Source organism: Fundulus heteroclitus, chromosome 5, assembly GCF_011125445.2.
Source record: "Fundulus heteroclitus isolate FHET01 chromosome 5, MU-UCD_Fhet_4.1, whole genome shotgun sequence".
Taxonomy (NCBI): Eukaryota; Metazoa; Chordata; class Actinopteri; order Cyprinodontiformes; family Fundulidae; genus Fundulus; species Fundulus heteroclitus.
The window spans coordinates 31873594-31982193 of NC_046365.1; the positions used below are offsets into that span (position 1 = coordinate 31873594).

A 108600-nucleotide genomic window follows, 5' to 3' on the forward strand; every position below is an offset into this window, starting at 1 on the left:
TCCAGGTGAAGATAAAGGGAAAGTAAGATGACAAGGCTTTAAAAGAAGATTACAACATAGGATTTAAAAACTAAATTTAAAATGACTATTACATGTTGTTTTCCATGCATATACTGTAATATTGTGCCTTTACCCTCCTATAATTAGGCCCAAGCAGCAAAGCGCTGCAAAGGCCTATTATATCTTTGTGTTTATGTTTTGGCATGTTACAGCCAGTCTTTAAGGTATGTTATTGGGATTTAAAACTATAAAACAACACAAAGTAATGTATTTTAATGAATTGAAAGGAAAAGAGTCCCTGGTTTTCTGACTTATTAAAGACCAATAACAAAGCTGCAAGAACAGACATGTTTTTTGTTTGTATTTTACTCTAGGTTGGAAGAACATGGACAAAGTTTCTTCTTGTCAGGACAGTTCATACTTCATATGAATTCTAGTGCAGAACACCTGGGAGGTATTCATAGGTCTCTTCTACTTTAACTTTCATAGTTTTTGGTATTCCCCTGCAACTACAAAAAGGTTCTGCCCAGATGATGCATTAAGAACAAATTGTATGAAATCCTGCAAAAACAAATTTACATCATTCTGGTTTTGCAGCCCAGGGACAGAGAACACATTTCTGATTTCTTACAGGGTATGTACTTAAGTAGTACAAATTGGGAAGGTGTGGTGTGCATTTATTTTCAGCTCTCTCTGCTTTGATACTCCTAATAAAATCTGGTGAAACTGTTTCCCTTCAGGACACAGGCAATTTATTCTCGGTATGAATCCGTCTGTTCTTCGAAAGCCTCATAGGTTTAGTACAGAAAAGTAGAAAAAAAACATCATGCAGACCATGGAAAACACCATCAAAGGAGCAGAGAACAGCAGCAAACATACCAAGGCCAACTACTAAGAGGTTCTAAGAGGTTCATGGTGACTATAAAGAAACTACAGAGATCCACAAGTCGGGTGGAGCCTCTAACAGGACAACTATTTGTCGTGCTCCTCAAAAATCTGGAAAGCATGACAGGATGTTGTTTATATGAACACATCTGCTATCTCTCTGCATATGCTGTCTATCATGGGGCGCTACGGTTCATAAGTTATAAATCTCATTTTTCAGCTCAAACGGCCATCGTTATCAATTTCTAGACTTGTACACCGGTCCATTTTCATCTATAAAGTTATAGATAGTTGTCACTTGGACAGTTCAGCCAAAGACTTTCCTCTCAGGACTTTATTTGAAAAAAACAAACAAACAGAGAAATCCTTCTAGGGAACTGGCTCTTGCTGGTGAAGGTTCTCAGTTATCCAGGTCATTGTCATTCCAAAAAAAGTTTAAAAAAACAACAACAACTGGACTTTTTTCCGAAGTTTGAAGACGTTTTGCTTCCTATCCAGAAAGCTTTCTCAATTCATAAAGTCTGGAGTAGTGTGGAGTTGCAAGCTTTATAGTACTGAGAGGAGGCATCGACCAGTTTCGGTTCAATTTGCATGTTATCTAAGCCATTACAAGGCCTTTGTTGAGCAGTACTATAAAGTTTGCAACTCCACACTACTCCAGACATTTTCAATTGAGAAAGCTTTCTGGATAGGAAGCGAAACGTCTTCAAACTTCGGAAAAAAGTCCAGTTGTTTTTTTAACTTTTTTGGAAGGAACTGGCTCTTCTTTTTTCGGTCACATTATATTAGCTTATTTGATTTAAATCGAATGTTTTCTTCATTTGCGTTGTTACTGTCTTCGTGTCTCTTGCAACTGAGATCTTGGATCTCACAGAGACAACATGTGATAAATAATGGTAAAAAAAAAAAATTATTGAAAGAAAGTCATACAAAGTCCTGTTTGTAGTTTGCTACAAGTTATAGGGCACACAGCAAACATCTGGATGTAGGTGCTGGAGTCTGATGAGACCCAAATTAAGCAAAAAGACTATTTGTGTGAAGACCAAACCTACAAATCACCCTGAGGAAACCAGTCCCACAGGGAAATATGGTGGTGGAAGCATCATGATGTGGGGAGGCTTTGCTTCAGCGGAGGACAGGACATCCGGTCAGAGCGAATAGGAACACAGATGGGGGGGGGGGGGGTAAATCCGGGGCAATCATGGAGGAAAAGCAGTTAAAAGTTCTCCTTCCAGCAGGACAACAGGCCTTAATGTGCAGCCAGAGCTAAATTAGAATGATTTAGATGAAAGCATCTTCATGTGTTGGAATGGCTCAGTCAAAGTCCAGACCTAAATCCAGCGAAGAATCTATGGCAAGACATCAAACTGAGCCACGCCCTGTTCAATCTGACAGAGCTTCAGGTGATTTTGTAAAGACAAATGGGCAAAACGTTTCAGTCTCTAGATGAGTAAAACTGATAGAGACACACCCCAGAAGGACTGTTTTTTTTATCATTCTGTAATCTGTGCAGCTCTTCCCGCTTTCCTCAACAGACGGTCAGCCTGCAGCTTTTGTCTGCAGGACGGCAAAGAGGGAGCTGAAAGAAACTCCTGATTTGGTCACAGGGGTCAGCTCATCTGAGCAGAGGTCTGTGTCTTCGCTGCACATGTCTAATCCTCTGATTCATTCTCTCTGACTCCTGCTTTCATGAGAGGAATTAAACTCACAGATAGTTAAAAAAAAAAAAAAAAGCTTAAGTCAAATTCCTCTCACGCTGTCGGAGCTTTGTTCTTGAATATGTGCAACCACGTGTCCGGAGCGTTTACATGTGAAACACAGCAGACAGCGGTCAGAAGCTGAAGCAAGAGTGGAAATGCTTCGGCGCGTCCCTCGGGCTGCTTTCTTATCAGTGTCAGTGGAAAGTGTTGCTCTGTGAGGGCAGCTGATCTTGTGCCACGTGAGGAATAGGTCCTCTTCTCACGCTAAGGGAACATATCAGCGATAACAAACAATCCACACATTTATTTGGCTTCCATTTCTCTTCGATTTGATGGGTTTTTTTGGATTTGAAACACAGACAGACATGTTCTCACACTTTGGAATGAGAAGACATTTAAATCTGCACCCAACGTTTAAGATGCTTATTTAATTGTCAGGCCAGACTGTGAAGGAGCAACATCCCTCACATCCAGGGAAAAAAAAGCTAATCAAATATGTGAATTTCTTTTCAGCCAGGGTTGAGAACGAATGCTCAACAAATGTATTAAAAAGGAAAACAAAGCTCTATTTTGAGTGATAATTCATTTAAGAATCCAATAATCGTTCACACTGATTTTAAAAAAGCTGCAGGTTTCATCTCCTTGAGGTGCTTTAATGGTTTACATTGATGTCACCGTCGTAGAAAAGTGACATCAGTTTCTAAGCTTAATTATTTTCTGAATGAACATCTTTCAAAAATGAGTACACAGCTTCAGGTGGGAAGATAAAAATATTTAGTACATTGGAATCATAATTCATTCTTTACTACATGCAGTTAAAATAAAAATGAATTATTAATTGTTATAACATTTTGTCACAGCCACCAATTTCATCGCATTCAAAAGTGGGATCTCATGTGATTGACCGACACAAAGCAGTGCACAATTTTGATGTGAAAGCAAAATTATGCATTAGTTTAAGAATTATATTCAGTCCATTATATTCCCTCCAACGCAGAGGTGTCGGCAGCTTGCGTCATGCCAGATTAATGCGCTGTCATGTCTGAAGGATTGTCATCAGTCCACGCCTCGCATGCGCCAGGCTCAAGCACATTCTCATTTGGAAATGCGTCTCTGTGTGGGAAACGGATGCATCAAACAGGCTGTGGTTAGATTTAGCTGGGAATCTCCCTCTGATCCTCACCTGCCAAAACCTGTCGATGAAGCAATGATTTTATTATTTGTTATTACATGAACAGATTTTTGGGTCTGCTAAGTGTGTTTTTCACCTCAAACCTAATGTACCAAGGTTGTTCAGGTGGAATGATTTATATGATGTTGTAATAGCTGCTCAAGTTTCCTCCTGACAATATAATTGCGAGCATTAATTTGGTTCCTTTCTTTTTATTTCTTACATTCAAAGTTTGTAAAAAGATTTAATTTGTACCTGTGTGTTGCACATCTACTCTCCTCCATTTTACTTCTTCCTGTCTATGTTTTTAAGGCTGTAGACATTATTTGGGGGGGAGGGGGGTTCTGCCACACATGTTCAAACTTATAAGAACAAGCTCAAAGATATACATAAATTTAATTGAAATTTAACCAACTGAATATTTACTTTTGGTGTTTCTTTAGAGCTTTAGATAAGACGAGTTTGTTCTTTTCTTCTTCTTTTTCATTGCTTTTGAGTGTATTGAGTGTAACTGTCAGTGAATCTTGCCACTCTCACACCCGAATTTCCCCACGCGGGACATTAAAGGAATTCTTATCTTATCTTATTTGGCTAAATGTCCCACAGCAAGCTGCAGAGAAAGTGTTAACTCTTGTTGTCATCAAGAAGCTGTGGTATAGTTAGTTGGAAATGGGACCACTCTCACTATCAAAACTACTACAGTTTACTTAAATTTGTTGGTTTCCTCGAAGGTACCAAGCTTTGAAACCAAGTCCGTACATTTTAAACGGGGTTGAGGATAATTTTAGACTGCTTTAACTATTCCAAAACCAGTTTTGATGTCATTGTCCTGTTGGAAAACCCAATTATGTAATAATAGGGACCCTTAAAAATTGGGATAGAAGAAATAAAAACAGGTGAATTTTACATTTATGTTTCATATTTTTAAAGCTGGTACCATCAACCTGACTCCTTGTTTCCCTGTCATATAATCATAACATGACACAGAGACCGACTTCTCTTACCTACTCTTCAACATGGGAAAAACTACAGAAAATGTATTTAAGGCAAATATGTATTCATCTTCATAAATGAGGAAACTGCATTATTACTGCTATTATTATTATTATTGTTGTTGTTGTTATTATTCATTGTAAATCCATTTTATACATAGCACCAATTCATAACACATGCCATCTCAAGGCACTTTGCAAAGTCAAATTCAATCAAATCATTCAGACATAGAGAATTTTTTATTTATTTATTTTACTGAAAGTTATGCAACTGCAATAAACTATGAACTTTGTTCAGGCTTTTAACGCATCTTTACATGGTTCCTACTGATTATCAAAGACAAAAATCCTCTGCCTCAACATTTCTCTCACCTGTTTGAAACTGGATTTGAAAATCATTATAATTTGTTTTTATTTGCAACACCAGCAGGATTGTTGTAGAGACAAAGATATAAAAACTCAGTTTGCAGCTTGGTGCAGAACGCTGATCTGAGCAATGAAAGGCCTCGATTAATAAAGGGGGATTCTGTGCAGAAAGACAGATGTTGGACCCCTCCGACTCGACACCCCAGCTGCCATAAGATTGGATTACACTTGGTTTGCGGATCGTTTTGTTTTACATGATGCCTTTGTTTTTACATGCTGATTTATGTTATTTCTGGCGGGCGGGGTTTAACAGGATTACGTCTTTACAGTGTGACATGCTACAGATGTAGAACAACGCGAGTTCCCATGCAGCCACCTTTACACGCAACTGAGTCTCCAGTATTAAAAACAGAAAGTCTCCGTTACTGCAGTCAGAAAAACTCACTTCACTGAGACGTTTTTTGACCACACATGATGCTTCAGGTTTCAATAAGCGCTGATGTTTTATTGCATTTATTTCAGTTTAATACGAGAGGAAATTTATCATAAAGGAACTATAAATTTAGGACTAATCCTACAAGAAGTGTGGGCAGTATTTATAGGGGAAGTGGTCGCACCAAGCCACAATTTTAAACACTGCAGTCTTGTGGTTTCACCTAATTTTAGCTGAGAAAATTCTATTACAGGCTGAATTAGATTCAGTCTGTTTCAAGTTCTTTTCTATCTTTTTTTTTTTTTTTTTTTTTACAACGTTTCAGTTTCAGAGGCTAACGAAGCTAGTGGGGGGCGCAGAGAAATGTGGCTCCCTCACATTGGTCATGGCTTAGCGCTGGTTTCACAAGGTCTTAAACTGGGGTTAGGTTTGTTCAATGGGTGTGTGTGTGTGGAGGTCAATGGGTGTGTTGAACAGGGTCAGGGCAGATGGTGTAGATTTCAGAGAGTAGGAAGGTCGAGGCTAAGTGTGAATTACCAGGGGAGAGGGAACATAATCAGCTGATAGATTCCAGAGGTCAAAAAGAAATCCGAAAGGTCCGCTGCAGCTTGAGAAGAAAGCTGGCGGGCCAAACTGAAGAATTTTAGCTAATACAAATCAAAACAACTTTAACCCAGAGGGGTTAACCAACTGGAGACTGACAAAATAATTTTAATCTCCATTCAAATTTCTTGATTTTAGAAAAAACTAATGGTAGGAATTGGATGGATAGGGTAGGTTTAGGCCAGGGGTCTGCAACCTGTGGCTCCAGAGCCGCATGTGGCAATTAGTTCTGCAATATATGCATAACATTTGCAGAAAGAAAGAAACTAATGGTGTATAGGATGTTTTACTATAGCTAAATGAAGTATCTTTTTGTGAATAGGTTGCTTTTTCATCATTTTGATGCCATTTGCTATACAAATCAAATGTCCAATTGAAGAAAATGCATTTAACCTAAACATAAAAATACTGTTGGTTAAATAATAAAAACTGTTGATCTTTAATTACAAAAAATGTAAACAACTGTCCTATAGTATACCATAAAAACAAGCTCTTGCTTCAAAGAAAAAACATTTGTGGCTCTAAACAAAATTAGTTTAGCTGGACCGAGGGCAAAAATGACTCTGCGGGTTGTAAATGTTGCTGACCCCCACTGTAAACATTTCATTTGAATGAACTTGTACAGGCATCAGGTTTTGACAGACACTGAGTTATTTATATTTTGAATAACTTTAACTTGTAACTACAAGCTGCACTTGATCAGTCGTGTTTTTTCATATTTTCTTCTGTTATAATCCCAAACATAAATACAGTTTTTATGACAAATCAACTCAAAGCATTGCGCAACTGTGAAGTGAAAGGTTTTCAAACAAAACTCTGAAGTTTTTCTGCAAATGCGTTCAGCTCATTTTGAAAATGAAATGCAGTTCAACCAGCTCCCTTCAGATGTCATCTATTTATTTAATGTTGTTCTCTTGTAATTTAATCTCAGTTCAAATCCTGCTGAAGGCCTCAGTGGTTTATCAAAGAACAGTTATGGACAAACCGCTCCATGAAGACCAAGGAAAATTGTGAAGAACTCTCATTTAAAGCCGAGTATAGTGTGAAATAATGTCACAAAATTCATCTCACAAAGTACTTTTTAGTGCATAACCTGAACATGGAAGGAGCCACAACTACAAAGTGCAAACCTACCAAAAAGCAACAGTAAACAGGCCTAAATCTGAGGCAACCAGACTTTAGCGCAGTTTCTCTGAAAAGTTTTGACACATATTTAGGAGCATGGAGCTAAAACTCAATGGAGAAATTGAAAAGAGATTTGACATAGAAAAATTTGACATTGACAACTCAAACATTGTTAGAAAGTAACACCTAATGATGATATTCTCATTTTATGCTGCAGCTTTTGTTCAATGAGACGATACGGAGTACCGGAAAAACGGAGGGCCCACGAAGGGGCCTTAAATTTAGCCCCGCCCCCAACAGCAAAACAGCGCCAGTTTGTAGTGACATGGTAGCTGAAGGAACTCTGCAGTGACACTGAAAACATCTTTTATTGAAAACAGCTGCAGCATAAAACTAAAATATCATCATAAGTTTTTACTTTCTAACAATATTTAACTTTTCAATGTCTAATTTTGCCAAATCTCTTTCTCTATGTCATTGGCGGTGATTTTTCAATGTTTGATTTTACAATGCCAAATCTGAGAGGCACGCACTTAAGTAACCAGTTGTTGGAGCGCTGCTATTTTTAAGCCTATATATCCAAGTATTAGCATCATTATCTTTACATGTTCAACACTGAACATTTAACACAAGTTTTTCACTTGTTTACTCATTTCCTTCAGGTTGGGTCTTCTTGCTGGCTGTTCTTTTGCTGTGGAGACGATAATGGACGGCCCACCACCTCCCCTCACCATTCTCACCAATACTGGCTCTACTGTGGATCCCTACCGGTTCATAGGAATCGCCCTTCACTAAGACCCGAGCTGGTCCTCACAGGTCTATGTCAAAATGGCTGCTAACATCTCTGCGGACCCCATAAATGCTTAACACAAACTCTTTAGACCTTTTACCCTCAGATCTGCGTTACAGAGCCCTATTTGCAAAAAGAAACAGTTCTTCCCCCCAGGCTGTCTCTCTGATGAACACAATGAACATTTCAGAATGAAGTCAGCTACACTGCTGTGAAACAAAATAAGTATACTGCACCTCACAATTTACAACTTCCATTTTTCTATTCTTCGCACAATCATGGCCAAATAAAGTTCTTGTAAACAGAAAGGCCGAAATGTTTTGGCTCAGCTACGTGTTATTTCTGCTTATATTTACTGTCCTGATTCTTTCTGCCTTTTTGAACGTATCATTAATGTGTGAAGTATTGAAAAGGTTTGGGATCTGATCCAAATCAAGCACCATTTAATTTTCATCCTTCTTCCCCACATTATTTGTCTGTTTTAGGTCTTTATCTGAGCCTCAGCATGAGACTCAAACCCCCACATTGTCATCTGGTTTCTGGCTTTGATGTGAGAGATAATGTAGAGTTAATGCTGGGAGCTGTGGGGCGCCTGTGGTGCAGACGTGGGAGAGGTGATGACTCTTCTCTGGTGTCATGTTTTGCTCACACAGTAATAAGTATCTCTTACTATTACTACACCATGAGTCAATGAATCAGATGTGTTAGCGGGATCATTTTTTTCCCCCTTTGGTTAGATTTTTTAATTTTCCCAGTTATCGTTACTTACGGTCTTTTACAAACAAAAAACTGAGTCAATAGCTGTTTGTCCAAATGTAATTTCAAAAGATGTATCGGCATACCTCATTAGCTAAGAAAGAAGTGGATTGTTAACGATTTTGACTGATCTAGAATACCATTATTCTTAGTTACTAGGTTCACTTTTTTACCTTAACAAATATCTTATAAGTCTTTTGGGTTAGTATAAACGTTTGCTGGCAAAAAAGAAATAAAACAAGTGAAAAGTCAGTTTTCCCGTGGAGGTATGCTAGTGTCTAGCAGCAACAGCTAGGCTTTTTAACTAGGCTGTTCAATGAGATCTTGAATTCAGACAAAACCCTGGAAATTTTATTTTATTCATTCATTATATAATGGCGAACTTGAATTATTCTCAATAGTAATTTTGTACCAAGAGTACAAGAGTAAAAAAATGTTCGTCCTTTCTGTGCTTTTCACAAGTGTTGCCATATTGACATCCAAATAATACGCTGTCGCTAAAATCACGTACGAATAGTCTTAATTGCAACGTACCAACAGCGGAATACAAACATGCGATAGATCTAAGGCAATGGTTCTAAACATGCTGGAATGCCAGGCATACGGATGTAAAACATCAACCGCATGCTTGCAAACGGAAGTCCTTTTTCAAACTTTCCGACCCGAAAAGGCTTCCGGTTCCGTTATAATGGCAGTGCTCGAGAAACGCTAATAGTCCGCTATCGCAAATGTTTTGGAGTGCGTCAGGAGATTATTATGTAGCATGTGTTATGCTAAGAATAACAAACGTTTCACATGAAAATGGTTGAAGGTTTTTGTTTGATTTTAAAGAGCGAGATGATGCCTAGTGAATGAAGGACAAATGTGCTAGCACCAATTTTTAAGAACAAAGGAGATGTGGGGAGTTGTGACAGCCCCAGAGGAATAAAGTCCTTTGTATTTTGTACATATGTGTTTTGAATAATTCTTTTTAATGCTCCTGAGGTCATGCTTGCTTTCTTCAGTTGGTTCATTATACTAATTCAATTCAAATATACTTTATTTATCCCAAAGGGAAATTAAATTCTATTGTTTAGGCAAGTTTATTTATAAAACATATTTCAGTAACAAGACGATTCAAAGTGCAAATACAAAAGTGTCACAGAGTAAAGAAAAATATTACAGAGGGAAAACATTAAACAGGAAAGCACATTGCATTAGAATAAAAGCATCAGACTAAGATGTTTAACAAGTTGGACTACAAACTTTTTACAAGCTTACAAGCTTTTTAACCTTGATTTAAAGGAACTCGTGGTTTCAGCATGACAGCATCCATCAGCATCCAAACCAGACGCCTGGGCCAGACTGAGATGATTTGGACAGTTATGCTGGAACTGCTAGGCAGGAAGTCCAGAGGAAGAGCAGATTTATGTATGGAGTAAAAGAGGACATGAATGTAGTTGGTGTGTGGGTTAGCCTGGCCAAAGTGGCTAAAAGGAAGGCAGTCAGGCAAAAGATGTCCAGTGCAGCAGGTGGTTTATTTACAAAAAGGTGTTGAAAAAATATTTACAAAAAATCTCAAAAAAAGAACTAAAAGGTTTAACATGGCTAAACAGATCAAAACTGAACATAAAGCAACCAAAATTAATGTCACATGCACACAGCTACACTGACCTGGTTCTCCCCCTCCCTCTAGAACCTCTCAATTGCTTGTCCTTCATACCTTTCCCCACCAAGGTAGACAAAATGGCCTCTGATGGACTCTCCCACACAGGCACCCCCAAACAATTGATACATTTCCTATCATTGTTAAAATCAATACAATTCAGCACTATATCTGAATATGAAACAATGCAACAATTGAAATACAAACAGCATTAAATTACACAATGCCAAAACTTCATCAGAAAAAGACTGAAGTAGCTATTGCTACCCCCTCTTCAGTTGGTCTCTTCCTGTGCCAATCCTCCAACAGGAAGGCCTAATTTCCAGGAAGTAAAGTAACACATCAGGTACATTCACTGAAATAAAATACACAAGATAAATGAAAAACAATTACAAACTGAATGATTTAAACCACGATGTTAGAGTAAATAATCATTAGAAATGCAAAACATAAACAAACCCGGGATAGTATATATCTGCAAACTAAAGACTAAATACAATATGGCTAAATCAAAACAAACCAGAATGTTACCAAATGTATATAAACAGACAAATGGTGTTCTCACCCACTTTGTCACATGGTGTGAGAGAAAAATATGCAGAAGATAGGCTTAAATGGAGACAGACAATTCACTGTAGCAACCCCTAAATGGGAAAAGCTGAAAGACAAAGAAGAAGAGCCCCACAAAGACACTTATTTAAAAAAACTAAAATGTCTGTCTTTGGTTTTCAACAAAGAAAAATTCATCCTCATTGTGTCATTGACAGTGCAAACCCCTGTCATTGCAGTAACAGGAGTTGGCACCTGATTTTTATCTTGCCTGTATGACATTCTGAGGTACTTCCCATTTCCTGTCGATGTGGAACAGGCAGCTTTGAACTTGAAGATGCATCTAGAAGTCCTTTTGTCAATCATTGTCAATTGATAGCAGACTGATGGTGACTCAATTTCTCTGAGGGTACGGGGGCAGCGTCCTCCCTACAGAGGACGGCGGCTACACGAGACCTTCCGTTATTGCTGCCGTTCTTAAGTGAGTCTCCCACTGAGCAAATGTTTGCAGCCCTGCTGAAACTGGTATCTATCAAAACGACGTTTCTTTTGACCAAAGCAAAGGGGGTCAATGAGCTCCATTTGCCGTTACACCCACCTGCCTTCGTTAAAAGGCAGGTGGGTGGTCAGACTGTGGTCAGATATTGCCTTCCTCCCAAAGGTTCTGCCCCCAGGCTATGTGAACGTGGCCATTGGGTTGGGAGCATGCTGCCCTCTCCCCTTCTGGTCCAGAGAACGATGGTTGGCGAACTTGCTATGCCCAGTCTGACCATTACATTATGTTTCAGCTACAAGAGCTGTTCAGCAATCGGACCAGCTGTTTGTATGTCTCGGTGGGAAGAGCACTTTCTAAGGAGAGGCTGTGGCATTGGGTTGTGGATGCGATTGTACCGGTGAAAAGATCAGCGGGTGCTGCTGACCTCTCTCGGGTGTCGTATGGCCTTCTACCAGGAGTATGTTAAGGTCTTTGACGTGACATCCTGGGTGACTCGGTGCACCTTTGCAGGTTTCTACATCGTGGGCGATGGGTCTACCCTGAGGTCAGCAGTTCTGTATCTGGCTTCTACCTGCTGAAGAGTAGGCGGGTACCCTGTTCCTTGTAATATCGCTGGCAGAAGTCTTTGTCTTTGAATACTGCCTCCAGCAGTCAGGAGGAAATGAAGCAGGAGTAACTCAGAACTGTTCCTTAGCGAGAAGATCTCTGGAGTCTGAATGTTCAAACTGCAGGTCTGCAGGTGGTTCCTAGAGTCTCTAAAAGTAGAATGGGAGGCAGATCCTTTAGCTATCAGGCTCCTCTCCTGTGGAACCAACTCCCAGTTTTGGTCCATGAGGCAGACACCCCGTCTACTTTTAAGACTAACCTTAAAACTTTCCTTTTTGACAAAGCTTATAGTTAGAGTGGCTCATGTTACCCTGAGCTATCTCTGTAATTATGGTGCTATAGGCTTAGGCTACTGGAGGACATCAGGGTCTAATTTTCTCACTCTACTGATTTCTACTGTTCTCCAGATTTGCATTGTATTACATTGAAATAACTATCGTCATTTCAGCTTTTAACTTTTTGTTCTTTCTCTTTTTTCTTCATAGTATGTACACCTGGTCTGACGTTCTGTTAACTGTGACATCATCCATAGAAGATCACCGGCTATTACCATCTAATGTAGAACAGATTCTTGGATCAATGTGTGCTTCTGTGCTTTTTTGTCTGTCTTGTTGTGTCTCTGCTCTGTCTTCTCTAACCCCCAGTCGGTCGAGGCAGATGACCGTTCATACTGAGCCTGGTTCTGCTGGAGGTTTTTCCTTCCCGTTAATGGGGAGTTTTCTTTCCACTGTCACTTCATGCTTGCTCAGTATTAGAGATTGCTGCAAAGCCATGGACAATGCAGACGACACTCCCTGTGGCTCTACGCTCTTTCAGGTGTGAATCCTGCTTGTCGGGACTTTGAAGCAATCAACTGGGTTCCCTTATATAGGACATTTTTGACCAATCTGTATAATATGATAGATTTTGACGTTGTAAAGTGCCTCGAGATGACATGTTTCATGAATTGGCGCTATATAAATAAAATTTAATTGAATTGAATTGAATGTTGCCTCCCTGGTGCTATTTATAATGACATAAGCTTCCATTATAATATACTGTAGAGAAAGGATGGACAAAGTAAAGATAACACATTGTAGAATGGACTTCATGTACAGAGCAATCTCGTCAAGGTGAGGGTTGTAAAATCTGGTGATGGATGAGTTGCTTCAGCTGCCTGCAGATCATACACTCTCTCTGACTCCTCCAGTGAGGTGCCTTTATTCACACACATAAATGCACATGTGCACTGGGATACACGCTCATGTTGGATGGTTAAATGTCGTTTATAGGACTCGCATGGTCTGCGTTAATCAGCTTTTCACAAGACGTTGCCAGATCATCCATAAAGTTTTATTCCTGTTACAAACGGTCATGTGATTATCACCTTTGTTTTTTTTTCCAACCAGGGCTTTTTTATCGGCTGCAGCAGTGAACCTCACACCATTTTTGTCATAAATCAACCATAAACACAAAAACCCACATTAATTATATTCAAAACATGATCGGCATGACCATGGAGAAATGACCATGAAAAAAACAGAAGTGTTTCAATTGGAATTTATGTTGTAGACCAACAAAAAGTAATAAATAACCGTTAATTGGAACAGCAATGATCTTTTACGTGGACATCCAGTGTTTACACATTAACCCGCAAACACACATCCTATTAATGAAACCTGGTGGAAGCAGGTCATGCAGTGGGAATGCTTTACTTTGGCAGAAGGAAGGGAAACAGGTTGGAGTTACTGTAAAGATGGATGTAGCTAAATAAAGGTCAATCATTGAAGAAAACATGTTAGAGGCTGCAAATGACCTGAGACCATTGCAAAGGCCTCTGGACACACAGAGACCACCCAAAAAGTCTTGCTGCTGTTACTCCAGTGATTTTGTTAATACAGAGGGGCTGAATACATACACCCATCTATAATCTATGCATGCAGGGTTGCACGGGGGATGGTGACTTTCTCCAGTGGTCATCAGGCAAAAGGGAGGCTATATATAGTTTATGACACTGAAATATCTGGTCGAAACTTTACGAAATGAGAAAAAGTTAAGAGTTGGCCAGGATCTGTCTGCTTTTTATATTGCAATGGCTTTGATAGTATTCCCAAACAACTCATTGTTTTCATTGTTTTCCACTGACTGCGCAGGCACATCGTGTAACTAGTTAATGTGAGTACAGTAGAAAAACAGCATTTACAAATGCTGAAACCCATCATATGAAAGAACTAAAGAGAGTTGCAACTTAATGTTTTGATCTGTTTGATTTTCTTCATCTGTAATTTGTCATGGCAAAATCTCAAAGTATGGGTAGAAATACAATCTGGGCAGGAAGCAGTCAAATTTCTCAGCTGATCACTTCAGTTTTTGGTATCTAGTAGTGAGACAACAAGGAGTCATGCACATCATGCAGATTATTAGAAGATTATGTGTTTGGTTGGCACTTCGAAGAGTTCCTTTGGATTTTTAGAAAAAGCCTGACTGAAAATCTGTATTTCATTGTTGTACAGTTGTTAATGAAGAGAAATATGCATCTTGCTAGTACATCTAACACAGAGACTACGTACCTAATCCTAATTTAATTTAGATCAAGTCTTCTCCCTGGAATTATTTTTTTGTCTTCAAGATGGAGAAGGACTCCCATAGTATGTCTGTGGATAAATGTATTCACCACATCAAGAAATTTAATCACTCGCACACATCGCTAGTCTTCTAAAGATATTAACTCCATGATCTCAGTCGGTTTGGCTGAAACTGAGGAAAGTATTTTAACGAGAAGCACATGACTGTACAATCCTGGTTAAGATGACAAGGCCTCTTGTTTTATCTGCACACCCTCACTTTCACAGCAAGCCGAGTCTCCCCCGCACACTTCTCTGGAAGTTGTCAACAGCTTGAATAGCGGAAGCAAATCTCTCTTGTCTGTGAGTTTATTTGTGCAGCAAAAGAAAGAGAACACCTCACAGGGCAAACATCCATATTTTATGTGCCTTTTAATTGCGTTAGAGAATGAAAACAAGCAGAAGATATGAAATACAAGCAGTGAACAGGAAACTTTTGGCATGACCACCGAGTCATCTGGATCTGTTCTGCCGAGCTCTTTGACACTAAAACAGCAATGAATCAGACACTTGATGAAGTGCAGGAGCTACACGAGATAATTTGAATGTGAATGAAGATGAATTGGATGAAAAGGGAAGCATATAAATATAGAGAGAACAAAAGCCTTACTGTGATGATTTTGCAAGACAAACTGCAGAAGCATTAGGCTGTGACGTCTATTCGGCACCATTGCCACATTCCACTGGCGTGAAGTATTTAAAGCAAACTGCAAAATAAAGAAAAACTATAGGTCTCAGCGACTTAGATCTTTACTGAGGCTGTGGGACAAACAGTTGGTAATAGCCTGTGTGCCCGGTTTGAAAACGGCGAAGACTTACTTTTGTCAGCTAGTGGATTCAACAATCTGGCAACAAGCAGAGAAACCGGAGTGCCAGGCTGGGATCAGGGATCAGGAACCAACACTGAACACTGAACACCAAAGTACAGACAGAGGTTAAATTAACCCAGGGGAGGACAAACTGTTTATTTCTGCCACCATATTTAAACAAAACAGGGTGCTATACAGTTTTAATTTACACATTTTGAATACCTGCAGTTAGCTCAATTCCTACCCCTCGTTTTTTGTAATTCTTTAAACAACCCATGTAGATTTTGTTTTTAAGTGTTTTTTTTTAGACTTCCTGCAGTGAGCGTTCATGAATTATTTAGAAAGAATGTCATGCTTAATTTTTAACAGGGAAGCCACCATAAAACTGAATGAATGTCTAGCATTCAGTTTAAGACCCTACGCAAAAGCACCCATCCACACAAAGACAGGTTTGACTGTATCACACAAACTACTTGGTCGGATAGGAGATCGGGGGTCCTGTCCAGACGAAGCGGTTAAAATGTTTTGGCTACACAAAAGCATTTTGCTCCTCTACTGCTTTGGTGTGGACCGCCTTGTTGTTAGCCACACAAAGGCGAACCTTGTTAGCAAGCTGTATTCTTACAATATTTTTGTGTTCACAAACATACGACAATCCATCTTGTTCCGCTCCCACCCCAACAGTTCGGGACCGAACCAAAATGGCTCGGGCCAATTACATTGCAGTACTGTGGTTTACCGTGGGAGGTGCCAGCTGTGACAGAAGCAAGACGTGCCGAACTCACAGGCCAATCAAAATAAATATGGCAGCGCAGGAGAACGCACGCGTAGCTGCTGCTATCACATCTGTTTTGTCAGAATCCACAATTTCATCTTTGAAATTAGAACAGCAAGAAGAGCCTTGATCAGCGTAAACTCGTTGTGGTTTCTCATGACACATGCTGCTTATGTTTTCATTTGATACCGTGATTGGCTAAAACCAATCTTTGATATAAATGGTAAATGGACTGAACTTATATAGCGCTTTCCCAGTAATGCTGACCACCCAAAGCGCTGTACACTATAGCCACATTAACACTACACTAACGCGCACACATTTATACACCGAGACGCAGCTCGGTAGGCAACTTGGGGTTAAGTGCCTTGCCCAAGGGCACATCGACATGTAGTAAGGGGAAGCAGGAATCAAATCCACAACCTTCTGGTTGCCAGACGACTACTCAGCCCATCAAGCCACAGTCACCCATTAAGCAAGCATTAGGTGTCGCTTCGCCCTATCAAGTCAGAAAGTTCTGATGACTGTGCAGAATGTACAGAACGTTATCAGTCTGATTTGGTAGGTTAAGTACCGGCAACCATATGGTAATACACTTTCAATGCTACACAAGCGCCCCCTAGTGGTCAGGTAAAATATATTCATCAGAAAGTAGGTCAAGCCATCATGGTGGGCTTTAGGGATCCTACATACCAAGTTGAGTGAATCTTCATCAGCACAGACAGAGCGTCTGCACAGCGTTACATGTGATTAAGTAATACTTAAGTAATTATTGGATCATTGACGCAATATTTGAGAAGCAGTTGCACATTAGCAGCGGCATGTGTGTACACCTTGTGTCTAATAGCTGTGGGATTAACGTTTTTTGACGTGACCCAAAAAATCTGCGGTGTACTGGCATATCTGATCTGATTATATTTGCTACTGTGCTTTATGAGTAGGAAGGTGATTCTGCACCAGCATTGTAACTTTGACCGAACTACTGCTCAACCATTCCTACATCTGTTGTCTATACTCGCGTGTCCGTGTGGGGTCACGGGGTCATGGTGTCTATTTCTGGTGGTCATTGACCAAGAGTGGGTTATAACCAGAGAGAACCCATGCATGCATACAAAATATTTTGCAAATATTTGAGTTTCTGTTTTTTTTTTTTTTTTTTTTTTACCAGTTTTCATTTCTGTGACTGTCATCAAGACACAACAGTAATTTAGGTTAAAAATGGTTACGCTGCTTTGATATTTCAAGGGTTGTAACAGGCACACAAGCAGATTGTTCCCTTAACCTTATGGTTTGTTTCATCTTTAGAGGGTAAAAATCTTAAATCCACATCATATTATGATTGGGATTGCCCTTAAACCGTGACTGAAGCCGAACAAGCCATGAAGGTTTGTCCCCAGACTGAGACCTTGGAGAGATCTCACTCCTCCTCCTCCTCCTCCTAAACCCAATCCCTTATGTTCATTCTCTCCAGCCCCACTTCCTCACCACACCATCCTTCTATCCATTAGATGTGGTTTGAGAGCAATCTCTTGCTCCTGAAAGAAGAAAGAAAGGAAACATCTTTGTTTTTGTTTAGTTTTTTTTTTGTTCTCCTCTCCACTGGCATTCACAACTGCCCACACATTTTTTTTTTCCTCCTGAAAGTTAACCACATTTAAACAGCCAGCAGTTTAGCCGATTCAAACATTTCAATTGAACAGGCTTTGAAAGCTGAAGAATGTATGTTTTCTGTTTACATGCCTGGAGTTTGCTGAGTGCATCAGGGGAAAGTGGGGGAAACGTCCCATCCTAAGGGTTGGAAAATTGTGACCTTGCTCTCTGAATTCTCTAACATATTGACAACAAGAGAGCAGAAAGGAAGGGGGTGGGGGGGGGGGAGGAAAGACGGAGACATGAAAAGCAGAAATCAAAGAGAAGCAGGATTAAACAAGCTGAAAAAAAGAGAACCAGCGGGACAATCCTACAGATGAAAGAGAAGCAGATTGATGACCATTTCCAGGCTTTACTGCCCCTCTATATCATACCGAGCATGCCCAATACTACTGATGTTACTTCACTCTAAATGCACAGAAAAAATGAGAAAGATGAACAGCACACTCGCATAACTCATTAATTCAGATAATTTTTGCCTTCAGAACATAATCTTCATTCAAACCAAAACTCACAGAAACAGCTTTAGCTGCTAGACGCACTAGAGACTCCATAAAAGGTGTGCCTCAGCTGCTGAGCTCGTCTCGATTCCAGCTAGAATGAAAGCAAAGTCAGAAAGCTGCTCTCATCTTTGAGGGAAAGTATCAAAAGGGGTTTTAAGAGAAAGAGGGCGTGATATGAGATGTCCTTCTGCCTTTGATTTATACAGTATCCTCAACATCCTTCCAACTAAAAATACTAAATTATAATCACTAACATCAAAGCAGCTTGTTTGGGTTTTACTCTTACAAGCAAAAAAGAAGTGTGCTTAATAGTGTTCTGTGCATTTATACCCCCCTTTACTCAAATATGCCAAAATAAAATGAACCAATTGCTTTCAAAAGCCACTTAATTAAGTAAATGAAGTCAATTCCTCAATAATTTAGTCTTAGCATAGATCCAGTTGTTCTATGAAGGCCTAGAAGGTTCTTTGGGGAAAATTAAGGAACAAACAACATGTGAAAATCAAGGAAGACTGTATAAAGGTGATAAAGTGTTACAGCATTGTTAGTTTAAAAAAAGACAATATTCCAAATGAGCATTTCACAAAAGACTGTTCAAGTAATCATCTGAAAACAGAAAGGACATGGCACAACTGCAAACCTGCCAAGACTTGATCGTCCACATAAATCCACATTAGAGGAAGCATTTAAGGGGCCTAGTCACATACTACAACTGTAAAAAAAAAAAAAAAAAAGTATTTTCACTTTTAAATAAAACAATATACAGCAAGGGTTTGTCCTGATAGTGTTTACTTAGTCCTTTCTGAGTGAAAATAGTTTTTGCTCTGAGGTTGATCAGCAGACATAATCACTGCTGCATCATCTGCCGGCAGTACATCAGAGCTGTCAAAGCAAGATGGCGACAACAGACGCCGCTACTGTAAGAGCCAGGCGACCGTCCTGCAATGCCTCGCAGTAACGTGACAGTTTGCTGCTACTCATATCTTATCCCTCTTGGCACAAGATATTTTTTGCACTTTTTCACTCTTGATCATGGACTTTTCTTCTTTCTTTTCGCACCTCCTCCAGGCATTGGTGACTCACTCAGCTCCCTTGCTTCTCCTCGTTTACTCATTGCGCACATGCACATTGTTGCACCTCCGGTCACTTGGTCCTGTTCTGGTAAACATACACAAAGGCGCTTTGTTTACTGATGAATAGAGCAAGAACAAAGTGCAAAATACAGAAATGAAATACAATAAGCTAACCGGGTGTCATAATTTAATTGGAAAACCTTTGTATACAACCAGAGTGAGCTACTGGTGTAGAAATTCGTAAAGTCATGCTATGTGACTAGGCCCCTTTAAGCAGAGAAGAAATCGAAAGGTCAATGTTAGCTTTGCAGGTGCTGCAGAGATCTACAGCTCAGGTGCGAGAAAATTATAGAAGAAACATTGACGATGCGCTCCACATATCCAGTATGGAAGTTTGGGAGGAATAGAGGAGGCTGCCTGTTTGCAGTTTGTCACAAGTCTTATATGGCAGGGGTTCCCAAACTTTTCCCCGGCGACCACCAAAACAACAGTGCCACAGACTGGTAACCCCCTTTTGTCTTTTGTTTTTGGGATTGGGAGTGGGGGGGGGGGGGGGGGGATTATGAGGATAAAGTCACTTCTCTATAATAAATTTGTCAAATTATGGGAATAAAGTAGTATTTTTATAAGAACTCTTACAGGAAAATGCAGCCTTCCCCCTGCGTTAAAATGAGGAACATTGAGCATTTTGTAAAGTTATACTTTATCGGTTTCACGAATAAAGAAATGCTAAATATTTTTAGCTCATCAGCTTCAAATCATGTCTTGACCCCCAAGAGGTGTCTCGCGACCCCCCCGTGGGATCCCAACCCCAACTTTGGGAACCGCTGTTATAAGTGACACAACAAGCGAGGTGTTCTGGTCAGATAAGGCTAAAGCTGTAGATGTTGGTCCACTTCCTATTAGCAATGGAAAACGTTTACCGCAAATGCCTCTATGTGGTGAAAGATCATGCTGTGAAGAAGCTTTCTACTGTATGATATGAAGCAGAAGCTGACACTGAGCATGCTAGAGTGAATTGCAAAAGTTCTAAGAAAGAAAAAATGGTTTAACAGTGTAAATGTCGAGTCTTCCCATAAATTAAATGTATTTAAAGGGGTATTTTCCTCAATAGACATGCAAGGTAAAAAAAAATGTGTCACTGTGAAGGTGTTTGACCATGACTATGGAGTATTTTATTCCCTCTGATCAGTACGATCTAGTTGTAACACGCTGAAAGTGGGAATTATTAGAGATCAGCATCATTTAGTCAACAGGATGGATTCTAATCAAAATAATCATTATACTCTTTACCACAAAACTGAAGTCACAAAACACATTTTTTTCTGCTTATGAAAGAAGAAGAAAAGGACAAGAAAAAGACAACTTCTTTAGTGTGAGAGGACTCTGCAGCTTTCTAAAGAGTGTTTAACATCCTTGTCATTCTTCATAAGGCAGGATCTTCTCTCCACAGCTGTAGAAGACGCTCTCGCTGCTTTGTGTACTTTCTGAAACGTAACATTACACCGACTGCGCTTGCAGGCTCAACTCAGATATGCAGTGAGGACAATCCGCACATTATTAGAGAGGAAACATTCCTGGGATTGCCGGTTGATCTGGAAACCTGTCACCCTGGCATTTCTGGGTCTTCTGTGAGGGTGTAATTGGCAGCTCTACACACAATCTGATGTCACGCTCTTTTCCAGCATCTGTCTCCTCTGAAACTGCCCCAGCAGGCCTCCAAACACAGGAACTCAAAGCATGATATTCTAAAGTGAAGAAAAAACTCAATCTGAAGACAGTTCAGTGCTTTGAAATATGAGAAACCTGTAATATGGTGCACCTCTTTAGAAAAAGCAATTTTCTAAGATTCTCTTGTCTTGTCCGCCATTGTGCCAGACAGGGCTGCACGATTTTGACAAAAATCCAAATTGCGACACATTTCAACCATAATTGCGGTTTAATTTAGACTTTTCTCTGCATTAACGACAACCAACAAAAATGGCCCCGCAGATAAAGATGTTTGAAAACAAGGACTATTTAAAACAAGAAATGTAACTCTTTCATTAATCAGAATATTACTATTCAAGAGAATATCTGTAAAGAGAATAGCTTTTAATTGAGTTGGACATCAATCCTTGTTGAACATAAAGTGCAACCAACCAACAAAGTCTATGCATTAAACAGTTTGACCGCTACTTACTGCTGTGGTGAGATTCCTGAAAGTATTGATTTTTATAACCTCTAAAACAAAGAATAAAATTAGATTATCTCACTGATGCAACTGTCTTCCCTTCCATGTGGAGGCAAACCCACATTAAACACATTACCGACACCTAAAGGACGCGTCTTATCCATTAATTGTTACATAGCCAAAAATTGCAGACCTCTGCGATTTGGAAATTGGGTTTATTAAAATTACTATTATATTGTAAATGTGATTAACTGTGCAGCCCTGGTGCCAGACTCTTTTCATTTTGTGATAATGGACTGAGCAGTGCTCCCTAAGATGCTCAAAGCTCATTGTTTCATAACCATACTTTGGTTTAAACGCCTTTACAGCTTTCTCTCTGACCTGTCCTTGCATTAATGCTGAGATTTCCAGGTGGATTTTATTTTGGGGGGTATCCGGGTAAGGTGGGTATCAGCGGCCCGGCCCAAATGTTACCTAAAACATGCATCGTTTTCTATCCATAATATAATTATCCACTAACGTGTTAATCTGTCACATGAAATCTCATTACAATGGTGACCCTTAGTGTCTTAAACTGTCAGAAAATGAGTCACATTAAATAAAGTTGTATATAAAGCTGTGGTGCAGCAGCTTTGTTGGAGTTGCCTATAATTTGTGTTAATCTTGCACTTCATTTCAAGCACTAACCCTTTAAAAAAAAAAAAACTGGAGCGTAAACAACATCCATCAGAAGAGTTGTGCTAAATATCCCCCACCCACACTGACCCCACTCAGATCCTCCACGCCCCGCGATCCGCCCACTGGTTGAGCTCCAAATCATATCCAAGAGGCGCAACCTCGGGACGCGCAGTCCCGGACGATGACAGCAACGCGTTGAGCTCATGTGACAAGTCCACGCATTCCTGTAACATTCAAATAAAAGGCAGACAAAGTTTCGTTCCTTCCTAACCAAGCATGAAGCCGTAAAACTTTCCACGCGGACAGAATGTGGAAACCCACGGGGGGGCTCTCCCTCAGCTCCGCGGGACTGCGCGCCGCTGCCGCCGGGGTCACCTGCCTGCTGCTGACCGGCGTCCTGCTGCTGCTGACCGGCGCGCACCCGAAGGAGCCCCCGGCAGCGCGGCCAGGCTCCACGGCGTTCTCCGCGTATATCAGGACACTGGCCCGGGAGAGGAGAGCGGTAAGCGGGCCGCCGCGGAGCAGCGCGCCCCCCGGACCGGTGGAGCAGCTGTCCCCGGCGGACCTGTTCATAGCGGTGAAAAGCACCGGGAGGTACCACCGGCTGAGGCTGGAGCTGCTCCTGGACACCTGGATCTCCAGGAACCTGCCACAGGTGAGCGGCGCCGGTTAATGGCGGAATCAGAAAGGAAATAACAAAAAGATGTGTGGATGAGGTGTCTTGCTTGTGGTTTTGTGACTGGGATGTTTCCGCAGTTCATCACATTTTGGCCACAAACTTCATGATGTTTTTATCATGACTTTATCTGATAGAACAGCACAAAGGGCAAGAAAAAGGATATATGGTTTTAACATAAAAAATAAATTAAAATCTAGAGTGGGATTAATGTGCATTCAGGTCCTTTTACTTTGATGCCCTTAAATTAAATCCACTTTATCTATCTATCTATCTATCTATCTATCTATCTATCTATCTATCTATCTATCTATCTATCTATCTATCTAAATCTCAGTATAAATCTAGCTGTTCTGTGAAGACCTCAGACGTTAAGATCATTAACCTCACTAAGACCAATTAGCAGGGCAGACAGGATAGGGATGAAGATGGAGAAGTTTAAAGCAGATTTCTGTAAAAAAAAAAAAAAAAAAAAACAACGTCCCAAAGTTTAAACATCTCACGGAGCACTGTTCATCATTCCAAAAATGGAATAATCTACTGCGATACGGTCGTCCACCTAAAGTCACTGTCTGGGCAAAGAGAGCATTCCTTGGAGAAGCAGCCAAAAGTACCACGGTAACTCTGGAGGAGCTACAGAGAGTCGCAGCTCGGGTAGAGAATCTGTGAAAAAGACAGCTATTTATCTCATCGGGGCTTTATGAAGAAACGTTAGGAAGAAAGTCGAAGTCCTGTTTGCACGGTGCTCTGGTCAGATGAGACCTAAAATAAAACGTTTTTACCTCCATGAAAAATGCTGCGCATCACCTTTCAAAACACCGTCCCAGTGGTGAAACATGTCGGCGGCATCATCACCCTGTGGGGCTGCTTTCCTTCAGCAAAGTCAGGAAAGCTGGACAGAGATGATTAGAAGATGATGGCGCTGAATTCAGTGCAGCGCTGGAAACTAGTCAGAGGCTTGCCGACGACCAGAGACTAAAAGCACGGCTAGAGCTATGATGGAACGCGTCAGATTAAAGTTATGTTCAGTTAAAGTCCAAACTTAAATCCAATTGAGAATTTAAACAATTGCTGTTAGCAGGAGCTGTTTTGAAAAGAAAAATGGCAAAATGTCTCCAGATGTGCAAAAATATCCAAGAGCCTCTCAGTTGTAACTCCAGTGAACGTTAATTCTGACATCCTGACTTGGGAGAGGGGGGTGGGGCTAAACATTAAATCCACACAACACTTTTCAGATTTTGTTTGTAACAAAATAAGGAAATCAAACATACTTTTCTTTCCGCTTCTATTATACACAACTTTGTTTGTCTATAACCTAAAAAAAACAACCCTCAGCGCTATATTTGGGAAGTTGTAGTTTTAACAGGACAAAAGTTCAAGAAGTTGCTTTGTTTCCATTAAACTGAAGTGCTCACTTGAAGCATTTTCTCTCAAATATATTAAAAATAACTAAAACCAGAACAATTCTAATCAGCCTCCAAACGATTTTCTCGAATAAAAGGATCATGATGTCCACAGGTTTGCAGACTTTTTATCCTGAGTCTGAGAAAATCCCAGCGAATTAATTATAAGATTTGACCTAATAACTGCTCAGAGATTCAGGATCAGTCTGTGCGCTTCACAGATGGATATTTTAGATCAAATGCACCCTTTTGGTCTGAACCGCAAGGCCCGAGTGAGTCAAAGCTGCATCTGTTGCTGGAAAACACATGGGAACGGTGGTGGACTGCACCCAGCGGCTTCAAAGCCCGTAATCGAACGCAGACGTGACTGTGGATCGGACAGCCAGCGTTCAGATTTCTCTGTAAACCTCAGCGTCTTCGGAGTGGGGAAAAGAACTGTTGACATGTAAACACGGCTCCTGTGTGTGGGGGGGGATCAGCTGGATGTGAGCTCCCACGGTTCAGGTGACTGTACTCCACCTGTTTCCCAGACACACCTTTTCTCACTCTGTGAGACCGCTGAGTAATGGGAACAGCACAGCGAACGCGCACAAACACAAATAGCCGGTGTTGCCTTCATGCGCACGGCCTGGGAACTCACCCGATTTCTCATGGGAAGCTAAACACGTGTCTCATCACAAACACTTATCACTTTCTCCAGCCTTCGAGGTTACCGTCGCTACTGTTTCCTGTGCTATAAAGCTCAGCTCCTGAAGACAAACACCACCCCCCCCCCCATCCTCACCCCATCGCCCCCACTGCCTGTCTCTGCCTGCGTTGGTGAGACACAGACCCACAGATGAAGAGGCTGATTAAAAAAAAAAAGAGGGGGAAAAGAAAAAGAGTGATGGATGCTCACAGCTGGCGGGACTCCCTCTCCCCCTCTCCCTCCCCTACCGATCCATTTAACCGTGGGCGATGATGTGATCACGCGGTGCTCGAATCAAAGATTTATTATTGCATTTGGAGGCATGTGAGCCACGTCTTCTCCGTTTGGATCTGCAGTGACTTACAGTGTGTAAGACCTTGAACTCTTTCACGTTTAATCACATAAAAAAAAACCTTCAATGCAATTTAAAGCGCACTTCATGCAACAGAACCGGCACATTACTCAGCTCAAAAACAAAAATCCGTATGGTTTTGTTTGTATTTGTATTCGGGCTCCTTTACTCAGGTACCCATAAATAAAATCCAGTTCAACCACATCTCTTCAGAAGTCTCCCTGATTAATAGAGTCCACCTGCGTGTAACAAACAGGAACACAGCAGACGGGTCAAGGGTCAGGCTGTGGAGGCGTTTAAAGCAGGGTTGAGGTATGAAACCATATGCCGAAGCTTTAAACAACGCATGCTCTGAGAATGGGGAGGCTAGGGCACAGCTGCAAACGTACCAAGATAAAACCATCCACGTAAACTGACTGCCAAGGAAAGGAGAGCATCGATTAGAGAAGCAGCCGAGAGCTCCATGGTGACTCTGGAGGAGCTGCAGAAATCTACAGCTCGGGTGGGGGGCGGGGGGGATCTGTTGACCGAATGACTATTATTTTATGGATATAATGCCAATTCTTAGCACACGTCATATCAAGGCACTTAACAAAGTCAACTGTTATCAGATCACACAGATTAGTGAAAAACGTTTTTCCAACCAAGTAAACCCAGCAGATTCCCCCCTCCTGGATGATCATGTTGCTACAGCAGGCAGTCGCTTGCATTGTTTCATTGACTTTGCAGCAATCCCTCATACGGAGCATGCACGTAGCGACAGTGGAGAGGAAAACTCCCCTTTAGCAGGAAGAAACGCCCAGCAGAACCAGGCTCAGTGTGAACGGCCCTCTGCCACGACCGACAGGTGGGGGTTAGAGAGGTTCCAGCAGGACCACAACCCAGTGAGCATTTTTTTAAATATGATATAACCATGTCTAAATAGTTCGGCAATATTTTGGTCGATGAGCCTTCGATCAGAAGTCCTCTGCTTTTCTTTTAAGGCATCTGACCGGATGATTTACTTTTTTTCTTATGGCAACAAACTAAAGTTTGTATCTGATGATGTCAAGCTACACATTCTGTACAGCTCATTATTTTCCCCTTTGTTTCTTTAACAACACTTTAGATTAACGTGCATGTTTCCATCTGCCAGTACAGGGTAAATATGGATATTCATCATATTTGCAATTATTCCCTGTATTTTCCTACCACAAATCAAATCAAATACAGACTATTTTCTGGACGTTGATATTATTACCGCAACATCACAAATAAAAAAGGATTAAATTAGATTACAATACAAAAGTTTATGCCTTCTGGCATTTTTGCATTGTTGTCGACATTTTGTGTACCTTATTCATTTTCAAGTTTAACTCAAAGCTTGGAGCATTTTAGTCAGTTTAGTTCGGTCTAAACCAATGTGAAATATTTCAGTAGAAATCCTTACTATGAATAGACCTGTCACCCCTGTCTACAGTTCTACATACAGCTTTTATGTTGAAATCAGGTCTATTGCCCCACTGGTAACCCTGAACATACAATGGAAAGATTTAAATAAAAGCATATTCATGTGTTGAAATGGCCCAGTCAAATTTCAGATCTCAGTCCAGCTGAGAATCAGTGGGAAGACTATAAAAACAAATGTTCACAGATGCTTTCCTTGCAATCTTAATGAGCTTTAGATATTTTGCAAAAAGAAAATCAGCTTCAAGACAGGCAAAGCTGTTAGAGACATAGCCCAAAAGACTTAAAGCTTGTTCCACAAACTACTGATGCAAGGGGGAGTGAATCTGAATGCCTCCCTGTTCAGATCTGTATTATAAAATGTTGAAACCCACCAATCATTTTCCTTTGCACCTAGCAGTTATGCACTTTGTGTTGGTGTACCGCATAAAATCCCAATAAATTGCCTCGATACGTCAGAAAAGAACTGTAGGGGTATCAATAATGTTGTAAGGCACAATAAATGTCATTTTTTACAGCAGTGAATGATCGTATTTTCTCGGGTACAATGGAAACAAATGACACAGCTCTTCGCCCATTGTGGTTGTAAACAGGCTCATAGGAAACCCCAAGGGCTGCACATTAACTTGTTACTGTTTGAGTCAAAATCTATTGTCCTGAAATACAAAGTCGAGACAGCAGACTATTTACAGACTTGTGTGTGTGTGTGTTCATTAGTGTATGTCTTCATTTCCTGTGGAAAAAAAATAGGATCCCCTCTCCTTCCTGAATGCTCAGTGACCCTCAGCCTCATCACTCGTCACAAAAACACACACAGACCCACTCAGAGCTACCAGTCTGAGAGCAGCTGCTCTGCCGCTGATGGACAGGAGGCTTACCTTCGCCCTGGCCTCCGTCCAGAATCAGCACGGCTCGCTGGGGGGGGTTTACGGAAACACGGGAGGGGATCTCACCTGAAATCACAAACTGTGAACCGCCAACAAAGCAAAGCAAAGCAGCTGGATGAGGGTGTTTCTCTCTGTCTCTGGTCATGAATTTAATTATGTTTGTGTTGTTTTTTTTTTCTTTTTACAGACATACGTGTTCACTGATGGAGAGGATGAAAGGCTGAGGAAGAGGATGGGTGAGCTGCATGCGCACACAGACACGCCGAGGTTTTTTGCTGACTAGGTGCAAGGTTATCTGCAGCAGGAGAGGCAGGGCGGCTGGAACCAGCCTGCTGACGGAGCAGTAATGTTTCCTTGAAGTACAGGAAGTCACTTTGGGTTTAATCAACAGGCCCTCCTGTTTCCTGTTCATTGAATAGTAACATTAACAATGAAGTATTCTTCTGTTTCGCGGCTCCTTTTTTATCATTTAGTGCAAAAAATGTCTGATTCCACATTGGCCGCTATAAAGCAGCAGCGTCTAACTAAAGAGGACCCCAATAACCTGAAAGCGTGTGTGAAGTATGGAGTGCCACGTGGGACAAAAAGCACTTTGCACTTTCTCTGTACAAACCACTAAAAACATGCATTTACTGCTCTCACAGACAAACATAAGCAAGAGTTTACTGATCTGTGTGTGTATGAAATTTAAGCAAGATATATTTGTGTTTACACAGGGAAGCCCATCACACAACCAACAGGGTCAAACAGCACAGAATGTCAAATAAATGTCACTTTTTTTGCAAATATGCATCAAAAGTATTTTTTTTACATGCAGGTCAAGCTTTGCAACTTTGTATGGTGGAATGTCAAAAAAGAATGTTTATGCTGAGGTAGAAAAGGTTTTTATTTCTTATTCGGGTTACCATCTCCAACTAATTACAGACGCAAAGTAGAAATCCGCGTTTGAAACTCTGCCGCCCTCAGTTACGCTTGCAACCGATTGCAATAATTTTTGTGATTTGAGCTGATTGGACAATGGCGGGTCAAAGAGACCAATCAGAGGAGAAACTGGTGCGTGTTGGTGGCAAACTAACCATTAAAAATACAGGAAAAAATGAAGGTGTCACTCATCACGAACTGTGATTTGACGGTTTTGGTATTTAATGCAGGATCATTTTGTTAAGCGTTATGTGTTTGGACTGACCAAAGTTTGTCAAAAGGCAAAAAGTACTAACATTTTCACTTTGCCTTACTACCGAACGAATAATAAAACCAAACTAGGCTGATGTTTTGTCCTCATGTCCATAATGTTAAACAAAGGCAGAAGAATCTGAGCGTGGGTATCCGAAACGTAAATCTTATGGGAACACCACTGCCAGTCAATGGTGTCAAATATCTGGTTGTAAACGCTGAAAGTTTTTACAGCCACACAGTAGAATGAAGATAGAAAGTTACAGATTTTCTGAAGGCAAACTGATTTAACACCTATAAAATCCTGTCCTGTTAAAATCCAATAATCGAGCTGCTACAAACATCTTTACATCCTACCTATTCAAGGATGGGGGTTAAAAAAAAGATGTGAAATTAAAAAGTTGTTTTTTCATGGGGAAAAAGATTGAGAACCACTGCTTTAGAGTACGTGAGACATAAATAAAGACAGTATTTTCTGCTCTAATCTGCTCCTTTTTAAAAAAACATTTCTTTCTTTCTTGTTTTACTTCTGTTGATGATTGATGACTGATTTGTGGTTTTTAAAATCGATCATCAGGAACTCATCTGATCAACACCAACTGCTCGGCGGCCCACACCCGTCAGGCCCTGTCCTGTAAAATGGCCCTGGAGTACGACACGTTTCTAAGCTCTGGAAAAAAGTGAGTTAGTACGGGACTCCAAACAGCCCCGCCGCTCACACATACGCTGACCGTCTGTCCTCGTGTCGTGTTTCAGGTGGTTCTGTCACGTCGATGACGATAACTACCTGAACGTGGGCTCCCTCCTAAAGCTCCTGTCTCAGTACAGCCACACGCAGGACGTTTACATCGGCCGGCCCAGCCTCGAAAGGCCAATCGAGGCCACAGAGACTCTAAGCATGACTGAAATGGTAAGGGGGGTGCATTGGGATTTTACTTCTGTTCTGTAAATTGCTGTCACTGCTAAACGTTCACACCTGTTGGTTTTATGCTTACCTCTGAAAAAGGAATTTTCTGGGAATTTTGTCCAAACCAGCCTAACAGTGTTTGGTTACAAGGTGACAAGATAACAGCCCTGGCGATTCTTGTTTTTGTTAAACGAGAACAACTATATAGCCTTTGAAATCACCCCAGGACCTCCAGCCACTCCTTGAAGTGGTTGGCTCCGCGATAAATAAACAAGTGATTTAATTATGATTTGTTCCATATACATTTATAAGTTGTAACTTCCAAATTAGGGGGGAAAAAAATAAACCACAACGGCAATTGAAATCTAAATTCAGACTTTCAATGCTGAAACTTGTTTACCAATCGGAGATACACAGAGAAAATGACTTGTGACTGGAATTAGAGGATATTCATCTTGATTGGCCCAGACTGTTGATGGGATAGTCGAAAACTTTAAGTAGTATTTTTTTTTTATCAGTAAAACAGCATTAGTGGGATGTTTTAAAAAGAAGTCAGAAGAAACACAAAAGGTGTAAAAACAAATGTGCCCAGGTCTCTGAATATCCCACAGTTCGTGTTAGGATCTACTTTCTCTGAAATATACACACAGAACAGGCTGTTTTAGTAATGCTAGCCATGCTAAAAGCCCTAATTGCTAATATAAGATGCTAAAGCCAATTTAAAATCTCAACTCCCCAACCATTTTTGGATTTGTTTCTCAGTAAACCCATGTTTTACGGTGACCTGCCCTCGCATTGCCTGTTCCTAATATGACGAGTTAATGAAGGATAGAAAAATACGTTGATGGCTGCCCTTCAGTTTTGATAATGCAGTTCTCAAACTAAAAACTGGAGTGCCTAAGATCTGCGTTGTCAAGTCGAGGCTTTACAATAACAGAAGATCAGGAATCGGACCCACAACTCTAACCGGTTCATCTCTATTACCAACTTTGTTCTCAAAATCCAACATGGCTTCCATGTGATTAAATAGTAGCGGAAGCTGCAGGAACGGAATTTGGACAATTTCTATTTCAATAAATCCCACACACACGTCGCATTATGAAAGGTTTTGTTGTATACGTGTGATGCTTAGCCGTTCGATTGATTTAATGCATGATTCAATACATTTTACTTTGTTAACAGTTATGTAGAAACAGAGGAATAAACCGGCTGGGACGTCATTCCCACATCCAGTCCCAACTTCTGGGGCAAACAAAAATGCTTTAAAAGTGTGTTTATAAAAACACATTTTGCTGTGGTTGATTATCTGCGGCATCCAGACTCGTTATCGTCAGTGTGGTACATAAGCTCACCCTGTATCTGTGTGTGTGTGTGTGTGAAGAAACGAGTCCGGTTCTGGTTCGCCACAGGAGGAGCCGGGTTCTGTCTGAGCAGGGGCCTTGCTCTAAAGATGAAGCCCTGGGCCAGGTAAGCGCTCGCTTAGACGCGTTCAGAAACGGCGGCCTGTTACGATCGCCGCGTTAAATCTCCTCTTCCCCTCCATCAGCGAAGGCGCCTTCATGGCCACGGCTGAGCACATCCGCCTGCCTGACGACTGCACCGTCGGTTACATTGTGGAGGCGCAGCTGGGAGCGAGCCTCACCCGCTCAGCGTTGTTTCACTCCCACCTGGAGAACCTGGGCGTGGTGTCGGACATACACAGCCAGGTACACACACTATAAATCCCTGCGAGTCACTATTCAGCAGAAGAAATCAGACCAAACAATTCTAACATGTTTGTGTTGCCTTCCTGTCAGGTTACTCTCAGCTATGGCACTGTGGAAAACAGCAGGAACACTGTTAACGTGAAAGGACCGTTTTCCTTGAAAGAAGACCCCACCAGGTGAAAACACATTTTTCCAACTGGTGGATTAAACTGGGTTTGTTTTCGTCTTGTCGTGCCTTGTAGCGCAGATCAAAAATAGAGATCACATTTAAACTGCGAGAATAAGTGGCTGAAAATAAGACCGCAATCCTCTTTTTTGATTGCTTGTCCAATCAGTGACGTTTATAATCTGTTATTGTTGAAGTGTTTTGGTTTGATGGCGAAACAAATAAGCGTCTTCCCAACCGTTGCTCAAAAGCTGTTTTAAAATAATAGCACGTTTCCCCTTTTTGTCACGTTACAACCACAAACTTCAATCTATTTCATTGGGATTTTATGAGGAAAAAAATAATAATGCCAAATTGTGTACTAGAAAGAAAATTATGTCTTTCCATTTCTTTTTAGTGATTGTTGTGCAACCACAGTACATCAGCACCCTAATAGACCCTTAACTAAGCATCTTATTGCCTTCAGAAGTCACATGGATACTAAATAGAGTCAACGGGTTTGTAATTTGCATCTTACAATAGGTACAGCGGAGGCCTCGGAACATTAGTGAACAAAAAGAGGCAAAGCAAAAAGTATCAACCAGACCAGTCTACGCAGTTTTAAACTCTTCTATAGGTCAGGGAGAAGTTTAAAGCAGGCTGTTTTCCGCAAGCCATGCAGGAGACTCAAGAAACACGTGGAACAAGATGCTCTGGTCAGATTAGCCGAAATAAACCTTTTTAAGCCCATAAAAAAAAGACACTCCTGCACCCGACATCCACTTGGTAGTGGCAGCATTATGCGGTGGAGACGCTTTAGAGGTGATGCAAAGATGGATGGAGAGAAGTACAGGGCGAGCCGTGAAGACAAGCATGTTAGACGCTGCAATTGACTTGAGACTTAATTCTTTGTATTAGGAGGCAGAGCTGAGGAAATTAAATCCCAATGTAGTAGACTGAAGGTTTTTGGTAACATGGCGAAACGTAGGTATTCACAGGCAGCAGCTTTGGAAGTCTGCAGCAGGAAAACCTTTTTGTTTTTAAAACCCCGTACTAAACGTTACCCTTATTGTACGCGCTCTAATACTACGGGCTTCCTGGCTTTGTTCATGACGTGTCTGCGAAGCCGATTGTTTAAGGCTTTATTTTTGAAGTCAGCGGTTGGTGGCTTCCAGGCATTGTGACGCTCGTTTCCCTCTTTTTCCTCAGATTCAGATCTGTCCATTGTCTGTTGTACCCAGACACGTCTTGGTGCCCCAGCCCCTGGTGACCTTTACTCCCATCTAGAGACAAGAGAGGGAGCAATGAACCGATGGTCCCGGAGCAGATTGTTGGTGCACGCTAACCTGCTCTGACAGGCAACAACAGGAAATGTTTCCCACCCATTCTGCAACAGTCCTCTTGATCGAGCGACCGCATTAGTTTGAACCTTGCACTCGGACTCTTTAAAGTGTCAGTCTGTGTCAAAAGGGCTAAAGACCAAGCCAGTGGTGGTTAATCCCTTGTGTCTGAGTTAAAGAAAAACAGAGAGAAACTGTTGTGGTCCAGAAGAGAAGAGTCAATTTGGCCTCGGGGGGGGGTGACGTTGTAAGTGCCGTCAAGTTGGGAGTAAAAATGCATCAGCTTTCATTACCTGAGCGCTGCATGCAGACAGAAACGGAGCTAAGAGAAACCCTGAACGCGCTCACTTTTCTTTTGTTTTTCATGTGAAGAACCAGTTTGTGACTTTTTACAAATAGGTGTCAAAGCTCAGCGTTTAAATGAACCCTTAACCCCAAAGTGCATCTTTATGCTGATGATCAACGCCTTCATTTCAGTTTTTTTTTTTTTTTTTTTGGTGTTCAGTTAAACCCAAAATTATTCATACTCAAGGTAGATTTAGGTTTAAAGTAACGTTTTCACTTTACCAACATGTTTCTTCTGATTGGACGTTTTGTGTATGTTTTGGAGTGGTGCTAGATTCTGTCGGGGTAGCTAAAGATTAGGGTGATGGCAATAATGCCTTCCAGCCTCAAAAAAGGCAAAACTCATCATCGAAGCTAGAAAATCAAAACGCCGATGCAAACATGCAAAAAGCTGGTCAGCAATTAGAGGAAGAGTTTAAGTGTAATGCCAATAAATGTTTTTAATTTACTTCTAGAATAATTATACAAATAATGCAATATCATTAAATAAATAGTACAATTTCCTACACAACATTTTTATTACAATATTTTTTTTCCCCAAATGGATTTTACAAGATTTCAAATCTAAAAATACCAGAGGTGTGAATAGTTTAGGCCTAATTATATGTCTGTGGCAGTGTTACAGTGTTTCTTCCCCAGGCTGTGTCTCTGATGAACACATTGAACACCTCACAGCCAGAGTGGTCAGCTACACTGCTGTGGAACAAAATAAGCATATTTGCACTATCACACACTCCCTTTTTTTCCTTAACATATTATAAAATGGACATAGGCACATGTACATTCTACTGTTTATATATTTATAGCTAACGTCTACACTGTGAGCACTGTAGCCAAAGTCAGATTCCTTGATTGTGCAGTCAAGGCCAATAAAGCTGATTTTGATGTCAGGCCACAGATACTATCGCGTTTGGAGGCTTCTTGTGTGATTGAACATGTTTCTAAAAAGAAGCTGTTTTCACAAGGAACATTTTAGAAATTATAAATAGTAAGCTTTTTTTATATATATATCTCACCTTTCATGCTGACGAGGAATCATCTTCTTTGCAGTAGCTGTTTTACATCCTTTCGTTGTCAAGTTGCTTCTCTTTTAAATTCTTGTTAATTATGACAACATATCAAGTCCTAAATTGGGCCTGTGATGCTTTTCGACACAACCTTGCTCCTTTTTAGCATCCTCTGTAATTCCTCTGTTGTAAAAACGGTTTCTTTAAGGGTGAGAGAAAGGAGCCTTTTCAGCCTCATCGCTGAGTGTTCATCAGATCTCTAAACAAAGGACTGTCGAAGAAGTGAGGAAATCTAGTAGTCACATGCTAGTTAAAGAAAAACTCACCTTTTAACCCCATGCTGAACAGTATTAACCTCTTTTTAATGTATATAACAGAACTGAGCACTTTGACGGTTTCTTTCTGACAGCAGAGAAATAAGCATAGTGTGACATTTTCATAGATCAGCCTTTTTTCAGGGCATTTAATAACCATTACTGTAAACAGACTGTTTCTGTCCTCTCCTCAACAAAGCTAAAGAGCGCTAACCTGGAGTCCCTGAATGTCATGTATTTTTCTGTAAACTAAATTTCTAACAATTCCAGTAAAATCTTGGTGGCCCTCGCCCGTTTTAATCCGGGTAAATTGATGAATTGTGATCAGAGCGACGTTTGGACTGCTCCTAATGTGCCGCGGCAGTCCAGCCCGAAGGTAACTCATGTTGAGTTGGATCTCGTCTTCCTGTGCATCGGTCCACAGTTTGTGTCCCGCTGTGCTCCGTGCTCTCTCCAGTATCTGGATTGTATGTAGACAATATGGTAATAAAAAAAAACTATTATGAAGAAACTTCTTTGTTGTTTCTTGTGTTTCTGCAACAACAACCAATAAAAACAAGTGGCCCGACTCACAGAGAGAAACTCATAATGAAACGGATCATATGTGTGTGTGAGCTCTTGTTTTTGTTACCCTGTCAGGACTTCTTCTGCAAACATGTCTGACCTGGTTTACATTGCCGGACTCACTGGTTCTGGTGCGGATGGGCCGCGGGTGACCTCTGACTGTGGAGTATGATCCCGGGAACACCAGGCCGAGTGGATTTAGCAGCACAAACACTGACACCATGAAGGAGTCTGTGCTGACAGCGACACCTGCTGGCACCTGGGTGTTAATGACCAAAGTGAACACCTTTTCGCACGCCTGTACAGGACTGTCTCAGAAAATTAGAATATTGTGATAAAGTTCTTTATTTTCTGTAATGCAATTAAAAATCATGAAATGTCATACATTCTGGATTCATTACAAATCAAATGAAATATTGCAAGCCTTTTATTGTTTTAATATCGCTGATTATGGCGTACAGCTGAAGAAAACTCAAAAATCCTATCTCAAAATATTAGAATATTTCCTCAGACCAAGTTAAAAAAAAAATTATAACAGCAAAACAAAATCAAACATTTGAAAATGTCCATTAATGCACTCAGTACTTGGTTGGGAATCATTTTGCACAGATTACTGCATCAATGCGGCGTGGCATGGAGGCAATCAGCCTGTGGCATTGCTGAGGTGTTATGGATGCCCAGGATGCTTCAATAGCGGCCTTTAGCTCATTTGCATTGTTGGCTCTGGTGTCTTTCAGCTTCTTCTTCACAATACCCCACAAATTCTCTATGGGGTTCAGGTCAGGGGAATTGGCAGGCCAATCAAGGACAGTAATGCCATGGTCAGTACACCAGTTACTGTGAGAATCTTATGTCGTCTCTTAACCACTACCATACTTGTGATTTAGTTTACTGAACCAAGCTGAGTGTTTTTCAAGGCTCAGGAAACCCTGCAGTGTTTCGAGTTAATTAGATGATTCAAGTGATTAGTTGAATAGCCTACTAGTATACTTTTTCACAATATTTTAATATTTTGAGACAGGATATTTGGGTTTCTTAAGCTGTAAGCCATAATCAGCGATATTAAAACAATAAAAGGCTTGCGGTATTTCAGTTGATTTGTAATGAATCCAGAATGTATGACATTTCATGTTTTTTAATTGCATTACAGAAAATAAAGAACTTTATCACAATATTCTAATTTTCTGAGACAGTCCTGTATATTAGTACCGTTAGGCTTGGACGGCGTTTGAGCCTCAACACCATCACAGATACCAAAAAAAAACAAAAAAAAAAAACATCAAAATGAGCAAACAGAAAAAAGGAGCAGCCCTGATCTGTATGTTAAAAGTGTTTAATTTCATTATTTTTTTTTTTACATTTATTCCAGGCTGAATATCATTACCACAGTTTTGACATGTATATTGTTAATATCAGTTAAAACCCAACAGAAAAATAAAAACATCAATAGAAAACATTGTCTGTCACAGGTGTACGTGAAGTCCTGCAGGCATCTCTCACACACACACGTTACCGATTTTTAATCATGAGCGTCGGTCACACTCCCCCCCCCAATCAAAACACTATCCTACAGGGCGTTGCACAGAACTTCAGATACAGCTCAGGATCCAGGTGAGCAGACAACACGGCAATAGTCTTATTAAAACATTGCAATACAGAGAATCATTCACCATTAGAGAGGAATTAAGCGTTCTTTATCCTCCTAAAAAAAAAAACAGCTAGTGATTATTTTATCTTTATCGTCTTCTCTTTACAAGACAGAGGAAATAACAAAAAAAAAAGTGGTATGAAGTGTTTTAAGAGCTTATAAACATGAAAGGCCACTCGTCAGTGACTTGTCCCACAGATCCTAACGTCCGTTTCCATTAATGGTGCAAGAAAAACACGGTGAAGTCTTTTAGACCATAGGTAGCATTGTTATCTCGACGCGGACGTTTCTCTTCCAAGTAAAAACCACGCGTGTTAAGATTGTCTCGCTGAGACGAGAGGTGGCCGTCGATTAAAACCTTCGGGTGAGAAGCGGGTGAACGGTCAGGCCGTTGGTGGTGAAACCTACGATGGTGCGAATCAGTGCGAGGAGATCGTGCAGTTACGACAGCTCTTCATGTAAACACGACGAAATGACGGAAAGAGAGATTTTAAACGACGCCTCCATGTGTACGTGTGCCTATATAGTATGTATGAGTACTTTTAGGGCTTATCCGGACGCACTGATCGACCAGATCGTTAGCCAATCACGCCGCAGAAATGCCACACGCACAGATTCACGACTACATGTTTTGTTTTTTTATTTCTTTACACTGTACAGCGTTTTAGAGCAGGAGGAAAAAGCCAAGTAGCAGTGTCCCAGGCAGTGAGTTTGAATGCTCCGTCTCGTAAAAGTCGTCTCCCGCAGAATTTGTGCTTGAGTGGTCAAGAAAAATAAAAAAAAAAAGGTTATTGACAAAAGGTGCAAGGCAAGATAAAACCGTTAAAAAGAAAGAGGAAAGGTACAAGAATATAAAAGAAGGAAATGAAAAATACAGTTGGTCACAGTATCAAATCCTGAATATAAAGAAGAAGAAAATAAAACACACCACCTGATGTCCTTATAATCTTAACATAATACTCATTCTTTAGGTTCTGGGATGCAATTTCCACGTTTAACGGAAATGTTTTCACGTGTTTATCCTGTTTATACTTTCTGCGGTGCCTAGTATTCATTCCTCTTGAAACTTTTCCACATTTTATCACGTTTCAACCACAAACTTCTGTGTATTTTATTGGAACGTCATGTAATAGACCAACAGAATGTGAACTGACATAAAAAAAAAAATCCTTTTTTTTTTTTTTGCTAACAAAACCTGAAAAACATGGCCTGAATACGTATTTAACCCTCTATAAACAACATGCAGCACAACCAAGTGCTATCAGAAGTCTTCTAATTTGTAAATAGACTTTAAATTACTTGCGTTTTAAATACAGATGTATGATTGTAACGTTAGTGAAATAACAGCATCATGGAGGTCATTTAGACAAACGTGGTAGAAGGTGCTATTGTCAGATGAGATGTGAATTCAACATTACAGCCCGAAAGCAGAATGCAAAGTGGGTCAAAAATCACTGCAAATCGCCGTCTGTTCAATATTCCTATTGTTAAATGCGGCGGTGGCGGCATCATGCTGTGGGGATGCTCGTCGTCAGCAGGGACGGGGTCGTCCTGGAGGAAAACCTCCAAAAAAAGACTTGAGATTGAGGCAGAGGCTCAACCGCTGCAGGGGAGCAGGCTCGGCAAGATCCAAGCGTGTTCATGTGTTAAACAGGGTTCCCACACCTTGGTGAACATCAAATTCAAGGACCTTTCAAGGACTTTCCAGGACCAATTTCCTCAGATTCAAGGACCACACGTGGCAGCATTTACCTACTGTGACCGCTGAATAGGTTATTATATTTTAATACAATGCAAATTCAATAAAAGACTAAACGGCATAGAAGTTGTTGGGTCAGAAGCAATGCAAGAAAGTGGACTTAATTTATAGCCTACATTGATATTGATCATATTCATAGCCTACATTTATATCCACAGTACATGGATAAGCCATACTACATTACATATAAGATGTACATTAGCCTACCGTTTCATGGAATTTTATGGAAAAAAGTGCAGCATTGAGGTGTTCAGAATTATATCAATTTGTTTCACTTACTTTCATCTTTGATTAAGCTAGCTTTTGACTTCTGTTTAAAGTGCCACGGTTGCCAGAAAGCTGCTCAGAGATAGATTTAAATCATTCTCAGGCTTTTGTTACCTTTGTTAAAGACACAATTTCAGTGCATTTTACTAACCCTCCTCCTTTACCCGGGTTTGAGACCAGCAAAATGAACCATAAAGAGACACTATGGCGGAATAACAAATTTTTTCTTTTCAACTTTTTTTTAACATTTTCTTTTTTCCCTTGTGGTCCACTAAGGAGCCTACAAATCACGGTAAAACATGAACATGTGGCTGTGTGAATCAAATGCCGTTATTTATTTAAGATAAAATATTTCAAATTCAGTTAGTTATGATCAACCTGCGCCATCAATCCCGGCGCTTCATTTGCAGTCTGGACGCTGAGTCGCTGAGTTAGCAACGCTGCGTGAATGTAACCTATTGGATGCACGTAGGCCTAAACCGTAGCCTACCAACTAACGAAGACCGAACGTACTTTTGCAAATTAAAAGTCTGTGGAATCAAAATAATTTTAAAAGATCGTGTGGCAGTAAAATAATGACACATGAGTCGTCATCCATGTGAACTTTCAACCCCACAAAAAGATTAAAAGGACTTTCAAGGACAAGGTGTTTTTTGGGCTGTTTTCAAGAACTTTCAAGGGCCTTGAATTTATTTTTTCAGATTCACAAACTTTCAAGGATTTCAAGGACCCGTGGGAACCCTGGTTAAAATGTGCCAGACGGAGAGTTTGCCGTAAAGACTGCTGATCATAGAGCCTCCATACGGGCAAAGCTGAGGGGATTGGAGCTGGAATGGCAGCGAAAGGCGATTCTTTTTAAAAATGTTATTTGTAAGAAATCGTTTTCCTTCCACCTTACAACCATGTGCTACTTTGTGTTGGTCTGTCAGTTAAAACTAAATAAAATACACTGACGTTTGTGGTTATGACAGAAGCAAACGTGAAAACCTTCAAGGTGAATGACTTTGCGAGGCACTCTGTGTCCCTTATCACAATCCTAAAAGGGGAAAAAAAAAAAAAGGAAATAAACTTTTGTCCCTCTCTTGTTCCTGACCTTCTGAGACTTTGACAGCTTTAAATAGCACCTTACAAGTTTTAAATCGCAGATACGTGTCCGTCGGTACCCTCCTCAAGAGTCCGTCCTGCTCCCTTATCGCCGACGGCGGCGCGGGTAACGCTCCCTTTTCCAGTTTCCTTTCCCCTTTCTGAGTCCTCCGGAGGCAGTGGGAGATGAGAAGAGAATCAGGCATCCTTTGTTTTCATTTCTCAGTTTATTTGGCACAAGTCGAGCCTTTTTCGTGTCCGTGCTCTCCAGCTTCCACCTCCGTGATAAAAGCACTGCTGTGTGCGGCCGGTGCACGTAAACGAGACGTGGACGCGCCGCTTCAAGTCCTGAACGACGAGTCGAAGAGGGAATGTGTGTGTGTGGGGGGGGGGGGGTACAGCTAAGTTCCTATCTATTATCATGGCTTTCTGAGTCACTGGCTTGTTATTTATACACATGAGCGTTGGGTTCCTTTAGCCGCCAGCTTGCGCGTGTTTTGTGTAAGAGATACAGCGAAGAGTTTCCATGATGAACAGACGGCACGCCACGTAACCAGGAAGGATTAAAACGGTCTACTCTTCATGAAGTCAGAATAAAGCGTGTGTCGCGCTATTTACAGCTCTGTACAACGTGTGTGTGTGAGTGTGTGTGCATGTGTGTGTGTGTGTGTGTGTGTCAGCCAGCATGTTATTTGAACGTAAAAGTGTCCGGGAGATGGGGGGGGGGGGGGGGATTAATTGACCGGCGGGGACAGAGAGAACAGATCCTAGAGAAAAACAGAAGGAGGAACCGCCGGGGGAACCTGAGCTGACCCACAGCAGAGGTGGTGGAACCAGCAGCCGAAAGGTGGATCCGCAGAGGAGGAGGGGGGGGGGGGGGGGGGGGGAGACGTAGAAACATGGACCCTTTTAGACTGGATGTGTGGCTTCTGGTACCGTTTTAAAGAGATTCAGAGGACTTGGCGGTGTGGGGGGTCCTGCTGGAGCCGGGATGCGGGTAGCAGGAAGCTCCGGCCTGAGCGCGGTGTCGGGTCATGCTGCTGGCTGTGAGAAGACGGCTGAGGCAGTGCTGCGTTGGACTGGTCTCTAGTGGACTGAGGACTGTGGTCGGGCGGCGGGGTTGGGCCGGCTCGCGGGATCCAGTTGGTCGTTGGGAACCGAGCGGCGGTTCTGCTCCGGTCGGTTGGTGGCCAGGTACTTCGCTCTCATACTGGAGGTGTACTGGATGGAGAGAGGGGACAGAAGGAGAGGAAGAGGAAAGGAAGAGCAGGAGAGGAAAATGGTGAGAAGCAGGGAGGAAGGGACAGGAAGAGGAGAAGGGCACCGTGATGGAAATATTTCAACCTCTTTCGTACAACAGACGGATACATGAACAAAAAAAAAAAACAGCTGAATCCAGATATTTACATATTCTGTCTACAGAGAAAACACAACCTGCTTTTCTCACTCGCATTAAATCAGACGGAAACTTTCCCGTTTTAGCTCCGTTAGGATGAATGATCTACATTTGCTAAATGCCAGAATGATGAGAGATTCTCTCTGCAAAGGTAAAAGCTTACATGCACTGCGGTTACTATGCCTGCTGGGTACAGCTCGGACGATGATGTCATGGCTTTGCAGAACCTCAAATAGGTTAATTCAGACGGACTTCAATACAGGCACAAACCGTTTCCTTGTGTAACATCATGAAAAATATCCAAACAGATCAGCCATGATATGAGGAAGGTTTAGTTTCCAGATGAAATGTTTGTTCAGAGTGTCGCCACTGCGAGGCGAGCTCCATGCATCCCATCATTCAGGGAAGAAATGGGGTCTGCGTTCTAGCGGCTAACAACTTCTGCTAACGTGTGTGCAGCAACCCCGGCTGTAACGACCTGCATCACATCTGGAAAAAGGCGGAGACGCTACACTGCAAAAACGGAACTAAAAATAAGTAAACTTTTCTTAAAATTAGTGTACCTGTCCTTGATTTTAGCAGGTAAATAAGATGATCTGCCAATGGAATAAGATTTTTGCACTTAAAACAGGAACAATTCATCTCCATCGTCTCATTTCAAGTGCAGGATGTCTAATTATCTTATTTTAGGGGACAAAATACTCATTCAATTGGCAGATAATATAATCTACCTGCTCAAATCAAGGAAAAAAAAATACGAATTTTAAGAACATTTTACTTATTTTTAGGTCCGTTTTTGCAGTGTAACAAGCCTGAGAACGGCATCCTAAACGGGAACTACGGGGGTGGTGACCGTTCAGCTGCAGGAGGCGGCGCTGCACTTCACAAGATGTACGGCTTGGTAAGAAAATAACATTATGGGGAAATATTGAAGCAAAATCTGAGGTCATTTGTCACCAATGTGTCTTCCTACTGGACGACGACCCTAAGCACTTTGTTAGGATGACAAAGTCAGTGTTTTGGACTAGGCATCAAAAAGCCCTGGTCTCAGACCCATAGAAAGTTTGTTGGCAGAGTTAAAAAAAATAAAATAAAAAACAGGGTGTGTGATGAAGGAGGTCCAAATCCTGTCTCAGCTACACCAGTTCTGTTAAAAGTAATGGGGCCCAAAATAACAGCAAAAACCACCTGTGAGAAGTTTGTGTTTAAAGACCTCTGGGGTTGTTTTTTTTAAAGGCAATTCTACCAAACTCTGAGGAAATGCATGTAAGCTTCTGAATTTTGGGAATATAATAAGAAATTCTAGAAAAAAATAATAATACATCTCAAATTCTGGCTTTCAGCAAACATTTCTTTCCCCAATCCTAACCGAACTAAAACAGGAACATTTAATTTGGATTCCAGGTCATTCACTTTACACACAACTTATGTAAATATCCGATCAATTACACGTAGATGGGAAGATAACACACACGCACACGCACACAGGTCATGTGATCAGTCATTTGGACAGCCAGGATCTGATTACAACAGTCATCCGTTATTTAGCTGCTGATTAGAGCTACAAGATGTTATCACAGATCGGCGGATCGGGATTGGTTGGTAGTTAGTTCTCTACTTCTGATGTAGCGGGTTAGCCTGGTAGGAGTTAGTGCTCTCGTGTGATAGTTACAGTAGAAGGCTCTTGGGTTTCCACGCCACAGCAGAGGGCAGGAGATCAGCTCTGTCTGTGAAAAGAATGAGCTGTGGCCGCTTGTGGACGCTCTCGGCAGTGGAGGTGTGAGGGAGGGAGGTGGGGGGGGGTGTGGGGGGGGAGTGGCGGTGTGGCTGCTCGATGGTGAAAGGTGACGGTGGGGCACAGAAACAGCAGCAGACACATACACCTCGACCAGAAGATGTGCACACATAGACACAGTGTGGAACAGGAGGGAGGGAAAGCGGGACCTTTAAAGGTTTGGGCTCCAGGGGTGGAGTGGGGGGGTGGGGGGGTTTTGAAGAACCGTCAGAAATGACTGAGATTGAACGCGGTGTTCGGACAGGCGGCGCGGAGCAGAGGGTTCAGTCTGTCCACAGCGCCAGAATGCGGGACGTGAACAGCTGACGCACGGCGAGGTTTGCTCGTCAACAAATGGGCCCAGCAGCAGTCAGTAGGGCTGCATCTCATCCAAAACATCATCAAATCAGTTCAAAAAGTGAATCTCATTTAGAGCCACCAAGCACACTCTCATATATTTCAAGTGTTTCGTTTCGTCTTTTTGTTTTTTCAGGGTGCTTGCTCTTTTTCCAAATTAAAATTCCAGACTTTTTTAAAACTGATATTTTTTTTCCCAAGACCTTAACTTTATGTACTTGTATACTTGTGTGCCTACTGCCTACTTCATTGGTTGAGATTGTACAAACTGTTTATTAGAAATGTTAATTTTTATAGGCTAGTATTCAATGAACAAATGCATTATTCACAGTAAATTATGCTTTTACTGATGAAAACGTTTCAAAACATGAAAATCACAAGTACATGAATTTCACATCAAACAAGTGTTTGATTCCATTAGGCTAATACAGTACGTGACCAGTTAGTAAAATTATAGTTTTATAGCCTACCTTCCTATTTCTCATTTCACAATGCCTTTGAGCATACTGTAAAATTCTACCACACATTTTTTTCCCATACTTTATTAAGACTTTCACACAAAATTCAAGACTTTTCAAGGTCTGGTAAACAGTGTTTCAAAATTCCATACCTATTAAGACTTTCAAGACTTGCGCAAGCACCCTGTTTTTTTATATATTGGAATTTCCAGTTTTATCAAACCCCAATCTAAAAATCACATAAGACCAATAAAAACGACATTTAATACGCGTGTTAATGGCCTAGGAAGTCACGCTACATAAAGGTTACGCCGCATAAGAGTTTTTGCTAAAGAGGCCGGCTCCTCACGGGCTGCTGTGTACAAGCAGATTCATGGAAAGTTGGGTGGAAGGAGAAAGGGTGACTGAAAGAACAGGGATAAGCTTGGGGAGGATTGTGAAGCAAAGCCCGTTGAAGAATGTGAGGGAGATTCACTGGGCTGGGAGTCACTGGAGTCACTGCTTCAAGAGACAGTCCAGAACCGGACCCAGTGCTGTCAGAAGTGTCTTACCTGAGCGAAGGAGACTGGACCACTGACTGTTGCTCAGTGGTCCAAAATTTCCAGCATTGCCAGAATGACCAGTGCCTGCTTTATTGATCAGGGTATCACTGTAAATGGGTCAAACCATTTTAAAGAATCTAGAGTTTGTTGAGAAGATGAGAGCTCGCCTCACTGATGCAGTAATTCATGCAAATGGAGCTCTGATCAAGCATCCAATTCATATGCTGTCCAGGATATGGATATAATTTCCAGAAGGTTGTTGTAAAAAATGTTTTTTATTGGTCTTATGAGATACTGTAATTGTCTGTGTACAGGATGTTTGGGTGTTTGTTGTCTGCGAGCCTTAATAATCAAAAAAAATCAAAACAAACTCTTGAAATATATAAATTTAGTGTGCAATTAATCAATATAACATTAGATTCACATTTTGAAATGGAGCAACGGGACAAAAACTGTTTTTAATGATGTTCTAGTTTCTTGAGATGCACCTGAAGTTCATTTTAACTAAAAATGACACATATTTGTGGCTCGTCTACATTGGCTTTGCTACTGAACAGCAAAAATGTACGAATGTAGTCTGAAAAATGTTCATCACACCGCCGCTGACTTCAACCACCATACATCAGAAATAGAGGCCGACTTTGTGTCCAACGTGACACGATATAAGCAAATCCAAAGAGCGGACAAAGGGGCTTCTTTTTAAGCTCTAGTCATCACAGGCTGCCAAAATGACCCTTGCAAAGCTGAACCATGATCACACTCTAGTTTGAGCAAAAAAATGACACTTAAAGGGATGTAGGGAGAGACCACTACCCTCCAATATCCACACATAGCATGTTGTCGGACAACAGGGATGGGCGACAATGTGCCCCCTTGCAAATCCATACAACGAGTAAACCACTACATCTCTGTTGGTTTTCAATGTGCTCCAGCTGTGCTGTGGGTATTGGAAGACAGCAGAAGGGAGAGTGTGATCTAGAAAGTGTGCACTTACAGAGGGTGGAGGGGACTCCCTGCCAATCAAGGGGGTGTTCTCACACCGGGGGTTCTGAAAGTTTGCGTTCTGGCTCCTGCATTGTAAAATAAGAGGTTACTGCATGAGGTCACCCTGTCGCTGAGCTCTAATCTGCTCGTCGTGACTCTGACTATTGCCCTCTGATAAATTATCCCAGCTATAGAGGAAACGGGGACCCTCCGCTTGGCAATGTATAATAGTTCATAAACAAAGCACAAAAATGTATTATTTCCTAACAAGTAAAAAAGTAGAAACAAAATGGGAGGAGCCACAGGACATGAACCATATACAGATTCATTTAACATCCAGCATCCAGATTGCTACTTAAAAAGTAAAATAAAGGTTTCTCTTAAAGCCCTTTTGATCAATAAGTGGGCAATAAATAGTGCCGTGAAAAGAGTAACACCTCTTTGAACCGTTAACATTTCATCACGTTACAAGAACAAACATCTATATGTATATTATTGGGATTTTTTGTGACTGAAAAACACTAAGTAACGTAAATGTGTGAAGTAGAAGAAAAAAATATACATGTTTTATGTTTATTTTTCTTTCACAAAAATATTGGTGTGCATTTTTGTTGGCCTCCTTGAATCAGATACCCCTAAATAAAGTCCAGGACAACAAACAGCATCTGTTGACAGGATAACTAGAGGTAAAGCAATCTACTAACTGTCCTCATTAAGACACTGGGGAGAAAAAAATAAAATAAAGCAATTGTTGAACGTAAGTCATAAGTCCTGTTTGCAGTTTGTCGTGTGGCAGACACAGTAAGCATGAAGGATGGAGCTCTGGTCAAATGAGGTCAACGTTGTAGACGTTTTTGGCCTGAAGGGAAAACACTAAGTCAGGCAGAAAACTAACATTGCATGCCTAACACACAATCCTGGCCGTGAAACAGAGACGTAGCAACCTCATGCCTGGGAGATTTCTCTTTTGTTCAGGGAAGCTGGTCGGATTTACTGGAAAATTGAAGCAACATAATACAGGACAGTAGTGTAAGAAAACCTGATACAGGTTGCAGAAGACATCAGACTGGGGCCAGCAGGACAACTGCCCTAAACGCCCGGTTAGAGCTACAATGAGACGGTTTAAATCAAAGCTCATTCAATGGTGAAACTAACCTGGTCAGAGTCCGGACCTAAGACCAGCTGAGAATCTTGGAAAGCTGACTGAGTTTAAGCTATTTTGGAATAAGAAAAAGTCTCAGTCTCCAGAAGTGGAAAGCTGGTAGAAACCAGATTTACAGCGGTAATTAAAAATGCACTTCAATAAAATTCCAAAAAAAGTAAAAAACAAAGCAACTGGACTTGTTTTCCGTAGTTGAAGACGTATCGCTTCCTCTCCAGGAAGCTTTCTCAATTCAAAAAGTCTGGAGTAATGTGGAGTACCAAGCTTTATACTACTGCCCAAACAAAGGCATTGCTTGTAGTATAAAGCTTGGTACTGCACATTACTCCAGACTTTTTAAATTGAGAAAGCTTCCTGGAGAGGAAGTGATACGTCTTCAACTACGGAAAACAAGTCCAGTTGTTTTGTTTTTTACTTTTTTTGGAATGACCATGACCTGGATGACAGAGAATCTTCACCAGCACTTCAATAAAATATTGACTCTGGGTAGCAGAATGCACTTTGTTTCATTAGTAAAGCCCTGTATCAATCTCATTTCACCACACACCTGCTTTCTCCACTGTGTTGTTTTATCACGCAAAATCCCATTAAAACACATTCCAACTCGTAGTTGCAACGTGACAAAATGTGAGAAAGAACAGCTTTGAAAGGCACTGTGAACAAAAGCAAGCCAGTGTATTTATCCCACCACTTATTTACTGCCTGTTTTGGGCTTTGCAGTTAAAACGCTGCGCTTGATTAGCTTAAAAAGCACCAGCAGAACAAAGGCTTTTAAGAAGGTCTTGGTTGTTCTGCTCTGAGCAAAGAAACTAGTCCTATGGCAACAACTAACAGCATGCAAGGTGACGTAATTAACTTATTTCATTCGTCTGGTTTACTGAAAATATTGTGGGCATGAACAGGCAGGCCGGCTATGAGAGGAAGTATGTGTTTATCGTTCTCCAACAGGAGATCTAGTCGGGGGGAGGTTTCTACGACACACTGACAGGTTTGTCACTAGAGCACGCTAAAGCCGGGAATACGTCTACGTTGTGTGGCCTGGGTCACACAGGGTAAAGCATCGACTGCCTATATGGCACGCAGTGTATTGGTCCTGCTAGCCTCTAGCTAGCGGTGGGTGCTAACTCACATGTATTCAGTGACGGGGGCATTGCTGACAGTGTGGGCTGTGGCGGGCAGGCTAGCTTCGCTACCGTAGCTGGAGCCACAGCTGTAGAGACTGGGCATGTGAACGCGGTACAGGTTATCGTGCACGCCGCGTGAGGCACCCGACTCGTCTTCTCCGTCCTCGTCATCCGTCCTTCGATTGGTCAGGTTAAGAGCAGGGCACGAGAGGGCGTGATGGACAAGGAGGGGGGGGAAAGAGGTAGAGGGGAGGGAGATCCGAGAGAGACAACAGAGCATAAACAAGTGGTTGAAGAGGAGGTTAGGTGAGGGAAGGTGAACTTAAGAGATCTCCAAACACAAACGCCCAGCTGAGGCCGTGCCTCGAGCAGCTGAACGAGAACCAGCATTTATCCAGAAAGCAAAGAAACGTGAAGGCTGCACGTTTGCGTCTTAGAAAAGCTTTCATTCATTCAAACTGTATAAACATAATATCCTTAAAGATAACCATGCTGTCATTGTTTGCATGCGGGCTGTTATAGAGATAGAGGTGTCGCTGCTGTTATTTAAAAGCTAATAATTCACACTGTCCAAAAAGAATCATACTCCAGATAGGGCTGGGCGATAAGTCAAATATATTTCATGCAGCGGGACAAGCTTTGTTCCACTTGAATACTGTGAATATTGTATGTGATTTGATGGGAGCTACAGTTTTATCAATTCTCCTAAATGCGTCAGCCACTCTCCCAGAGCATCATTGCAAAACCACAACTAAGTAATTGGTAAAAAAGGAAGCTTCTAACAAAAGCTTCAGGAAGAGATAGAAGACTGCAGGTTGTGGGCTGAGGCACACAGACTCAAGGAGACATCTTGGCACCGTACAGAGCAGCTGCTGTTGTTGGAATGACAACTAAGGAGCACAGCAGATTTGGTCTTATGCTCAAGAAGAGGAAATCAACAAAGGGGTCAGATAAGAACTTTGTAATTACTAATACCTGCTACGGGTGAGTAACTTGATCACAGGATAAAACGGCTATTCTTCCGGTCTCTGTGCCGCTGTATTTAGCTGTGTCAGAGTTCATCTGGAACAATTATGTGACTCATCCCATCCTAAATGTTAAATGTGACCTATTCTGATTCCTTTCAAAAATGTTATGATTGGTCTATGTGCTATATAAAACATGTTCATTACTTTTTTTGCACAAAATCATTATCAGATAATGAGATTTCACCTCCTCAGTTTCACCTATTGTGAGCTCCTTTCAGAATAAGCTATTTTAGGGCTCTGTCACTTTTATGCAAATAAGATGTAGCTGGCCACGCCCCCAACTCAATGTTTACACTCGCACTTTATATACTTGAACACAGCTGCATACAGATGCACAATAGTACAACAGTGCATGCTTTACTCTGGGATACTTTGAAGACGGTTCCAGAGCTACAGTGAAAGCCACATTTCTGTTAAACTATCCTGTTACATCTTTTCAACTGCCTAGAAACATCTTCCTGTGAGTGTTATATTGTTATTAAGTTTGTGTAAGATACTCTAAGAGGCATTTTGGACTGTTTAGGTTGGAAGAATCTGATGAAACAAATAAGACGCTAATAGTGCTAACGTCCCTGTGGCATTTTCAGTGCAAATTAGCATCATGCTAACCGTTAGCTGTTTGTGTAGAGACTGTCCTGTTATATCTTCTCAACTGCATAGAAACATCTATCTGTGAGTGTTCTGCTTTTTAAAAGTGTTGGTTTGTGCAAGATACTTCAAGGAGGCATTTTGGTTGTTTTAGTACGATGACCAGACGTCCCAGATTTCAGGGGACAGTCCCTGTTTTTGATGACCTGTCCCCGGAAATGTCCCCGATTTCAGTTTATCATGATGGAGTAAAAGTTTAGCCCAGCAAGCGGTATTTAACCAGTCCTGCTGCGATCCCAGGTCTGTGCGTCGTCATCGCCCCCCCACCACTTAACAAAATCAAAGATGTCCCCAGTTATCATTACAGAAGTCTGGTCACCCTATGTTTTAGGTCGGAAGACGCAAATAGTGCTAGCGTCCCTATGAGATTTTCAGTGCAAATTAGCATCACGCTAACCATTAGCTGACTTTGTCTTTTCAACTGTAGTTAAGTGTGACGGGGTTATATGCACATTTTCCGGCATGCATTAATGCCAAAGTTAAGTTGCGTATGTAATTTATTGAAATAATAATTATAACTTCAATGTAAGATGTAATAGAAAACTAATGTGTTAAATATATTCAGTTTTATATTCAGTTTTATATTCAGTTTTACTACGTCCCAATCGGCAGTGCCTGCCAATTGGGACGTAGTAATCGGGAGGTTTTAAAAATGGCTAATTTTCCAGATACCAACAAAAACCTTTACTGACAGCCAAAAAAAAAAAAAAAAAAACAGCTATATATTTTATAGTGCTAGGACTGTTTCTGGACGCAGTAGAGATGCAAATGAAGGTTTGTTTTTTTCATAATATGTCATAACAGGTATTCTTGGGTGCCATCTAAGTTCTGTAATATTGTACTATATCTATTTTAAACCTGAACCTACGAGTCCAACCAAACATGGCACACTACTTACATTCAAATTGCTAGTAACTGAGCTTTGGTCTGACTTTTGTGCTCAGCTCTAAAGTGTGAGCTGTTGCCATTTAGTTCTGTTTTCTGCACGTTTGGGGTGTCTATAACTGTCCAGGTCAGTTGCCTCAGATCTCTCTGTGACGTCTGTGTAACGGTCAGAAGGATTTTTCTTCATATCAAAACATCAGTTGCTGCATGTTTGTTGCAAACACATCCACATGTCTGTTTAGTTCCCCTTTTTCAGGCATCTGGATTTAGATCAGTTAACATCTGTCATACAAAGAACAATCTGGACAGGATTATTTTAGATTGAAAACTGATCCTTTGAATCACATTTTACAATCAGCAATGTCTTCATTTCACTAAACTCCAAACACTATTAATTGTAATTATTTGGACAGCATCTAACCTAGTTTAGGGTCCTTGGGTTCAGTTTAAAACCCGAATGAAAACAAATCTAGTGGCAATTTATAAAAAAGGTATGAATATGGGTCTTTTTGATTTCAGAATGACAGACGTTCATCTGTGTAAACCTTCTGAAAACCACAATGATTGATGGGTAGGAGAAAAACTAGAGGTTGTGACGTGGCAAAACAAAATAAAGGTAATCTAAATACAAAACAATATAACAAGCCCTTTACATTTCCAGAAATTCTGATTTTCAGCCTTTAGACAAAGGAATGAGATACGATGTCTGGAAACAAAAAACTTTTTTATCCATTTTCAATTCTAATTTTCCCACCTTTGTATAGGAACCCTGTATATAACACACGCTGCCATAAATCCCTAATGTATAGTTGTAATTTTCAAGTACTATCGCCCAGCCCTAAGTACAAGAAGGTTTGGTTTATTTCACATAATTTGTGCATTTTTTATGTGCTCCATAGAAAGTAAATCAAAAGGATCAGGAAAAAAAGGAGATAATATGGCTGAACTGAGCAAACCATTTTCAGACATAAAAATGGTTAAATAAATGTAAAAAAAAAAAAAAAAAACAGCCAGCAACGGAACAAAATGAGGCATTAAAAAAGATATGTGCTGATTTGGAAGTTGGATCTCTGGCTGCAGTGCTGAAAAAATGTGAGAAACTGAACACTGACGTCAAAAACTCTTTCTTGGCCTTAGTAGCTCTTCTTCTTCTGTTGGTTCCATAATAACACCGTTATCCCATGTGTTAAAGAGATAAAAATGGATGGAGCTCTATTTAGATTAGTTTACGCAGAAAATGAGGATAATGAGATGTCTTGCCACCAGATGGTGGTGTTCTGCCCATTCAATTAAATGGACGGTCCAGCCTGTGATTCTGCACAGTTCTGGCCATTCTTGTTAAATCCAGATGCAGACATAAACTCCTGCTCATTCCTGCTGGGCCATACATCTGTGTTGCTTTTGAGCCGAACCCAACAGAGAAGCGCACAACCACGACTAGCCTGCCGGAGCTGTGTTATAACAGGAGTGAAATCCATCACTGCATGCTGCACCGACTGCGATGCTGAATCGTCATCTGATCGTAGGGTTTTCCACTTATCCCAATGTGCATCATCATTTGCTGAAGCCCCGAAGCATTTCCAAATCAGGACAGGGTGGGGTGGGGCAGAGAAGAAGGGGGGAGGAACAGAAGGAAGAAGTGGGGCAAAGGGGAAAAAATAAAATAAAATGTGTGGTGACATACTGTCCGACACAACATGGGTGCTCCGAGTCCAAAGAAAATGAGCCGTACAAACAAACAAACAAACAAACAAACCATCAGTCGAACTAGCAGTGATGAGGACAGAGAGTAACAGAAGAAGAAAATAAATAAATGCAGAGACAGGCAGAGAGAGGTATGGCCGGATACAACAGTTTGGGAGGCGAATACACCCAAAGCAATGACATGCATGGGCACTGAGGAGATCCTGTTTGAGGCTTTCTGCATTGCAGTAACTCGTTAGAGCGAGAAATGTGTGAGTATTTAGAGAACAGGTTAACCAAAGACGAGGGTTTAGGGATGGAAGGCGTAGCTGCGTGTCGTGTATGTGGGTTTTCCATTGCGGCATTTGCCTTGACTCAGCTCTGCCGTCGTTCCGCTGCAGATGGGATCGCCTAAATGTTGGTTGGATCAGCTGCTTCTAAAGCTGATGCAGTCAGAGCAAAAAAAAATAAAAACTACGTACAAATTAATATTAGATTAATGTGTACGTCTGTTATCTTAGTTTCCCCAGCCTCTTTATCCAGCTGCAGACCATCTTTGCAGAATGAGTCAAGCTGCTTTGCCCGATGGAAAAGTCTCATACCGGCGTGAGAGGAGCTCTGGAGGAGCGCGTGTGTGTTACCTCTTCCTCGGCCAGGTGTGTGGCACGCTGCACACGATGGAAGAGAACATCAGCGCGGTGACGAAGGAGAACAGAACCAGGTAGATGACACCTTCTACCCCATCGTAACACAGCCCGGTCAACGCCTGGACGTAGTCCTTTAAAACAGGACGGGGGGAGAACCGTCAGCTGGGAGGCGGCGCTCTGACTTCTGCCGTCGAACGCGGCGCGTCGTGACTCACCATGTGTAGGCTGCGGCAGTCCACCAGGGCGGTCAGCTGGTGGAGACCAACCTCGGTGGAATTCAGCACCGACTGGATCTGCTCAAGGCTCTCCTGCACACGACAAGCCAGCGTTATTCACGTGGAGCAGACTTCCTGCTTCACATGCACGCTCAAAACTGAAATGCATACACGACGCCGCCTTGCAAAAGTATTTATACTCTCATTTTGTCACGTTCCAAACACAACCTTCAACATATTTTCGTGGGATTTTTAGGGCGGAACAAGATAAAGTCTCGTCCAGAGCCTCCAGAGTAGGTTGAACTTCACTCCTTGGTCTTTGTGATGCTAATGTTCTCTAACAAACCTCCGAGGCCTGGAGGTCCTCTCAAGACATTTAGTTGTACTGGATTTCATTTTGCAGGATCACGATAAAGGGTCTGAAAACACTGCAAAAAACAGAATTAAAAATAAGTAAAAGTTTCTTGAAATGAGTGTATTTGTCCTTGATTTGAGCAGGTAAATAAGATTATCTGCCAATGGAATGAGTATTTTTACCCCTAAAATCAAATGATTAGATATACTGCACTTGAAATAAATTGATGGAGATGAGTTCTTTCTATTTTAAGTTCACAAATCTTATTCCATTGGCAGATTATATTATTTGCCTACTCAAATAAAGTACTAATACACTAATTTCAAGAAAATTTTAACTTATTTTAGTTCTGTTTTTACAGTGAATAAATGCACCCCCACCTTTCCAGATGTAAAGTTTAATTAAAAATGAAAAACCAATGGTGTCCTACTTCGTGCTGCTCTGTCATATAAAACCCTCATGGAGGTGTGTGATTGAAGTTCAAGGGATGTGAATCCATTTCCAATGCACTGTAAGTTAGGAGAGTGCGATAAATCGATTTAATCGATTAATTCGTATTTACAATTTTTTTAGGATTTAATTTTTGGAAAATCAAGATTTTTTAGCCAATGAACTCATTAGGCTTCCATGAAGAGAATAGCAGCAACGCTGAATATACGTTAAGGAATATATATTGTCAAAATGTTTTAAAGAGGAAACGTTTTTACCATAATACAAGACATTTTAATGTACTCATTTACTTATTTTTTTTTTAAGTCAGTTTGAAGTTACACAAGTAAAGTGAAGCCTGTTCTCAGCTCATTGTGTAAAACCACTCATTAGCAGCAAACATTTTGCTATATTTTCATTGTTTACAACGGCAGGGTCGCCATCTTGTTTTACCAACATGTTTCACAGCTTGTATTTAGTAGCACTTTGAATTCAGGTCAACTCCCAGACGAAACGCTTGACATAAAAGCAAGTATTTCAAATTATTTCTTTAATATCTTCTTTGTGAAACAGAGAGGAGGAAAACAACAAACAAAAAACTATTAATCGGATTTGGCTTAATAAAAATCTGAGATTTTATTTTTAACCCATCGCCCAGGCCTACTGTAAATATGTGGGTCAGAGGCCCACAGATCACTGCACTGTAAGCACACGCACCTTGGCAGTGGCATAATCCCGTGTCGCAGATCTCAGCAGTTCGGCCACGTCATCCTGCATCTCCACCAAAGCTTTGTGACTCCCTGACAGCCTCTGCAAGACCAACAGCGAAGGGAGTTTAAAGTAGAAAGAAAATTAGAAAATAGAGAAAAATCTATATCACTTCAAGACTGTTAGAAATATCTGCAACATTAAGACATTTTTACCTGCTGGAAAGGGTTGACTTTCCCAGAGCTGCACCTCAGGTAATACTGCAGGATATCTAGCAAGGCACCCATAGATCCAGATCAGTACAATACTATGACATACATGTGAAATATGCACTTTAATAACAAAAGAAAAAAAAAAGGTCAACTGTGCATTCAATTGGATTTTATCTGTCTTTGATCTCTCTGCTGAGGCATGTTTTCTGGTTTTACCCAGCAGTTGGTTGAAGGCGCATCTATATGTGTGTTTTATTTGGCCAGCATGTGTGCAGAAACACCTCAACAGACAACGGCACTCATTAGCTGTGTGGAAAAGGGGAAGTGAACCAAACAGAGGAGAAAGCCTGACAAAAAGAAAGATGGAAAAAGGGCAAAGAAATCAGCTCAGATCGGCTCGGGATTCTTGCTGTAATGCCTCGGAGACGAGCGGGAGGGAGACAGGGTTGCTGATGCACAGCAAGAGCTTCTAGATACCCGGGTGTCAATCAAACGCGATCCCTCTGGATGTGCTCAGCCGCACACAAACGCGTGCGCGGCACCCGCTTTCTAAAAATAGGAGTCGACCTGACGCGCGTTTGCTTCGTCGTTTGCGAACGGCCCGCCGTAAACCGGCCCACAATGTTCCCGTCCGCGTACCTTGATCAATGACGGCGTTTTCTTTGGTCACGCTGGTGATGTAGGTGTCTGGAGAGACGCAGAAGTCGCTGGCTGACTGTAAGAAGGGGAGGACACGCGTCAGAAGGCGGGCTAGAGGGAACACGCTCGCTCCGGCAGCGGGCAGCGATTACGTCACTGCGGAGCCCGGCCGTGTTGCTATGGGTAACTTACAGCAGCGACCGCCAGCTCGATGCCCAGAGAAGCCCAGCTGATTATCAGAGTCAAGACCCCAAGGAAGCACACCCTGGAGGATGAGGGGAGGAAAAAAAGAAAAATCTCTTAAAAGCAGGACATAAACTCACTGACCGTTTTAGAAGATAACGTTTTCAGAAGACAGGAGGGGTTTGTGGGGGGGGGGGGTGACGCAACAGCACGTACCCAATCAGAGTGCCCCGAGAGTTGCGAATGAGACCAAAGAGCACCAGCAGACAAATGAGAACATCAAACAGCAGCAGACCGAGGTAGCCCAGCCACCTGCCAGAAAACAGACACATAATTATTATTATGCCTCAAAAAACAGATTTCAAGACCTGAAACTGGGAAAATACAAAAGCCTGAACAGTGTTTGAGCAATTAAAGAAAAACATACTCTTAAAATATAGAGAAATTCTTGCTTACACTAATCAGGCAAAACATTATGACCATGAACAGGTGACAGGGAGAACCCTGATTATCACTTCACCGTGTCTACTTAGAGCAGGGGTTCTCAACCTTTTGCAAGCTGGGCCCCCCCAAAGCTGGTTCGTTGCAGTTGGGGCCCCAGTGCCCCCCGCCCAGATCCCCCATCCCCCCGCCCCACCGCGCCCCACTCTACCTTGCATAGCACCAGACTTCTAATGTGAGCTTGCAGGCATTATTATTATTATTATTATTATTATTATTATTATTATTATTATTATTATGAGTAGTATAGGCCTATCACCATTACTAGGCTATTGCTATATAATTGTGAGGTTACATGCTTTTTTTTGTTATTATTATTATTATTATTATTATTATTATTATTATTATCATCAGTAGGCCTATCACCATTACTAGGCTATTGCTATATAATTGTGAGGTTACATGCTTTTTTTGTTTTGTTATTATTATTATTATCATCATCATCATCATCATCAGTAGGCCTATCATCATTACTAGGCTATTGCTATAATTGGCAGTAGCACCAGACTTCTAATGTGAGCTTGCAGGCATTATTATTATTATTATTATTATTATTATTATGAGTAGTATATGCCTATCATTATTACAAGGCTATTGCTATATAATTATGAGGTTACATGCTTTATTGTTGTTGTTATTATTATTATTATTATTATTATTATTATTATTATTATTATTATCATCAGTTGGCCTATTATCATTACTAGTCTAACTCTTGGACTGAACGTATTTTTTGCCAGATGCATTCAAATAGTCACCAGAGTAAAGAAATGTATATTATATGTGAATTATGTGCGCCGTTTGGAAGTAATTTTGATAAAACTTGCTGTATAAGCGAAAGAGCACGAACGTTCTGCATTCGGGTTGTTCCGGAATGCGACGTCACAAACAGAACTAGTACCGTGCATCAGCCTGCAAATACTACGTCTTTTGCTACCGATTTGTTCAATTTTATTAATAACTCTTACTCTACGTACAAAAAAATAAATAAAAAAAATGTCTGATACATCTTCAAACTCCCCCTCAAGCATCGGCGACTCAGATAAGGAATATATATATACGAAGAAACGGAGTTTGAACAAGGTGAACCTGAGGAGACTATATCTAACGCTGCCCCATAGAGCCCATGCTCCATTGTAAGTACCCCTCACAATCCTCGCTTGGGAAGTGTGAATTGTATAAAACACTTTTGTCACTGCTGGCAATCCAGTCCTTTTGCGTTTCTTTTACGAATGTATCCCATTTCTTTCGGACCTTTTAATCATTCGGCCAAGTATGTAGCGCTACTTTCTGGCCTGCACTAGACCGCGGTGAAGTTGGCTTGACATGGACATTCAAGCTCCGCGGAGTCAGCAGAGCGTCTTGAGAAACAAAAATCAAATCAGATTTATTGACGGTCCCACCGCGTATGGGAGAAGGGAGCAGCTGAGACACGCTAGCCGAAATCGGAGTCCTTCAACCGGATCAACCGTGAGCTAGATCCCGCTGACTCCGCGGAGGTTGAATGTCCAATGTCAAGCTAACTTCACCGCGGTCTGCACTACAGCTGCTAACTACGGCGATTTTTTTTAATATACATACATGTACAATGTATGCAAACCCTCTGGCATGAGTCTGTGAAAAGGATTAATAGGACAAAAACACCGAAATAATCCTAAGTGAACAATGTTTGTTTAAACCTACCGGGCGGCTCGTTCTCTTTGCTGAAGCGCTGTGTGTCTGCTGTGTGTCCGCTTTCTGATGTTAAACAAACATGTCTGAACGTCCATCCATCCATTTTCTGACACGCTTAATCCCTCATGGGGTCGCGGGGGTTGCTGGTGTCTATGTCCCGATATAAAATAATTCTTAGCCGTCCAGTGGGTTCATGGTTCCATGCTCTCTCATGTGTATTGCCTGCCGTGTTTATAAGGCAGCTAAGCTACTAGCTATGTCGCCGTACAAGCCTTGGCCAGCATTTCACAGACTCCCTCCGTCCCTTCAGGCTTTTGCTGTATAAATCTGGCAATATGATACCATCAACCATCAACTTACTCTTAAAACGATCTTGTGAAACGTTATCTAAAGAAGAAAAATATGCCGAGAACTCGTTAGCTTCCTTCCAGTCCGGCGCGCATGCGCGAAAAACCCGGATGAAAACCGCTTATCACCTGCATTTGCGCTCACTATCGACAAAACAATCAAATTTGTTCAAAACTTTTTTTTTTAAATCAGTCCAAACACATTTTAATTTGTATTCAGGAGTTATGTATATACAAAACTTTAACTTTTTATGAAAGTAGTTTAGTGATAAAAAAAAAAGTGCAAATTTTTTTTTTCCAGTTTTTTTCCACTCCCATCCTGTAGCCTACTCGCGCCCCCCCGGGAGAGTGTCGGCGCCCCCCCGGGGGGGCGCGCCCCACCGGTTGAGAACCACTGACTTAGAGGGTGGGATACATCAGGCAGGAAAAATGTGCAAACGTAAGGATTTGAATGAGTTTGACGATCACCATCTTAAGGGTTGGGCCGTGTGGCCGAAGCTGGATAGACGATCTAGTGTAGCTCAATTGCTGAGGAGGACAACGCTGGTTCTTTTAGAAAGGTGTCAGAATACACAGTGAGTCACAGTGTTTCCAGTCAGGTTGCCCATGCTGAGCCCTGTACATCGTCTTCTTTTGCATCCCGTTGACGGTCTGGTGGGTATTCTTGGGTGCCTCCATCACCGTGGATGTTATTTTCATACCTACCCCCCACCTAAGCATGCAGACCATGTACAACATGTCATGAGAACCATATTCCCCGCGGTTTATTGAATAATCTTCCCTGCCCACAGAGCAAAAAGAATTCAGAAACGCCCTAAGGTGCACAATGACTAGTTTGAGATGTTGACTTCGCCTCCTGGATCCGACCAAGCAGCTGTGTTGCATGCTGGACAACAGGAACATAAAGGATGTGCTGCTGACATCTCCGTACCCCGTATCCCAGCATGCCTTAACGGATCAGGGCCGCTCCGGCAGAAGAAAGTAAACCGACACAGTAAGAAGGCCGGGACACATTTCAGAGCTTCTAACGGACCTGAGCAAGCCACGCAGTATGAATCGACGTGATATAATCTCCTGTCACGCCGCGCGATGACGCGTCGTGTCAAAAGGTACGACAGCGGCATCAGTCCAACGAGAAAGGATGTTAACGTGCTTATTATGAGAAACGGTGCTGAAGACAGGGAGCGGAGACAGCTGCTGAAGCACTCCTGGGTAAAAAGAGGGCAGAAAACATAAAAGACACAGCAGCGGTCACCCTGCCTGTTTTTTATAGAAGGTTTCTGACCCCGCTTGATATTTATCATAGTCTGCCTTTGGTTGCTGAAGAACTAAAGTGATCCCAAGCGCAGCTTTCCCACTCAACGACCACACATCACTGATTTAAGCTCACAATCAGACCGAAGATTTAGTCTGAACCCGGCTTCAGCGAGGGGGTCATAATGTTTAGCCTGGTTAGTGCATGTTTTATTAAGTAAATTAAGTGGATTCATGATTGTGAACCAATGCCATCGTGTGCATTAATCACTGGAGCTGAACTCTGCTCAGGTGAAACAAACCTGCGGCCACACTGACCTGTAAAAGTCAAAGGCTTCTGTTTTTTGGGCCAAGTCCTCCAGGGAGACATCGGTGTTGGACCAGAACGGCACGTCGACCATCAGCCTCACCAGCTCGTCTAGCTGCCCCTGCAGCTTTTGGACGATGGCCACGTAGTCCGTCTGGTCCTGGAAGGCCGTCTCCAACTGGGCCAGGTTCTCCTCCACGGTCTGGTTTAAGGCCAGGGCGTTGTCTGACACCTGCAAACAAACCGGAACAACGTTCAACCAAGTCAGGTTCTGTTCCGGTTTTTTTAGGGGGAAAACGTGTCGTTCTCTCTCGGGAGGAGGCTCACCAGCTTCTCCACGCCGGACACGGTGCGGTTGGCGTGACGAAGGGAGTACGCCAGGCGGCTAGCTCCGTCGCTCGACTCCCCGTTTCCGTAGAATCCGACGGCGATTCCAGCACTGGACGAAAACGGGAGCAGACAAAATCTTAGTTTTACACAAATCTACTCACACAGACACACAAACTAAAAAAAAAAAAAACACTTGTTTATAACTCATGTACTGTAGAGCATGACCCTGCTGCCATCAGACTTTACAATACCACTGCACTTTAACCTGGCGTAATAACACTGTAATAACTGTGCAATAACTATTTAATACACTGTGCAATAATCCTGTACACTGGAACAACTTGTGCAATAACTATGTGATATTTTATTTTTCTTTCCATCCACTGTATATATCTGGATGTACTGTATATACCTCATGCTCCTTTTCCTCCTTTGTGCACCTTCTGTTGCTTATCTTATAAGTAAATCTCTCCATTGTGAGATCAATAAAGTTCTATGTTAACTTATGAGGTCATGCTCTGCAGGGCAGTTCATCCGTTAACCACCAGAAAGCAGCACTGAGTTTTCAGATTTCACCCTAAAGCCTCAGGCATTCGCAGCACTACCAGGGATGATCCCCCCCCCCGCCCCCCCGCACAATAATTGGGTCACCAGACCACGGATAATGTGGCCTCAGCCCACATTTAAACAACACATGCAACAATATTTGGGGTTCTTCACTTACAGCCTTCTCCCTACACATCACCAACAACGCAGACCCAGTTTGCTGTTTTTTTTATTTTTTGCTGCATCTAATCCATCCCTCCCCGACTCACCCTCCTCTAACCTCGTTATGCTTTTATAACCCCCCCCCCCCCTTAATAGCCCCCACTCTGCCCTTCTTTTGTTTGCTTTATGTTCACACGACTCTACTGTACACGTCTGCAGGCGAGCGGCAGACGGATATGAAGAGATAAATTTGTGGCCAATTCATTCAGGCTCATTAGATATTTAATAGCTCCGTCATACGTCTGTCTTTACGATGTACATATATCGTCGGGTGTCTGCGTCTGCAAGAGGCTTTTGCTCCGTGTGCCGATGAACTCAAGAGCCATTAACCATCATCTGCCGCTTCTGCTTGGTAATTCGTTTCCTGTTTCCAACCAGTTTTCCGTCCTTCTCCTTCCTCTCAGTTCAGGTTTTTCGTCTGCCGGGTTTAAAGGCTGCTGGTGCCGTCTTTGAGATTCAGGCTGCAGCTTTAAATTGTTGGAAAAACGATCGATTTGCGGTTTAAATCTAAACATCTACGTGAAACAACCTGCAGAGAAAAAAAAACAACAACACACGTGCGTCAAAGGAACCAAGAGCAAGTGGGTTCTGAACGATGCTGGAAACGCAGAGCTCCGTTTTATTCTCTGCGTCAGTCCGTTTAAGCTGAGATGAGCTGAAAGTGCGCCGCGGCGTCAAAGCGTGCCGAGATGGACCCCGACGGACGAGCTGGACGAGCGGCAGGAATAAAAAAACTCCGTATAATGACTTCTACGTCCAAAACAGACTGAGTCATCTGAGTCCTAAAAGCGTGCTGAATTAGCAGCAAACAAACAGAGCGCACAAACACAATGCAGCAAACAGAGACACGACATAACAGAGCAGACGGCTGAATAGCTGCTCAGAATATCATCAGCAGCCAGAGATGCACCGATCAGGCTTTCCAGCCAAGAATCCATTTTCCTGGAGGTCTGAGCTGCTGATTGGGATTTTCAACAACGTCAATTAAATTGTTTTTAACAACAATAACAACACATGAGGGCAAAATGTCCTTTAATAGAAGCAGGAGTTTACAATCCCACAGAAAAATCAAGGGATTACAATAATATCCCCATCCATGCATCAAAACATACAGATTTCTCCTATTTAATTTAAATAAACTCTAAAAAGTAAAGTAATTATCATTTATGTCTCTAAAACAAATGTAATAAATACACCAATGAAATTACTGCAGCAATTATTTGTTTAAATGTGTTGTTTTTTTTTAAACAGAAAACATTTCTTTCTGTTGTTTTTATTCTAGCGGACATTTTTAATAATCAGATGTGCCGGTTCTGTTTTCACGTAGCCCGGCCCGTTTGGGTCCGACACAAATGAAGGAAGTCCACGTGTTGTCGGCCCGCAGCCAAAAATAGGATATGATGTCACGTTCAATGGTGGACAAAGAAGCGCACGCACGCTCTTCAGCACACGGGAGGATAAGCGACGAAAAGCGGGCCCGAATGTTCTGATCCATATCAAACGCTCAGTTAGAATATTATAACAAATCACGAAGTATTGAAAATCTACAAAAAAAAAAAAAAAAAAAAACCCTCTCCCCCGCCGTCACACACTGAAAGCGCCCCGCGATTGTATAATTCATTTCTCGTCTCCGCATCAAATCTGCTGCTGTCTCCATGGCAACCTTTCTAGGCCATGGAGAGGGCCGAAACCGAGAGAAATAATAAATAAAGGCTGAAAGCGATGGCGAAGTGGTTGGGGAGGAGAAGTGCAAAGCTTAGAAGTAGAAATCAGACGATGGCAGCTGGAAGAGGAAGAGATTCCTGGCCGACACGGAGGTCAGCGCCCGCTCTGCTGCTCGGGTCAAAGTCCAGAATTTAACAGACTTCCCCCCAATTACAGCGCCTTGATTTGGGTTTCACAACAAATGGTGGAAATGAATGTTTTACATTTAGACACGTACCCATGCCTGCTTTCAGTAAACCTGATATTTCTCAGTAGTGGATCAAGTGATTTAAATACATTTGAGTATAATTATTAAAAATGAACGCCTTGAAGAGAAATGAAACCAAAACATTTAATTCCTACTTTAGTGTTTTCCATGGAAAAAAAGCAAAGTTTCTAAAAAAATAAACAGTTTCAGTGGAGTATAACTATGACATGACACAGAGACCCGTTTCCTTCGGCCTGGACACGGACCCACTCCTCGCAGTGAGAGGAAGAGCAAAGGAGGTGAAACAATAATCCAAAGCTCCCTGATAGGGCACCGCAGGAATGAGTGACATGTCGGGGGTCCACCAGGTCTCCATAATAATTACCTGTTAAACGCGTTAACATGTGGAAACATGTTTTTTGCACAGATCAGACTAAGTAAGCTAATGTGAGCCAAACAAGTGAACTCTGGCCCGCCCGAGTCTCTCAGAAAGGATCCCTGGTCTGGTTTGTTTACAGCAGGAGAGAAAATGACTTCCTGGAGAAGCAAAGAGACAAAGTGAACCGGAATCATGTCTCCAGGGCTTATGAATTATAATCATATTATATGATTGTAATTCATAAGACATCATTTCGGGGAGTATTTAAACGTTTTCAGATCACATGTATTAGATGTGATCTAAAAAATTCTCAGTTGGTAACCTCTGTAATCTCAGCCTCATGTCACAGGCCCTTCCTTTCTGCCTTGCTTATGGCAGCACGTTTTAACAATTAATAGCAAGGGATGATCTTTACACCCAATTTAGGGAGTTTCCCCTACCTTCCCAGTGTACGCCCTACGCAAAGCCGGGCGTACACTGTACAATGTTTTCAATCGTTGTACTTAGATAGAACCGCAGGGTTTAAAGGTTCACTGCTCTTTGTTCTTACAGGGTACGGCCCAACGCTCTGACGCGACATGACTGCTCACACTGTACGTCGGACTCAGCCCTGTAGAGGGATGGCGCTCCTGGGACTTGTCTATCCCGAAGCCCAATGTCAACAGTAGAAGAAGAAAAAGATGGAAGTGTCGATGCTCACTGTTAAATATGAGGCTCACTAGAACGAAACGAGCTGCCTTGGCAATCCTACGAGTTGTTTTCGTCTGAGAAGAAGAATTCCCTTGTTTGCACGTGCTCAGTGCGCGAGGTTGGGGGAAATCGGCTCGTAGCTCTGCTTCAACAGCAGGAGGCGCTCACGATCGCTTACGAGGGCCGACTGAATTTTAGACATGTTTGATTTTCATCCGACCGTACGATTCCTGATCGGGAGGTGGTCGTGAGAGGCGAATCGCCCCTCGTTACCCCCCCACCGCATACTACAGGAAACCTGATCCAAATAATTCTCGCACGACTGAAGAATCGGCCAAAAAGGGCAACAAAAAAAAATAAATCGTACAGTGTGCGCCCGGCGAAGGAGAGGAACAGTCAAAGATCGCTCCTAGTGGCGTCCGAGCTGCACGGACAGGGTTAATGACACAAAGTACCATCAGCAGAGCTTCCAAAGCTGTAAGCTGCTCATTCTATTACAAAGCATTGTTCTACAGAGAAAACCTACATCCTGGCATTCATGTGGAAGAACTGACCCATTTCTGTGACTCAAAAACAGTTCACACATACAACACTCCTCCTCTGTGATAACCCCCCACCCCACATCTCAGCTTTTCAGTCAGCTGCACAACGTTAGAACAATTCTGATTGTTTCCAAACCAGATCGCATTCCACATGTGCAGTTTGGCCGTCCTGGAGGCACAGCCTTGTGCTTCCTTTCTTCTCTTTGTCTCCCGTATGTTTCTGGATGGAAGTGTCGGCCTCCCAAACTATACACCCAGAGAACTGGCCCTGCTGTGTTTAGACAAATAATAGACGTGGGCCTGAGTGACGACTAATCTGAAGTCCGCTGTCAGTAATTAGCCGTGTAAACAGAAGCCCCACAGAAAAGGAGCCCCGCCCGCCCTGAAGGCACGAGCCGCTAAGTCACGCTGATTAACCTACGTTGGTAAGGATTAAGATGAATTGGACACCTAGGACCACCCAGCCGGCGCTGCAGCGTGTGCCATGGCGACAGAGCGGAGGTTTAAACCTCCTGAAATGGATACTTTAGGAGAAATTATTTAAATTTTATTTATATAGCCACATTAAATATTGCAGGACACAATCAACTGCACCGAGTGGGCTGAAGGTTTAAACAATAGCAGCAATCAGAAGATACACTCTGACTGCCAGGAAAAATTAACAGTTTATTAAACACATTGCTGCATTTCCATAATTTCTAGCTAAATTTTGGTGAGGATTACATTTTATCAATTAAATTGTATTTATATAGCGCCAATTCATGAAACATGTCATCTCAAGGCACTTTCCAAAGTCAAATTCAATCAGATTATACAGATTGGTAAAAAAAGTTTCCTTTCTAAGGAAACCCAGTAGATTGCATCAAGTCTTGATAAGCAGCATTTACTCCTTATGAAAGAGTGTAGAGCTACAGGGAGAGTCATCTGCATTGTCCATGGCTTTGCTGCAATCCCTCATACTGAGCAAGCATGAAGCGAAGGTGGAAAGAAAAACTCCCCTTTAACAGGGAGGAAATCCTACAGTAGAACCAGGCTCAGTATGAACGGTCATCTGCCTCGACTGACTGGGGGTTACAGAAGACAGAGCAGAGACACAACAAGAGAAACAAAAAAAGCACAGAAGCACACATTGATCCAGGAATCTGTTCTACGTTATGAAAACAGCTCCGGTCGTTTGGCCTCTCACCTGCAGACGAGCGTGGCGATGATGACGCACCAGGCGGTGCAACAGCAGTCGGCGCTGGGCTGCTGGGAGTGCGAGTGGGAGTGCGAGGAGTCGTCCTTCTTGCATCTTCGGCAGCAAAGCCAGAAGGAGTAGATGAGCAGGAAGATCAGGTCCAGGCCCAGGCACAGCAACGCCACGGCACCGATCAGCAAAACAGACTGAAGAGGAGAAAGAGGGAGGAAAAAACGACAGTGCAGCTTAGATTTAATAACAAACTGAGCAACCCCCCCCCCCCCCCCCCCACACACACACCAATTTTAGGCCATTACAGTCAGAACACAAGAGAATCCTGTTCCAGACGTGTCTTTATCACAGGGAAGTGGATGCAGACTACAGGAAGCCTGTTAGCTGATATGAGCAGAAAGCAGAAAGGCCTCGTTGTTTAGCAGTCAGGGAGCTTTCGTTTCCACAGAGTCAGTGCGTGACAAACGGTTTTAAAGAAGCTTCGGTCAGTGTTAAATACTGCAGCCCAGTATTTAAAACAGAACTGCTCAGCGTGAAGTTCCCCACTTCAGATTTGATGAGTTCAGCCACCTTAGATGTTGAGATAAAAGAGATCAAATGCCGTCCCGACCTAAACCTGCAAACAGCCCTTTAGTTTAGGAAGCTGTAGCCTTTGGCCGTGTGAGCAGGTGCCAAGTCCTGAGAGAAATCCTTGTTGCCTGTGCACAATTTTTCCTTCCACTCAACTTTCTGTGACTATGCTTGGATAAAGCTCTCTGAACAGACAGCTTCTTTGGCAGCGGCCTCTTATGGATGTTGTCGATGTCCGCTAGACGTCCACATATGCTTGTGTAGACCAGAAAATAAGTTGAATTTACAAACAAAAAAAAAATTCCCCATTCATTTGTTGCAATTAGGACTGTTTTTTTTAAAAAGGATTCTGAATCAATTTTCATAGTAATTCCTAAAGATTGATTCATCTAACCAATGATCAATTTACAAACTAAAATCTACTGTCACTACAGCCACCATTAACTACTATTATATTATTAATTTGTTGTTCAACGTTAATATAATACTAGTATCAAGATGTTGCATAACTACCCAGTCATGTAATTCAGGTAACAGCTAAAAAAAAAATTCTTTAATACCAGCGATCCAATTTGAGATCCGATCAGACTGAAAAGAACTGATTCTAAAACGTATGAATCGGAATTAAATCCATTCTTTAAATACGGATGGACACCCAGCCCTGGTTGTAACTTAAGGTCTCTTTAGATGCAAGCCACAATCGTCAAAATTAACAGAAACGGACACATGAAATATACCGGTCTGTATATAAACACGTGGATATACGAGTTTCACCTTTTAAAATAAAATTGTAAAAAACATTTTGGTCACGTCTCCATGGTTCAGAATCTAAAGAACATGCTGACCGCGATCCCAGCGGTTCCACCTACCAAAGCACCTGCAAAAGCTCGAGGCTGTGTGTTCATCCCCAAACTAAAACCTGAATGAAGACCCAACAGGGCGTGGAGCCGGAAACGGCCGCGCTCGTATCTGGGGTGCCGATGACAGCATCGTACGCTTTCTTCTGCAGATGGAGTCACAGGCTGACAGAAACAGGATGGCACTCAGTGATGTAGCCTTTGATGACAAATGTCGTGGCGTTTTAACATTTCCAAGAGCGCCTGGCAGGAGATCTCCTTGCATCGGGTAAAATTGTGCATACTCTGCATTTATTTTTTATCCTTTTCCACTAAATCTCGCCCTGATAGGCCCAATACACAAAATAAAACCCCTTCCGGACCGACCGGTCTTTATCGCTGGGAAGAGGGCCATTTAGGATGTGGATAAAGAATACAGGAAGCCAGTTGGCGGATATGAGCATGAAGCAGATAGGCCCCCGCGACGAGTGCAGTTCCGTTTAACGGTCGGAGAACGGCGGCTGGTCGCTGGACGTTTGATGAATGCCAAGAATAAGCAGCAGCGGTGCATTGAGCTGCGTTCGTGCCTCATCAATCGGTCGCACCACCACAAAGGGGGCGGAAGTGCTGCTGTTAGGGAGCTGCACACCATAAAGACCAACCACACAGAATCACTCAACCAAAAGCTTTGAAGATGTGGTGGCGGTGGTGGGTGAGAAAAGGCGGAATCAAAATTGGAAGACAAGGGGGACGAGAAAGAAGATGTGAAAGAACGCGTGTAAAGTGTCGACTAAAAACAGGGAAGCGGGTAAAGACGGAGACGAGGGGCTGATGCAGCAAGTTGCCTAGAACTGCTGACATCTTTTTTTTTTTTTTTTTTTAAACGCATGGAAAGACACCAACATGTTGGTTTTCCTCTCCCATCTGGAGATGCCATCGCACAGCGGCGACGACACGCGGAGAAGGTTTTCAGGGAAGCCGACATCTCCGTCTGCCAGAGTGCTTGCAGCAGGCAGAGACTTCCTGCAGCATCTGAGAAACGGCAGCAGTGCAACGCTGCAAGACCCCCGGAGAGTAACGCAATCTGTCTCCCTCTCCAAGATCCACCCAGAGCTTCCTGCTCCTCCAGCGTCTGGGAGGCTGTCATATTATTCTGAATTTCCACGGCAGTATCGGTCGGCCGAGAAACAGAACAACGCTAACATGCAGGTGCCGGCAGACGTCATCTCCACCCCATCTTAAATACGCCCATCATCAGATTTAAGAACCCCATGGGCATAGACTGGGGCTTAACTAAGTTCATTATTACTAACTAGTCATGCCATGTTGTGCATCTTGTCATAGAGCGAGCTATGTCTCTGGGGTACATTGTACCAGAGTATCTGGGGAAAAGCCTCTACTGGCTCTTCGCTTCTAGAGCCAATTTATGGCCAGCTGTCTTTTCTAAAGAGCTCCAGCTCAGAAAGATCGGACGGTCGCGGTGTTGGGAGCGTCTCTGAACTGCAGTTTTCAAGTTTTGCCACAGATTCTCTGTTGGGCTTACGTCTGGACTTTGACTAGTCCATTTCAGTGCAGGATAACGCTATGTGGTAAACCAAAGGCGTTCAACCAGGGGCAAATGAACGGGTCGTCGCTCGGCCTCTGCAGAACTGAATCAGGCTACGTTCACGCTGCGGGGGAAATGCGAGCCAAATCCGATCTTTTTCGTGGCAGTGTGAATTGGCCGATTGCGATCTTGTCATCCCCCAAAACATCCGATCTGTGCCACTTCCACGTGTGGTACTAATTCGGATACGTAGCGGATATTTTTCAAAGCGTCCGAAGTCTGAACGGTCATGTCACATTTATCCGTCCTTCACGTCATCCTCCTGTCTCCCTCTACACATTAATAGCTGTGCTGCTTTCTTCTTACCTTACATAGTATTGATTGTATCCGATTGGTCGGCTCCCATTGCTCAACAGCTTTCTACTACAATCAAGGAGAGACGCTGGCCGGTATACGCGTTTTTTTTTCTTCAAAAACAAAATTCACGTTTTTTTTTTTTAACTAAACTTTATTGAACACTTCTACAGGGCAGTCAAAAGCAGCTGGTCAACGGCGGCAAATCGCCGTCTATAGCAGCTCTTGCCGCCGCCTACATTTCCCCGATTATATAATGGAGCGATATTTGTGCCTTCTGGTTGAGCGTGCAGGAACCAATCCGAGCTCAACTCTGAAAAACTCTTCTCGCACGACGCTCGCGGAGAAACGGCCAAGCGGGCGCACAGCACAGCTGGTGTTGAGCGTGGAATGAGTAGGTCGAGACCGGCATGGTGTCTCACTGCGCGCTCGGAAGTTAGTAAATTGTCATATATTCACCTAATCTGATCTGTTTTATATGGTGCTAGTAATTCAAATTCAACAAATTTTATGCTAATTTGTTCAAAACCTTGTTAAAACATGATGATAACATGTGAAAAAATGTTTTAAGAATAATAATTAAAAAAAACAAAGGTTGTTTTTGAAGAATTGATCATTCACTTTTTTTTTTTGCTTTTTATTCAATTTAAAACATGCACTCTGACTCTATTCTTTAAATAATCACCTGTCTTGTAAGCTTCCAAAATACATCAAGGAGACTATTTTTCAGAATTTTCCCCTTCGGGGCTCGGGCACCAGCATAAGTAGGATAGGATAGTGTGTGGCCTGCTACTGTAAAAATGTTTGACTGCCCTGCTTCTTGAATTTGGTAACTTTTTCCGGGTTGAACTGTTGTGTAGGCCGACCGCCCCGGTGTGCCAAGCGCACACGTTTCTCCTTGGCAGTCTTGAAGAAAACATCCTTCATATGCGGCCGATCAGCGTAACTCGAGTTGCTGTTGCACGTTCCATAGCAACAATGTTTAAAAACCATGGTCTTAGATTTGGAAAAAGCAGTCGTTTACCGAGTAAAACCTAGGCTAACGCACGTCTCTTTTACAGCAAAACAACGGCGGCTTTCCGGAGTTTGCCCCACTGCGTACCACGTGATGTGACGTCATCGTGACGTTGTGTTTCTAAAAATAGCTCGCGCGCGGTACCCCCACGATTGCTTCCGTAAACAGGGCGCTGATGTGGGACGTCTCCTTCTGTTATCTGGGCATGTGAGTCGTCCAGACAGCAGTATGATGACGGTCGCATTTAACAGTGGTATGAATGGCCACCTTAAAAAAATCCGATTTCATCCAAAAAAAAGAAAAAAATCGGAATTGACTTTACGATGTGTCACTTTCAGAGGCAGAATTACCCATAATACAGCAGTGCTTTTCTGCTACCATAACAGTCAAGCTACATACAGAGATTTTTGTTGCTTGGTGCCTTGAAAGATTAAGAAAATGCATTTATTCTCAGATTTATTTATTTAATTTTTTAGACAAAAGCAACAAAAAAAAAAAAATTGTTCACTGGAGTTCACTGGTTTGCTCGATGGCTTCACATGTTTCACGGACTACGAATTGAAAAAACAGAGCGCGTCGCTTGGAGTTTTTTGTGTCACATCCGTAGTTATCCGATTGGTTCTACCCTGACGATGCGGACCCCGTTAGTCCCGCCTTTGAAATCGGGCTCTACCAGCTCTTTTCCAGACTGATACGCAGAGTATACGGCTTAAGTTAGCCTGGCCGGCCAGGCTCGTGTGAACGTAGCCTTAGATGCTGATGAGGGAATTTAACCTTTTGAGTGTGGTGTGTTGGAGAAGGGATGCGTCTAAAAGTTGCAGGATAGCAGCTCTGCAGGACTGGAGCTGGGCTTCCCGGGTCTAAACCCTTCTATTGTAGCTTCAGCTGCGGGTTTTGACCCCTTGTCCAGCAAAAAGGTATTTTAAAGCTTTTAGGAGGCAAGCCAAGGCAAGGGCAGATTTATTTGTACAGCACATTTCAGTACAAAGACAATGCAAAGTGCTTTACATGATTAAAACATAGGAAAATTAAAGCAGAATAAAAGCAAGTTGGAATAAAATGTAGAAACAAAATCACTGTTCTGTATTTGTGAATCCTATTTTGGGTAATAGGTTCTGGTTTGGTTCTGGTTCTAGGTATGCAGAGTAGGCTGGAGCCAGAAGACCTTAGTGGTCTGGAGGGTTGATACACTGATAACAAGTCTGTGATGTATTTAGGAGCTAACAGGAGGATTTTAAAGTCTATTCTCTGAGATACAGGGAGCCAGTGTAAGGACTTTAGAACTGGGCTGATGTGCTCTACTTTCTTAGTTAGCAGGATTTCTGGTAAGGACTGCCCTACTTCCATCTTCTCATGAACTTAACCGGTTTCCCTAAAGAAAGTCTTTCTCGGTATGAACTGTGTTGTTAGCTTCCCCATTTTGCTGTCACTCCTACACGCCCAGGGCTGCCTGTCACTTTAGGTCGGGGGTGTCAAACTCCTGTCCTGCAACTGTCAGACGTATCCCTGCTCCAACAAGCTTGAATTAGATGGCTGAATTAACTCCTCAGCATGCAGTCAAGTCCCGCAGAGTCCTGCTAATGACCTAATTGTCAAACTCAGGTGGACACATCTGGAGGTTGCAGGACATCAGCCCTCCAGGACTGGAGTCTGACACCTGTGGTTTGGGGGTGGTCCGATCGTGTCTGGGTACGCTTGCAGTTGTGCCAGATTGTTTCCATCTCCAGATGGTGGATAGAGTAGCGCTCCTTCAGATGTGCAAAACGTGCCGTGTTTTTAACCTTTACCCTTCCCCATCTTTTAGCATTTCCACAGCTGGCTCCCTGACCTCCCTGCTGGGTTCCTGTGTATTCACGAGGCTGTTTGATCACTAATGATCTCTGACAAACGTCCGAGGCCTTCATCAGCCAGACTTAAACTCTAGTTTAATCTCACAGGTGGACTCGGGAGCCCTTTGAAGGAAATTTCTTGCGCCTTGACTTGATTTTTGTCCACAATAAGGTGGGTGATTACAAATGCACACCAGCCTTTTTTTCTTTTAGATCTTTTTAACACCGGACATCAGTTTGCATAACAATTATGCACCACTGTGTCGGTCTATCACATAAAACTCCAGTAAAATTTATTGAAGTTTGTGGTTTGTTATGTCACAAAATGAAAGTTTAATGGGTGTGAATACGTTTGCCCTTTTTTAGATGCTCACAACCACTATTGAATATTTTTCTCAATCCAGGTACTGACAGATTCACTTCTATGCAGGAAACCCCTATAATTATATTTAACTGTCACTTTATACATCTCGTATTAAATAACACTGTGTATTTTTCAGTGATGGTATCAAGGCGTTGGTTGTTTGTACCTGTAAAACTTTATCGGTTTGTTTTGCTGCTCTTTTTATATCTCTCTTTGCAGGTGTAGAAGCAGACACCGAGGATGTTACCTTGGTCTCTCCTTTTCCTCTCCTCCTCCTCTTTTACCCTTTCTTCATTTTAGCATTTTATCTCATCTTTATCCCTTCTTTTGTCTATTCTACTTTCCCGTTTTTGTGTCCACTGAACATGAAATAGTCCCAGAATAAAATCTAATAAACCTTTTTGCATATATCAATCAAGAGGAGCACTATGGCAAGAGCAGTAATACTCCACATGTGAAAGTAAAATCTTTTGAGCTCTCATCGGTATTAATACAGCAATTCTCATTGCTACGCTGCCAGACAGGACACGTTAAAAAAAAAAAAAAAAAAAAAAAGATAGTCTGAACCTTGTCTGACGTCTTTCTGGTATCTCTTCAGGCTTCGGCTGTGAGTTAAAGTTATTTATTGCATTAAAAAAGGAGTTGCAACTTACACATCATCATCAGCAGAGAATTTAGACTGAATGTAATTATTGAAATGATGTTGCTGTTGTACTGATGCCTGAATGCTCTTCCCTGCCAGGTTAAAGAGGATGACAGTGGTGGATCAGGAAGGGATCCTGGTGGGAGACGAGGGGAACATAAGACCTGCAGATTGTCAAGCTCTGGTTTGATCCTCTGTTATTATCTATAGGATTAGTACTGGAGAACTTGTGCTTTGGTAAAGCCATATTAAGCACCGCCTACGCATTGTTACGCCTCTCTGGTCTTAGAAATCAACTACGGGGCCAAATGATAAAAAGAGCAAAGTGAATAAAGCTTTAAAAAGGAAAGAAATTGTCACACTTTACAATCTCTTTTTAATGACCTCTTTGTTCATTCAAATGAAAAGAGAAAAAAAAAACTGCATTTCTGCACTTGGGGTTTAACCCAGTTCTGATCCAACCTCAGCGAGGACCGGCTCGCTCTCTGCGACTGTCTGGCCCTCCTCTCGGTCCGTTTCACGGCGTCTAGATTAACTGTCGGGCTGACGAACCGTCAGAGCAGATTAGGCGAGGCTCAATTAGCTGCTAATAAGCATGGTGAGCTTTGCTATAAATGAGCGCGCCCGCTTTGATGTCCCCCGCGTGTGAGCGGGCATCAACCCTACCGGAGATCAGCTCGCAGGCCGGGGGAGGGGCTAAAAAAAACGTTAAACACCAAGGCACAGTGATCTACTTTCAGTGTGTGTGTGTGTGTGTGTGTGTGTGTGTGTGTGTGTGTGTGTGTGTGTGTGCTGACAGGATCAATCACTTCCACTTCTGAGAGCCGTCCTTGCTCTGCCAGCCTGTGCGTTATCCGTTTGTCCCCCAGCGACTGACCTCAGGCGCGTTCTGCTTGTTTTTACCTCCTTTGCAAAGTCAGAAGAGGAGCCAAATTCACGAATTAAACAAACATAAAAAAAAGAGCCATCAAGAAAAATCTTTTGTCTGTCCTTTCTCAAAGAGCAATGAGATAATTTCTCCCACTACGCAAACTGCAGCCTACCATCTAAAATGATAATTACTAACTTTGCTCTCCACAGCTGGGAATATGTGTTATTTGGGGGGGGGGGGTCACGTGACGCCCGCTGTAATGTTCTGCAGCTGTTTGACTGTAGCTGAGTCCGCGATTCGACCAGACGAACACACGCGCGGAGGCAGAGACGCCGGCCACGCGCGCTGCACGCCGATGCCTCGAACAGCCTCGGGGAAACGGCTCTTATTTCAGCGCTCTGAGGGAAAAAAAAAAAAAAAAGAAAAACCGGAGACTTTCTTTCCCCAAAAAGGACGCAGTCAGCATTCCCAGATGATGTGGAAGTCATCGGATGGCAAACGCTTTTGTAGATGAGTGGCAGACGGCTATTTAGGGTTCATTCATGATGAAATGCTGAAGAGATACATCGCATTGGGGAAAAAAAAAAAAGTATTCCCACCCCTAAATGATGCATGGCGATGACAGGATGTGGCGGGACTGCTTCTTCTTCAGCGGGGACGGCGGAGCTTGATGGGGGAGATGATGGGGGTGGAGCTCGAAGAAAACCTGTAGCAGGCTGCAAACCACTGGGAAGTTCTCCTGCTTTCACTCAATGTGTAGCTTTGCTTTTTTTATCTTCTTTTTTTTTTAATGGCCTAGTCAAAGCTCAGAACTAAATCCAATTGAGCATCTTTGAGTAGAAGATTGGATTATTTTTTTTATTTTGTAATCCCAATAAGACACATTGAGGTCTCTGCTTGCTATGTGTGGAAAAGTTCAAGGGGGTCTAAGAAACGTTTGTAATGAAACTGGAAGCGCCAGAAAAAAAAAAAAAAAAAAAAACAGAAAGAGCCTCAACTGGAGATCTTCTCTGTTGTGTTAAGAGTGTGTGTGATGTTGTAATATGGTGACGGAAGCCGTGGATAGAAGGACACTGTGGAGACCCCCCCCCCCCCCCGTTTGTGTGCTGAGTGGACGCATGAAAGCCTTTCAGACAGATATACTGAGCCTCTCTCTACCAAGAAGAAAGACAGTATTCTTTAGCCATCAACTGAACCCCGCCACTATCCACCGCTCTCCCTCCTCCGGACCAATCCCCCCCCCCCCCTTCTTCGTAGTCTTCTCAGCCTCCTTCCCTCCCCCCCCGGTCTCTTACCAGATTGAACTATTTCACGCTGTAAAAAGAAACGTCTTCTCTCACACACATACACACCCACACCCCGGGGGGGACTGAGTGCCCCCGCGTCCACAAAGAGAAGGCCGTCTTACTGTAAGTAAACATACGGCACGCTGCATCGCGCAGAGAATGCACCGGCACACAACCGCGGCGCTGACGGACATAGAAACGGCCTCGTCTGCTGAAATATGTCAGTGTGCAATTAGTGTGAAAAAGGGGGGGGTCCTTAAAATTCCAGTGGGCACACACCGAGACACAAACATGCACAAAGGCCCTTAGTTTAAACGCTGAATAGCTCACAGGAAGTGGCTGTTTGGCAATTTAGCAGCACCTCCAGTGGCACATCGGGCCTCCTCGCTCTCTCTTCTCAAGCTAGGCCTTTCTTCGTTCTTCCTCCTCCTCTTCCTCCTGCTCCCCCCCCCTGTTCATGACTGTGGGTGCCTTCTCACGCTCAGCTCCCCAACCTCCACGGCCCCCGCCCCTCCCCCTCTTCCCTCAGTGCGTGTCAGAAAACTGCACCGAGGGGCCGACGCAGCGCAGGGAAAGGGCGACTCTAAACGAAGCGTCTCAGCTTTGTGGGCGCCGGACGCCGTCACCTTTCTCGGTAAATTTTAAAGAACGGCAGTAAAACCCAACATGAGCTTCGGGTCTGGGATGAAACTGCCCTGTAAAGCAGCTTTGTCGACTTGACTGATTGCTTTTATTCATGTGGCTAATTATAGGAGCTCCTTTCTATTAATGCCCACATTTCAATCCAATAAAATGTCAAATTTGAGGGTGAAAAATCTCCCGGCGCCTCAAGGGATAATTCTCCTCCGATGTTTTCTCCGATTGTATAATGCTAATATGAACCAATCGGCATGAGAACAGATTACCGTCTTTTTCAGGCTATAAGTCGCACTTTTTTTTTCATAGTTGGGCCGATCCTACGACTTATAGTCAAGTGCGACTTATATATCGATTTTAAATTGTAAATTATACTGAACAACATGAACCAAGTAGTAAACATTACCGTCTATAGCCACAAGAGGGAGCTCTAGGCTTGTGGAAACTTTATGCTGCTCCTGTACCAATTAAAAATGTATTAAAACATTAACTTATAAACGACAAAGACTGAACACATGTACGTATGTTGTTTCGCTGTTTCAGTCTGCATTCACGCAGCGTGGCGTTGAGTGGTCCAGCCTGAAGTGCCCAGACTGAGACAGAACCCTGTTATTGTGCCGTCAGTGAAGCTAACAAAACAGCCGTGTCATGCTGTTAGCTTAGCAAGTAGCACCATTACGCTCACGGTCCAATTTCAGCATAATTAACCAAAATTCTCTGACCAGAACCTTCCCGGTTGGAGTTCCTGGCCTGTTGTGCTAATTTACCACATTCAACCTCCCAGGTATGTTTCATATTATTCAGCGGATACAGTTGTGTAATTGAATAAATTGCCATACTAGATTAAATGTCAAATTTTAGTCTTAGATTGTGTGAAATACATTCTAAATAAATGCGACGGAAAGGCCCGTGCGACTTCTATATGTTTTTTTCCCCTCTTTATGACGCATTTTTTAAATGACACTACTTATACTCCGGAGCAATTTGTAATGTGAAAAATACGGTATTGGTTAAAATTTTATAAGAGGGAAAGAAGATAGTTTGGCCATTAAATAAGCAACAATGTCTCTCAATTGGAAAAAAAAAGCAGAGCTACCACCTTAACTGGAAATGTTTACAGGAAAGTGTGTTTCGGAAAAATTACATAATAATGTCTAATATTTTAAAAAGCCTGCAAAACAAAAAAGAAGAACAAAGCAGAACTGTCATTTCAAAAGTTGTCAGACTGCTTTCTGTTCATTTTTGAGACACAAAAATGACCTTCAGTTCAAATTACGCACCTTATGAACTTAATGCTGCAATTTCTACTAGGGCTGGAGAATTAATCGCATTTGCAATAGAATCGCAATTTTAAAAAAACGTGTTATTCAAATCGCAGAGGTCACCAATTTTTGGCTATGTAACAATGAATGGATCAGGCGCATCCTTTCTGTGTCTTTAATATGTTAAAAGTGAGTTTTCCTCTACATGGAAGGGAAGAGAGTTACAACAGTGAGATAATCCAATTTTATTATTTGTTTTAAAGTTTATATAATCATGCTGTTTTTAACCAGAAACTTTCAGGAATCGCACCATTGCATCAAGTACTGGTCAAACTGTTTAATACTTAGACTTGTTTGTTGGTTGCACTTTATGTTCAACAAGCTATTCTCTTGAATAATAATATTCTGATTAATAAAAACAGTTAAATTTCTTGTTTTAAATAGTCCTCGTTTACAAACAGCTTTATCTACAGGCCATTTTTGTTGCTTGTGGTCAATGTAGAGAAAAGTGGAAATTAAATCGCCATTATGGTTGAAATCCATCCCAATTTTGATTATTGGCAAAAATGGTACAGCCCTAATTTCTACTGGGCTTTTGAATATTGAACCTGAACGTAAGAGGCTGTTAGGTGTCAGCAAGCAACAAAGGGTTGAAACTGAAAAAAGGAGAAAACAACTGAAGGAAGGAAGGAAGGAAGGAAGGAAGGAAGGAAGGAAGGAAGGAAGGAAGGAAGGAAGGAAGGAAGGAAGGAAGGAAGGAAGGAAGGAAGGATAACAAAATAAAAAAAATTATGAAAAAAAGGCTTAAATTATGAAATGAACGATTAAAAGACAAAAGAAAAGATTGAAGGAAGGAAAGGATTGGCAAAAGGGAAAGTAGTAACAGAGTGAATAAGGTAGAAATGTCTTGTTTTCTTACAATTAAAGCTCTTAAAAGGCATTTAGATTAAAAAACATGTTTAATGTGTTACGCTTCATGCCAGCCATGCTTTAGGATTTCACATAACAACAAATAAGCGGTCCACTTCCTGTGTCAGCCATCCCAGCAGCTATTTTAAAGCACAACGTGGCTAATTATTTCCCTGGTTTGTTTCATTAAAGCGCTTCCCTCCAAACACCGGCCTCTACGGAAAGCTATTTTATGGCTGCTTCCCAGAAACTCATTTGGACAGAACGTACGGGCTGAACGAAAATTAGTTTGTTTTTTTGGTTGTTTTTTTTGGTTATGCTACCTCGATGCTTCCATCTGTACCCTCACGCTGAGCGCATCCCTCCTCCTCCTCGGCGCCGCACCGCTTGCAGGAGTCGTGCAGAGCGGGTGTTGAAGAAAAGAGGTTTTTAGCCCAGGAAACTTCCCCTGGTTCTAGAATCTGTCAAGTAGCTTCAAAGATGCAGACGTCCTCCTCGGCCTTCTGTATTTGTCTCAGAGGGAGGACGAAGCTTGGACACCGGTCTCCCCTTTGAACGTTTGCCCCAGACCGCCACACTCTGAAGCCGAACTAGCTGGTTTCTCCAGACTCGCCGTTTAACAGATGTTATATTAAATTATGATGGCCCCCAAACGGGCATCGCACGCCGACGCAAAAGCGGCTGCGCTTTGTTTCCTTCTAACTTCAAATCTGTTAACGTTCCACATTCCTGGTGGTTTGTGGCTTATTGATCTGCCTCGGAACATATATCCAAAAAAAAATATATATATAAACATTCTAATCTAAACGGTTTAAGACGTTAAAATGATTTCTCTGGGGGGAAGATTCGCTCCTTTTGTCCCCACAGCTTGCTGAACGAAAGCAGAATCTACTTAAAAATCCATCAGTTAGCAGAAAACGTGAGCTGCAGGGGAGTTTAAATGGTGACTGAAATATCATTCTGAGAATATTCTTCCAATCTGAAACGCTTAGCTGCCTCCCTCCACAAAGCTCCACCCTCGGGTTTCAGGGTGAAACCAAAAGAACCTATCAGGTAGAGCTGTGCATAAAAATCGATACAAAGATTAATATCGATTTTTTTTTTAAATGATTTAAAACCGATATTCTGGCTTTCAATATCGATATACCTCCCAACACCTAGGGGGCGCTATTGCAGCCTAACCTTCATCCCTAAAATCAGACGTTTGGGCACGTTTTTGGTTTCTGTGATACATTAAATGCATTCAACCAAATGCACTTTGTTTTCCTGTTAATATATCAGTGTTCAATAAATTGAACATAAATATAATATTTGGCTGGTTTTGTTGATTGAATGACTTTGAGCATTTGAAAGTAATAAATATCGATATTGGAGTCAAATCAAATCAAGGTGAGCTATATCGAGAATCGTATTGTATCGTGAGCTATGTATCGAAAATCGTATCGAATCGGCTCATCCTAGATGATACCCAGCCCTACTATCAGGAACGGGTCCTGGAGTTGATGTCCTACCCGGGCAATCCCTTTTCACTCCGGTAGATGCAGGGAAAAAAACAGAAGGATGAAGAATAGACACTATAGGTGTTCATGTAAAGCCAGGGTTAGACGGACGTGACCTTTCTACTAACAAAGTAATTGTTTTGCACTTATTTATCCACCGGAGCAGTCGGGTGGAAACCACTCGAGCGTCTTCCTTTAAGGACACTCAATTGCTCTCCTTTCACACGGCACTGATCGATGCAGAGGGAACCCACAGCCCTACAGCTGAGGCAAGGCCCAGAAACCACCGGCCTGCTGTGGAATCACAGCGCGAGCCACGTGACAAGAGGCAGCATGGCAACGTGAAGCTGAAGTAATCATTCCCATGTATCTGCTTCTCACCTTCTGGTAGTCCGAGTCCTCCGGTCGGAAGTCGCTGCTCACCATCTGGAACTCCAAGTTGAAGTGAGGCAGCCGGTGAAGCAGGTTCACCCACCAAGGCGGAGAGTAGTTCACCACGGCCGCCATCCTGACGCAGCTGCCGCCTGCGGGGCCTGGGACTTCGCTCGGCAGCCGGGTTCTTCACGGGGACGCTGGAGAGAAACGCAGCGGTTAAAGCAGCGGCAAAGCAATGAGAAAGGCCTCTGCTGCAAGGCGTTGCTGCTAACACTGTATTCTGCATAGGTCTGAATCAGGGGTCCCCAACATGGGGCCCGCGGGCATCAAGTAGCCCGCGAGGACCACATGTGGGGCCCATGAGCCTATTCTAAAAAAAAAAAAAAAAAAAAAAAACACAATCCACCACCAAAACTTTATTTTATTCCGTTACTCTTCATGTTTAATCACACATGCATTTATATAGTAGGGCTGGACGATAGAGAGAAAAAAAAGCATATTGATAAAATAGAAATCTTATTGACCGATATAGATAATTATCAACAAATTCAAAACACACATTTTAGGTGCAGCCCTGGCCATTTTATGCTGTTGCTTAGCGACCTATTTTTAGATACAAAACACACGGACAATGAATTCAAACTCAACCCTTTATTCAACCAACCAAAAAAGAGCGCGTATTTGAAGGGGGCGGAGCTTGGTGACAGAACATTCCTGGGTGTGCTTCGTGATTGGTTGGAAGGATGTAATGACTGTAACATCAACCTACATGGCTAGAATGCATAAGGAAGGAAAACTTTTATTCTATTGAACTTTTTATTGAATCCTTTTTTTTCTCTTATCGATGTATCTATCTATCAGTCGATATATATCGTTATTGAATTACCGTCCAGCCCTATTTATATAGATTTAAAAAATGACAATATCTATAACAAAGCGTGAAAAATGCTGTAATTTTACATAAAGTTAAGGTGCTCTTCTAGTTCAAAGGTCAGTACTGATAGCCCTTTGTATGACACAACACCAATGAAGTAGCTCTCAGTTTCAAAAAGGTTGGTGACCCCTGGTCAGGTTGGATTGAGATCTGCAGAATTTGGACAAAAAAATTGTTGTTGTGCACCTCAAATGGTTGCTGAGGTATTTCTGCTGAGGCAAGAGATGATTTCCTGTTATGGAAAAATAACGCATTAACCGTGGCGAGCACAATTTCATCCAGATGCTTCACTCTCCTCGGCATCCTGGATGCTTAAAACCAGAAGTCAAACTGATGTAACGGCCTACTCTGTGATTAATTCCCCATTAATTTCCCCGTTTGGGACAATAAGGGTATTTTTTATTCTTATTCAGCAAATGATTGTCTGCCCTCTTAGCAGCACTTACAGATTTAAAACATTTGTTCAACCTTAAATGTGAAAACAAAAAAAATAACACAAATGAATCGCCACCGCAGATCCCAAAACACAGGCGCAATTCAGGACCGAAGCGTATTAAAAGTCAGTCCTTTCCTCTCTGGTTAGACCCAAGCAACCCGCGGTTCCCTCTCACACCAGCAAACCTGGCAAGACGAGATTGATGGCATCACCCCCGGACAGGATTCCCCAAACTTTTCAGCCTGCAACCCCAGAAATTACACCGCCAGATACTGGCGACCCCCTTTTGGGCGTCATTTTATGAGAACTCCTCCAGCAACCTAACAACCTTCTGTGTTAAAATAAACAACATTGAGCATCTTGTAAAGAAAAAAACTTATATTTTGGTATTGGCTTTACAAATAAGTAAACACTAAACATTTTTAGCACATCAGCAACAAATCATTATTGGTATCAGGGCTTTGGAGCAATTATGCAGACAACGGTGTGACTTTATTCTTGCAATATTATGACGTTATTCTCGTAATACTTCGCCTTTATTCTCGTAATACTACGGCTTTATTTTTACAGTGTTGCAATGTTAATTGTCATCATTTTTTTTTGGGGGGGGGGTGATTATAGATTAAAGAAAACTAATTATTGTCCATGAAGGAGTAGATTTCTACACAAAAAAAATATTTTCAGATATTTTAAGATTCATTTCACATATTTGTGAGATTAAAAAAAAAAACGTGGATGTTCTCTAATGTCGTATAATACTAATTCCTGTAAAGATGTAACATTTTCCACGACTAAAGGCATACATTTGTTGTATCGAAACTAAGATATTCTCTGACATCTCATCTTGCGGCCCCCATGGGGGTCCCAACGCCCACTTTGGGAACCCTAGCCCTCAGATTCTCTGCAGAAGATTGTCTCTTCAATCACGCTACGTTTGGGAGCTTCACTCTCCTCCCAGACTTCATCTTAGGACCACAAATAAGCAACGCACGCCCAACCAGCCATCCAGAACCTAAAAGAAGACCTAACTCATCAGAAAAGGCCACCTTCTTCCCTCTACGCACGGTCCAGATTAGATGCTCCCATGCTCATTACTGGCACTGGCTGGTGGGCAGGGGTTGGCATCATGGGCACCCTGGCCGGTCTGCACCTGTTCGCACTCATACACAATAACCCACAACGCCAGGTGGGTATTACTGACGCCTAACTAACTCCTCCAGCTATGTGAGCTACAACATCTCAAGCCAACGTTCATTTCCACGGACCCCTTCGGACAGATCCTTTCGCCGCTGCAGAACAAGAACATCCCACAGTGAGCTGCAGCACAGGAGATCCTCCGTCCCTGACGTCTAGCCATGGCAGCTGAAGCCTTTGTTGAACAATAAACCTTCGCCTATTTTCAAAAAAAAAAAAAAAAACTATTTCAGGACAAAATGTACAATTGCAGCCCATTGTATTCCCACCATAATCAAGCTTATCCGCTTGACACGTCAGTGGTCGTAATGCAATGCCCTATTGGTTTATGATGACCTCATCACACAGGAGATGTGGAAGAACATCCTAAAACACAGCATATTCTGACAAAATGTGTTCATATGCCTAATAATCTGTTTAATTATGTTTATGTCAATAAAATGTTGATTTTTTTAAAGAACTATACATTGGTTACAACATAAAAATCAATGGATTTTGACATTTTTATGTACTGATGAAAGCCACATGAGTGTGATGTAGTGTGGGGTTTCTGCCAGATACATAATGCAGTGTACCAGAGTCATAACATCTTTCTGATGGGATGAATATTAAGGCACCAGACGCAATGAAATATGTCATTAACGGGATGTTAAAGATCATGTTTTTATGGATGAGGGGGGGGGGGGGGGGACAATGAGATCTATGCGGATGTGGCAGAGGCACGGCTGGCACTTCTCTCCCGCATCCCCCAATGTGCACCCAGGGTGCAAAACCCACAGGCTTCGTGAGAGAAATCTGGAGAAATGGCCGTAAAACGAAGCATCCCCCCTCCGCCGTCCACGCACATCCACGAACACCACACCACATGTAGGTCAGCCCGGCCGGGGGGGTATCCTCTCGTGAAAACGACGCCACCGTGGATAAGACAAGGAGAAAAGGCAAAACGTTGGAAAGCCCGGATTAGCGAGCCTCATCCCGCTTTGCGACCGTTAAAAACTACCGCAGTGACGGGGTCGCCAAGGCAACAAGGGAGCAGGAAGAATGCAGGAATGCCGCCGTGTCGTGTCTGTGTTTGGGGGGGAGTGAAACGGGTATGAAACGGGAATGACCGCCTACCTGGTGGAGCAGAGGCAGAGGCAGAGCGTCGTTCAGCGGCGGCTTTCTTCTCTCCGGGAGTCCAGAGAGCGGCTCGTCCCTCACCTTTTGTCTTCCCTGATCCCGTGGCGGCGCTGCTGCTGCTTCTGCTGCTGCCGGGCGTGAAGACTACAAACGGCTGCGGCACCAACAACGCGGCTGGACCGGGCTAGCTGCGACGAGCCAGTCGGCTCTGGTCCGGACCGCATCGAAATTACCACGAAAACGTGCTCGCATTTTTTTTTTTCGCCACCCGGGACGCCTTGCCGCCGCGTCGACTGTCCTCCCCCTCCCGCTCCCGCCTGTGGCAGATAAAGGGTTAAAATCTTTGACCCGCAGCCCAGTTATCTTGTCACCTATTTATTCCCTGAGCAGTTTGCCGATGCCTCAGCTTTCGCTCCCGCGACCAGGGTCGGTTCGGCGTATTTAGCAGTGATCTTGCTGGAGCACGAAGCCTGCACGGTCTTTTAAAAGCCCCGGAGGATGGGGCTTTGCGGCAGCTTTGCCTCGCTGAGCGTGTCTTTGTGATGGGCAAATGCGCAAAAGGGGCTCCCCCTGGCGTTGGAATGGTGGTATTACACGTTTAGACAAACATACGTAATGCCATTCATCAGGGGTCGTCGACCCTGGTTCCCAGGAACTACAGTCCTGCATGTTTTAGTTGTCTCTGCTCCACACACGCCTGAACCAATTACTTGCATGAGCTCCTCAGCAGCCATTAAGGTCTGCAGAGGCCTTGTTAATCACCCATTTATTTAGGCCAGGCCTGTGGAGGCAGGGGGAACACCTGAAACATGCAGTAGTAGTACACTGCAAAAACAGATCTAAAAATAAGTAAAATGTTCCTAAAGTTAGTGTATTTGTCCTTGATTTGAGCAGGTAAATAAGATTATTTGCCAATGGAATGAGTATTTTGACCCCTAATATAAGATAATTAGACATCCTGCACTTGAAATAAGATGATGGAGATGAGTTGTTCCTATTTTAAGTGCAGAAATCTTATTCCATTGGCAAATTACCTTATTTACCTGCTCAAATCAAGGACACATGCATTCATTTTAAGAACATTTTGCTTATTTTAAGTTCCGTTTTTGCAGTGTAGGTCCTGAGAACCACGGCTGAAGATCCCTGCCATGCATAACTCCATCATGGTCCATCTATTCCCCCACAAGCTTTCCCGATACTGCTGAAGAAAAACATATCCACAGCACGATGCTGCCACCACCATGTTTAATCATGGCGATTTGCAGTGCTATTCTATTTAAGTGCATCCTGCTGTGAAAAACTATTCGCATCCCTCGCAGCCCTGTTCGGATTGTTTCTCTTGTTTGTTTTATTTTACTTTTTGGCCACACTTAAATGTTTCAGATCATTTTAATAAAAATGTAAATTTTGAATTAATTGATTCATCAGAAATAAAGCAACCCAGAACAACATGAATCTATTTGAAAGAGTAATAATCTTCTAAACTCAATGATGAAGGGTGTCACCCTTGGAGGCAACGGCTGTGATCAAGTGATAATAAAAATAAATAATCAGTCGGGTTGGAGATATTTCAACCATGAAAGGCCTGTTTCAGGTCATGTCACGCTATTTAAATTGGACTTTGGACTTTAACTAGGCTACAAGAAGAAGGAAAAATGGGGGTGGTTCTTTACAGCACTGTGTTAGAGCCTACTTTTTAGATCAGTCTGGAAGCATTGCTGGTCAGTTGTGTGCAATCACACTTTTCACTAGTACAGAGAAAAATAATAGCATTGAAGTCAGAATAATATGGACTGGCTCTTCTCAAAAGTCACATTAATACCAAACATAACACCAAGATGTATTTGCAGGAGGTCAAAGACTTCTTTAGGATGGCAGCAGTTTATTGTTCAACACTCTTTGTGTTCTGGGGGTTTAAATGGATAAAGTATTTGTCATTCAGTTTTGCAGATTATTTTTCCCTCATATTGCCTCAAAGCTCCGGAATTATTAATTGTAAGAAAGACTAAAATTGCGCAATAACAGTTGAGCCTGTTTAAAGCTGTATACTATAGGGATGGAGGATATTGAGTACTAATGTTACAGTTTCAGTTTGTTATTGCAAAGGCAAAGTATAGAGCAATAGATAATCTAGTACTACCAATCTTTCACAGTGTACAGTTTATAGCCTCACAAACACAATGACATTTATCAGTTTGTAAGGACTTTCACATCTTTACTACACCAGATGGATCAACTAGTGCAACTTAGCAGTACATTGTGATTCTGAAATAAATTGATGCTTTCAGAGAACCAATAGAAAAAAAAATGTGTATTTAAACAGCAGCAGTAATCACGGACAGTTACACTGTCCGTTTTAGGGAGTGTGCAAACAGTTTTTTCCTTAGCCTGTAATCTGAAATAAATGTGCATTTCCCTATAAATCACACCAGCGGAACACATTCACTCTGGGTAGAGGCATAATAGGCATAAAACAGATAAGAGGCATAATATATAGAGTCAAACACATTTTCAAATTTTAGCGGTAAATGCAATAAACCACATGAGATGTATGGAGTGTTGGCTCATTTAATTTTTTTTTAGGTTTTGCAGTTCTTGGACAGTTATTTTGTAAAATTAGTATTTTTACAGCTTTTTATGTCATGCATGCATTTGAATGTAATTTTCTTTATGTATTTCTTGTCATCAAGTGTATTTTATGTAGCTTATCTCTGTAAAGCGCTTGAAATCACTACATATGAGATGAACTCTAAAAATAAAATCACTGATTACCTTATGTAAATTTGTTGTTGGTTTCCTATAAAAATAGACATCTCATTAGACGTTTACCTAAGGGGCCACAGAATTAATTGAAAACACACACACAAAAAAAGGCTTGTTTAATTTCAAAAAGAAAAAAAAAATCTTAAACTTCATCTTTCAGTTTTACCCTCAGAGCGAGTCATCTGTCTCCATCTGAGCCCATCTTCTGCTTCTTCTTCTCTCTCGCCAACTACCTTCACGTCTTCTTTAACTCAATCCATAAATCTCCTCTTTGGTCTTTCCTACAGGCCTCCTGCCTGGCGGTTCCAGCCTCAGCATCTCTCCTCTGTACATGCCCAAGCAATCTCACTCTGGTCTTATCTCCATTATCTTTCACAGATAATGAACTTATGCACACATTAAAAGTCCAAGCGTCTCGAAGTAAAAAAAAAACACAAAAAATGTATAAAAACAGCATTTTATTGAATAAACACATTAGGGTTATTTACCCATAAAGAGCATTGCAGTCGTCCATTTTTTGACAGCTTTATAAATGAACGTCTTCCTTAAAGCCCGGGTTTTATCAGTACTACACATAGACCCTGGGTAACCTACACTGGAATGACAGTTCAGTATTGCAGCAGTGATCTATAATTTATTCACAGTTGGGCTCAGCAGTGCATCAGATGAGAATCGGTTCCTCGCCTCACCTCAAGGACCGGGCCATAATTTGATTTGTGTTTTATAGTGTGAGATCATGTTTATGGATTTCATATCAGGCAGACTGACACGTGATCGGGCAAATTTACAGTAATGTGGGTCGCTGCTGTAAGATTAATGAGGATCCCTCCATACAGCAGCTGTTTCAGCAGAAAAAAAAAAACAAAGAATCGTTTATTGTAAGGAGCATTGATTGGCTCAAAACTATAGAAAGAAAAACTAAAAGAGCTGCTTATTCATTTTACCCTAAGGTCTGTCCTCAGCTAGTAAACGCTCGTGTGCTACACATCTTCATGATCTACAAAGGTTAAACTCCCAAGAGTATTCTGATTATTCATCTGGGTCTTTGGGATGGCAGATATTGTGTGATCATTATTTTCATCTAAGGTGTAATGGATTTATAAGCAAGCATATGACGGATATTGCTGATACACACAAACCCGAAGACCTAAAGGATTAGGGCTTCTCTGCTTCTCAATGGACGTGACGGAGATACAACGATGTCATCAGAATCGTCCGATTCGCCTGCATCGAGCTCTGCCGTGGAACGCAGCTCACGCTGAGCTATAAGAGACAGACAGGGCATCCAGTTTTATCCAGTTAGCCCAAATATTACCAATAAAACACTTGTATATGTGAATAAAACAGTTGGAAGAGGAGAACTGACAGTTTTTTTTTTTATCCTCTAACCTTGTGTGTGTGACCTGCTGGAGACGTGAGTGCTTGAGTCTGGATGGAGGTTCTCTTCGTTTTTAGCATTTTTACTAAGAGATGCAGAACCTTGTAAGGGAAAAAAAATGAAATATATATATATATATATATATATATATATATATATATATATATATATATATATATATATATATATATATATATATAACAAATGTGTTTAATACTTAGAGGCATACAGTAAATAAAAACACCTTAAGTCGAATCAACGCTGTACTAACAGCATGCAAACATATCATGATGGATCAGCTCAAGATTTTTCCACAGATAATGCAACATTTACTATTTATTTACAATATGCATTTCTAAGAGGCTTGTTTGTCAGATTGAAGTACCTTTTGGAAAAAAAAACTTTAGGCTAGTATTAAACATACTTTTAAACATACTTTTAATTAAGCCCCATTTTCTGCATTAAATATGGTACTTTTTTATTGGTCTGATGCTAAATTCTAATCTTGAACGCTTGTTTTCATTAGCTGGAGCCTGGAGGTAAAAGAAAAATCACAATTAAGAGAAATAAAGCCTTTAAAACATCATCAGCCTGTGATAATCTATATAATGTGTTTTCCTTTGTGAATCGAGTTACTGAAATAAATTAACTTATTCTAATTAGAACAAATTGCTGGATCAATGTGTGCTTCTGTGCTTTTTGTCTCTCTTGTTGTGTCTCTGCTCTGTCTGCTCTAACCTACAGTCGGTCGAGGCAGATGACCGTTCATACTGAGCCCGGTTCTGCTGGAGGTTTTTCCTTCCCGCTAAAGGGGAGTCTTCCTCTCCACTGTCGCTTCATGCTTGCTCAGTATGAGGGATTGCTGCAAAGCCATGGACAATGCAGACGACTGTCACTGTGACTCTATGCTCTTTCAGGAGAATTGAATGCTGCTTCTAAAGACAATGCAATCTGCTGGGTTTCCTTAGAGAGAAAATTTATTTGACCAATATGTATGATTTGATTGAATTTGACTTTGTAAAGTGCCTTGAGATGGCATGTTTCATGAATTGGCGCTATATAAATAAAATTGAATTGAATTAATTTATTGAATATGACTTTATACTCCATGATGATCATCATCATCTCCACTTCTTCTCCCGAGATGGTTTCTAACAGTCACACTTCTTAAATCCTCCCTTTTAGGAGGTTCAGGTTTAGTTTCCTCACACCCTAACCCATAACCTCCTGAAAGCTTTTGGGAGATTTAGACCAGGCGTAGAGTTTTCTTTCTTCCTTTGGAAGAAAATGCTTCTTCCTTTTAACACAAGTCTAAGCTGGAAATTTCTGCTCCTTCAGCGTTTCTTTCGTCCTCTTGGCAGCCTCTCAGACCAGCTCCGTCTTATTTTCTCAATAATCTTGGTGAAGCGGCCACTTTCTCTTCTGCTGGCTGATACTCTTGTACAAAGAGACTCCTGTGATCCTCTGTAACCTCACTGAAAACTGGGGCTCTAACTAAACGATGCAAAAGTGGCCAAGTTGGGGGGGAAAAATCCCACAAGAGCAGCTGAACTTCACAGTAGAACTTCTATATTACAATAAGTGTGAATAAGTGGAATAAGAAGGTGCTTAAATAAAGTATTAAATTAAAGGTCTGCATGCTTAGGCAACCAGGTAAGTACACCATTTTAATTTTTGAATCACCCCTTCCTGAAAAACAAACAAAAAAAGACATTTGATGTTTTTTTTCCCAGTTGAACTTGAACGTTAAAAAAAGTTTTAAAATACCTATGATCCAAGTTCTTTCCATCGCAACAATCGAGCATTTTATCAGCAGAGAGTGCAGAGATTGACAGGCACTATGCACACACATTTCTGATATAAACCCTCAATTTCTTTCAAAGAAACATCCTCTCAGATGCAACACCGCTAAGGCGGTGCAGTCCTAACTCTCAACCTCAGGGATTAAAGCTATGGGAACACTGAGGTCCCTGAAATCAGACAGGGGCGTGTTGGTCGGGTCTTTGAGCGGTAGCAGCTACCGATCTTTACAGGTCATAGGAGATGGCATCATTACAGGCTCTCAGCTCCATCATCAGCCTTTTATCTCAGGCTGTCAAAGTCTGGCTGGTGCAGAGGAATTAGATAAGTGCTTCAGGTAGATCCATCACTTCTCATAAAGGTGTCAGGGGAGTAATGAAGAGCTGTTTGGAGCCCAGTGTGGCACACATAAGTATAAATCATGTCAGGACCCTGACTCAGGCACAAGGTGCTTGTAACCGCTGTGTACCGTAATTGTTAATGTGGATGAATTACATTTTCTATCGCCACACTTTAAAAAAAAGGAGTCCAGCATCATTAACTGCAACACAAATTACACTGAGCTGTATATATATAGCACTGCTGAGACAGAAGACATCTGTTCTATCTCATCCATAAATAGCTTGAAATCAATGCAAGAAATAAAGAAACGGTTTAATGAAGGTCCATACAAGCATAGACATAATATAAGGGTAGACGCGTCATTGGGCGGGTTCTGCCTATGCTGCGATGCGTCAGAGCGTCCGCCATCTTAAATGTGGCAAATCTGCAGTTACTCAGTCACTTAAACAGTATCAGAGGGACTTTAATCTCTGAATATGCTTTGGATTCGTAGTATATTTTTTTTTTGTAATATTACAAGTTTATTTTCGTATCCCTTTAGCTTCATTCTCCTGAATTTATTCTCCTAAAGAATAAAAATATTTAAAATAATCTAACCTGGCCCTATTACTCCAGGAGTGAAATAATTCTGCAAACTGTGATTATTCTGGAAATGTCCCCCCTTAATTCTCATAATATGATGTTTTTATCATAACATTATCACTTTTGTGTTTGTTTGTTTATTTTTACTTTATTGACCTAGGACTTTTTTTTCCTCATATTAATTTTACCTCTTAAATACTCACCCAAAAAGTCTGTTCCTAAAGGTTCACATGTGACACGGTTTTATGAAATAATGAAGACCACAATGTTTAGATTCAAATACAGCACAGGAATGAGGCATCTTCTCTGATCCACGTTCACAATAACAGAACTCAACTTTTTTCTGCCATATACAATATGGCGGTGACGTTGACGTGCGAACCTGCGCCCTATGACGCGTCTACGTATATGATGTCTGTGCATACAAGTAGAGCAAAATCCAGTAAACTGAGGTTTCCAGGCTTTTGTTTCTGCACAGCTTTCTGAGGGTCCCACCACTGCATTTCAATCAGTTTGAAGTCTGGACTCTCACTTGACCACTGCGTTTCATTTTCAGACCTTTTCATGTAGACTTGCTGCTGTCGGGGATCATTGCCCTGCTGATGGCCCGGTCTGGGCCAAACTCCAGCCTCGAGTTTGAAAACAAGAATGCTTTGCTATGCACTCAGCGACTGAGGGTTACCCAGATCCTGTGGCTACAGACAAGCCAGAAATCATCAGACCACCACAATGTTTGACAGCAAGTTCATTGGGTTTGTGAGAACATGCTGGATATTATTTTCACCAAACATCTCTACGTTGCTCTCGTCTGTCTCATAGGACCCTGTTCCCGAAGTACAGTGGTTCAGCTAGATTTAATGTGGAAAGCCTTCTTTTTTAACAGCCCATACAAAGAAGCTGTGAAATTAGGCTTTTCATGTCGTAAACTTTAACATTTAAAATGCTGAATGAGGCACGTAGGGTCTGAAGGAAAGCTCTTTTCTTTTTGTAATTTCTCTGAACTGATCTTAGGCCACTTTGTTGGGACGTACACTACCGGGAAGATTACCACCATTTAGAATTTGGAAATAATCTCTCATTGCAGAATGATGGACTTTACATTGTTTAGAAATGGTCTTTCAACCCTTCCAAGATTGGTGGTCAGCGACATTTGGTTTTGTAAAATCTTTGCTGCTTATGGCGTTCTACCCTGGCAGATCCAGACCAGCAAACTGTCAAATCTGCTGCTTTCAGATAATCAGTGGATGCTAATTAAATAGATTTGATTAGTAGCTCCTTTGCTACTGTCCCTCTTAATTCCTGTGTAAGCAGGAACCGTATATTTAGTTTTCCTTACGACTGTTTAGCCTTAGAGCCAAAAAGGTTAAAATCATCCTTTCTGTGTGGAATGGGCACTGGTTTTTGTCCCTCAGCCTATTAGGGCTGTACGATATAGATAAAAAAGCATCTCGATAAAATGGAACTCATATTGATCAATATCGATAATTATCAACAAATTCAAAACATATATTTAAATGTAGCCCTGACCATTTTAAGCTGTTGCTTAGCGACCTATTTTTAGATACAGGACACACAAACACTTAATTCAAACTCAACCCTTTATTCAACCAACTTTTTACCAAAGCTGCAAGTTTTTAAAAAAAAAAAAAAAACACATGCTCTCTGAACTCTGAAGGGGCGGAGCTTGGTTATGCGATTGTGATTGGTCGGGAGGATGTAACGAATGTAATATTAATCTACATGGCTAGAATAAAAAAGGAAGGAAAACTATCCTTCTGTTAAACGTTTTATTGAACCTTTTTTTCTATCATTGATATACGTCTATCGATCAATATATATTGTTAGTGAATTATCGTCCGGCCCTACAGACTATAAACATGTATGGTAAGTGTGGGAACCTTACCTTTTCTGCTAGGAGCATCTGTTAAGCCAGCCCTTCCTGGTGCCGGAGCAGGCGCATAGTTTTCAGCTGGAGAAGGCACAGCGAACCCTGAGCTGATGCACAAACGAAAAGATCATTAAAAAATGATTTGTGGCTACAATCTTTAAAAATTCAACGTGAAAACTGACTGACCTCTTTATTGCAAGACTACAACGAGCTAAATGTCCCCTGAAGGCAGACTGTATCAGAGTCAGGGCAGCAGCATCTAACCCTCCACCACCAGAGTTCCTGCCGTTTAGGGATACTTCAGACTGAAATCAAAAGACGAACATGACAGAGAGCGAAAATGAGGCTGACTAAATGCTTTTTAGAGCCATCTAGTGTTTGTTTTAGGTAAACTGAAACTTGAATGTTTCAGAAGAAATCCTCTTTATTCTCTCGTACCTTTAAACCGGGGCATAAATGCAGTCTACAATTTAATGTATTCCATGTTTAAATGTATATTAACTTTGTGGACTTGATTCCTGAAACCACCTCTCAAAAATGATGACAAAAAGAACTGAAACACTGGATAAAACAACTATTTGCTAATTAGATGATTTTTGACGACAACTGGCTTTAATGGGTTTTATTTATTTAGGGGTACCAGAGTTTTTTTTAAAGAAATTTGCAAGCACGCACTGCGCCAAGTTAAAAAAAGAAAAAAAACTCTGTCTTTTGGCTCACACAGCCTCACACCCTGTTCAATGTGTCGAGTATAAACTTTAAGAGGACAGAATAAAAAGGCAATCCACACTTTTCAGGTTTTTATTTCAAAAGAAAACTTGTGACCCAAACTCTACTTGGTGTTGGCTGATCTCACAGAATCCCATGAAAAAACACTGAGGTTTGTGGCTGTGATGTGACACAATGTGGAAAACTTCAATACCTTATTCTCTGTGCTTTTCAGAAGGTCCTTCAGCCAGGAATCTCTGAAAAGATGGCCCCTCATCACCGACTGAAACATCACAATGTCCTGCAGACAGAACAGTAGAAAAACAAGACAGCGTGTCTGGATATTTCTTATATAATAGTTCTCTCAGGCATCAGCGACTACCTTTACATAACTGCAGCGCGTTACCTACCCTCTGTCTGTGCTGTCTCCAGTTTGTCTGAATGATCAAAGCTGCCTTTTCTTTTTCTGTCATCTCGTCGTCCGTCCCCGGTGATTCCTCTCCTTCCTCCCCCTTTTCCTGACATCCAGCGGCCCTCTCCTCTTCCTCCTCCTGACCTGCTCTGGGCGCAGCGTCCTCCAGATGCTCGGACGTTGTGGGAGGAGGAGAGCCGACCTCAGCCTGGACAAGTTTGCTTCTGGCCTCCTCCAGAGTTTGAATCCTTGTCAACAACTTTTCTAACTCCTGTCTAGAAAACAGAAAAGCAGAAAAATAACTAAATAAATCTGATTAGATAGAAAACAATGAAGTGGAGTACTTGCGCTTTTTAAATTCATGTTTCAATATCTCATGTGTCTTTAAATCATCAAGAACGTTTATATGCAACATGCACATGAGTAACAGTACAAAGGTCAGGATTTAGAAGTAATTCATATTTTGTAGAGTGGTAATTTGGTACATTGTCAATTGTAATATCAGGGAGTGCCGCAATATTGCAAACTGAAAGGACGGCTTGAATGCAATATTTGGTGGGATATCTTATTTCCCACCCTGTCATCTTATTTGAAATGACATGTTTCATGAATTGGCGCTCTATAAATAAAATTGCATTGAAAATAAAAAAAAAAAAAAAGATTTAAAGAGTCATGCATTCCCGTTACTCTTCATTCCCAGAGCCAGAACCAAACACTCCACTTATCTGCAACAAACTCCTAGAGGACTGCAAACGTGCTCAAACCCTGAGTCTGTTTAAATCAAGGTTAAAAACCTGTTTGTTTAAGTAATACTTGCCAATTTTGACCATTCTAAATGTGATAAATAACAGCCTGCTAATAGTGTGACAACGTGTTTGAGTCAATAAAGTAATCAGTTTCATTTATGGGTCAAACATTTACCCAAAAAAACAAATCTATTGAAAATGTAAACTTTAGTTGTAATATGTAAACAGGCCTGTATTTATTGGAAACAAAGCACAGTGGAAAAAGTATTTTTTTTTTTCATTCAACGATACGTACTACGCTGCACTCTTTCCTTAGCTATGGCTGTGAGACCCAAATTGAGATGAATTTGTTTTATTACATCTATTTTCCTAATACTGTCTATTAGCTAATGTTTGTGAATTTATCATTTCATACCTGGATAAATATTATTTAGTTAATTACTTTTAAGCCCATTTGGTAGTTGCTTTATTTAGTGGTATGAGCTAGAATAGAAGAGAACAGTGATCATGTGACCTACACATGTTTAAAGGTATTGGCAAAATGTTAGGATGTTATTGGTTAAAAACTATTTTGACATTATTGAACAGTTATTTCATTATTGGGGCTACACTGATCAATTTTATAATAAAAAAAAAAGCTTTCCTGATGTAGATGTACAGGAAGGTTTAATGACCATTCTGAAAAATCTTCAGATTTCCAATCAATTAGAGCCAGGCTAATCAGGATCTTACTGGCTGACACTAATTTCCAGTTTTCTTTGTGGTCTAAAATGTCAGTTCTGATTTTTTTTTTTGCCCATTCTTGCTGTCCTTCTGAGAACCATAAAAGATAAAAGCTCTTTTATGTATACTTTGCTTTAATTTATCCATCCATCCATCCATTGATTTTTCATCCCCGGTTATTACTTCTAGCTCCAGTGGAGAGAGACAGGCCCCAATCTTTATATGATTTTATTAAAGTCAAAACCAGATACATCAAAAAGATACTGATGTGTACTTACAGGCCGAAAAAGCTGCAGTCTTCAGTTTTGATGCCGTGAGTTTACCTGAATCAGACCCCCCCCCCCGCCAAATTGACCTGCAAGTATCCTTAGTGGCCTGTTGATCGACACACTGTACATGAGAATTAGAAACTCACCTATGCTGCTGTTCCACTTTGTCTAGTTGTTCTTTCTGTTCAGCTTTCAGTCGTTCTGTCTCTTTTATCAGTTCCCCTCTTTCTGTCCTCAGCTGCATCAGTTCATCACTGCAAACACAAATAAAGATAAAAGCACAGCACTCAGTAATTTTTTTCCAGGCGCTGGGAAAACAAGAACAGACAAAGACGGCAAACATAAAACTGTTTCATTTATCAACTCAGTATTCAGATTTTTGTTTAAATATCAAATAAAATAAAAAAAACAATAACAGGACGACTGAAGTTTTGAAGGATTTTTTTTAAGTTCCTCTTTCTCTCATAATGGACTTGACAGATCAATTTTAAAACACGTAAAGTTGTAAAGTGTCCCGAAAAGTAATTAAAAAGCACTTTTTTAAAAATGTTTTAATTAGTGCGCATTTAGCCCGAGTGTCAAAAACCACACAACTGATGGACAAAATGTGACGCTGAAATAAATAAATAAATCTAAAATTCACTTCAATTATTAAACAGCATCAGATATTTTGTATCATTTAGAGCAAGAAAGAAGGAAAAGCTGAAAAACCTCTTGTATAGTTATTTTATTTTCTCCATTCTAATCCATACTTGAAGTGACAAAGACAAAAACTCCAACCTGCTGGATGCCTGAGCTTCTTAAGTTATTTCTAACAGTCCATAACTTGTCTTGTTAGTGTATTGCATTTTTTTTGGTAAGTTTCTGTAAATTTCCACTCACTGACAGGTGAATAGCAAGATTCATGTGTTATCTCCTTCTTGAAAGATATTTTAAAAAGCTCTCATGACAGAGCAATATTTTCCTCCAATTTTCCAGCTGTACTTTTATGGTCAGTTTACACTTTGTTTTAACAGCGAAATCACCTGCACACCTGTCACAAAACACATTTGTTTCATGAAATGCAAAGTACTTTATTCCCTATTTATCCCACCTGGATGTGAAAAATAATGATAGTAAATTTGGATCTATTTATTTGTTTCTAGCAACTTATCCAATTTGCAGGAGTTTCTATGTGTGGAGCTGCTGTAAAAGTTTGCTATTTAACCGTGTTGCAGTGCAATAAAACCCATTATATGAATTTCTTCTTAGACTGCTGCCATAAATGCCGTTTATTAATGAACTAGATGTGTTGTTTATTGAACTGAGTGCTTCCTCACTTTTGATTGGTCAGCCTCTCTTGAAGCTCCGCCCTCTCCTCCTCCAATTGGCCGAGGTGTTCCCTCAGAGCAGAAAGCTCTTTCTCCTGCTCAGTGTTGGTTCCCACGGAGACCACTGCCTCTGTTGCCATGGTAAACCCTGGAGCCTCAGTAGGCGGAGACTGGAGCTCCTTATCCAATGGAATGCTGCTCTTTGCTGAGTGGGTGTGTCTTCTGCTGTCCTCTAGCCTCTGATAGGACGAGACAATGGTGTATGAGTGTTTAAAGCGTCCAAACAACAAACTGTGTTTACATTAGCTAGAACTTCCTCTTACCCTCTCCAACTCTAACAGCCTTCTCAACAACCTCTGTCTGCTCCACTCTCTGTAACCTACAATCACATTCACACACACACACACACACATTTATTGTAGCTACAGCAGAGAATATTAAATATAACGTAGTAATGAATCATGCTTTGAGACGGTTGTTCATGATTTTCATATCAATATTAGGGTGAACACATTGAGGAAAAAACTAGCTTGCACATGTTTGAGATTAAAAAAAAGAGCAAAGATTTAAAAAAAAAAAAAAAAAATAGAACTTCATAGATGTTTCATGGGGTTTTACATGAAGATGGTTATGGGTATGCAAAGACCTTTAATTCCAGCACCAGGACTGTCCGTGTCGAGCTCTTCTCTGAGCGCTGCATTTTCCTGCTGAAGATGCTTCAAGTTTTCAGCCAAGCGCTGAGCTGTGGAGCTCAAAGCTTTCTGCTGCCTCTGAGAGCATTTACTCTCTGCTCGACTGCTGCAGGCAAACATGCAGATGGAGACTTAAATGCAGCAATGGCCTTATATTTTACATTTATTCCTGGAAAAGCACAGAGGAATCGTCAGGTAGTCAGAAGTGAACAATTTTTAGCGTGAACAGCCCTAACCCGCGACTGGAAGGTCAAACCTTTAGCAATCGCTAAGCGCACCGCGCCTAATCGCCTCCAGGACCATCAACACCGTTCAGTGGGGGGCGCCATTACTGGCTAAATGAGACTCAAATTTGCAATTTTCAGTGTCAGTGAGGTGTTAAACTATTTTCTACGCAATGTTTACAAGAGAGCTAGAGAGAGCAGGATTTTCAGCTGATAACAGGAAGGCTAAACGGAGTAAAAAAAAAAACTGTTTTATCCTTTAAACTGTCATTGAAAATGTTTTACCGTATTTTTTGGGCTATAAGTCGCACTTTTTTTCATAGTTTGGCCGATCCTGCAACTTGTATATCAAATTTAAATGGTAATTCATCTTGACCAGCAATGATACAAGGAATATATATACTATAGACAGTAATGTTTAGTCCTTGATTCATGCTGCATGAATCAAGGACTAAACATTAATGTCTATAGTATATATATTCATTGTATCATGGAGGAAAAAAGTCCTGCCGCCGTCCCAACGCAGTGGAAGAGCTGAGTTGAACGCGCCTTCCCCACCCCGTCGGTGATGCAATCATACAAAACAAACCAACCCCCGGACAGAACTTCTCAACAAAATCAGAGACATCCCCGGTTTTTATTAGAGAAACCTGGTCACTTTAACTTAAAAATTTATTGAAACATTAACTTATAAACAAGAAGTCTGCATTCACGCAGCAGAGCGTTGAGTGGTGCAGCTCCAAGGACCCAGACTACGCCAGAAGCCTATTACTAAGCTGTCCGTGAAGCTAATAACAGCTAGCGCTAGCTTAGAAGTCTGTTGTCTGGGCGTTTTACATCTTTGCTGATGCGTATAGTCCGGTGCGACTTATTTAGTTTTTTTTCCTCTTTATGACGCATTTTTTGACTGATGCGACTTATATTCCAGAGCGACTTAAAGTCCGGAAAATACGGTATTTGGAAAGGTTTGCACCATTTTGAAGAGCTGAGTTCAGGTTGGAATCTACAGTTGTGCTCAAAAGTTTACATACCCGGCCGACTGTCGTTTTCATTTCGTTCAATTGGGCCCTTTTCAGAGAATATGAAATACAAAAACTATTTTCCACTTATAGCTAGTGGTTGAAATGCCATTTATTATCACACACTCATATTTACCATTTTTAAGACATAATGAAAACAGAAACTACCCAAATGACCCCTGAAAAAAGTCATTTTTGTACAACTGACAACACCTCTGCTCTTAATTTAAGTAATTAGTGTCCCTTCAAAGTAGGAAGGCTCCATCGAAAACTGTTTAGTATGCTGTTAGTTATGGGTGTAATAAAGGAAGAGAAGTCGGAATCAGCTTAAATCTGAATCGGCCGGTTAGATCTTTTCAGAAACTGGGGATCAGAAATTAGCCACAAAATTGTGATCAATGTATCTCTATTGATGACATCAAACACCGTGCATTTTGACCTTTCTGATTCCCGGAGGAGTTATTAAGATCTCGGCCCCATTTGTTGGCATCATGAATAGTTAAAGAAAACAATCAATGAGCTTTATGTTTACTGAAACAAGATATGTTCCCATGAGAGTTTTTCATTGTTCAATTATTCACACCTTTTCTCTGCAGCATCTAAAAGTATCCTCAGTCTTTGGATCTGCAAGATGAGAATCAAAACAACGTTATTACAGCTTAACTGTTTAACAGCCTCAGGCACACTTCAAAGCTTAAGCAGATATAATAATATAGAGTAGAAATAACCTTTATGGACCCACAGTGGGCAAATTAGGTGTTTACACAACATTTAAACCACAAGCAACTCATCCCATAAATATTACCTCCTCGAAGTATGTTTCTACAGTGATCTTCAGCTCCTCTAGGTTGGTGGTCCTCAACTCACTCTGCAGTTTACTGCAGAAATTATTAATAATCAAAAAACATTGCAAGCCTAAAAAAAAAAAGCTGTGAATTTACAGCCAAATGAAGGTTCAGTTTACCTTAAAGCATTTTCTTTCTCTCTGCACTGCTGCTCAAGTTTTAGGATTCTCTGCTTCAGCCCATTGACAATCTTAAGGAAAAGATTTGATCTTAAAAGATGGGTAAAAGGTGTTTGCTATAACAACTTTTTATATGGTCACCATCAAAATGGACAAACTCACCACACTCCCGTCTTTTTTCTTATCGACCAAACTACGAGTGTATTCGGAGCCCTTCCAACAACAAAAACAAAGAAACATGCTTTTAAAATCTGTAAGACACTCCTGGTGAAATTTAAAAACAATCCTGTGGATATATACCTTTGTGGGGTCCAGGAGTTCTTCAATCTGTTTCTCTCTCTTAGCATTATCTTCCTCCAGGCGCCGCAGTTTGGCTTTCATTTGCTGGTTGTCAGACTTCTGAGCCTGGAGACTCTGATGGCAAAGGAAGGCAAGACGAGTTTATCTGTGTAGCACATTTCAATAGGGCAGCGGCTGTCGACAAATGTATTAATCAATTAATCTGATTATTTCCTTAATTTACAGATCTAAAAATATACTGATCATAAATTAACATGCCCCAATAAACAAGTTTCTTGAACTAGGCTTAGTGTACATTTTATATGCATTGTAAATGTCAGAAACATGTAAAAAAAAATCTCACTTTAATACTGACAACATGGTAATTTTTTAATTGAGGTCTACATCTATCCATCTATCTGTCTGGACTGCAACTATTATTTTGATAATTGTTTAATCTATCAACAATTTTTTTGATTAATGGACCGCAAAAATTTTTTTTTTTTTTTACAAAATTGAACCATGTGAAGCGTAAACAATCCCACTTTAGGAGTTCTGGATAGATCATATTCTGGATAGATCATATTCAGTCCTGTCCTGTATACTGCTCTGAATTGGTTGTTCTTTGAGCAGATTACATATTTTAGAGTATATAGATTACAGTTAACGATTGAATAATTAAATTAGCTGATGATTATTTCAATAATTGATTAATCTGATTGATTCAGCTTTACATTTCAGTAACAACACAATTTAAAGTGCTGTACATAAACAGAAAATTAGAAAAGAAAACATACAGAAGAAAGTAAATGGCAATGAAATAATAGCAGCAGGTCAAAATAGGTTGGACTACAAACTTAATTTAGTGAAGTTTCAGTGAACTACAAAGTTTTCATTTAATATTAACATTTAAAGGCAGCTCTAAACAAACAGATTTCTAACCTTCATTTTAACTCAGGCTTTCAGCACTTTCAGTTTTCTGGGAGTTTGTTCCAGATAAGTGGAGCATAGGAACTAAATGCTGCTTCTCCGTGTTTAGTTCTGGTTATGGGTATGCAGAGAAGGCTGGAGCCAGAAGACCTGAGTGGTCTGGATAGTTGATACATTGATAACAAGTCTGTGATGTATTTAGGTGCTAAGCCATTCAGGGATTTATAGACTAACAGACGTATTTTAAAGTCTATTCTCTGAGATACAGGGAGCCAGTGTAATGACTTTAGAACTGGGGTGATGTGCTCTACTTTCTTATTCTTAGTGAGGATCAAAGGAACTAATCACACAGCGATTTTAAATTATAATAAAACATATGCGAAGGTTGGTGCAGCAAATCTGAAACAAGCTAATTTGTTTTTAAGAACGCTACAGATACAAATTACTGAAAAGCATAGAACTGTCACAACTTGTTGGATGTAATTTAAAGCAGTTCAGATTGGTTAAGGTTGAAATTTTGTCTTAAAAAATGGAATCAGATATGGGTGGCAGTTGGGGATTTAAATATAGAAATTAGATTTTCACTTTTGAAAATTGCATTTGTTGATTTTTTTAGTTCAAAAGTAAAATGAGAACTGGTAAGATTGACATAAGTGATTCGATATTTTACGTCAAAAAGACATGGGATCAATTTTCCCCTTCGTATTTACATTATACAATTTACACATGTCATTTTGTCCGTTCTTTTATCAATTTCGTACCAGTAAACAAACCACTTTACAACAATCTAAATCATTGTGTATCTCTTTACATTTCACTGTAATGAAGTATTTTTTACAAGTTATGGGGCTAAAAACTCTCTAAATGATTTGTATTACAGTTTATTTCTATTTCTATTAATACTTCTCCCTATTTTGCCAGTTGACTCATGAAATTTGATCTTTGATCAAACCAAAGTCACTCAAGGTAAAGTTCTGCCAATAAAATATGTATTCAGTCACATAACTGCTTTTCCTTATCGTATACTACAAATAGATTATAGAAAATTACATTACAAACTCCAGTCCATTATGCAGGACCTTTATATATATCCTGTATAAAATGCCTGAATCGGTGGCTCGTAATGCAATTAAGCTCTAGAGAGCACTGCTAATGAACTAATTATCTGATTTGTGAGTTGAAGCAGATACACATCTAAAACTCCCAGGAAATCGGCCTCCGATGACTGCCGTTAAAGACCACTGATTTAAATCATTAGTTGTCAAAGGGGGTATAAAACGTAGGTTTATTGGAAAATGCCTGTTACAAGAAAACACAAAACAATGTGCAGAATAACCAGCACCTCACAAAAAATGTGGCGTCTCCATTGTTCAGGCTGCTGTGGTTTTGCTTGTTTACCTTTTTGAGGCGAATGATCTCGTCATACATGCCCTCTTTGTCCTTGTGGTCACCAGCACCTATAGTAAAACCTGCAAAATGTTACTTAAAGTATACCCAAAAAAAAGAAAGAAAAAAAAACCTCACAAAAAAATGCTCTGAATTAGTTAAATATTGATTACTATTCTAACTTCTTCCTCGGTCAACAAAATATTATCCTCAGCTTCACAGCCTGTAGACCCTAAAACCTTGTCTTACCATTAGATGCAAAAAGCTGTTGTTTTCTTAAGCTGGACTTCTGTTTCAGCAGCTGTGGGCTGTCATCAGACTCTGAAACCAGCACATACAACACATACGAAGATGAAGAGAAAACAAAAGTATAATGGAACAAAAACATTTTGTCAGGAACTGTCATATTGAAGTTCTGCCAGGTGTTCTGAGAAAAGCGCTCCTCTGAGGAGTGACACTTTCTATAAAGCCACAGCTGGGTTTATAAACGGACCCTACCATGGCCGTTGCTGAGAGACGTGTGGCGAGCCGAGCAACGCTCCCTTAGCGTCTCGCCTCTAGCGTCCCCCAAGGACGGCCTCGGCAGTCTCCAGGCTGCCACTGCTGCTCTTTTGGAGTTCATATTCAGACTGAAGAGGTATGGAGACCCTGAAAAAAAGCCATAAAAAAAATCTGATAATTGTTCTGTTACAGTTTCTGCAATTATTTCCAGTTTATCAGCTCAGCTGGTCTTACTTGGAGAAAGCGGAGGCTTGACAGACGATTTAGTCCTTGACGTTCTCTAATAAACAAGAGGTGTTGGAGCAGAAGGAAGGCAAATATATCAAACTAAAAGCCTCTTAAAAAAAAGAAAGAAAAAAAAGGGGGAAATGATCAACCAGAAAAATACAAGAACAGTTTACCTTTCCTGAAATATCAGCAGGAAGAGTGAAACCATCCTCCACCTGAGAAAATAAGACACGGCTAGATAAATACACAGTTAAATAAAAAAATATTTCTTGCAACAGGTAGGACAAACAAGTGCATATTATAAACAGTTTAGGTTGTTTCAAGTTAAACACAGGGCTTTAGTAGTTTGTTCTATATTTGTATTTTCCAACTGCAAATGCATTTTAGAGCATGAGGTCATTCCCGTCCATAGATCAAGACACCTGTATTTTTTACCCTTTCTCCCCTAAGTTTTTCTTTAAAAAAAAAAAGTTTACACTTTCCATTGCAGGATTTCACAAAAAACCTTTTCTAAAATTGTGCTCATGAAAAACAAACAGCTAATTGTGTTACGTGTGCTATGTATGTGGGTCACCGACATCACAAGAGGGTCAAATGTGAAGCTAATCAGTTAGCATTAGTAAATATTACACCAGAGGAGCAACCTCGTTGACAGATATTCTGAAGAGCGTTAGCTCCATTTAAGCATCGAGGGATTCAAAGTTTACTTGCTCCAATCATCTTTAGAACCTTTTCTGGTATTAATCGGCTTATATCCCTCTCTTTCCCGCATAATTGACACACATAAAATTACTAGATTGTGTCACCTTAAATAGGTGTCGGATTTCCCAGTACAGTGTTTCTGCGTGCAGTATAAACTTATACCACTGATTTAGCTAAACTACCTCTCTCTTTAATAGGATTTTTTCCCCTTTCTGCTTCTTCCCTCTGGTATTGGCATGGTGGATGCAGCTTGGGTCTAACCCTGGGGCCTGCAACCATTACAGTCTAAAGAGCCATTTTACCCACAGTCTACTTGAATTAAACCCGTTCAGAGCACCAAATGTTGCCAAGCCTTTTTAAAAAAGACAAGTTATAATTTTTAATAAAGATCTACTGTAGGAAATATGTTGTCGTCGTTAAAGAAACACACTTTTATGTCTATTTGGAGGTTTAAAAAAAAAAAAAGAGGACCGACGGGATGTTGATATTTGTGGATAATGATGTAAAAAAAAAAATCATAGTTTCCAACATAATGACAAAATTTTGATTTAAAATTAAATATTACTGGCACTTTCAGCATCATTATGTTGTGAAAGTTAAAAGCGATTATTCCAAGAATAAAATGCTTAAAACCTGCATTTATTATCATTATTACATTTAAATACCATAACAAAAATATAATTTGTAGCCAAAGTTATTAAGAGCCACTGTGGAAGGTCCAAAGAGCCACAGGTTGCAGACCCCTGGTCTAACCAATAGGTTTGGGTTGATTATCAGTCTGCCAGCCTGGGGATCCCTTTTAACCAGCATTGTAGAAACGTGGAAATCATCTTAAAAAGGAACAACCTGAACATGGAAAATCCAAACAGACGTATTCAGACAAACTTCATGGTTTGCCTTTAAACTTGCGGTGATGCATGTGCGCATGGCAGCTTGTTTTTCGCAAGATAGAATGGCAAAATAAACAGAAAAACCTGGCAGAAAGAAAGACGATCTGGGTAAACTGAGTTTGACTAAATCCACATAAAAAGTCTGACCAGCAGGTTTTTTTATATATAGAAAACTAGTTTTCAGATGACAGAGACAGTTATGTTGTTGATGAAAGAGACTCACCAGCTCGTCCTCATCACTCGCCTCCAGAGACATTTTGTTAGCTGCACTGAACATCACTGCTGAACAAATTGTCACGTTAGCCTGAACACTTGGACTCTTGCTTCTTGTAACGTTTCCATCCCTCTTCCAGTCAGAAGGATTCCGCTCAGCTGGGTCCAGAAGCTACTGCACAGCTGGAGCCACAAGAGAGACGCTAGCTGTGCTGTGACTTGAGAAATGTTGGTCGACAAAACAAAAACTCGTCTCGGAAAATGAAAGGCGTTCTCGGTGAAGCAGCCTGTCCACCATTTCTCACTGATATTCGGTAAAGTTCCGCCGTCCTTCCGACCAGAGGTTTGTGTTTTCTCGGCGGTGTGGCGGACGGGGTCGTCTAGCAACAACATGTAGCTCTCTCCACTCGGTTAAGCTAGCCAGAGACGCGGAACAAAACCGGAAGTTGTCAAACTGCACCTTCAAATTAAAAGGTAAACCAAGGAAATTCGTTTGAAGTCACGCTTAAATCATTTTGGATTTTGAAAAATATGAAGCATTTATGAATATACAATAAATTATTTAAAAAGCTAAATAAAAATAATCATGTTTGTAGGGGCGACAAGGATGACAATACATTTATTTTGAAAATTAAAACCGGATATTGGCTCCCAGCTACATGTAGCTTTACGGAATTTTTTTTTCTTTACCTCAACACTCCTGCGATTGCGAAGTTTTTCTTCCTTGCTTCTACCTACTGGAGCGGTGCTAAATGGGGGTTCTTAAAGGAACAATTACACGACATCTAACCAGCTACTCCAGACATTTTAAATTAAGAAAGCTTCTTGGATGGGATGCAAAACGTCTTCAGCTTTAAAATTGAAGTCCAGTTGTTTTATTTTTTAAACCTTTTTTGGTTTGATCATGACCTGGATGATTGAGAATCTTCACCAACAAATAAAATGAGACCAACATTGATATTTGCAAAATAGTGTGTGGCTAAAAACTGACCCTGCCCACGCCAGCGCCATGTGAAGCATGATTGTGGCAACATCATGTGGCAGAGACACTTCAGAGGGAAGCTGGACTGTATTAGCCTCGTGAGACCATCCTGATCTCGCGAGGTTTCAAGGTTTCACTCGCAGATCAGTCTGGATTTACCTGACTCCGCCAGATAGATTTGCTCCGCATATCCATCTGGAAACCTTCCGTTGAAGTAATTTTGGGAAGGGGCGAAAATACTGGTTAGCTGATTGGCCTATGTTGGTGATAGACGGGCCAAATGAACCAATCAGATTCGTCGTCGCTCTGTTACGAGCGACGACGAAAACACAACCACAAGCCAAGCTACTCTTGCTGCTGCAGGTAAAGGCTCGTTAGCTCAGCAAATAAATACTCTAATTCCGATAAAACTTGCTCGATAGCCACGCTAACGCTAGTTTCATCGGCTGAAGCCGCCATGTTCTTTAGACTGAACTGTCGCGCTTCCCGTTGCGTCACACCTCAACCCGCCTCAAAGCCAACGCTGATTGGACGTTCGTTTGGTGAACGGCTCCAAATTTTCTTTAACGGAGAGTATCCAGACTGATCTGCGAGTGAAACCTTGAAACCTCGCGAGATCAGGATGGTCTCACGAGGCTAAGTCTGGATACCCTCCGTTGAAGAAAATTTGGAGCCGTTCACCAAACGAACGTCCAATCAGCGTTGGCTTTGAGGCGGGTTGAGGTGTGACGCAACGGGAAGCGCGTCAGTTCAGTCTAAAGAACATGGCGGCTTCAGCCGATGAAACTAGCGTTAGCGCGGCTATCGAGCAAGTTTTATCGGAATTACAGAGTATTTCTTTGCTGAGCTAACGAGCCTTTACTTGCAGCAGCAAGAGTAGCTTGGCTTGTGGTTGTGTTTTGAGCGACGACGAATCTGATTGGTTTATTTGGCCCGTCTATCACCAACATAGGCCAATCAGCTGACCAGTATTTTCGCCCCTTCCCAAAATTACTTCAACGGAAGGTTTCCAGATGGATATGCGGAGCAAATCTATCTGGCGGAGTCAGGTAAGGACTGTATAGGGAAGAGAGGGAAATGGACCCAAATCCAGCTCACAATTTGTGTCAGGATTTTAATATTTTTTTTACAGACCTACTCCATCCAATGTGAGATATTTAGAAAAAGGGTAGAAATGTCATTTTCATGACATGCACAATTGTGATTCATCTATCAGCTGTAACTGCAGGCACAGGTGACTATAAAGTTTTCACTCAGGGAGCTGAATACAAATTTATGTCAAACCTTCCAGATTTTCAAGTGACCTCTTTGACCTCCTCTTCACATATTTTGTTGATTTTGGGTGATTGTTACACTACTTTGTGTAACTACCACACAAAAACCACAATGAAATACATTGGGTTTGGGGTTGTAATGTAAAAAGAAAAACATAAAAGGGATATATAAATGTTTGCAAGGCACTGTAAGGCAATGCACTAATTGCTTTAACTTTTCCACTTATAAGGCAGGCTAATATATTGATTTATAGTGAGTAATAGCCAGCTCATAATTTTGCACTCCTCTTTCTGACAACCATAGGTGTGAACCCAGTGGCCTCTTCTTTCTGCATTATTTTCTCATCCACACTGTTTGTACAGGTGGTGGACCCTTGCAGCTGCAGCATGGGCCGTACTTTGGTTTGGGATAACAAACCCTATTAAAGTTAAATATCAATGTTGAATATCTGTGTCATTTTCAGGTACCAAGCAGACAGCTTTACCAGCCGACCACTTTGACCAAATTGATGATGATGCTGGGCTCATTGATGCTGGATAAAAAGGATTTTATCCCACCCTTGATAAAAATCTCTATTTTCATTCCAACTGCTGTTGTATTCAAGCTGAAATACAATCATTATTATAATCCAAATGTAATTGTGTGTTATTGGTTCTCACTACTTTGTGCATTTGGATTATTTTGGATGGTTTATTAGTGTCTTACCATATTAGGGCTATTCCTTTGTGTTTAGTTTCTTAGTTATTTCTTGGGTTCTGTGCTTTGTACATTTTGGTTTGGACTCTTATTTTTATCTCAGTCTTTTTCCCCTGGTTTGTAAGCACAGTTTTTCTTTCCTGTTTAGTTCCCTCTGTGTTTATTTCTCTGTTTACTGCTTTCTCCCTGAGCTGTTCTGCATTCTTCTGCCCAGTCTCACCTGCTTTCTATCCATGTTACCAATCAAACCTCAACAGTGTTCAAACTGCCCAGTTTTTATTGCTCACTGCTGGATTCTTCCACTGATTCTTTACCCTGGTTCTGTGTGCTTGAAAACGTGCAAGTAATCAAAAAGAACTGAGAAATTAAGTAATTTACTACAGGTTGCAAGAACAAAGTTCTTGCTGACAAGGATGTTTCGTATTTCAGAAGAACTAAAGTGCACCGAAACTCCCAGGAAGTCTTAATAGATCTGTGTCACTTCATATTTCTTGAACACCATGCAAGGAATAATTACTTCTTTGTTGCAACTTTCCTCAGACGATGTCAGAAACAGGTATAACCACGATAAACATCTCACTAAAATTCATGGGGGTCAGGACGATCAATTAGATGGTAGGGTGTCCTAACTGTTTAATTAAAGGGGACATATTATGCAAAATCCACTTTTTTGCCCTTTAATATATTCTGTTATGTGCTTGAGGTCTCAAGTAGTGCAGAACATTTGAATTTGAATGTTGCATAGATGTCTTTATATTTTGTTTGGGTTATTTCTCAAGCCATTCAGTTTTCTCTATTCTCTGTAAAAAAAAAAAAAACAACAACAATTACATCACAGTATGTGCTTGTGAATTTCTCCAATGTGAGATCAATAAAGCTTGTCTTATCAATCTTGCAAAAAAAAAAAATATTTTTTTGCCACAGTTTTGTAGTCCAAGCTGAAGGATGCTGAAACTGTCACGATTTGTTCTGATGAACCCGAACACAACCACACACAGAGCCTCGTTTCAAGAGTTTTATTGATGGTTGATGGATTATGGAGGATGAGAGCCAGAGAGTCTTTACCGGGATGGAGCAGGTGGATGTAGATGGCAGGAGCTGGCGGACGGGAGAGGGCTGGAGGACCGCAGGTGAGCCATGGGGACGGGACCCAAGGCTGGTGGATGAGTTTCGGAACGGGATCCAAGCAGAGCCTTTGGAAGGAAACCAAGGCTGGCAGGAAAGCTTCGGGACAGGACCCGAATGCATCTTAGAAATGGCTTGAATGTTGTTCTTTGTGATCTGTATGCTCTGTAAAATAATCTAGCTGCTTATGTGAACATAAAGAAGTTGCGGTAAAGCAAATTTGTTTGCACTCTGTATCTGTGTAGATGCGCTCAATAGACCATTGAATTCTTGCTTTTCTTTTTTTAATGTGTGAAAAATAGTGTTTTTCTTTCTTTTTTCTAGATATAACAACTAAAATTTAAACACTACTTCCAAAAGAATCACTATTGTCTTTATGTTTTTGGCTAAATCTAATGTTATAGTAAATACAATAAATTTTGAATTATAGTAATGCCATGATTTATTTATTTATTTTAGTTAATATCCAGGTAACTTGTTTG

The 108600-nt window shown here is 41.4% G+C and overlaps 3 protein-coding genes across 6 annotated transcripts; 1 reads left to right on the forward strand and 2 right to left on the reverse strand.

Moving 5' to 3' along the window:
* Positions 1 to 22504: 22504 nt before the first annotated feature.
* On the forward strand, positions 22505 to 35281 carry LOC105939188 (beta-1,3-N-acetylglucosaminyltransferase lunatic fringe). The gene is made up of 8 exons (XM_012881263.3): positions 22505 to 23036; positions 28021 to 28069; positions 29584 to 29686; positions 29763 to 29916; positions 31295 to 31380; positions 31460 to 31619; positions 31710 to 31795; positions 32974 to 35281. Exons 1-8 carry the CDS (start codon positions 22689 to 22691, stop codon positions 33032 to 33034), a joined length of 1047 nt encoding a protein of 348 aa, XP_012736717.2. The 5' UTR covers positions 22505 to 22688; the 3' UTR covers positions 33035 to 35281.
* A 4812-nt stretch (positions 35282 to 40093) lies between these two features.
* LOC105939187 (protein tweety homolog 3) lies at positions 40094 to 83638 on the reverse strand. The gene is made up of 15 exons (XM_012881260.3): positions 83089 to 83638; positions 79415 to 79605; positions 65411 to 65607; positions 59931 to 60042; positions 59615 to 59835; positions 55737 to 55832; positions 55530 to 55602; positions 55338 to 55413; positions 54702 to 54757; positions 54496 to 54588; positions 52995 to 53087; positions 52774 to 52910; positions 47894 to 48064; positions 45613 to 45688; positions 40094 to 41312 (listed from the first exon to the last, which is right to left on the reverse strand). The coding sequence occupies exons 2-15, from the start codon at positions 79538 to 79540 to the stop codon at positions 41178 to 41180; spliced, it is 1662 nt and encodes a 553-aa protein (XP_012736714.1). The 5' UTR covers positions 79541 to 79605; positions 83089 to 83638; the 3' UTR covers positions 40094 to 41177.
* A 2657-nt stretch (positions 83639 to 86295) lies between these two features.
* On the reverse strand, positions 86296 to 104469 carry iqce (IQ motif containing E). Of its 4 annotated transcripts, none has more exons than XM_036137426.1 (21): positions 104051 to 104469; positions 102409 to 102450; positions 102242 to 102287; positions 102005 to 102154; positions 101756 to 101827; positions 101519 to 101589; positions 99212 to 99325; positions 99074 to 99124; positions 98912 to 98982; positions 98753 to 98825; positions 98531 to 98571; positions 96659 to 96807; positions 96336 to 96391; positions 96022 to 96251; positions 94849 to 94956; positions 92963 to 93239; positions 92767 to 92856; positions 92031 to 92149; positions 91860 to 91951; positions 87244 to 87333; positions 86296 to 87117 (listed from the first exon to the last, which is right to left on the reverse strand). In XM_036137426.1, the coding sequence occupies exons 1-21, from the start codon at positions 104102 to 104104 to the stop codon at positions 87002 to 87004; spliced, it is 2112 nt and encodes a 703-aa protein (XP_035993319.1). In that variant the 5' UTR covers positions 104105 to 104469; the 3' UTR covers positions 86296 to 87001. The 4 variants fall into 4 exon arrangements, with proteins under 4 accessions (XP_035993319.1, XP_035993320.1, XP_035993317.1 ...); XM_036137427.1 differs by having other exon boundaries at positions 96659 to 96810; positions 101519 to 101577; positions 104051 to 104468; XM_036137424.1 differs by having other exon boundaries at positions 96659 to 96810; positions 104051 to 104468.
* Positions 104470 to 108600: the final 4131 nt, after the last annotated feature.

Bases quoted from the DNA above. Each gene is read 5' to 3' on its own strand.
- iqce (XM_036137424.1), bottom strand. From the start codon at position 104,104: ATGTTCAGTGCAGCTAACAAAATGTCTCTGGAGGCGAGTGATGAGGAC. The intron at 102,155-102,241 runs GTAAGACCAGCT...GCTTTTTTTCAG, and splicing joins CAAGCCTCCGCTTTCTCCAA to GGTCTCCATACCTCTTCAGT. The intron at 92,857-92,962 runs GTAGGTAACGCG...CTGTTCTGTCTG, and splicing joins GGAGACAGCACAGACAGAGG to CAGGACATTGTGATGTTTCA.
- LOC105939188 (XM_012881263.3), top strand. From the start codon at position 22,689: ATGTGGAAACCCACGGGGGGGCTCTCCCTCAGCTCCGCGGGACTGCGC. The intron at 23,037-28,020 runs GTGAGCGGCGCC...TTCTTTTTACAG, and splicing joins TCTCCAGGAACCTGCCACAG to ACATACGTGTTCACTGATGG. The intron at 31,620-31,709 runs GTACACACACTA...CCTTCCTGTCAG, and splicing joins TGTCGGACATACACAGCCAG to GTTACTCTCAGCTATGGCAC.
- LOC105939187 (XM_012881260.3), bottom strand. From the start codon at position 79,540: ATGGCGGCCGTGGTGAACTACTCTCCGCCTTGGTGGGTGAACCTGCTT. The intron at 60,043-65,410 runs GTGAGAGGCCAA...GTTTTCGTCCAG, and splicing joins ATCGCCACGCTCGTCTGCAG to TGCTGGAATCGCCGTCGGAT. The intron at 55,833-59,614 runs GTCAGTGTGGCC...GTTTTCTGGCAG, and splicing joins GAAGCCTTTGACTTTTACAG to GTGGCTGGGCTACCTCGGTC.